Source organism: Hemitrygon akajei, chromosome 2, assembly GCF_048418815.1.
Source record: "Hemitrygon akajei chromosome 2, sHemAka1.3, whole genome shotgun sequence".
NCBI lineage: Eukaryota > Metazoa > Chordata > Chondrichthyes > Myliobatiformes > Dasyatidae > Hemitrygon > Hemitrygon akajei.
Window position 1 is genome coordinate 188,442,708 of NC_133125.1, and position 144,179 is coordinate 188,586,886.

A 144,179-nucleotide genomic window follows, 5' to 3' on the forward strand; every position below is an offset into this window, starting at 1 on the left:
TTCCCTTTTCACCTCCCATAATCCCAATTTTCTAACATCCGTCCCAACGGCCTATCAGGGGGTACCCCGGGGTATTTTTCATCATTGGCGCCTGGATTTCCTTTACCCTTGTCTCTCTTAGACCCCTTATTCCCCATCTCGAGGACTTGCCCGGTTCCAATCCACCCGCAGGCACCCCGTAATTCCACAATTCTCGTGCACTACGTCTCTGCAGGAATTTAATTTGAATGTGACCCACCTAGCTCGGTCACTCCTGTCCAATTCCGGAACCTGTATTACCGCGATCGCCCAGGAATTCACCTGCAGGCACCCCGCAGTTCCACAATTCTCGTGTACTACGTCTCTACAGAAAGAATCACCTGCAGGAACCCCGCAGTTCCACGATTCTCGTGCACTACGTCTCTACAGGAGAAATCACCTGCAGGAACCCCGCAGTTCCACGATTCTCGTGCACTACGTCTCTACAGGAGAAATCACCTGCAGGAACCCCGCAGTTCCACGATTCTCGTGCACTACGTCTCTGCAGGAATTTAATTTCTTACCTGGGTCCTGTGCACAGAAATTACTCGATCGCTCACTGTCTCAACTGCCTCGACAACTCGACAACCCCTCTTTGTTTCCTTGAGTCTGCCGGATATCACTCGCTCAAGCCGCGCGGGGCGACGAGCAAGGAATCAGGGACTGCCGAACTCGGCAGGGTGCACCTTCTCCGATGTCCTTCCTTGCCCCCCTCACGGCCGGAGTGTGGATCCCGGACGAGCGCCCCAAGTTGTCAGAAACGAGCCACACTCCCGAATAATGGCTTCAAGACAAATTCAAGGAAACAAAGTTTATTAACAGTTCTGCAGAGCTGGGCCCCTTCAGAGAAGGGAACCCTGAACCTTACAGGGCAGCAGATTTTATCCTTCTTCCTTACCCCTCCCCTCCCTGACTCGGGAGGTACACAGTGTTTTCCCATTCCATATTTGGAGTTGTTTTTTTTACACATTTCTGTAAAACAATAGTCCATATCTCAGGACTTCAATGATTCCACACACAGTTAATTTTGTCAAGGCTTCTGCATTCATAATTAGATCACACTTGTTTACAGACTTTAACCCAGACATACTTAAATCACAGTTGTCCCTAGACATAATTAAATCACATTTGTCCTTTGACTTTAACCCGGACCTGTCAGAAACGCACATCTTAATTTTGAATCTTACACCACGTGTTTTGCTGCTTTGTGAGTTTACATGTGCACCTATGTAAATGCATTTTGCACAGTTGTTTGTGTATTATTTATTTAGTAACTTTAAGTTGTGAGAGTTTACTGAGCTAGTGCTACATATTATTCACCAGTAACAGTAGAGAAAATGTGAATTATGTCTCAGGGAAATACTGTGTATTGCTGTAATTTACAGAGGGTATGTATTCAGTTGTGACCAATTTGTTGTGAAGGTATGTTTTTTTGTAATTTGTGTATATTTTTGATGACTTGAGTAAATTCTCAATGAGGAAACCACCTCACGTCTTTGTCATGATTATTTCTCCCCGTTTTTGAGAGGTGTAACATAATGGAGGCACCGCCGAGATGGCGCTTCAGATGTCCGGTGACCATAACCTGGTGGCCGAATGCTGCAGCAGCTAAATTCTCCCCACAATACAACTCAGGCATGCTGTAATGAGGAAAGGCGCTGCTGTGTCAAGGAGAGCTGGAAGCTGGTGGTGGAGTACACGTCATCTGAGGTCAGTCAGAGATGATCAGGGACGTTAAAGGCCTTCCAGTTCAGAGCCAACTCCTGCACAGTAAGTTTCTCCTGTCCTGTCAACATGTTGGCCTTAGAAGAGCTCCAGGAAGCGGTAGTAGGAGGGTTACATACCCTGACTAGAGACAATTTGCTCAAAGTTTGAGATTTTGTTGACATATCAGCTGGTGAAGGAAAGTCACGCATATCACTAGTGACTCGTGTAATGAAATTTCTTGAAAGAGAAGAAGTGGCAGAGTTTGACGATGATGGCAGGTCGGAATTGTTGCGGCTGAGAGAGAAAATTGCAGACTTGACCGAGGGTACAGATAATGGAGCAGCACCAGCCGGGGAAAGTGTGGAAAGGGCAGGGCCACGGAGAGAAGTAGAGGGACAAAGAACTGTGAAGCGACATAAAGAAGGGGAAATTGAGCAGCTCACCCCTGTTAATGCTACTGTTCATGAGTCTCAGTACCAGTCTCGAACTACCATGAGCCCACAAGTCAGCAGGCGGCCCTCAGTCAGTGCTCAGCCGCAGCAGCCAAGCCCATGCTGGCACAAAGATTTCAAAATCTCTGGCCAAATAGGCGAACCAGGCCAAAAGGATAAACTGACATTCTCCAGCTTTGCTCAGCAGATTGAGAATGGACTGAACAGAGGTTATCCTGAAATAGAAATAGTAGATGCGGTAGTTAGAGCTCTTTCTCCAGGCTCACAGTTATGCAGCTATTTGGAAGGAAGACCCAACCTGACTCTCCCCACACTCCGACGCATCCTGCGCTCCCACTTCCAAGAAAAGAGCGCCACAGAGCTTTGCAAGCAGCTAGCTTCTGAAGCACAGAACAGCAAAGAAACCCCTCAGAGTTTTCTCATGTGGGTTCTAGATTTGAGGCAGAAAGTGCTGTTTGCTTCCCAAGAGTCAGAATCAGGGCTTAGGTATGATCCAGCTTTAGTCCAGTGCATGTGTTTACATACATCACTTACTGGTCTCCAGAATGACAGTATCAGGATAGACATGCAGCCTCTCCTCCTTGATACTGAGACCTCAGATGAGCTTTTGTTAGAGGGGTTAAACATCGCCTGTGCTAATGAGATGAAAGAAGAAACAAAAAGAAGTCTAACACCTCACAGTCAGCAACAAATGTAAGCGTAGTGCAGTCAGAGGGTAGGCCACCTGCTACGTGCCGGGTGAAGGAAGACAAGACACAGGTTTCCCCTGAACTGTTAACAGAGATACAAGAGCTTAAGACAGCTGTAGCTTCTTTAAAAGGTCTCAGTGCAGAGATAGCTCAGATTAAAGAGACTCTACAACAGACGAGTTTTCAGCAACAGCCCTATGCCCCAGCTGTAGTCAGGCGGGTTGTTATCACTATATACGGTGAAGGTTGGGGCATAGTACAGATAATCGCGGAACTTGTCAGTGATCGCCCATTTTAAAGCCAGGAATTCTAGCTTGCCTGCATGGAGGTGATAGTTCCTTCCAGCTGCGTCAATGTGCCAGAGCCATAAGCAATAACTCTAAGCTTGCCGTCTTGTTTCTGATACAGTACCGCTCCCAAGCCTTGGTGTGATGCATCCGTGTGTACAATGAACGGCTGAGTGAAATCAGGGAAGCCTAACAGTGGTGGATGGAGCAGACAGTCAATCAGCTGTTCAAGTACCTGTTGGTGCTGGTCCGTCCACATGATCAGCTTGTTTGAGGGTACAACATGGCTCACTTTCTTTACCCTTGTTTTTGGTTTTCTGTTGTCAGGAACTTCAGCCGGATCTGTTTTCAGGAGCTCATACAGACAGCTGGCTTTCCGTGGAAAGTCTTTGATGGACTGCCGGTAGTAGGTGAGCAAACCAAGCATTTTTCTGAGTTGGCCCACAGTCTGAGGTCTGATGTCTTTTAGTGCTCCAACAGCTTCGAAGTCGGCTGAATCAACTCTACTGCCCTTTGCAGAAACCCTTCTGCCCAAATAGCGGACCTCACGCTTGAATAGGTCACACTTACTTCGCTTGAGTTTGATGCCGTACTCTCTGAGGCGTTGCAGCACCGTTCGTACGTTATTCACATGGTCGTCGAAGGTCTTACTGAAAACCAGTGTATCGTCCAGATAAGGAATGCAGATGTCATCCCGAAGCCCTTCCCAACATTCCTCCATACAATGTTGGAAGGCCGAATGGGATGTGAATCCACTCATAAAGCCCCCACGGGGTAACAAAAGCTGTCAGCGGTCGGCTCTCTTCTGACATGAATCCCTGGTGGTAACTTTTCTTTGATCAAGGAGGGAAAACCAGGAGTTACCACCTAGTCTGTCCATGATGTCTTGGGCATGAGGGTTAGGCTGACGGTCGGGATGGGTCTTCCTGTTCAGGTCTCTGTAATTTATGCACAACCGGAGGGTGCCATCTTTTTTTCTAACGCACACAGCCGGTGAGGAGTATGAGGAGTTTGACTTCCTGATCCAGCCCTGTGCTATCAGATCGTGGAGGTAACCCTTCATTTCCTGGTACAGGGGGCCTGGCACTGATAAATATGTGCGTTTGACTGGTTCGGTGTCTTTGAGCGAAATAGTCATATGCAAGTCTTCAATGCAGCCAATATCATTGTCCGACCTTGAGAAGGAATGATGCTCTTCTCTAAGCATCTGTCTCACTACCGCTCTCTGATCCTCACTGAGGTGACTCAGATCTACAGGTGGGTCCCACTGTTCACTGGCACGGCCTGTGGGTTTCATGCTGGTGTGGCTGGTGTTGCAACTTCCTCAGAAATCGGGGTGGGCAGAACTGTCATAATTGTTTGTACTGTGCCAATTAAAGTACACCCCGGCAGAACAACGTCATGGCCAGTTGGGTTAGAAACATCAATTGTGATGACTGGGAGTACCCCTTCCTGACTCTGACCGGTGTGTCATAAAACTCAAGTCCATCTGGCCACTGCGGGTTCAGGTCTGACTGAAAGAACGTGGTCACGTCCTCTTTAAAAGCCTGTGCAGCTACACGACAGTTAACTTGAATACTACTGTCTTTTGAAACTGCAACCTCCTTTCTTCATTTTCACTGCGTACTCATTTTCTAGCTCTGCACTAACAGCCTGGATAAAAGCTCTCACCTTGTTTCCTTTGAGACCTGGGAAAGCTTTCCTCATCGTGCTGTACTGTTTAGTCTTTTCGTTCTTAGTCAGGATGTGCTCAATAACATGGAAGCCAACGATGGGATGAGACAGGTGCCAGCCTTTCATTACAAGCACTGGAATGATCAGTTCTCCTGCTTGGTCAGGTTCAGAGGCTAGCCGGAAAGTCGTTTCAATCCTTCCCAAGTACGGCATTTCAGTTCCGTTTGCAGCAGTCAATGTCAAATGATCACATGAGTCAAGGACCTCCGAGACATCTCTCAGCCTTGTGGTTGGCAAGTATTCCTCCTTCCATCTTTCATCGATTATCGACACCTGAGAGCCTGTGTCCCATAAAGCTTGCAGTTGGTGGTCATCCAGGTTACACTCGACAATACACCGTCTGCCAACTAGCGAGGTGACTTTGTAGGGGTGGCCGACCCGAGCTAAGGGGGGGGGGGGTGTTAACATTCCTCTCCTCACAGGATGACTCTTGTTTCCGTTTGCCAGGTGAGTCCATACTGCCACAATTTGCACGCTTCTGGGACTCTTTGCTAGTCACGGTTAACACCTGTCCCGTGGTGGTAACCATACCCTGTTTAACGGAGCCTCGCTCGACGGTCTGATTCCTCTAATTTTGCAGCTGGCTTGAAAATGTTCTCCACTTCCATATCGGTAGCAGTGCAGGCAGCGTCCATTTGCTCCTGTCTGCTGGCAGACAAAACATCTCTGTGGAGCATGGACAGAGCGGTTAGTGTACTGATTCCGTCCATACTGAGGCTGCATTGGAACATGTGCTTGCGGCTGACTGTAGCTGTTGTAATACTGCTGTGGTGAAGCAGGTGGCTGAGGGTCTCTGTCTGGCCTGACTACAGCTGGGGCATAGGGCTGTTGCTGAAAACTCGTCTGTTGTAGCGTCTCTTTAATCTGAGCTATCTTTGCACTGAGACCTTTTAAAGAAGCTACAGCTGTCTTAAGCTCTTGTATCAGTTCAAAGAGGCAGGGTCGCGTGAAACTGAATCTCAAGTGACGAGATCAAAAAGCACAAGAGGGCTAATTCGCCCACTGCCCGAATAATTCCAACCTAACCTTACAGTGACACGCCCTTCATTCTCCCGGCCCACGAAAGGCCAATAAGAAAGCCCAGATATTTAAACCCAAATGGAAACAAAAGGACAATTAGTAGACAATGTACCTTTAAGAGCTGAACAAACAAGGCGGCCAGGTATCCTAGTAACAGATAGGGTCTGCTGCAGGGAAGTGGACAGACGGGTTTTAGAACACAATGCTGAGGAGCAGCCCTGGGGCGGGGACGTTTTAACCGGACAGCACCGCGGTTTTTCCAAACACCGCTCGGGAGGCCAGGGTGACGGGGGTAACTGGATTTGGTCTTCTAGTCGGGAATCACCGCTTTATTAAAGGCAATTCGCTGGAGTCAAAATCAGTGACCCAAGACGCAAAACAAGCGGTAAGAACATTATTGTCTTACCTTAACGATGTGGAGGAGTAATTGGAGAGAGAGAAGCGGGAGGAATTGGAGAGAGAGAAACCTAACACGTGGGCGAGTGACTGGCCGGAACCCCGGTATTCCGAGGGATTCCTTCTCAACCACGGTTAGATTAATTTCCCTGAAACTAACATCTTCACAACCCGTAAACACGAACGCTCTTCCCGCCAGGGGGCTAAACTCACCCCACACCACCAGTTATATACCCTTAGAAATAGCATTACCCTCAGAATTACATGCCTTTCATTGTCTGGTCCATGGGAAATACACAAGCCAAGTCTGATCAGCTTTGGTGGGGCCACTTCGGGGAGGGTGTATTATGATTAAAGGCCCGAAACACCTGATGATCCGAGGGTGCATTACTGACGATGTGTCCCAGTGCACACCCGGTTCGTTGAACCAAGTGGGGTCGGACCGCGATAATGAAAGGTATGGACCAGATTAACCTGACTTCCCTATATAAGCCTAGCCGCCATGGCAGCTCATACTCAAAACTCTGCAGCCTAACCTCTCCCAGCCAAACATACATCCACCAGTCCTACACTCAAACCTAATCCTAAAGTCCAAAAGGGGCACACACCCCCACAAACCCTAGGTACTTCCTGATTAGCCCTGGCTTCAGCCCCACAAACCCGAAGCACACCCCGATTAACCCTTGCTAAACCCCCACAAACCGGATATCCTATGTCAAGAGGGGCAAGATTCAACAAAGGCGAGTGTTGGACCCGGTTAATGAAGGCATGGGCCAGTTCAAAGAGGCAGGGTCGCGTGAAACTGAATCTCAAGTGACGAGATCAAAAAGCACAAGAGGGCTAATTCGCCCACTGCCCGAATAATTCCAACCTGACCCTAACCCTAACGCGGACCCTAACCCTAACCCTCTAACCCTAACCCAAACATATACATTCACCAGTTCAAAATTTAAACTTAATCCGAAAGTCCAGAAGGGGTACACACCCCACAAAGGCTAGGTACTTCCCGATTAACCTTGGCTTCGGCCCTACAAACTCTAAGTATACCCTGATTAATACTTGTTAAATCCCCATAAACTGGATGTCCTATGTTAAGAGGGGTAAGTTTCAATAAAGGCAAGTGTTGGACCTGGTTAATGAAGGCGTGGGCCAGTTCAAAGTGGCAGGGTCGCGTGAAGTTGAAACTCAAGTGGCGAGATCAAAAAGCACGAGGGGGCTTTTTTGCCCACTGCCCGCATAATCTTAACCTAACCCTAACCCTAATGCGGGCCCTAATCCTAACCCTAACCCTGACCCTAATGTGGACCCTAACCCTAATGCGGGGACCCTGAGCCGAACCCTAACCCTAATTCGCCCACTGCCCGAATAATTCCAACCTAACCCTAACACTTATGCGGGCCCTAACCCAAACCCAAACCCTAACCCTAACCCTAACCCTAACCCTAAACCCTGACCCTAACGCAAACCCTAACCCTAATTCGCCCACTGCCCGAATAATTCCAACCTAACCCTAACCCTAATGCGGACCCTAACCCTAACCCAAACCTAATCCTAAAGTCCAAAAGGGGCACACACCCCCACAAACCCTAGGTACTTCCCGATTAGCCCTGGCTTCAGCCCCACAAACCCTAAGCACACCCCGATTAACTCTTGCTAAACCTCCACAAACCGGATATCCTATGTCAAGAGGGGCAAGATTCAACAAAGGCGAGTGTTGGACCTGGTTAATGAAGGCATGGGCCAGTTCAAAGAGGCAGGGTCGCGTGAAACTGAATCTCAAGTGACGAGATCAAAAATCACAAGAGGGCTAATTCGCCCACTGCCCGAATAATTCCAACATGACCCTAACCCTAACGCGGACCCTAACCCTCTAACCCTAACCCTAACCCAAACATATACATTCACCAGTTCAAAATTTAAACTTAATCCGAAAGTCCAGAAGGGGTACACACCCCACAAAGGCTAGGTACTTCCCGATTAACCTTGGCTTCGGCCCTACAAACTCTAAGTATACCCTGATTAATACTTGTTAAATTCCCATAAACTGGATGTCCTATGTTAAGAGGGGTAAGTTTTAATAAAGGCAAGTGTTGGTCCTGGTTAATGAAGGCGTGGGCCAGTTCAAAGTGGCAGGGTCGCGTGAAGTTGAATCTCAAGTGGCGAGATCAAAAAGCACGAGGGGGCTTTTTTGCCCACTGCCCGCATAATCTTAACCTAACCCTAACCCAAACCCAAACCCTACACACAGGGAGCCACCATCCGAAACACACCTTCAGAGGCATTGTCAAGGGACAGCTGACCCGGTTTCACCGCATTTGCACTAGGCCGGAGGACTTCCACCAGGTCACAACCATCCTCTTCTCTGCACTTAGACACAGGGGCTACAGCAAAAGGAGACTTAGGCACATTAAATCTGACTTTCTGAAAAGTATCACAAATCCCCGACCACAGAACATCACAACACGGAAACTACCCTTGATAACGGGATACAGTGGGATAGCAGTGAATATTCACAGGAGGGTCAAAACACGCTTTGAGGAACTGAAAACGGAAGTGGGGACACTGGGACAACACACCATTGTCTCAGCCTTCAAAAGGGGTAGGAATCTGAAAGACATACTAGTCAGTACCAAAGTACGAGCAGCGCCAAACTGTGAGGCGGGAAACTGCAGGGCATGCACATACCTGAGAATTTCAAGAAGCATACACAACAGAGCCACAGGAAAGTGGGCCGAGGTAGAGCAGAGAATAACTTGTGAACAAAAGAATGTAGTATATGCAATCCTGTGCACAGAATGCCATATTATATACATTGGGGAGACGGGCAACAGCTTGAGAACCAGACTCACGGGACACCTCAGTAACATCAGAAGGGGAAACCAAAACAGACCAGTTAGCAGGCACTTCCAGGAGCATGGGACGTACTCCTTAAAAATATTAGGCCTGGAAACTAACATAAACTGGTCAAACGCCCAAAGAAAAAGAGCAGAGAGGAGATGGATTGAAACACTGCAGACTTATTCTCCGTACGGCCTAAATGAGGCCTAAAAAGCTAGGCTGCCCTGAAACTAACATCTTCACAACCCGTAAACACGGATGCTCTTCCCGCCAGGTGGCTAAACTCACCCCACACCACCAGTTATATACCCTTAGAAATAGCATTACCCTCAGAATTACATGCCTTTCATTGTCTGGTCCATGGGAAATACACAAGCCAAGTCTGATCAGCTTTGGTGGGGCCACTTCGGGGAGGGTGTATTATGATTAAAGGCCCGAAACACCTGATGATCCGAGGGTGCATTACTGACGATGTGTCCCAGTGCACACCCGGTTCGTTGAACCAAGTGGGGTCGGACCGCGATAATAAAAGGTAGGGACCAGATTAACCTGACTTCCCTATATAAGCCTGGCCGCCATACCAGCTCATACTCAAAACTCTGCAGCCTAACCTCTCCCAGACAAACATATACATCCACCAGCCCTACACTCAAACCTAATCCTAAAGTCCAAAAGGGGCACACACCCCCACAAACCCTAGGTACTTCCCGATTAGCCCTGGCTTCAGCCCCACAAACCCGAAGCACACCCCGATTAACCCTTGCTAAACCCCCACAAACCGGATATCCTATGTCAAGAGGGGCAAGATTCAACAAAGGCGAGTGTTGGACCTGGTTAATGAAGGTGTGGGCCAGTTCAAAGAGGCAGGGTCGCGTGAAACTGAATCTCAAGTGACGAGATCAAAAAGCACAAGAGGGCTAATTCGCCCACTGCCCGAATAATTCCACCCTAACCCTGACCCTAACCCTAACGCGGACCCTGACCCTGACCCTAACCCGGACCCTAACCCTAACCCTGACCCTAACCCTAATGCAGACCCTAATCCTGACCCGGACCCTGAACCTAACCTGGACCCTGACCCTAACCCGGACCCTGACCCTAACCCTAACCCGGACCCTGACCCTAACCCTGACCCTGACCCTAATGCGGACCCTAACCCAAACCCTAACCCTAATGCTCTAACCCTAACCTTAATGCGGGGAACCCTAACCCCCTAACCCAAACCCTAACCCTAATGCTCTAACCCTAACCCTCTAAACCTAACCCTAAACAACTACTGAGGATGGCCAGCATTAAATTTCCCCATGCCAGTATCTGGGTGCCAGAATTAAACTTTAGCCACAGTTTGACAGAGGCAGAACAAGCAACCCTGGGCCAACTAAACGAGGTTATTAGAACTAAGAATCATATCCCTGCAATCCCGGCGAGACAGCTTAAGGTAGACACAGACCATATCCATTGGACAGAGAGCACAGCCCAGACAATGGTCAAGAGGTGGATGCAGTCTTTAAACTAGAGTGGAGACAAAGCCAAGAGAGGCAGGGTCCACGACTGGGAGAGACCATCGTGAACCTCTGCCGTACATTCACCCCTACAGAAACCCAGCAAAAGGTTCTGAACAGGGGCCTGACTTTTGTACCGACTGCAAAACTCCACAAGGAGCAGATTGAGAGGGACATGAACAAGTTCTATAGGAGACTGGTACTCGTTGACTATTTCAGTGAGTCAGAACGTAGAAAGACCCCTTTCACCCCTCCCTCGGACTGGATGCCCAAGAGGAGGTACAGGTCAGAAGCGATTCTGGAATTTGAGAGCACACTGGGTGAGATAATAGAGAGGGAGAGGGAAGCACAGGATAAGCCCAATCTAACTAGGAAGGAGAGAGCAGCCCTGACAGAACTGAGGGAAAACATGGACATTGTCATCAAACCAGTGGATAAAGGGAGCAGCATAGTTATCATGGACAAACAGCAATACCTATTTGAAGCACACAGACAATTAAACAACACGGAGCACTACACGAAACTAAAGGAACCAATATACTGGGAAACACACACAGAAATTAGGAACATTTTGCAAGAACTGGAAAGGACTGGGTACCTCAAAGGGAGGCAAGTAGAGTACCTGACAGGGATGCAGCCACGAGCAAGAAAGTTTTATATCCTTCCCAAAATACACAAGAACCCAGACTCGTGGACTGTTCCGGGGGAAATTCCACCTGGCAGGCCCATCGTGTCAGACTGCAGCAGTGAGTCATACGGGATAGCGGAGTTCATTGATGCCTGCCTTAATCCACTCTCACAGAAACACTCCAGCTACATCAAGGACACGTATCACTTTGTCCGGATAGTCAATTCCATGTCAGTGCCCCCTGAGGCCATACTCTTCACCATGGACATTGAAAGCCTGTACACCAATATCGAAACGGACAGGGGTATAGAGGCAGTGAGGGACATCCTACGGAAGAACCCTCATCTAGGGAGACCAGACGAGGACTTGCTAGAACTCCTTCACCTCAGCCTGACTAAAAATGACTTTGAATTCGATGGTAAATTCTACCTACAAGTCAAGGGCACAGCAATGGGAAAGAAGTTTTCTCCAGCCTATGCCAATATATACATGGCTGGGTGGGAGGAAACAGTCTATCCAAAGTGCCCTAAAAAACCCATGTGTCTCTATAGATACCTGGATGACATTTGGGGAGTGTGGACACACTCAGAGGGGGAATTAGGGGAATTTATTCAAATCCTAAACACTCATCACCCATCCATTAAGGTTAAAGCTATAACAAATAAGGAGAAGATTGACTTCCTGGACACTACAGTGTTTAAACTAGCACCAGAAAGTGGCAACCGAAAACTAGCTACCAAGGTATTCTTTAAAACCACAGACACACACACCCTCCTACACACAGGGAGCCACCATCCGAAACACACCTTCAGAGGCATTGTCAAGGGACAGCTGACCCGGTTTCACCGCATTTGCACTAGGCCGGAGGACTTCCACCAGGCCACAACCATCCTCTTCTCTGCACTTAGACACAGGGGCTACAGCAAAAGGAGACTTAGGCACATTAAATCTGACTTTCTGAAAAGTATCACAAATCCCCGACCACAGAACATCACAACACGGAAACTACCCTTGATAACGGGATACAGTGGGATAGCAGTGAATATTCACAGGAGGGTCAAAACACGCTTTGAGGAACTGAAAACGGAAGTGGGGACACTGGGACAACACACCATTGTCTCAGCCTTCAAAAGGGGTAGGAATCTGAAAGACATACTAGTCAGTACCAAAGTACGAGCAGCGCCAAACTGTGAGGCGGGAAACTGCAGGGCATGCACATACCTGAGAATTTCAAGAAGCATACACAACAGAGCCACAGGAAAGTGGGCCGAGGTAGAGCAGAGAATAACTTGTGAACAAAAGAATGTAGTATATGCAATCCTGTGCACAGAATGCCATATTATATACATTGGGGAGACGGGCAACAGCTTGAGAACCAGACTCACGGGACACCTCAGTAACATCAGAAGGGGAAACCAAAACAGACCAGTTAGCAGGCACTTCCAGGAGCATGGGACGTACTCCTTAAAAATATTAGGCCTGGAAACTAACATAAACTGGTCAAACGCCCAAAGAAAAAGAGCAGAGAGGAGATGGATTGAAACACTGCAGACTTATTCTCCGTACGGCCTAAATGAGGCCTAAAAAGCTAGGCTGCCCTGAAACTAACATCTTCACAACCCGTAAACACGGATGCTCTTCCCGCCAGGGGGCTAAACTCACCCCACACCACCAGTTATATACCCTTAGAAATAGCATTACCCTCAGAATTACATGCCTTTCATTGTCTGGTCCATGGGAAATACACAAGCCAAGTCTGATCAGCTTTGGTGGGGCCACTTCGGGGAGGGTGTATTATGATTAAAGGCCCGAAACACCTGATGATCCGAGGGTGCATTACTGACGATGTGTCCCAGTGCACACCCGGTTCGTTGAACCAAGTGGGGTCGGACCGCGATAATAAAAGGTAGGGACCAGATTAACCTGACTTCCCTATATAAGCCTGGCCGCCATACCAGCTCATACTCAAAACTCTGCAGCCTAACCTCTCCCAGACAAACATATACATCCACCAGCCCTACACTCAAACCTAATCCTAAAGTCCAAAAGGGGCACACACCCCCACAAACCCTAGGTACTTCCCGATTAGCCCTGGCTTCAGCCCCACAAACCCGAAGCACACCCCGATTAACCCTTGCTAAACCCCCACAAACCGGATATCCTATGTCAAGAGGGGCAAGATTCAACAAAGGCGAGTGTTGGACCTGGTTAATGAAGGTGTGGGCCAGTTCAAAGAGGCAGGGTCGCGTGAAACTGAATCTCAAGTGACGAGATCAAAAAGCACAAGAGGGCTAATTCGCCCACTGCCCGAATAATTCCACCCTAACCCTGACCCTAACCCTAACGCGGACCCTGACCCTGACCCTAACCCGGACCCTAACCCTAACCCTGACCCTAACCCTAATGCAGACCCTAATCCTGACCCGGACCCTGAACCTAACCTGGACCCTGACCCTAACCCGGACCCTGACCCTAACCCGGACCCGGACCCTGACCCTAACCCGGACCCTGACCCTGACCCTGACCCTGACCCTAACCCTGACCCTGACCCTAATGCGGACCCTAACCCTGACCCTAACCCTAAACCCCGACCCCGACCCCAACCCTAACCCTAATGCTCTAACCTTAACCCTAATGCGGGGAACCCTAACCCCCTAACCCAAACCCTAACCCTAATGCTCTAACCCTAACCTTAATGCGGGGAACCCTAACCCCCTAACCCAAACCCTAACCCTAATGCTCTAACCCTAACCCTCTAAACCTAACCCTAAACAACTACTGAGGATGGCCAGCATTAAATTTCCCCATGCCAGTATCTGGGTGCCAGAATTAAACTTTAGCCACAGTTTGACAGAGGCAGAACAAGCAACCCTGGGCCAACTAAACGAGGTTATTAGAACTAAGAATCATATCCCTGCAATCCCGGCGAGACAGCTTAAGGTAGACACAGACCATATCCATTGGACAGAGAGCACAGCCCAGACAATGGTCAAGAGGTGGATGCAGTCTTTAAACTAGAGTGGAGACAAAGCCAAGAGAGGCAGGGTCCACGACTGGGAGAGACCATCGTGAACCTCTGCCATACATTCACCCCTACAGAAACCCAGCAAAAGGTTCTGAACAGGGGCCTGACTTTTGTACCGACTGCAAAACTCCACAAGGAGCAGATTGAGAGGGACATGAACAAGTTCTATAGGAGACTGGTACTCGTTGACTATTTCAGTGAGTCAGAACGTAGAAAGACCCCTTTCACCCCTCCCTCGGACTGGATGCCCAAGAGGAGGTACAGGTCAGAAGCGATTCTGGAATTTGAGAGCACACTGGGTGAGATAATAGAGAGGGAGAGGGAAGCACAGGATAAGCCCAATCTAACTAGGAAGGAGAGAGCAGCCCTGACAGAACTGAGGGAAAACATGGACATTGTCATCAAACCAGTGGATAAAGGGAGCAGCATAGTTATCATGGACAAACAGCAATACCTATTTGAAGCACACAGACAATTAAACAACACGGAGCACTACACGAAACTAAAGGAACCAATATACTGGGAAACACACACAGAAATTAGGAACATTTTGCAAGAACTGGAAAGGACTGGGTACCTCAAAGGGAGGCAAGTAGAGTACCTGACAGGGATGCAGCCACGAGCAAGAAAGTTTTATATCCTTCCCAAAATACACAAGAACCCAGACTCGTGGACTGTTCCGGGGGAAATTCCACCCGGCAGGCCCATCGTGTCAGACTGCAGCAGTGAGTCATACGGGATAGCGGAGTTCATTGATGCCTGCCTTAATCCACTCTCACAGAAACACCCCAGCTACATCAAGGACACGTATCACTTTGTCCGGATAGTCAATTCCATGTCAGTGCCCCCTGGGGCCATACTCTTCACCATGGACATTGAAAGCCTGTACACCAATATTGAAACGGACAGGGGTATAGAGGCAGTGAGGGACATCCTACGGAAGAACCCTCATCTAGGGAGACCAGACGAGGACTTGCTAGAACTCCTTCACCTCAGCCTGACTAAAAATGACTTTGAATTCGATGGTAAATTCTACCTACAAGTCAAGGGCACAGCAATGGGAAAGAAGTTTTCTCCAGCCTATGCCAATATATACATGGCTGGGTGGGAGGAAACAGTCTATCCAAAGTGCCCTAAAAAACCCATGTGTCTCTATAGATACCTGGATGACATTTGGGGAGTGTGGACACACTCAGAGGGGGAATTAGGGGAATTTATTCAAATCCTAAACACTCATCACCCATCCATTAAGGTTAAAGCTATAACAAATAAGGAGATGATTGACTTCCTGGACACTACAGTGTTTAAATTAGCACCAGAAAGTGGCAACCGAAAACTAGCTACCAAGGTATTCTTTAAAACCACAGACACACACACCCTCCTACACACAGGGAGCCACCATCCGAAACACACCTTCAGAGGCATTGTCAAGGGACAGCTGACCCGGTTTCACTGCATTTGCACTAGGCCGGAGGACTTCCACCAGGCCACAACCATCCTCTTCTCTGCACTTAGACACAGGGGCTACAGCAAAAGGAGACTTAGGCACATTAAATCTGACTTTCTGAAAAGTATCACAAATCCCCGACCACAGAACATCACAACACGGAAACTACCCTTGATAACGGGATACAGTGGGATAGCAGTGAATATTCACAGGAGGGTCAAAACACGCTTTGAGGAACTGAAAACGGAAGTGGGGACACTGGGACAACACACCATTGTCTCAGCCTTCAAAAGGGGTAGGAATCTGAAAGACATACTAGTCAGTACCAAAGTACGAGCAGCGCCAAACTGTGAGGCGGGAAACTGCAGGGCATGCACATACCTGAGAATTTCAAGAAGCATACACAACAGAGCCACAGGAAAGTGGGCCGAGGTAGAGCAGAGGATAACTTGTGAACAAAAGAATGTAGTATATGCAATCCTGTGCACAGAATGCCATATTATATACATTGGGGAGACGGGCAACAGCTTGAGAACCAGACTCACGGGACACCTCAGTAACATCAGAAGGGGAAACCAAAACAGACCAGTTAGCAGGCACTTCCAGGAGCATGGGACGTACTCCTTAAAAATATTAGGCCTGGAAACTAACATAAACTGGTCAAACGCCCAAAGAAAAAGAGCAGAGAGGAGATGGATTGAAACACTGCAGACTTATTCTCCGTACGGCCTAAATGAGGCCTAAAAAGCTAGGCTGCCCTGAAACTAACATCTTCACAACCCGTAAACACGGATGCTCTTCCCGCCAGGGGGCTAAACTCACCCCACACCACCAGTTATATACCCTTAGAAATAGCATTACCCTCAGAATTACATGCCTTTCATTGTCTGGTCCATGGGAAATACACAAGCCAAGTCTGATCAGCTTTGGTGGGGCCACTTCGGGGAGGGTGTATTATGATTAAAGGCCCGAAACACCTGATGATCCGAGGGTGCATTACTGACGATGTGTCCCAGTGCACACCCGGTTCGTTGAACCAAGTGGGGTCGGACCGCGATAATAAAAGGTAGGGACCAGATTAACCTGACTTCCCTATATAAGCCTGGCCGCCATACCAGCTCATACTCAAAACTCTGCAGCCTAACCTCTCCCAGACAAACATATACATCCACCAGCCCTACACTCAAACCTAATCCTAAAGTCCAAAAGGGGCACACACCCCCACAAACCCTAGGTACTTCCCGATTAGCCCTGGCTTCAGCCCCACAAACCCGAAGCACACCCCGATTAACCCTTGCTAAACCCCCACAAACCGGATATCCTATGTCAAGAGGGGCAAGATTCAACAAAGGCGAGTGTTGGACCTGGTTAATGAAGGTGTGGGCCAGTTCAAAGAGGCAGGGTCGCGTGAAACTGAATCTCAAGTGACGAGATCAAAAAGCACAAGAGGGCTAATTCGCCCACTGCCCGAATAATTCCACCCTAACCCTGACCCTAACCCTAACGCGGACCCTGACCCTGACCCTAACCCGGACCCTAACCCTAACCCTGACCCTAACCCTAATGCAGACCCTAATCCTGACCCGGACCCTGAACCTAACCTGGACCCTGACCCTAACCCGGACCCTGACCCTAACCCGGACCCGGACCCTGACCCTAACCCGGACCCTGACCCTAACCCGGACCCTGACCCTGACCCTGACCCTAATGCGGACCCTAACCCTGACCCTAACCCTAAACCCCGACCCCGACCCCAACCCTAACCCTAATGCTCTAACCTTAACCCTAATGCGGGGAACCCTAACCCCCTAACCCAAACCCTAACCCTAATGCTCTAACCCTAACCTTAATGCGGGGAACCCTAACCCCCTAACCCAAACCCTAACCCTAATGCTCTAACCCTAACCCTCTAAACCTAACCCTAAACAACTACTGAGGATGGCCAGCATTAAATTTCCCCATGCCAGTATCTGGGTGCCAGAATTAAACTTTAGCCACAGTTTGACAGAGGCAGAACAAGCAACCCTGGGCCAACTAAACGAGGTTATTAGAACTAAGAATCATATCCCTGCAATCCCGGCGAGACAGCTTAAGGTAGACACAGACCATATCCATTGGACAGAGAGCACAGCCCAGACAATGGTCAAGAGGTGGATGCAGTCTTTAAACTAGAGTGGAGACAAAGCCAAGAGAGGCAGGGTCCACGACTGGGAGAGACCATCGTGAACCTCTGCCATACATTCACCCCTACAGAAACCCAGCAAAAGGTTCTGAACAGGGGCCTGACTTTTGTACCGACTGCAAAACTCCACAAGGAGCAGATTGAGAGGGACATGAACAAGTTCTATAGGAGACTGGTACTCGTTGACTATTTCAGTGAGTCAGAACGTAGAAAGACCCCTTTCACCCCTCCCTCGGACTGGATGCCCAAGAGGAGGTACAGGTCAGAAGCGATTCTGGAATTTGAGAGCACACTGGGTGAGATAATAGAGAGGGAGAGGGAAGCACAGGATAAGCCCAATCTAACTAGGAAGGAGAGAGCAGCCCTGACAGAACTGAGGGAAAACATGGACATTGTCATCAAACCAGTGGATAAAGGGAGCAGCATAGTTATCATGGACAAACAGCAATACCTATTTGAAGCACACAGACAATTAAACAACACGGAGCACTACACGAAACTAAAGGAACCAATATACTGGGAAACACACACAGAAATTAGGAACATTTTGCAAGAACTGGAAAGGACTGGGTACCTCAAAGGGAGGCAAGTAGAGTACCTGACAGGGATGCAGCCACGAGCAAGAAAGTTTTATATCCTTCCCAAAATACACAAGAACCCAGACTCGTGGACTGTTCCGGGGGAAATTCCACCCGGCAGGCCCATCGTGTCAGACTGCAGCAGTGAGTCATACGGGATAGCGGAGTTCATTGATGCCTGCCTTAATCCACTCTCACAGAAACACCCCAGCTACATCAAGGACACGTATCACTTTGTCCGGATAGTCAATTCCATGTCAGTGCCCCCTGGGGCCATACTCTTCACCATGGACATTGAAAGCCTGTACACCAATATTGAAACGGACAGGGGTATAGAGGCAGTGAGGGACATCCTACGGAAGAACCCTCATCTAGGGAGACCAGACGAGGACTTGCTAGAACTCCTTCACCTCAGCCTGACTAAAAATGACTTTGAATTCGATGGTAAATTCTACCTACAAGTCAAGGGCACAGCAATGGGAAAGAAGTTTTCTCCAGCCTATGCCAATATATACATGGCTGGGTGGGAGGAAACAGTCTATCCAAAGTGCCCTAAAAAACCCATGTGTCTCTATAGATACCTGGATGACATTTGGGGAGTGTGGACACACTCAGAGGGGGAATTAGGGGAATTTATTCAAATCCTAAACACTCATCACCCATCCATTAAGGTTAAAGCTATAACAAATAAGGAGATGATTGACTTCCTGGACACTACAGTGTTTAAATTAGCACCAGAAAGTGGCAACCGAAAACTAGCTACCAAGGTATTCTTTAAAACCACAGACACACACACCCTCCTACACACAGGGAGCCACCATCCGAAACACACCTTCAGAGGCATTGTCAAGGGACAGCTGACCCGGTTTCACTGCATTTGCACTAGGCCGGAGGACTTCCACCAGGCCACAACCATCCTCTTCTCTGCACTTAGACACAGGGGCTACAGCAAAAGGAGACTTAGGCACATTAAATCTGACTTTCTGAAAAGTATCACAAATCCCCGACCACAGAACATCACAACACGGAAACTACCCTTGATAACGGGATACAGTGGGATAGCAGTGAATATTCACAGGAGGGTCAAAACACGCTTTGAGGAACTGAAAACGGAAGTGGGGACACTGGGACAACACACCATTGTCTCAGCCTTCAAAAGGGGTAGGAATCTGAAAGACATACTAGTCAGTACCAAAGTACGAGCAGCGCCAAACTGTGAGGCGGGAAACTGCAGGGCATGCACATACCTGAGAATTTCAAGAAGCATACACAACAGAGCCACAGGAAAGTGGGCCGAGGTAGAGCAGAGGATAACTTGTGAACAAAAGAATGTAGTATATGCAATCCTGTGCACAGAATGCCATATTATATACATTGGGGAGACGGGCAACAGCTTGAGAACCAGACTCACGGGACACCTCAGTAACATCAGAAGGGGAAACCAAAACAGACCAGTTAGCAGGCACTTCCAGGAGCATGGGACGTACTCCTTAAAAATATTAGGCCTGGAAACTAACATAAACTGGTCAAACGCCCAAAGAAAAAGAGCAGAGAGGAGATGGATTGAAACACTGCAGACTTATTCTCCGTACGGCCTAAATGAGGCCTAAAAAGCTAGGCTGCCCTGAAACTAACATCTTCACAACCCGTAAACACGGATGCTCTTCCCGCCAGGGGGCTAAACTCACCCCACACCACCAGTTATATACCCTTAGAAATAGCATTACCCTCAGAATTACATGCCTTTCATTGTCTGGTCCATGGGAAATACACAAGCCAAGTCTGATCAGCTTTGGTGGGGCCACTTCGGGGAGGGTGTATTATGATTAAAGGCCCGAAACACCTGATGATCCGAGGGTGCATTACTGACGATGTGTCCCAGTGCACACCCGGTTCGTTGAACCAAGTGGGGTCGGACCGCGATAATAAAAGGTAGGGACCAGATTAACCTGACTTCCCTATATAAGCCTGGCCGCCATACCAGCTCATACTCAAAACTCTGCAGCCTAACCTCTCCCAGACAAACATATCCATCCACCAGCCCTACACTCAAACCTAATCCTAAAGTCCAAAAGGGGCACACACCCCCACAAACCCTAGGTACTTCCCGATTAGCTTCAGCCCCACAAACCCTAAACACACCCCGATTAACCCTTGCTAAACCCCCACAAACCAGATATCCTATGTCAAGAAGGGCAAGATTCAACAAAGGCAAGTGTTGGACCTGGTTAATGAAGGCGTGGGCCAGTTCAAAGAGGCAGGGTCGCGTGAAACTGAATCTCAAGTGACGAGATCAAAAAGCACAAGAGGGCTAATTCACCCACTGCCCGAATAATTCCAACCTAACCCTGACCCTGACCCTAACCCTAATGCAACCCTGACCCTGATGCAACCCTGACCCGGACCCGGACCCTGACCCTGACCCCGACCCAACGCGGACCCTGACCCTGACCCCGACCCAACGCGGACCCTGACCCTGACCCTCACCCTCACCCCAAACCCAACCCCAAACCCAACAAAAAAAAAACCAGACACCCAAAGAGTGAGAGAGACTCAGTAGGTTAAACTAAAGATGGGGCCACAGAAAACAGGTCACTACTAAACTCAGGTGTTGTTGTTCGTTCTTCGGAGTCGAAGACGACCACGACTTCTATCAAGTGAAGGGTTTGTGACTGTGGGTCTGGAGGTGACTGGCGAGGCCAATCCGGGCCCTGAAAGCTCGCCCACAGGTGCTGCAGTGGAAGAGGAAGTAGCTCGAGCCTTGCACGTTTCTTCTGAGCCTCTGCGGTGCGTCTGATTTCTGCTGCATACGCTCCTTTAGTGGTCCTGCTCCACCAGGTTGGGCAGTCCAGAGCAAGCGATTCCCAGCTACTGGGATTGATGTTGAGGTCTTTGAGGGACACTTTGAGGCAGTCTTTGAAACGTTTCTTCTGCCCTCCAAATGAGCGCTTGCCCTGGCTCAGCTCTCCATACAGCAGCTGTTTTGGTAGTCGACTGTCAGACATCCTGATGACATGGCCAGCCCATCTGGCTTGGGCTTTCTGTAGGAGGGTGTAGACGCTGTGGGTGCTAGCCTGCTCCAGGACCTCCGTGTCTGGGACTTTGTCCTGCCATCGTACGTGAAGAAGTTTGCGGAGGCAGCTCAAGTGGAAGTGTTGAGCTGTTCAGCGTGTCTGCTGTAGACAGTCCAGGTCTCGCTGGCATAGAGGAGGGTGCAGATGGGACTCGGCTACTGACAGAGAAAAAGCAGATTTTGGAGAGATGGGCTGAACACTTCAACCAGGTCCTCAACCGCCCTGTCGAAATCAATGATGATGCCATTACTCGCCTACCTCAGGTGGAGATCAACCTGGACTTTGACAACCTCCCCACAGAAGAAGTCAGAAAAGCCATCAGGCAACTTTCTTGTAGCAAAGCACCAGGATCAGATGCAATCCCTGCTGAAGTCTACAAAGCAGGAGGCCCATTCATGATACAGAAGCTGACTGAGCTCTTCCAGTCCATGTGGAACGAAGGAAAGGTCCCGCAACAGTTGAAAGATGCAGCATAGTCCACATCTACAAGAGGAAAGGTAACTGTCAGTCTTGAGACAATCACCGAGGCATCTCCCTCCTGTCCATAGCTGGGAAGATCTTGGCTCGCGTCCTGCTTAGTTGCCTTCTCCAAAGGCGATGTTTAAAAATATCAGTACCCTCAGAATTACCGTAGATTCCGGACTACAGAGCGCACCTGATTAAAAGCCGCTGGCTCTCATTTTAGAAATAAAATCAATTTTTTACTTGTAAAGGCCGCACCGGATTTTAGGCCGCACCGGATTTTCGGCAGCACCGGATTTTTGGCCGCAGGTGTCCCACGTTGTAATATGAGATATTTACACAGAAAGATATTACACGTGAGGATTTTTTAACTTTTAATTAAATCCATATGGTAACATAAACAAATACATATTGCAAATGCTTTTTTTCGAACCGTGCCTGTAACGCGGCTACTTTTAAATATACGTTGCGTATACTTCTTTACTGAACAACATTCCAATATCTCCTAACGACTGGTAAAAAATATATATACTGCAGCCTACCAGGAAAAGTTATTGATCGCCTTTAACTTAAAAGCAGCGTTTTCGCTCCGCCGCTCCGCCGCTCCCCCCCGCCGTCCCGTTTATCGCAAACCGGTATCCCACAAGACGCGGCGAAACCGGGTGTGACGTCATAGCATCCCGCGATGTAGTACAGAAAACAAATATAGTTAAAACTCTTCTAACTTTAACTAGAAAATGAATTACTAAGCGAAAATATTATAAACTAAATAACTGCCATAAAGGCAGCACAATGCTTTTCTTCGAGTGTTTTCCATGTTGATGAGGGTGAGTACAAATGACTGATTTACAATAATTTAATTGTGAAAGTGCGCTTGATTTATCGTACAATTTCATTGGACCTCTGTGAACTACTCATCAATTTTATTGGTCTACTGTTACAAGGCAAAATGTTTTTGGCGGCATGAAAAAAAACCATGTATTAGCCGCTCTGTATTAAAGGCCGCAGAGTTCAAAGCTGTTCAAAATGTGGGAAAAAAGTAGCGGCTTAAAATCCGGAATCTACGGTACATGCTTCTCATTATCATGGTCCGTGGGATAAACAGAAGCTGGGACTGATCAGCCCTGGCTGGGCCACCTAGGGGAGGGTGCCTAATGATTAAAGGCCGGAAACACCCAACGATCCGAGGATGCATTACTGATGATGTGACCCAGTGCACACCCCATTCATTGAACCGAGTGGTCTCGGACCACGATAATGAAAGGCATGGGCCAGATTGACCTGGCTTCACCATACGAGCATGTCCACCATAGCACATCACACCTAACCGCTCAAACCTCTGAGGCCTCATCTCTTCCAGCCAAACATATACATCCACCAGCCCAACACTCATCCCTAATCCTAATTCCCAAGGGGGACACCCCCCAGTAACCCTAGGTGCATCCCGATTAACCCTGGATACAGCCCCACAAACCCAAACCACACCCCGATTAACCCTTGCTAAACCCCCACAAACCCAATGTCCTATGTCAAGAGGGGCGAGATCCAACAAAGGCAAGTGTTGGACCTGGTTAATGAAGGCGTGGGCCAGCTCAAAGTGGCAGGTTTGCTTGAAACTGAAACTCAACTGACGAGATCAAAAAGCACAAGAGGGCTGATTCGCCCACTGCACGAATACTGTCAACGTAACCTTACAGTGACACGCCCACGAAATGCCAACAAAAAAGTCCAGACACCCAAAAGGCGAGAGAGACCCAGCAGGTTAAACCAATGATGGGGCCACAATTTTATACCAGGCATACAGATATCAGGTAATGATGTTTAAAAGTATCATTACCCTTAGAATTAAATGTGTCTCATTATCATGGTCCATGGGATAAACACAAGCCAGGACTGATCAGCCCTGGCTGGGCCACTTCAGGAAGGATGTCTAAAGACTAAAGGCCCGAAACACCCAACGATCCGAGGATGCATTACTGATGATGCGACCCAGTGCACACCTGGTTCATTTAACCAAATGGTGTCTGACCACAATAATGAAAGGCATGGGTCAGATTAAACTGGCTTCACCATATAGCACCTCATACCTCACCACTCAAAGCTCCGCATCCTTACCTCTCCTAGCCAAACCTATACATCCACCAGCCCAATACTCAAACCTAACTCTAAGGCCCAAGGGGTGGAGATTGAGGGGCGGAGCTTGCGGTGTGGAGTTAGTGGCATTGAGTTTGAGGTGTGGAGGCTGAGGGGTGGAGTTTGAGGCCATGACTTTAAAGTGTGGAGTTTGATGGGTGGAATTTGAGCCGTGGGGTTCGAGGCGTGGGGTTCGAGGCGTGGGGTTCGAGGCGTGGGGTTCGAGGCGTGGGGTTCGAGGCGTGGGGTTCGAGGCGTGGGGTTTCAGGTGTGGAGATTTTGATGGAGAAATTTGTGTCCTGGAGTTTTAGGGGTGCAGTTTGAGGCCTTGATGCTGATGTGTGGAGTTTGAAGGTTGAAGTTTGAGTTGTGGTGTTTGAGGCGTTGAGTTTGAGTGGTGGAGTCAGAGAGGTGGAGTTTGAGGCCTTGACTTTAAGGCGTGGAATGTGATGGGTGGAATTTGAGCCGTAGAGTTTGAGGCATGGAGTTTAAGGGGTGGTGTTTGAGAGGTGGAGTTTGAGGTGTGGCGTTAAGAGGCCTTGACTTGGAGGGGTGGGGTTGGAGGGGTGGGGTTGGAGGGGTGGGGTTGGAGGGTAGAGTCGGAGAGGTGGAGTTGGAGGCCTGGAATTTGAGTCGTGAGTTTAAGGGGTAGAGTTTGATTTGGTGTAGTTTGAAGCACATGTTTAAGGCTTAGCATTTGAGGTGTGGAGTTTGAAGCATGCAGTTTGAGGATTGGAGTTCGCGTCGTAGAGTTAGAGGCGTCGAGTTTGAGGTGGAGAGATTGAGGGGTGGAGTTTGAAGCGTGAAGTTTTAGGCATTGTGTATGAGGGGTGGAGTTTGAGGGTTGGAGTCTGAGAGATGGAGTTTGAAGCATGGAGATTGAGACTGACTTTAAAGTGTGGAGTTTGATGGGTGGAATTTGAGCCCTAATGCATTTTGAGGGTTGGATTTTGAGCGGTGGAATTTGTGGCGTGCAATTGGAGGGGTGGAGCTTCAGAGGTGGATTTTGAGGGGTGGAGTTTGAGGCATGGAGTTTATGGAGTGGAGTTTGAGGCATAGCATTTGAGGCCTTGGCTTTGAGGGGTGGATTTTGATGGGTGGAGTTTCAGGTGTGGGGAGTTTGATGGAGAAATTTGTGGCCTGGCATTTTAAGGGTGCAGTTTGAGGCCTTGACACTGAGGTTTAGAGTTTGAAGGTTGGAGTTTGAGGGGTGAAGCTTGAGGCCTTGTCTTTAAGGTGTGGATTTTGATGGGTGGAATTTGAGCCGTAGATTTTGATGGGTGGAATTTGAGGGTTGGAAACTGAGGGTTGGAAACTGAGGGTTGGAAACTGAGGGTTGGAAACTGAGGGTTGGAAACTGAGGGGTGGAAACTGAGGGGTGGAAACTGAGGGGTGGAAACTGAGGGGTGGAAACTGAGGGGTGGAAACTGAGGGGTGGAAACTGAGGGGTGGAAACTGAGGGGTGGAGTTTGAGGGGTGGAAACTGAGGGGTGGAGTTTGAGGGGTGGAGTTTGAGGGGTGGAGTTTGAGGGGTGGAGTTTGAGGGGTGGAGTTTGAGGGGTGGAGTTTGAGGGGTGGAGTTTGAGGGGTGGAGTTTGAGGGGTGGAGTTTCAGGTGACGCTGAGGAGTGGAGCTTGAAATGTGCAGTTTGACGGAGTTTTTGGCGTGTGGTGGTTGAGGTTTGGAGTTTGATGCGTGAAGTTTGAGGGGCGGTATTTGATGCATGCATTTTGAAAGGTGGAGATTGAGGTGTGAAGTTTGAGGGAGGAATTTGAGGCCTGGAGTTTTAGGGGTACAGTTTGAGGCCTTGACGTTGAGCTGTGGAGTTTGAGGCAGGCAGTTTGAGGGTTGGATTTTGAAGTGTGGAGTCTAAGGCGTGGAATTTGAGAGGAGGAATTGAAGAGGTGATGTTTGAGGCTTGGTGTTTGAGGTGTGGAACTTCAAGCCTTGACGCTGAGGGGTGGAGTTTGAAGTTTGGGGTTTGGTGGGTGGAGTTTGAGGGGTCGAATTTGAGCAGTAGAGTTTGACACTTAATGTTTGATACTTAGAGTTTGAGGGGTGGTGTTTAAGGAGTGGAGGAGTTTGAGGGGTATATTTTGAGCAGTGAAATTTGTGGCATGGAGATTGAGTGGCGAAATCTTGGTGGAATTTGAAGGGTGAACTTTGAAGCATGGAGCTTGAGGGATGGAGTTTGAGAAGTGGAGTTTGATCGGTGGAGATTGAGCGGAGGAGAATGAAGGTAGGGATTGAGCTGTGGAGCTTGATCAGTGGAGTTTGAGGCATGTTGTTTAAGCAGTGGAGTGAGCAGTAGAGTTTGAGCGGTGCAGTTTGAGCATGGAGTTTGAGGGTTGAGGTTTGATAGGTGGAATTTGAGTGGTAGAGTTTGATGCTTAGTGTTTGATGAGTGGAGTTTGAGGAGTGTTTGAGGGGTGGAGTTTGAGAGACGTATTTTGAGGGGAGGAGTTTTTGGGGTGTATTTTGAGCAGTGAAGTTTGTGGCATGTGGATTGGGCGGTGGAATTTGAGTAGTGGAGTTTGAGGGGTTGAATTTGAGTGTTGGAGATTAAATGGTTAAGTTTGTGGCTTGGAGTTTGAGGGCAGAGTTGGAGAGGTGTATATTGAGGCAGAGAGTTTGAGTGGAGGAGTATGAGGGATGGAGTTTGAGTGGTGAAGTTTGAGGCATTGAGCTTGAGTGGTGGAGTTTGATGGTTGGCATTTGATGGATGGAGTTTGTGGTATGGACTTGAAGCGTGAAGTTCGAGGCATGCAGACCCTCGACTGCTATATTTACTGCATACGGATGCCAGCAGAGAGGGCTTAGGGGGTGTCCTGTATCAGGATCAGGGCACCAGGTTGAGAGATGTTGCATTTGTCAGCCAGAGTCTGTTGCCCTTTGAGAAAAACTATCCCACACACAGTGATGACCCCTATGGTGCCAAGTTTGGGGTTGAGGACGGGTAACATTCCCCAAACTTATATCCTGACCTTGGTGAAATTGGATGCCACAGACCATCGGTGGTTGGCGGCATTGTCTGCCTATGATTTCAGCCTGAAGTACTGCCAGGAAGTAGGAACATTGATGCTGATGCATTGTCCTGATGTGCGCCTGAAGGATGGACAAGGACGAAGAGTGCCCCGGGGGTAAAGGCCAGGTGCCAGTTTTCCATGACAGTGAAAGCAGAGTGGAGGCAAGGGCATGACTGAGCGGTAGATCAATTGGGAGCTTCTGATGACGTCATTCCACAAGCTTACTGTAACTTGACTATTCTGAAGACAAACCAGTTATGGGAATTGAGTCCTGGGTAAGTGGCAGCTGCTCAGCAAGATGACCCAGGCATTGGTACCATTTGGTCAGCAGTTAATAACGGAGACATGGCCCAAGCAGGGAAGATGCAACACGTGGTGGTGCCTCCATTACTGAGAGAATGGCCCAGATTGGAGTTGAGGAACCAGATCCTATACCGGGTTATGTTGCCTCTGGACTGACCTTGGCATTCCCAGCTGGTTCTGCCTGAGAAGTATCGGAGGAGTGCGATGATTCTGGCCATATGGGATTGAAAAGACCTATGGATTGCTCAGAGATCAGTTTTGTTGGCCCCGAATGAAGCTGGAGGTCGAAGAGTACTGCAAGTCATGCATTCAAAGCATCCAGAGGAAGGCACTGCCTATGAGGGTCGATCTGTTGTCCCATTTGAAGAGTGCGGGGCCCCTTGACCTGGTGTATATGGATTTCCTGTCAATAGAGCCAGATGCAAGCAACATGGCAAATGTCTTGGTCGTCATGGATCACTACACTGATATGCGCAAACTTTCCTTACCAAGGTTGGGAGAAGTATTTAATTTATTATTGCCTCCCCAGGTGGATACATAGTGATCAGGGACTGGATTTTGAGAGTAGGCTCATACATGAGCTACTCAGCATGCTTACCATAGAACATTACAGCACAAAAACAGGCCTTTTGGCCCTTCTTGGCTGTGCCGAACCATTTTTCTGCCTAGTCCCACTGACCTGCACCTGGGCTATATCCCTCCAAACCCCTCTCAACCATGTACCTGTCCAAGTTTTTCTTAAATGTCAAAAGTGAGCCCGCATTCACCACTTCATCTGGAAGCTCATTCCACACTCACCACTCTCTGCGTGAAGAAGCTCCCCCCCCACCAATGTTCCCTTTAAACTTTTCCCCCTTCACCCTTAACTCATGAACTCTTTTTTTTTCCTCCCCTGGCCTCAGTGGAAAAAGCCTGCTTGCATTCACTATCTATACCCATCATACTTTTATACACCTCTATCAAATCACCCCTCATTCTCCTATGCTCCAGGGAATAAAGTCCTAACCTATTCAACCTTTCTCTGTAACTCAGTTTCTCAAGTCCCAGCAACATCCTTGTAAACCTTCTCTGCACTCTTTCAACCTTATTAATATCCTCCCTGTAATTCGGTGACCAAAACTGCACACAATACTCCAAATTCGGTCTCACCAATGTCTTATACAACCTCACCATTACATTCCAACTCCTATACTTAATACTTTGATTTATAAAGGCCAATGTACCAAAAGCTCTCTTTACAACCCTATCTACTTGTGACACCACTTTTAGGGAATTATGTATCTGTACTCCCAGATCCCTCTGTTCTACTGCACTCCTCAGTGTCCTACCATTTACCTTGTATGTTCCACCTTAGTTTGACCTTCTGAAGTGCAATACCTCACACTTGTCTGCATTAAACTCCATCTGCCATTTTTCAGCCCATTTTTCCAGCTGGTTCAAATCCCTCTGCAAGCTTTGAAAACCTTCCTCACTGTCCACTACACCTCCAATCTTTGTATCATCAGCAAAGTTGCTGATCCAGTTTGCCACATTATCATCCAGATCATTGATATAGATGACAAATAACAAGGGACCCAGCACTGATCCCTGTGGCACACCACTAGTCACAGGCCTCCACTCAGCGTAGCAATCCTCCACTACCACTCTTCAGCTTTTTCCATTGAGCCAATGTCTAATCCAATTTACTACCTCTCCATGTATACCTAGCGACTGAATCTTCCTAACTAACCTCCCATGCTTGTAGTTGAAAAGTTGAGGACTGCTCCATATCATCCACAGGGTGATCCCCAGCCCAAGAGGTTTAATCGGACCTTGCTAGACATGCTCAGAACCTTGGAAATCAACAAGAAGAACAAGTGCAGTCAACATATTGGATATCTGGTCCACTGCTACAACTGTACACAGAATGAAGCTGCTGGGTACTTGCCATATTATCTGATATAAACATAGAAAAACATACAGCACAATATAGGTCCTTCAGCCTACGAAGCTGTGCCAAACATGCCCCCATCTTAGAACTACCTAGGCATTACCCATAACCCTCTATTTTTCTAAGCTCCATGTAGCCATCCAGGAGTCTCTTAAAAGACCCTATCGTTTCCACCTCCACCACCGCCACTGGCAGCCCATTCCACGCACTCACCACTCTGTGTAAAAAAACTGATGTTTGGGTGCGAGGCGAGGTTGCCCATCGACCTTTGTTTTGGGATTGGCGAGGAAGACCTACCACCGAAGACTTAGCTGAAGTATGTGTCTAATATGAGAAGAGAGCTGAAAAAGGCTTATGAATCAGTTGGTGTCATGACTGCCAAGCAGAATCAAAGAAATAAGAGGAGGTATGATCAAAAGATTAGGTTCTCCAAACTCATGTCGGGAAACTGAGTCTTCATAAGGAATTTGGGGCTACCTGGGAGCTATAAGTCAGGTGCCAAATGTACCAGTTTTCTGGGTGAAACCAAAGGATAGGACCGGGCCTGTCAAGATTCTCCATCAGAACCAACTTCTGCCTTTGGGACAAGAGGTGCGCGTTGTTACATACCCCATAACTGGGTTTACAAACCAGCAGAAATAGAAGAATCCATTGGAGTCTGGTGGTACTGAATATTAAAGGTGTTTATTAGTAAACTACACAATATAGTATCAAAAATGCAAAATATACATATAAAACAGGTTAGCAATAATAAACATAGAAGTGTAGGAATAATAATCAATAATAATAAACAAGCTCTATCAATGTCTAGGGGTAAATGAATTGTCATTGAAGAGTATAAAGTTCAATTCAGTTCATGTGTGCTGAGGTAGTTATGGTTGCTGTATTGTAAGTTGTTGGCGAGAGAGGGGGAGAGAGCGAGCAAGAGATTGAGCAGCTGCAGCCAGCAAACCTTCTGTTGTATTCTGACTCCGTTGTACCATTGTGGTCATTCAGTTAACACCCCTTCGTCCTCGGCTAGACCGTTCTTCTGTGGTGGACTCATCATTCTGGCATGAGTGGACACACACACAAGTCCCCACCGGCCCTGCCCTCACACTGTGAGCTTTGCTGACCGATCTCCTGATTCGGTCCTCGAAGCCCCCACCTTCCTGTGGGTGCACAACACTTGGTCAGTGTCCACTGGTGTGTCTGAGGGGTGTCTCCCCACACCTGTCTTTTATCCCCACTAACGGGGTATCAGCCATCCATCAACTCAGGCCACTCCTGCTGTCTCCTTAGGAACGTTAACGAGCAAAGTAACATCCTTGCAGAATGTGTAACTGTGTAAGCAATCCAGGAAGAAGCCATAATACATAAATCAAATGTCTCTCTCTCTCTCTCTGTGTCTCTTATCTGTAGCAGATGTCCCTGCCTCTGTGCTTCATCTCGCTCTCTCAGTAGCAGCATAGCAATAGCAATAGTTCATAGTTCTCAAGGGGGGGGGGGATGGTTAACTCTTCACCCCATTTCCATCAGGTCTGTTCAGCACTCATAACAGCGTTGACCCAGAGCCCAACCTGGAGCCTAAACTTAGTAAGGGGACTCAGCGGCAACATGGGGTGACTGAAGGAGAAACAGCAGGAGAGATTAGACGAGCTCTCACCTCTGAATGGGATTCAGACACGGAGCATGAGGAAATGGGGGTGTGGTATATGCTGACTTTTGCTAACTCTCCATTGATTGAGGAAGAGATTCCCAACCCTTCTCACACTGAGTCTGGTGAAATCAAGGGGACTTTGTGGACAGGTTGGGTTTCAGTGGGGCCATGAAGGGGATGAAAGGGGGTTCAGCTAATTGGCAGAGGGGTCCAAGTTGCAGAAGGGCACAAGTGATAGACTGGGGGAGGCCTCATCAGATCAACCAGCAGTATCCCACGGAGTGTAGATGATGGGATAAGGAGGTCCCAGATAGGCTGGCCTTTGTAACACCAGGGGAACAGAGTGCTATGTCTAACCCCTCGTGAGACATGTCACTACCCTTTACAAATGGATTGCAAGTTCTGACATCACAAAATTCTTTTGAAAGTGGTGTTATTAATAATGGGATGAAAAATTATTTCAAAGTCATGGGGACATGACTTTTGGTGGCGGGAGGGTGTAATGCCCTGGTCCACATGGCTCATATTTTCTGTTATGCTTTTCTGTTCTGTGAAAGCTGCTTGTCTGGGTTACTGTTGAAGTTAAGAAATTGGAGATTTGTGTACCATCCGATGGGGATGAATGGATTCAGGGGAGGTTTCTTGGGTGAGGGACACTAAGGCTGGGGCTTTTGAGAGGGGAGAAGAGAGAAGATGCCGAGAGAAGAGGTCAGAGGAGTCGACCCGGAGTGGGGCCGGGATTCGATGAGGTCCGAGGAGATTGAAGGAGAATCGGTGAAGGAGAAACTGTGAGCACATTAGACTGTTTCACTTAAAATGGGCATTTTTCTTTCTTTGCTTTTTTTTTAAACTAACCGTTTAGTTAAATTAAGAAATATAAAGTTAGATCTTTTAATTGTGTGCGGTATACTGTCTTTTATTTCATGGTACTGCTTTGTAACAGGGTAACAAATCACGCAGCATTCACACAAACAGGAGGGTTTGAGGGACTTACATTTCAATCTCACACATTTGGTGGGGCTGGAGGGTGTCTTCCCTAGAATTGCACAGCCAACGGAACCAGAGTGTTTCACAGCCTAAAAAGACATGGTCCCAAAACCGACCCCTGTGGAATACCACTAGTCACTGGCAGCCAACCAGACAAGGATCCTTTTATTGCCACTCACTGCCTTCTTCCAATCAGCCAATGCTCTAAACATGTTAGTAAATTTCCTGTATTACCATGGGCTCTTAAATCGGTAAGCAGCCTCATGTGTGACACCTTGTCAAAGGCCTTCTGAAAGTCCAACAGCATAGGTCGAAAAAGGGAAGAAGTCCTGAAAGCAGAGTACAGGGAACGAGGAAGGAAGCCTTCCTGCCTGTCCTTTCGTTACAAGAATATCCTTTGATGTTAAGCTCCCAACTTCTTTCAGCCATGACTTAGTGATGCCCACAGCGTCATACCTACCAATCTCTAAATGTGCCACGCATTCATCCACCTTATCCCGAATGCTACATGCACTTAAGTACAGCATCTTCAGTGCTGCAAACTTTGTCCTTTTGAATTGTACCTCTGTGTCACAATTTAACTCTTTGCTCTGTCTGCATTTGTACCCAATCAATGGCTTGCCATTCCTTACATTCATGTTACACCCATCATCGACTTGTAAACTTGCTGGCTCATCTTCAGCTCTATCATACTGGTTTCCATCCCCCTGCCATATTAGTTTAAACCATTCCTAATGGCTCTAATAAACCTGCCTGCAAAAATATTGGTCCTCTCAGATTCAAGTGCAATACATCCCTTCTGTATATTTCCCACCTGTCCTAGAAGAGGTCTCAATGATCAAGAAATCTGAATCCCTGCCCCGTACTCCAATTCTTCAATGCATTTATCTGCCATCTTATTCCATTCGTATCCTCACTACTGTGGCGTAGGCAGCAATCCCGATATCACTACTGTGGCGTAGGCAGCAATCCCGATATCACTACCCTTGAGATCCTACTTCTCAGCTTCCTTCCTCACTCCCTGTAATCTGCTTTCAGGACTTCTTCCCTTTTAAGACCATAAGACCATGTAGCAGCAGAAGCAGGCCATTTGGCTCATTGAATGATGGAGAAGACTCAATCATGGGATGATCCAATTCTTCCAATCATCCACTACTTCCCTGTTTTCTCCCCATACCCTTTGATACCCTGCCTAATCAAGAACCTATCTCTGCCTTAAATGCAACCTATGACTTGGCCTCCACAGCCGCTCATGGCAACAAATTCCACAGATTTACCACCCTCTGACTAAAGTAATTTCTCTGCATCTCTGTTCCAAATGGACTTCCTTCAATCCTAGACTCCCTTACCATGGGAGATAACTACCATATCTATTCTGTTCAGGCCTTTTAACATTCAGAATGTTTCTAAGAGACACTCCCTCATTTCCCTGAACTCCAGGGAATACAGCCAAAGAGCTCTGGAATCATTCTCGTGAATCTTCTCTGAACCTTCTCCAATGTCAGTATATCCTCTAAAATAAGGAGCCCAAAACTGCACACTATACTCCAAATGTGGTCTCACGAGTGCCTTATAGAGCATCAGCGTCACATCCCTGCTCTTATAATCTAATACCTCTAGAAATGAATGCCAACATTCAAAGAAGAGGACATGAGTTGAGAGTTAGGGGGCAAAAATTTAAGGGTAAAATGAGGGGGAATTTCTTTACTCAGAGAGTGGTAGCTGTGTGGAACGAGCTTCCAGTAGAAGTGGTAGAGACAGTTTGGTATTGTCATTTAACGTAAAATTGTGTAGGTATATGGGCAGGAAAGGAATGGGCTGAGTGCGGGTCAGTGGTACTAGGTGAGAGTAAGCATTCGGCATGGACTGGAAGGGCTGAGATGGCCTGTTTCTGTGCTGTAATTGTTATATGGTTATATGCTCATAACATTGCATTTGCCTTCTTCACCACCGACTCAACCTGGATGTGTCATAAGGGGACAGAAGGCTGGACCCAAGTGCAGGACGCAGGCACTGAAGTACTAGGGGCAGGACGGGAACAACTAAACGAGAGACCAGGCATGGAGACCGTGGTGTGCATGAGGGACATGACTTTCAAGGTGATGCTGGGGTGGCAAGGAGGATGCCGGAGTTCAGGCAGGCAAGGCAGGATGCCGGAGTTCACTGGGCGGGCTGCATAACTCCTAGGCAGGGCCCAGACCTTCCAGGCAGGAACACGGGAGCCTGAGCAGGTCACAGGGCACCTGGGTAGGTTGCGGGGCACAACCCATAGACAGCGAGGGATGGAAAGGGGCAGAGTCCCCCACTGGGCAACAGCAGTCCAGCCAGGCTTGCCCGACAGAGGCAAGGGATAGGAAGGGAACTAGGTCCAGAGCAACTGCCAGACTTACTCAAAGAACTTGTCTATAATGAGGGGAACTCCAAGCCAGGTCAACCAGAGGAACAGGATAAGCAGGACAATCCCCAGCTCCACTCAGTTCCAGAGCCCCCCCATATACACCACCAGCCGATGAGCATCAGGTGCGCCTCCTTAAGCCCCAACAAGCCACGATGATCCACAGGCGTGACTAATTGGGCTCAAGGGCGAAAGGAGGGATGGCTACAAGACCCGGAGTCCAGAGTCCGCAGACCGGATCAAGACCCGGAATGCGGTCTCCGGACTGGACCATAACAGGAGGTTAACCTTTAGGGTATCCTGCACAAGGATTCCCAAGTCCTTTTGCTTCTCTGAATTTTGAATTCTCTCCCCATCTAAATAATAATCTGCCCATTTATTTCTTCCACAAAAGTGCATGGTCATACACTTTCCAATATTGTATTTCATTTGCCACTTCGTTGCCCATTCCCCTAAACTATCTAAGTCTCCCTGTAGGCTCTCTGTTTCCTCAAAACTACCCGCTCCTCCACCTATCTTTGTCTCATCAGCAAAGTTAGCCACAAATCCATTAATCCCATAATCCAAATTATTGACAAACATCAAAAAGAGCAGTGGTCCCAACACTAACCCCTGTGAAACTCCACTGGTAACCGGCAGCCAGCCAGAATAGGATCGCTTTATTCCCACTCTCCGTTGGCTGCCAATCAGCCAATCCTCCACCTATGTTAGCAGCTCCCCTGTAATTTCATGGGCACTTAGTTTGCTAAGCAGCCTCACCATAAGACCATAAGACAAAGGATCAGAAGTCGGCCATTTGGCCTTGCCAAAGGCTTTCTGAAAATCCAAGAATACCACATCTACTACATTTCCTTTGTCTACTCTGCTTGTAATCTAGAAACACAGAAAAACTACAGCACAATACAGGCCCTTCAGCCCACAATGCTGTGCCGAGCACATACTTAATTCAGAAATTACCTAGGGTTAGCCATAGCCCTCTATTTTTCTAAGCTCCATATACCCAACCAGAAGTCTCTTAATAGACCCTATCGTATCCGCCTCCACCACCATCACTGGCAGCCTTTTCCACGCACTCACCACTCTCTGCGTAAAAAAACTTACCCGACATCTCCTCTGTACCTGCTTCCAAGCACCTTATGTTACGTACCTCGTAACGGGTTAAAAAGAACCAGCAGAAATGGACATACCTGGAGTCTGAGTCTTCCGTTATAAACTCTATTTGCAACTACGTGAATAAAGTAATATAAAATGAGATAAGGTAAATAGGTTAGCAAAAATATTCGTGTGTGTGTGTATATACATATATATATATATATATATAAAAAAATAAGGTTCCCAAGCTCCCCAGCTCAGGTGATTAAGTGATACAGTCTTACGGTGGTATGGTAAGTAATCAGTTCAGTTTTGGAATTTGATTTGAGTCGAGTTGGAGAGAGAGAGATAGAGAGTGTGGTTTGTCTTCCACACTGAGTGCAAAAACCCTACCCCTGTTGTAGGCACATAAAGCTCACCAGTGCCCTCCTTGCCTCTGGCATCGTGTGTCTCGTGTGTTGTGTGTGTCTGATTAAAAAGTCAACTGATCTTGCATATATCTCCAAGTGCTGAACACGAGCTGTCCATCATATAGCTCCGCCTTTCAGTTTCCAAGGCAACTCAGACTCTCTCTCTCCCTGCTGCTGAATTAGCACACAAGCTGTTCGCTCTTTCTCTCTCTCTTGTTTAAAGGAATAGTCCACTTTAGAACAATTCTTCAGATCTAGTCACACCTCTCTTAGGAAAAATTTTGATGAAACAGCAAAATTTTTGTCTTAACTAACGATTACACAGCTTAAAACAATACATGTGTAATTATCAGGTAACAAAGTATTACAAACTTAAACTTAGCATCTAGTTAAACAATCTGCTATAACATTGTCAGTACCTTTCACGTGTTTTATTTCCATGTCATACTCTTGCAAGATCAGACTCCAGTCAAGTAACCAATTCTTATCTTTCATTTTACCCAGAAACACTAATAGATTAAGGTCTGTGTAAACCACAAGTGGTTTCTGTGCAGGACATATGTAGACATTGAAATGTTGCAATGCTAAAATGAGTGCTAGCAGCTCTTTTTCAACAGTGGAGTAATTTTTCTGATGCCCATTAAATTTCTTTGAGAAATAAGCTACTGGATGTTCAATTTCATCATCATCCTTTAGCAACAATACTGCCCCGGCAGCTTCATCACTAGCGTCTACCACGATTGAAAATGTTTTATTGAAATCAGGTGCTTTAAGCACAGGGTGATAACACAGAATGGTTTTCAGGCAGTCAAATGCCTCTTGGCAGAGATCATTCCACACAAATCTTTCACTACATAGCCAAGATACGTGACAGTGGCATGGCCAAATTCACTTTTAGCAAGGTTTACAGTGAGATTTGTCTTGGACAGCCTTTCAAACAGTTTCTCTACTGCTGAGATATGCTCTCCCCAGGTGTCATTCCATACAACCAAGTCATCAACATAAGCCCCTATATTTCCTAAACCCTGAATCACTGAATTCATCATCCTTTGGAACGTCCCTGGAGCATTTTTCATCCCAAAGTGTAAAACATTGTACTCATACAATCCAGATGGTGTCACAAATGTAGATATTTCTTTAGCCCTTTCTGTTAAAGGGACACACCTTTCAACAGGTCAATCTTTGCAAGGTATTTAGCCTTCCTCACTCTGTCAATACAGTCATTCACTCTTGGGATGGGATAAGCATCTGTTTTAGTTACTCCATTAACTTTCCTGTAATCAGTATAGAATCTCATATTCCAGTCCGTCTTAGGGACAATCACGCATGGTGACACCAAGTCTGAAATGGATGGCCTAATTATGTCGGCTGTTAGCATGTATTCAATTTCTTGTTCAACCATTTTATTTTTGTCTTGGTTCATTCTGTAAGGGTGCTGCTTAATGGGATCAACTTTATCTACAATTACGTCATGCACCACAGCCGTGTGCGGTCTTGAAATGTCAGGCAATAAATCTTTATACTTGTTAATTAAGCTCAATTGTTTTAGTTGCTTTGACTGCAATTAATGAATCTTTCCATCAAGATTTTTCAAAAGATCATAATTTCTGAGTCTTGTGGAAACTACATGGAGTTCATTAAAATGATCTGGTATTCCAGTACCAGACACCACAATCTCCTCCGTTGTCATAACAGTACTTACAGGTGAAAGTTCGGGGTCATGATAACGTATGATCATATTGACGTGGACGAGCTGGGTAGCCTTTCGCCATCAATTAGGAGTTCTAACAACATAATTCAAAGAATCAATTTTCTTAATCATTTCATATGGTCCACTAAATCTCGCTTGAAGGAGGTTGGTAAGGAGGGGGAACAGTTCAAGACCCTTTCTCCAACACAATATCTGTTCCCTCGCTCTCTTGTCATATCCCCGTTTCATGTTTATCTGAGAGTGCTGAAAAATCTGGTTTGCAAGGTCACAAGCCTTATTAAGTCTGTCTCTGAATTCCAAAGCATAATTAAGCATGCTCATACTTACATTCTGATCTGACCATTGCTCTGAGTAGGGTCAAAGGTGACACAATGTGCTCAGCTCTCAACTCTTTAACTATCCCCTAGAATGTTTTCGAAGTAAAGTTACTACACTGGTCAGATTGGATTTCTTTAGGTAGACCTACAAGTGTGAAAAATTTTATAAGGGCTTTTACCACAGTCTTGAAAAACTTCATAACATCCTTTCTTAAATTAGGCCAGTAGAATTCCTTTATATAACTATATAGCCACATAACAATTACAGCACAGAAACAGGCCACCTCGGCCCTTCTAGTCTGCACCGAATGCTTACTCTCACCTGGTCCCACCTACCTGCACTCAGCACATACCCCTCCATTTCTTTCCTGTCCATATACCTACCCAATTTTTTAAAAAAATGACAATATCAAACCTGCCTCTACCACTTCTACTGGAAACTCATTCCACACATCTACCACTCTCTGCGTAAAGAAATTCCCCCTCGTGTTACCCCCAAACTTTTGCCCCTTAACTCTCAACTCATGTTCTTTTGTTTGAATATCCCCTACACTCAATGGAAAAAGCCTATCCATTTCAACTCTATCTAACCCCCTCATAATTTTAAATACCTCTATCAAGTCCCCCCTCAATCTTCTATGCTCCAAAAAATAAAGACCTAACTTTTTCAACCTTTCTCTGTAAATTAGGTGCTGAAACCCAGGTAACATTCTAGTAAATCTCCTCTGTACTCTTTCTATTTTGTTGACATCTTTCCAATAATAGGTCAGGTGATGGAGGTATATGTTGGGGAGCACCGGGTCCAGTGATCACAATGCCATTAAGTTTCAATATAATTATGCAGAAGGATAGGACTGGACCCACAGTTGAAATTTTTGATTGAAGAAAGGTTAACTTTGAGGCGATGCAAAAGGATTTAGAAGGAGTGGATTGTGACAATTTGTTTTATGGGAAGGATGTAATAGAGAAATGGCGATCATTTAAAGGTGAAATTTTGAGGGTGCAGAATCTTTATGTTCCTGTTAGGTTGAAAGGAAAGGTTAAAAGTTTGAGGGAGCCATGGTTTTCAAGGGATATTGGAAACTTGGTTCGGAAAAAGAGAGATATCTACAATAAATATAGGCAGCATGGCGTAAATGAGGTGCTCGAGGAATATAAAGAATGTAAGAAGAATCTTAAGAAATTAGAAAAGCTGAAAGAAGATACGAGGTTGCTTTGGCAAGTAAGGTGAAAACAAATCTGAAGGGTTTCTACAGTTAGATTAATAGCAAAAGGATAGTGAGGGATAAAATTGCTCCCTTAGAGAATCAGAGTGGACAGCGATGTGTGGAGCCGAAAGAGATGGGGGATATTTTGAACAATTTCTTTTCTTTGGTATTCACTAAGGAGAAGGATATTGAATGGTGTGAGGTAAGGGAAACAAGTAGGGAAGTTATGGAAACTATGATGATTAAAAAGGAGGAAGTACTGGTGCTTTTAAGGAATATAATAGTGGATAAATCTCCGGATCCTGAAAGGATATTCCCTAGGACCTAGAGGGAGGTTAGTGTAGAAATAGCAGGAGCTCTGACAGAAATATTTCAAATGTCATTAGAAACGGGGATGGTGCCGGAGGATTGGCATATTGCTCATGTGGTTCCATTGTTTAAAAAGAGCTCTAAGAGTAAACCTAGCAATTATAGGCCTGTATGTTTGATGTCAGTGGTGGGTAAATTAATGGAAAATATTCTTAGAGATGGTATATATAATTATCTGGATAGACAGGGTCTGATTAGGAACAGTCAACATGGATTTGTGCGTGGAAGGTCATGTTTATCAAATCTTATTGAATTTTTTGAAGAGGTTACGAGGAAAGTTGACAGGGGTAAAACAGTGGATGTTGTCTATATGGACTTCAGTAAGGCCTTTGATAAGGTTCCACATGGAAGGTTCAATTGTTAGGTATTAATATTGAAGTAGTCGAATGGATTCAATAGTGACTGGATGGGAGATGCCAGAGGGTAGTGGTGGATAACTGTTTGTCAGGCTGGAGGCCGGTGACTAGTGGTGTGCCTCAGGGATTTGTACTGGGTCCAGTGTTGTTTGTCATATACATTAATGATCTGGATGATGGGGTGGTAAATTGGATTAGTAACTATGCAGATGATACTAAGATGTGTGGCATTGTGGATAATGAAGTAGGTTTTCAAAGCTTGCAGAGAGATTTAGACCAGTTAGAAGAGTGGGCTGAAAGATGGCAGATGGGGTTTAATGCTGATAAGTGTGAGGTGCTACATTTTGGTAGGACTAATCAAAATAGGACATACATGGTAAATGGTAGGGCAATGAGGAATGTAGTAGAACAGAGGGATCTAGGAATAACAGTGCGTAGTTCCCTGAAGGTGGAATCTCATGTGGATAGGGTAATGAAGAAAGCTTTTTGTATGCTGGTATAGGAGTTGGGATGTAATGTTAAAATTCTACAAGGCATTGGTAAGACCGAATTTGGAGTATTGTGATAGTTCTGGTCACCGAATTATAGGAAAGATGTCAGCAAAATCGAGAGAGTACAGAGAAGATTTACTAGAATGTTACCTGGGTTTCAGCACCTAAGTTACAGGGAGAGGTTCAACAAGTTAGGTCTTTATTCTTTGGAGTGTAGAAGGTTGAGGGGGGACTTGATAGAAGTATTTAAAATTATATAACCATATAACATATAACAATCACAGCACGGAAACAGGCCATTCCGGCCCTCCTAGTCCGTGCCGAACTCTTAATCTCACCTAGTCCCACCTACCCGCACTCAGCCCATAACCCTCCACTCCTTTCCTATCCATATACCTATCCAATTTTACCTTAAATGACACAACTGATCTGGCCTCTACTACTTCTACAGGAAGCTCATTCCACACAGCTATCACTCTCTGAGTAAAGAAATACCCCCTCGTGTTTCCCTTAAACTTTTGCCCCCTAACTCTCAAATCATGTCCTCTCGTTTGAATCTCCCCTACTCTCAATGGAAACAGCCTATTCACGTCAACTCTATCTATCCCTCTCAACATTTTAAATACCTCGATCAAATCCCCCCTCAACCTTCTACGCTCCAATGAATAGAGACCTAACTTGTTCAACCTTTCTCTGTAACTTAAGTGCTGAAACCCTGGTAACATCCTAGTAAATCGTCTCTGCACTCTCTCTAATTTATTGATATCTTTCCTATAATTCGGTGACCAGAACTGTACACAATATTCCAAATTTGGCCTTACCAATGCCTTGTACAATTTTAACATTACATCCCAACTTCTGTACTCAATGCTCTGATTTATAAAGGCCAGCGTTCCAAAAGCCTTCTTCACCACCCTATCTACATGAGACTCCACCTTCAGGGAACTATGCACTGTTATTCCTAGATCTCTCTGTTCCACTGCATTCCTCAATGCCCTACCATTTACCCTGTATGTTCTATTTGGATTATTCCTGCCAAAATGTAGAACCTCACACTTCTCAGCATTAAACTCCATCTGCCAACGTTCAGCCCATTCTTCTAACCGGCATAAATCTCCCTGCAAGCTTTGAAAACCCACCTCATTATCCACAACACCTCCTACCTTAGTATCATCAGCATACTTACTAATCCAATTTACCACCCCATCATCCAGATCATTTATGTATATTACAAACAACATTGGGCCCAAAACAGATCCCTGAGGCACCCCGCTAGTCACCGGCCTCCATCCCGATAAACAATTATCCACCACTACTCTCTGGCATCTCCCATCTAGCCACTGTTGAATCCATTTTATTACTCCAGCACTAATACCTAACGACTGAACCTTCTTAACTAACCTTCCATGTGGAACTTTGTCAAAGGCCTTGCTGAAGTCCATATAGACTACATCCACTGCCTTACCCTCGTCAACATTCCTCGTAACTACTTCAAAAAATTCAATAAGGTTTGTCAAACATGACCTTCCACGCACAAATCCATGCTGGCTACTCCTAATCAGATCCTGTCTATCCAGATAATTATAAATACTATCTCTAAGAATACTTTCCATTAATTTACCCACCACTGATGTCAAACTGACAGGTCTATAATTGCCAGGCTTACTTCTAGAACCCTTTTTAAACAATGGAACCACATGAGCAATACGCCAATCCTCCGGCACAATCCCCGTTTCTAATGACATCTGAAAGATCTCCGTCAGAGCTCCTGCTATCTCTACACAAACTTCCCTCAAGGTCCTGGGGAATATCCGGTCAGGACCCGGAGATTTATCCACTTTTAAATTTCTTATCTATGAGGGGGATAGATCGAGTTGACATGTATAGGCTTTTTCCATTGAGAGTAGGAAGATTCAAATAAGAGGAAATGATTTGAGAGTTAGGGGGCAAAAGTTTAGGGGTGAGATGAGAGGGAACTTCTTTATTCAGAGAGTGGTAGCTGTGTGGAACGAGCTTGCAGTAGAAGTGGTAGAGGCAGGTTCGGTATTGTCATTTAAAAAAAATGGATTGGTATATGGACAGGAAAGGAATGGAGGGTTATGGGCTGAGTGCAGGTCGGTGTTAAGGGTTAAGTTTTTTTTTAAAAAAACAGAGGGTTGTGGGTGCCTGGAATGACTTGCCAGGGATGGTGGTGGAGGCTAAAACATTAGGGGTATTTAAGAGCCTCTTGGACAGGCACATGGATGAAAGAAAAATAGTGGGTTATGGGGTAGTGTGGATTTAGTACTTCCTTTTTAAGGAATATATGGGTTGGCACAACATCAAGGGCCAAAGGGCCTGTACTGTGTTGTCGTCTTCTGATGTCTAGTGTCTTAGTTCTGTGTTCTATGTTTGGAGTACAATAATTGAGTTATAGTTTTTCTTTAACATAAATTGTCCTCATTTGTGAAAACCTACAGGAAGACTTCTGCACAAAGGAATTCACACATTAGTAACACAATCCAATTTATGGTCTGGGTGAAACCAAAGACACTTCCGTTACTTCTCACATCCTCTTGCAATTAAACTGTTTCAAACTGATGCTGCTCCACAGCACAAAACCATGACAGCAGGTGGGCGTAGGGAGTGGGTAGAATAAAGATATAACTTAAAGTGTGAAAGACGGGAGATGAAGCACGTATATAGGGAGGAAGTGAAGGAGCAGAGTGAGGGGAGGGGATGAGGAAAAGGGGAGAGAGAGCCAGTGAGAGAAATGGAGAGAGAGTGTGAGAGAGGGAGAGAGGAAGAGAGTGAATGGGACAGAGGGAAAGAGGGTGAAAGATGGGGAGAGAGGGAGAAAGAGACAGTGAGAGATAGAGAGACAGAACATAAGATACAGGAGCAGGAGTAGGTCATCTGTCCCATCAAGCCTGCTGTTCTATTCAATAAGATTATGGCTGATGAAAGAGAGGAGAGCACGAGTGAGAGAGGGGCAGGAGAGAGAGTGTAATTGGATAAGGGATGATAAATGACTAGATGGAGCGGGACAGTGAGTATAATTGTGGAGTATCAAGGAAGAGTTGGAGAGAGAGTAAGGGAATAAGAGGTATGGGAAATGCTATCAACAGAATAAGAAAGGCAAAAAGAAAGAAAAGAACTGATATGGGTCCCAGACAGTACATACTTTGAGCTTGTCCACGCCCTGTAACAAAGTGCACAGCAACACTCCCGCACGCTGCCCACAGCTGTGGATTTCCTTTGAGCAGCCCAGGTCTGCCTGATAACATTGACCCACTGCTATTTCAAATTGAGATTGTTGGAAGCCACAACATGAGGTTGCTGTTCGTTACAGCAGTGTTGCTCATTTTTCTAACAGGTAAGCAGGCTTTGAAATTTTTTTAGCTTGCAGGAGGGCAAGTTATTTTTAATGTAAAGTGGACAGTGGACTTTGCTGAAGATCTGTACATATCCGAGAAGAATTTTGAATCTGAGTCAATGCACAATGAGAGGGTATTTGTTTGGACAGAGAAAGGCTGTTTCTCAGAATGGAGGCTGCTTACTGGAGATGTGCCACAAGGGTGGATGTTAGATTCTTGTTACTTGCTGTTCATATAAATGAGTTGGATGCAAATGTTGCATTGTAAAAGAGGGACAAAAGCATAAAGAGTGATGAATATAGGACTGAAGGTGTTATATTTGAATGCACACAGTACACATAGTAAAGTAGATAAACTTGTAGCACAGACAAACATGGGTATGTATGACATTGTGCACATTACTGAATCTTGGCTGAAAGAAGATTATAGCTGGGAATTTAATATCCCAGGATACACATTGTTTAAAAAGGACAGGCAGGTAGCCAGAAGGGTTGGTGGAGCTCCGTGGGTAAAAAATGAAATCAAATTATTAAAAAAAGGTGACATTGGGTTGGACGGTGATGAATCATTGTGGATCGAGCTAAGGAACTGCATGGGTAAAAAGACCCTGATGGGAGTTATATACGGATCCCAAAACAGTAGAAAGGATGTGGTCCACAAATTACAATGGGAGATAGAGAAAGCATGCCAAAAGGGCAATGTTACAATAGTCATGGGGATTTTAATATGCACCTAGATTGGGAAAATCAGCTTGGTGCTGGATTCCAGGAGGGGGATTTTTAGAGAAGCTCATGGTTGAGCCCTCTAGGGGGATCAGCTATTCAGTCCTCCAAACAGTAGTAAGGATGTGGTCTACAAATTACAATGGGAGATATAAAATGCATGTCAAAAAGGCTAATGTTACAATAGTTTCATGGGGGACTTCAATACACCGATAGATTAGAAAACTAGCTTGATGCCAGAATCCAAGAGGAGGAATTTGTAGGATGCCTATGAGATGGATTTTTTTAAAGCAGCTTGTCGTTAAACTCACTAGAGGATTAGCTATTCTGGATTGGGTGTTATTCAGGGACAGAGGATGAGACATGACCTGATTGAGGTGTATAAGATGAGGGGCATTGATCATGTGGATAGCCAGAGGCTTTTTCCCAGGGCTGAAATGGCTAACATGAGTGGGCATAGTTTTAAGGTACTTGGAAATAAGTACCGAGAGGATGTCAGAGGTAAGTTTTTCCACACAGAGTGTAGTGGGTGCGTGGAATGCACTGCCGGCAGCAGCGGTGAAAGCAGATAAAATAGGGTATTTTAAGAGTCTCTTAGATCAGTACATGGAGCTTAGACAAATAGATACTTTATTGTCACCATAATAGAGCGTACAATCATCACAGCGATATTTGATTCTGCACTTTGCGCTCCCTGAAGTACAAATTGAAGTAAATATAATGAAAATTTAAATTATAAATTATAATTAGAAAATAGAAAAGAGAAAGTAAGGTAGTGCAAGTCAGGTCCGGAGATTTGGAAGGTACGGCCCAGATCCAGGTCAGAACCCATTCAGCAGTCTTATCACAGTTGGAAAGAAGCTGTTCCCAGATCTGGCGGTACGAATCTTCAAGATAGCTGTGAACTAGGGAAATTCTAGGCAATCTCTTGAGTAGGTTACATGGTCGGCACAACATTGTGGTTAGGAGAGCCTGTATTCAGCAATGATTGAATGACGGAGCAGACTCGATGGGCCAGATGGCCTAAGTCTGCTCCTATGCCTTATTGTTTTATGATCTTACTCCTAATATGATAACTCTTTCAATCCTGGAATTGTTCCTATAAACCTCCCCTGATCCTCACCAATGCCAGCACATATTTTCTTAGATGAGGAGACCAAAACTGTTCACAATACTCAAGGTGAGGACTCACCAGTGCCTTAAAGCCTCAACATCCCATCCCTGATCTTGTATTCTAGACCTCTTGAAATGAATGCATTGCATTTGCCCTGATGCAAGATTCCCTAAAATTAATTTGTAGGTTGTTGGTGGTGAGGAAGGCAAATATAATAGAAACATAGAAAACCTACAGCAAATACAGGCCCTTTGGCCCAAAAAGCTGTGTCGAACATGTCCTTACCTTAGAAATTACCTAGGGTTACCCATAGCCCTCTATTTTTCTAAGCTCCATGTACCTGTCCAGGAGTTTCTTAAAAGACCCTATTGTATCCGCCTCCACCACCGTACCGGTCTCTGCGTAAAATACTTATCCATGACATCTCCTCTGTACCTACTTCCAAGCAACTTAAAACTGTGCCCTCTCGTGCTAGCCATTTCAGCCCTGGGGAAAAAGCCTCTGACTATCCACACAATCAATGCCTCTCATCATCTTACACACCTCTAGAAGGTCACCACTCATCCTCTGTTGCTCCAAGAAGAAAAGACCAAGTTCACGCAACCTATTCTCATAAGGCATGCTCCCCAATCCAGGCAACATCCTTGTAAATCTACAGATTCTGGCATTGTACCAGATGAGTGGAAAATTGCACATGTTACTCTGCTATTTAAGAAGGGTGGGAGGCAGCAGAAAGGAAACTATAGACATGTTAGCCTGACATCAGTGGTCGGGAAGTTGTTGGAATTGATTGTTAAGGATGAGATTACAGAGTACCTGGAAGCACATGACAAGATAGGCCAAAGCCAGCATAGTTTCCGGAAAGGAAAATCCTGTCTGACTAACTTACTGTGATTTTTTGAGGAAATTACAAGCAGGGTAGACAAAAGAGATGCATTAGACGTGGTGTACTTGGATTTTCAGAGGGCCTGGCAAGGGCGAGGACAAGGTGTCGCACATGAGGCAGCTTAGCAAGATAAGAGCCCATGGAATTACAGGGAAGTTACTAGCATGGGTGGAGCATCGGCACAGAGTTTTATAAAAGGATTCTATTCTGGCTAGCTACCAATTACCAGCAGAGTTCCACAGAGGTCGGTGTTGGGACTGCTGCTTTTTACGATATATGTCAATGATTTGGACTATGGTATTAATGGATTTGTGGCTAAATTTTTTGATGATACAAAGGTAGGTGGAGGAGTGGGTAGTGTTGAAGAAATAGAGAGCCTGCAGAGAGGCTTAGATAGTTTAGGGGAATGGGCAAAGAAGTGGCAAATGAAATACAACATTGGAAAGTGTCTGGTCATGCACTTTGGTGAAAGAACTAAATGGGCAGACTATTATTTAGATAGGGAGAGAATTCAAAGTGCAGAGATGCAAAGGGACTTGGGAGTCCTTATATAAGATACTCTAAAGGTTAGCCTCCAGGTTGAGTCGGTTGTGAAGAAGGTGAATGCAATGTTGGCATTCATTTCTAGAGGTACAGAATATAAAAGCAGGGATGTGATGTTGAAGCTCTACAGCCGCACTCATAAGACCACACTTGGAGTATTGTGTGCAGTTTTGGGCTCCTTATTTCAGAAAGGATATACTGACATTGGAGAGGGTTCAGAGAAGATCCATAAGAATGATTTCAAGAATGAAAGGGTTATTGTATGAGGAATGTTTGGCAGCTCTTGGGCTGTATTGTCCTGGGAGGCTGTTGACGCCAAGTCATTGGGTGTATTTAAGGCAGAGATAGATAGGTTCTTGATTAGCCAGGGCATCAAAAGGTATGGGGTGCAGACAGGGGATTGTGGATGACTGGAAGAATTAGATCAGCCCATGATTGAATGGCGGAGCATATTCAATGGGCCAAATGGCCTACCTCTGCTCCTAAAGCTTGCGGTCTTATGGTCTTATTCTACTTCCCCTTGAAATAAATGCCAATATTGTATTTGCCTTCTTTATCACAAGCTCAACCTGTAAATTAACCTTCTGGGGATCTTGCACAAGGACTCCTCAGTCCCTCTGCACCTCTGATGTTTGAACCTTCTCCCCATTTAGATAATAGTCCGCACTATTGTTCCCTTTGCCAAAATGCATTATCATACATTTCCCAACATTGTATTCCATCTGCCAATTTTTTGTCCATTCTTCCAATTTGTCCAAGTCCTGCTAAGTCATTGCTTCCTCAGCACTACCTACCCCTCTACCTATCTTTATATCATGTGCAAACTTTGCCACAAATCTATTAATTCCATTATCTAAATTATTTACAAATAATGTAAAAGGCAGTTGTCCTAATACTGATCCCTGAGGAACACTACTATTCACCAGCAGCCTACCAATCCTTTTATTCCCACTCATTGCCTCCTGCTTGTCAGCCATTTCGCTATCCAAGCCAGTATTTTCCCTGTAACATCATAGGATTTTATCTTGTTAAGCAGCTCATTTGTGGCACCTTATCAATGCTTTCTGAAAATCCAAGTAAATGACATCCTTTCCTTTGTCCACCCTCCAAGAACCTCAAAACCTCATCCTTAATAATAGACTCCAACACTTCTGTAACCACTGAGGTTGGATTAAATGGCCACAATTTCACTTATTTTGCCTTCATGATTTTATACTTATCTCTATAGATTCATCCGTCAGTCTCGTACATTTCAAGGAATAAAGTTCCAGCTTGCCCAACTTCTCCAAACAACAGGCTCTCAAGTCCTGGTAACATTCTGGTCAATGGCCAGAAAGGCCACCATCTGCTCCTATTTTTCATGGTCTTACACATCAAAGTGGGATCCATATAACCATATAACAATTACAGCACAGATACAGGCCATCTTGGCTCTTCTAGTCCGTGCTGATGCTTACACTCACCTAGTCCCAGTGGCCCTCACTCAGCCCATAACCCTCCATTCCTTTCATGTCCATATACCCATCCAATTTTACTTTAAATCACAATACCGAACCTGCCTCTACCACTTCTACTTCTATCCATTGAAAATTTGAAGCAAATAAACAAAAGTGAAACATATGTCTGTCTGCATAAAAACAGGAAGATAGAAATCAGTCATTAATGCACGGGACCAAAAGTTGACAGAGGAAGCCTGAGCAACGTTGGCAGGGGGACTTTTCTACACATTTCACAAAGAGCAGTCTGGTTCTCACAGCTAAACTTTTCATTTGCAGGAAGCAAATAGATTTTGAGAAGTTGTTCAATATGAGGATGTATTTAACCACATTAATAGTAGTAGAGGGGAATTTGTTGGATCTCTGTTCAAATAGAAGTGAAGTGCATTCACATCATATTGAAATGGATTGGAGGTGCAGAAGGATTGGATCAGTGATGTTATAGATGAAAGTGGGAAAAGACAAGAAGAAGGGAGAAAGAATAATGTCAAGGCTGGATTTTGGTTGGAGGAAAACATCAAGTTCTAGTTTATTGTCATCTCGCTGTACATATATACAACCAAATGAAACAATGTTCCTCTGGACCACAGTGCAACCACAAAACAAGAATCACACAGCACATTAAGGAAAATATTACTACAAATAAGTTATTAAAATAGAATTCAAAATGCATGTACTGCATTAAACAGTAAAAACAATTCACTGTCCTAGTGACGAGGCCTCGGTGGTTGCAGGTTTTCATTAGTCTCACAGCCTGAGGGAAACAGCTGTTAACCAGTCTGGCAGTCCTAGTCCTGATGATCCTGTATATTCTCCCTGACAACAGTGGGTCAAAAAATTGCAGGTAGGATGGTTGGATTCTCAACAATACTTCGGTCTTTGTCTAAACACTTCAGGTAAATGTCGCAATTGTGAGGAGGGAAACCCAGATGATCCTCTGGCGGGATTGTGCAATGTAATGCCTTGCAGCTTCTGTACCACACAATGATACAGCCAGAAAGGGGACTCCCAATGATGTTCCTGTAGAAAGTTGTTAGAATGGGAGTAGGGAGCCTTGCATACCTCATTCTTCTCAAGAGTATAGCTGCCTCTGTGCCTTCTTGACTGGTGAGGATGTATTGTGGGCCTAGGTTAGATCATCCATTGTGTGGGCACCAAGGAACACTCTCCCCATGGGAGACCATTGGTGTGCAATGGAGAGTGTTTGACCTGTGACTACTTGTGCCTTCATCTCTTTTGCCTTGTCAATGTTGAGACCCAGGTTTTTGTTCTCGCACCATTTGACAAGCCTCTTTATTTTCTTTTTGTATGCTGATAAGATCATTAGGGGACTTGATGATGCTGTTTGACCTAGATCTGGCAGTGCAGTCATGAGTCAGTAGTGTGAATAGCAGTGGCAGAACACACACTCCTGGGGTCACTGGTGTTCATTGTGATGGAGCTTGAGATGTTGCTGCCAACTCAAACTGATTCGGGTCTTTCCATCAAGAAGTCCAAGATCCAGTTACAGAGAGGGGAGCTGAGTCCTAATGAGGACAATTTACCCACCACCCTCTGAGGGAGGATGAGAGGAGACATGATAGAGGTATACAAGATATTAAGAGCAATAGATAGTGGACATCCAGTTACTCTTCCCCAGGGCACCACTGCTCAATACAAGAGGACATGGCTTTAAGGTAAAGGATGCAAAGTTCAAAGGGGACATTAGAGGAAGGTTTTTCACTCAGAGTGGTTGGTGCATGGAATGCACTGACTGAGTCAGTGCTGGAGGCAGATACACTAGTGAAATTTAAGAGACTACTAGACAGGTATATGGAGGAATTTAAGGTGGGGGTTATATGGAAGGCAGAGTTTAAGGGTTGGCACAACATAGTGGGCCGAAGGACCTGTACTGTGCTGTACTATTCCATGTTCTATGTTCTATTCTCATAAGGCATGTTCCCCAATCCAGGCAACATCCTTGTAAATCTCCTCTGCACCCTCCCTATGGCTTCCACATCCTTTCTGTAGTGAGGTGACCAGAACTGAGCACAGTACTTCAAGTGGGCTCTGACCAGGGTCCTATATAGCTGCAACATTACCTCTTGGCTCCTAAATTCAATTCCACGATTGATGAAGACCAATACACCACATGCCTTCTTTACCACACAGTCAACCTGCACAGCTGTTTTGAGCGTCTTATAAACCCAAGATCCCTCTGATCCTCCACACTGCCAAGAGTCTTACCATTAATACTATATTCTATCATGTTTGACCTACCAAAATGAACCACTTCACACTTATCTGGGTTGAACTCGATCTGTCACTTCTCAGCACAGTTTTGCATCCTATCAATGTCCCACTGTAACCTCTGACATCCCCCCATACTATCTACAACACCTCCAAGTTTTTTGTCATCAGCAAACTTACTAACCCATCCCTCCACTTCCTCATCCAGGTCACTTATAAAAATCATGAAGGGTCCAAGAACAGATCCCTGAGGCACACCACTGGTGACAAACCTCCATGCAGAATACGACCCGTCTACAACCACTCTTTGCCTTCTGTGGGCAAGCCAGTTCTGGATCCACAAAGCAATGTCCCCTTGCATCCCATGCCTCCTTACTTTCTCAGTAAGCCTTGAATGGGGTACCTTATCAAATGCCTTGCTGAAATCCAAATACACTACATCTACTGCTCTTCCTTCATCAATGTGTTTAGTCACATCCTCAAAATCTTCAATCAGGATCGTAAGGTATGACCTGCCCTTGACAAAGCCATGCTGACTACTCCTAATCATATTATATCTCTCCAAATGTTCATAAATCTTGCCTTTCAGGATCTTTTCCATCAACTTACCGACCACTGAGGTAAGACTCACTGGTCTATAATTTCTTGAGCTATCTTTTTTTCCCTTTTTTGAATAAAGGAACATCCGCAACCCTCCAATCCTCCAGAACCTCTCCCGTCCCCATTGATGATGCAAAGATCATCGCCAGAAGCTGAGCAATCTCCTCCCTCGCCTCCTACAGTAGCCTGGGGTACATCTCACCCGGTCACGGCGACTTATCCAACTTGATGCTTTCCAAAAGCTCCAGCACATCCTCTTTCTTAATATCTACATGCTCAAGCTTTTCAGTCTGCTGCAAGTCATCACTACAATCACCAAGATCCTTTTTCATAGTGAATACTGAAGTATTCATTAAATACCTCTGCTATTTCCTGCAGTTCCATACACACTTTCCCACTGTCACACTTGATAGGTCCTATTCTTTCATGTCTTATCCTTTTGCTCTTCACATACTTGTAGAATGCCTTGGGGTTTTCCTTAATTCTGCCTGCCAAGGCCTCTCATGGCCCTTTCTGGCTCTCCTAATTTCCTTAAGCTCCTTCCTATTAGCCTTATAATCTTCTAGATCTCTAACATTGCCTAGCTCTCTAAACCTTTGTAAGGTTCTCTTGTCTAGATTTATTACAGCCTTTGTACACCACATTTCCTGTACCCTACCATAACTTCCCTGTCTCACTGGAACATACCTATACAGAGCTCTACACAAATGTCTTCTGAATATTTGCCACATTTCTTCCGTACTTGTCCCAAAGAACATCTGTTTGCAATTTAATTCTGCAATTTCCTGCCTGATAGCCTCATAATTCCCCTTACTCCAATGAAACATTTCCCTAACTTGTCTGTTCCCATCTCTCTCCAATGCTTTTGTAAAGGAGATAGAATTATGATCACTATCTCCAAAATGCTCTCCCACTGAGAGATCTGATACCTGAACAGGTTCATTTACCAATACCAAATCAAGTACAGCCTCTCCTCTTGTAGGCTATATACTGTATCAAGAAACCTTCCTGAATACACCTAACAAACTCCACCCCATCTAAACCCCTCTCTCTAGGGAGATGCCAGTCGATATTTGTGAAATTAAATCTCCCATCACAACAAATCTGTTATTATTACACCATTCCAGGATCTGTTTCCCTATCTGCTCCTTGAATGCCTTGTTACTATTGGGCGGCCTATAAAAACACCCAGTAAAGTTATTGACCCCTTCCTGTTCCTAACCCCCAGCTACAGAGATTCCGTAGACAACCCCTCCATGGCATCCACATTTTCTGCAGCCGTGACACTATCTCTGATCAACACTGCCACGCCCCCACCTCTTTTGCCTTCTTCCCTGTCCTTTCTGAAACATCTAAAACCTGGGTTTTGAAGTAACCAATCCTGTCCCTGAGTCATCCAAGTCTCTGTAATGGCCACCACATCATATCTCCAAGTACTGATTCATGCTCTAAGCTCATCTGGTTTGTTCACAACACTGCTTGCATCAAAATAGATGCACCCAAGCCTTCGGTGCGAATGCATCCCTTCTCTATCATCTGCCTATCCTCCCTCTCGCACTGTCTACAAGCTTTCTCTATTTGTGAGCCAACCTCCTCTTCCCCAGTCTCTTCAGTTCGGTTCCCACCCCCCAACAATTCTAGTTTAAACTCTCCCCAGTAGCCTCAGCAAACCTCCCTGGCCAGGATATTGGTCCCCCTGGGATCCAAGTGCTACCTGTTCTTTTTGTACAGGACACAACTGCCCCAAAAGAGGACCCAATCATCCAGAAATCTGAAACTCTGCCCCCTGCTCCAATTCCTCAGCCACACATTTATCCTCCACCATATCCTATTCCTATTCTCACTGTCGTGTGGCACAGGCAGTAATCCCAAGATTACAACCTTTGCGGTCCTGTTTCTCAACTTCCTTCCTAACTCCCTGTAACTCCTTCTGTCATAAGGTGGGCGTTGGGAACGGACCCAAATGCAAGACACAGACACTGAAGTACTAGAGAAAGGACCAGGTGTGTCAGAAAGCAAGGGAAGTGGGGGAGAAACAATGCTGAACAAGACACAGGCACTGTACGAGACTAGGATACAGGGCCTAGGCTAGGACTAGACTAGGAAAGTGGGACCTGAACGAGGAACTAGGAACAGGGAACTAGGAGACTGGACAGGACTCTGAACCAGAGACTGGACAGGGACCTGGAACCTGGGTCTTGACTCAGGCTCAGACTGGATGTGGGGGCAGGACACGGGACTCCAGAGCTGGACGAGGACATGAACCTCCTCCGAGACCAGGGCACGGACTGGAAACCTCCTCCGAGACCAGGGCATGGACTGGAAACCTCCGAGCCTTGGACTGGAGCACAGAAACACAGAACACAGAGCCAGGACCCCTCCTTGGGAACCGGATGTCAGGCCGGGGCTTTACACAGAGTCAGGACCCCACCTTGGGGACAGGGCATAGGGCCGGTATTCAAACACAGACACTAAACACAGGGACACAAAGAGACAGTTCCAAGCTAAACAATAGATAGTTCCTTCTGTTATGGCAAGGCTCTGATCTCACTCCAGCAGCTGAACTTGACGGTGATACAGGCAAGGATGCAGAAAGAAGGGGACAGGAAGGGAGCAGTCCAGCCTCAGGGTAACAGCAAAGACAGCCTGTCTTACCCAATGGTGGCAAGGACAGGGAGGGACAGATCCAACCGCAGGGTAACAGCAAAGACAGCCTGACTTACCTCACAAAGGCAAGGACAGGATACTGACAAGACAAACCAGCCCCAACACTTGAACCCAGGGCAACTTATATTCCCAGCTCCAAGATGAGAATCAGGTGCTTATGATTAAGCCCAAATGAAACAAGGGACAGCCAGAAGATCCGGAGTCTGGAGTCCATGGACCGGACCGTGAACTGGAACGCGGATTTCACGGACTGCACCATGACATTTTCAGGATCTCTTCCCTTCTCCAACCTATGTCATTGGTACCAATATGTACCACGACCTCTGGCTGTTCTCCCTCCCACTGTAGGATACCTTAGGTGCAATCCTAAACATCCCGGACCCTGGCACCTTGGATGCAAACTACCATCTGAGTTTCTTTCCTGCATCCACAGAATTGCCTGTCTGACCCCCTAACTATAGACTCCCCTATCACTACTGCCTTCCTCTTCCCTTCTGAGCCACAGGGCCAGACTCCTTGTCTGGGGAGAGCAGTGACCGCTTTCCCCAGGTAGGCTGTCCCCACCAACAGTACTCAAACAGGAGTACTTATTGTCAAGGGGTACAGCCATAGGGGTACTCTCTAGTACCTGACTCTTCCCCTTCCTTCTCCTGACTGTGACCCACTTGTCTGTCCCCCGTGGCCCCTGTGTGACCACCTGCCTGTAACTCCTCTCTATCACCTCCTCAGTCTCCCTGACCAGATGAAGGTCATTGAGCTGCAGCTCCAGTTCCCTAACTCAGTCTTTCAGGAGCTGCAGCTCGACACACCTGGTGCAGATATGATCATCCGGGATGCTGGGAGACTCCAGGACCCCCCACATCTGGCACTGAGCAAGAATGAGCAAGAAAATGGCAAATGAAATACAATGTTGGAAAATGCATGATCATGCACTTTGGTAGTAGAAATAAATGAGCAGACTATTTTCTAAACATGGAGAAATTCCAAAAATCTGGGATGCAAATCGACTTGGGAGTCCTTGGGCAGAACACCCTAAAGGTTAACTTGCAGGTTGAGTTGGTGGTGAGGAAGGCAAATGCAAAGTTGGCATTCATTTTAAGAGGTCTAGAATACAAGAGCAGGGATGTGATATTGAGGCTTAATAAGGCACTGGTGAGGCCTCACCTTGAGTATTGTGAACAGTTTTGAGATCCTCATCTAAGAGAATATGTGCTGGCATTGGAGAGCGTTCAGGGGAAGTTCACGAGGATGACTCCAGGAATAAAAGACATCATATGAGGAACACTTGATGACTCTGGGCCTATACTCACCAGAATTCGGAAGGATGGTGGGGGGTGGGGTGGGAATCTCAATGAAACCTTTCGAATCTTGAAAGGCCTAAACAGAGTAGATGTAGAAAGGATATTTCCCATGTTGGGGGATTCTAGGACAAGAGGGAGTCAATAGACAATAGACAATAGGTGCAGAAGTAGACCATTCGGCCCTTCGAGCCTGCACCGCCATTCTGAGATCATGGCTGATCATCTACTATCAATAACCGGTTCCTGCCTTGTCTCCATATCCCTTGATTCCCCTATCCATAAGATACCTATCTATCTCCTTCTTGAAAGCATCCAGAGAATTGGCCTCCACTGCCTTCTGAGGCAGTGCATTCCACACCCCCACAACTCTCTGGGAGAAGAAGTTTTTCCTTAACTCTGTCCTAAATGACCTACCCCTTATTCTTAAACCATGCCCTCTGGTACTGGACTCTCCCAGCATCTGGAACATATTTCCTGCCTCTATCTTGTCCAATCCCTTAATAATCTTATATGTTGCAATCAGATCCCCTCTCAATCTCCTTAATTCCAGCATGTACAAGCCCAGTCTCTCTAACCTCTCTGCGTAAGACAGTCCGGACATCCCAGGAATTAACCTTGTGAATCTACACTGCACTTCCTCTACAGCCAGGATGTCCTTCCTTAACCCTGGAGACCAAAACTGTACACAATACAGGGTCTCACCAGGGTCCTGTACAAATGCAAAAGGATTTCCTTGCTCTTGTACTCAATTCCCTTTGTAATAAAGGCCAACATTCCATTAGCCTTCTTCACTGCCTGCTGCACTTGCTCATTCACCTTCAATGACTGATGAACAAGGACTCCTAGATCCCTTTGTATTTCTCCCTTACCTAACTACACCGTTCAGATAATAATCTGCCTTCCTGTTCTTGCTCCCAAAGTGGATAACCTCACACTTATTCACATTAAACGTCATCTGCCAAGTATCTGCCCACTCACTCAGCCTATCCAAGTCACCCTGAATTCTCCTAACATCCTCATCACATGTCACACTGCCACCCAGCTTAGTATCATCAGCAAACTTGCTGATGTTATTCTCAATGCCTTCATCTAAATCGTTGATGTAAATCGTAAACAGCTGTGGTCCCAATACCAAGCCCTGTGGCACCCCACTAGTCACCACCTGCCATTCCGAGAAACACCCATTCACCGTTACCCTTTGCTTTCTATCTGCCAACCAGTTTTCTATCCATGTCAATATCTTCCCCCCAATGCCATGAGCTCTGATTTTACCCACCAATCTCCTATGTGGGACCTTATCAAATGCCTTCTGAAAATTGAGGTACACTACATCCAGTGGATCTCCCTTGTCCAACTTCCTGGTTACATCCTCGAAAAGCTCCAATAGATTAGTCAAGCATGATTTGCCCTTGGTAAATCCATGCTGGCTCGGCCCAATCCTATCACTGCTATCTAGATATGCCACTATTTCATCTTTAATAATGGACTCTAGCATCTTCCCCACTACTGATGTTAGGCTGACAGGACGATAGTTCTCTGTTTTCTCTCTCCCTCCTTTCTTAAAAAATGGGATAACATTAGCCATTCTCCAATCATCAGGAACTGATCCTGAATCTAAGGAACATTGGAAAATGATTACCAATGCATCCGCAATTTCCAGAGCCACCTCCTTTAGTACCCTTGAATGCAGACCATCTGGACCTGGGGATTTGTTAGTCTTCAGTCCCATCAGTCTACTCATCACCGTTTCCTTCCGAATGTCAATCTGTTTCATTTCCTCTGTTACCCTATGTCCTTGGCCCATCCATATATCTGGGAGATTGCTTGTGTCTTCCCTAGTGAAGACAGATCTAAAGTACTTATTAAATTCTTCTGCCATTTCTCTGTTTCCCATAACAATTTCACCCAATTCATTCTTCAAGGGCCCAAAATTGTTCTTAACTACCTTCTTTCTCTTCACATACCTAAAAAAGCTTTTGCTAACCTCCTTTATATTCCTGGCTAGCTTGCATTCGTACCTCATTTTTTCTCCCTGTATTGCCTTTTTAGTTGTTCATTTAATACAGATATTCTTTAGCTAGAGGGTGGTAGAAATGCGGTATTTGTTACCACAAGCAGTTGCGTAGGAAGGTCGTTGGGTACAACTAAGGCAGAGGTAGATAGGTTCTTGATTGGCCATGGGATCAAAAGTTAGGGGGAGAAGCCTGGGGAATGGGACTGAGGAGGGACAGAAAAAGGGATTTGCCATGTTTGAATGCCAGAGCAGACTCAATGGGCCAAATGGCCTAAATCTGCCTCTATGTCTTATGGGCTTATATAGACCATTGATGGAGGTTGAAATTGAGAAGGACTTGAAGAAGGACCTCAGGCTGAGAGAGTGTTGTGAGGTAATATTCAGTGCCTTTGTTGGTGTTAAATAAAAATGGAGGTTAAAGAATTTTTTTCGCAATTAGTCTGTTAAAGGAGTCAACAGGACAAGTGATTTGTAGGAGGCTTCACTTAGTTCATTTCCTGTTTTGATATTACTTTGTTTCTCTCTGCTTTTTGGGCGGCCTGAGGTTTTGGCCCTTTGAGGTTTTTTTTCTGTTTGTTAACTTTACACAATGTGAATATGAAACCAGATCTTACTGCACTGTGAGGTGTTAATTGTCAGGAGTGTGTTCGTTGGCAGAGGTTCCATAGAGTCATGGAACAGTTGTATCAGAGGGATAGGAAGGTAGGCTGAGGGGGTGGTGTGGTTCTGCTGGTAAAGAATGGCAGCAAATCAGTAGAAAGATGTTGAATCCTTGTGGGTTGAGTTAAGAAACTGCAAGGGTAAAATGATGGTGTTTATATGCAGGCCTCCCAACAGTGAATGATATGTTAAACCAGCAAATAGAAAAGCCCTATCAAAAGGGCAATGTTATGATAGTCATGGAAGACTTCAACATGTAGGTCGATTGGGCAAATCAGGATGGAAATGGATCTCAAGAGAGTGAGTTTGTTGAATGCCTATGAGATGGCTTTTTAGAGCAGTTTGTTATTAAACCTACTAAGAGATCAGCTATACTGGACTGGGTTTTATGTAATGAACTAGAGGTGAATAGAGAGCTAATGGTAAAGAAACCCTTAGGATCAGTGATCACAATATGATTGAGTTCAACTTGAAACTTGACAGGTAGAATGTAAAGTCTGACATAGCAGTATTTCAGTGGAGTAAAGGAAATTACAGTGGTATGAGGGATGACTACATAAGCACATGGATGTCAGTGAGTTAGACCAGGACAAGAATTTAAAAGGAGACAGATTTATAGAGCAGGTGTCAGAGGAGTGGGTAACAGAGTATGAGGGCTTTGGCTCAATGGGGCTTCAGTGATAATGGGTCAAGGAGAGGCAGGTTATTTGTGAAGAATAGAAACAGGAAGTGTGTCTGTGAGGCCAGTGTTCTGCACTGAGTGTCAGATGTGGGAAGTCCAGGAGACTCCTAGCCTCTCAGACGGACACATCTGTGCCATGTGCGTCGAGCTGCAGCTCCTTAGGGACTGGGTTAGGGGACTGGAGATGCAGCTCAATGACTTTCATCTGGTCAGGGAAAGTGAAGAAGTGATAGAGAGGAGTTACAGGCAAGTAATCACTCTGGGGCCTTAAGAGACAGATAAGTGGGTAACAGTCAAGAGAGGGAAGGGCAAGAGTCAGATACTAGAGAGTACACCTGTGGCTGTTCCCCTTAACAATAAGTACTCCTGTTTGAGTACTGTAGGGAGGAACAACCTACATGGGGGAAGCAACAGTGGCCACTTCTCTGGCACAGAGTCTGGCCCTATGGTTCAGAAGGGTAGGGAAAGGAAGAAGGTAGCAGTAATGGGGGCCCTATAGTTAGGGGGTCAGACAAGTGATTCTGTGGATGCAGGAAAGAAACATGCATGGCAGTTTTCTAGGGTCCGGGACGTCCACAATATCCTGAAGTGGGAAGGTGAACAGCCTGAGGTCATGGTACATATTGGTACCAACAACATAGGGAGGAAAAGGGAGGAGGTCCTGAAAAAGGACTAAAGGCAGTTAGGAAAGAAGTTGAGAAGCAGGACCTCAAAGGTAGTAATCTCGGGATTACTGCTTGTGCCATGCAATAGTGAGTATAGGAATAGAGTGAGGTGGAGGATAAATGTGTGGCTGAGGGATTGGAGCAAGGGTCAGGGATTCAGATTTATGGATTATTGGGACCTCTTTTGGGGCAGGCATAACCTGTACAAAAAGGATGGGTCGCACTTGAGTCTGAGGGGGACCAATATTCTGGTGGGGAGGTTTGCTAACACTATTGGGGAGAGTTTAAACTAGAATTGCTGGGGGTGGGAACTGGACTGAAGAGACGGAGGAAGGCTCACAAATAGAGAAAGCTTAGAGATGCTGCAAGGAGAATAGGCAGGTGATAGACAAGGGATGTGCTCAGATCCCTTGGTTTGAGATGTGTCTATTTTAATGCCAGAAGCATCATGAACAAAGCAGATGAGCTTAGAGTGTGGATCAGTACTTGGAGCTATGATGTGCTGTTACAAAGATTTGGATGGCTCAGGGGCAGGAATGGTTACTTAGAGTGCCAGGCTTTAGATGTTTCAAAGGACAGGGCAGGAGGCAAAAGAGATGGGGGCATGGCACCGCAGATCAGAGATAGTGTCAAAACTGCAGAACAGGAGGAAGTCATGGAGGGATTGTTTACTGAGTCTCTGTGGGTGGAAGACAGGAACAGGAAGGGGTCAATAACTCCACTGGGTGTTTTGTACAACCCACCCAATAGTAACAGGGACATCGAGGAGCAGATAGGGAAACAAATTCTGGAAAGGTGCAATAATAACAAGGTTGTGGTGGTGGGAGATTTTAATTTCCCAATTATCGATTGGCATCTCCCTAGAGCAAGGGGTTTAGATGGGGTGGAGTTTGTTAAATGTGTTCAGGTAGGTTTCCTGACACAATATGTAGATAAACCTTCAAGAGGAGAGGCTGTACTTGATCTGGTATTGGGAAATGAACCTGGTCAGGTGTTAGGTCTCTCAGTGGGAGTGCATTTTGGAGATAGTGATCACAGTTCTATCTCCTTTACCATAGCATTGGAGAGACAAGTTAGGAAAGTGATTGGAGTAAGGGGAAATATGAAGCTATCAGGCAGGAACTTGGAAGCATAAATTGAGAACAGATGTTCTCAGGGTAATGTATGGCAGAAATATGGCAAATGGTCAGGGGATATTTACTTGGCATCTGCAAAGGTACGTTCCAATGAGACACGGAACGGATGGTAGGATACAGGAACCATGGTGTACAAAAGTTGTTGAAAATCTGGTTCAGAAGGAAAGAAAGCATAAGGTACCCCATGCAAGGCTTATTGAGAAAGGAAGGAAGCATGGGATCCAAGGGGACATTTCTTTGTGGATCCAGAACTAGCTTGCCCACAGAAGGCAAAGAGTGGTTGTAGACAGGTCATATTCTGCATGGAGGTTGGTCACCAGTGGTGTGCCTCAGGGATCTGTTCTTGGACCCTTCATGATTTTTATAAATGACCTGGATGAGGAAGTGGAGGGATGGGTTAGTAAGTTTGCTGATGACAAAAAACTTGGAGGTGTTGTAGATAGTATGGAGGGATGTCAGAGGTTACAGTGGGACATTGATAGGATGCAAAACTGTGCTGAGAAGTGACAGATCGAGTTCAACCCAGATAAGTGTGAAGTGGTTCATTTTGGTAGGTCAAATATGATGGCAGAATATAGTATTAATGGTAAGACTCTTGGCAGTGTGGAGGATCAGAGGGATCTTGGGATCATAAGACGCTCAAAGCAGCTGTGCAGGTTGACTGTGTGGTAAAGAAGGCATGTGGTGTATTGGCCTTCATCAATCGTGGAATTGAATTTAGGAGCCAAGAGGTAATGTTGCAGCTATATAGGACCCTGGTCAGAGCCCACTTGGAGTACTGTGCTCAGTTCTGGTCACCTCACTACAGAATGGAAACCATAGGGAGGGTGCAGAGGAGATTTACAAGGATGTTGCCTGGATTGGGGAACATGCCTTATGAGAATAGAACATAGAACATGGAATAGTACAGCACAGTACAGGTCCTTCGGCCCACAATGTTATGCCAACCTTAAACTCTGCTTAAACCCTTAAACCCACTCCTCCACCTATCTTTGTAGCATCAAAAAATTTAGCCACAAATCCATTAATACCATAGTCCAAATCATTGACATATATCGTAAAAAGCAGCAGTCCCAACACCGACCTCTGTGGAACTCTGCTGGTAATTGGTAGCTAGCCAGAATAGAATCCTTTTATAAAACTCTGTGCCGATGCTCCACCCATGCTAGTAACTTCCCTGTAATTCCATGGGCTCTTATCTTGCTAAGCTGCCTCATGTGCGACACCTTGTCCTCGCCCTTGCCAGGCCCTCTGAAAATCCAAGTACACCACGTCTACTGCATCTCTTTTGTCTACCCTGCTTGTAATTTCCTCAAAAAATCACAGTAAGTTAGTCAGACAGGATTTTCCTTTCCGGAAACTATGCTGGCTTTGGCCTATCTTGTCATGTGCTTCCAGGTACTCTGTAATCTCATCCTTAACAATCAATTCTAACAACTTCCCGACCACTGATGTCAGGCTAACATGTCTATAGTTTCCTTTCTGCTGCCTCCCACCCTTCTTAAATAGCAGAGTAACATGTGCAATTTTCCACTCATCTGGTACAATGCCAGAATCTGTAGATTTACAAGGATGTTGCCTGGATTGGGGAGCATGCCTTATGAGAATAGGTTGCGTGAACTTGGTCTTTTCTTCTTGGAGCAACAGAGGATGAGTGGTGACCTTCTAGAGGTGTGTAAGATGATGAGAGGCATTGATTGTGTGGATAGTCAGAGGCTTTTTCCCCAGGGCTGAAATGGCAAGCACGCGAGGGCACAGTTTTAAGTTGCTTGGAAGTAGGTACAGAGGAGATGTCATGGATAAGTATTTTACGCAGAGACTGGTGAGTGTGTGGAATGGGCTGCCAGCAATGGTGGTGGAGGCGGATACGATAGGGTATTTTAAGAGACTCTTGGACAGGTACATGGAGAACTGTAACTGGATCTTGGACTTCTTGATGGAAAGACCCGAATCAGTTTGAGTTGGCAGCAACATCTCAAGCTCCATCACAATGAACACCAGTGACCCCAGGAGTGTGTGTTCTGCCACTGCTATTCACACTACTGACTCATGACTGCACTGCCAGATCTAGGTCAAACAGCATCATCAAGTTCCCTAATGATCTTATCAGCATACAAAAAGAAAATAAAGAGGCTTGTCAAATGGTGCGAGAACAAAAACCTGGGTCTCAACATTGACAAGGCAAAAGAGATGAAGGCACAAGTAGTCACAGGTCAAACACTCTCCATTGCACACCAATGGTCTCCCATGGGGAGAGTGTTCCTTGGTGCCCACACAATGGATGATCTAACCTAGGCCCACAATACATCCTCACCAGTCAAGAAGGCACAGAGGCAGCTATACTCTTGAGAAGAATGAGGTATGCAAGGCTCCCTACTCCCATTCTAACAACTTTCTACAGGAACATCATTGGGAGTCCCCTTTCTGGCTGTATCATTGTGTGGTACAGAAGCTGCAAGGCATTACATTGCACAATCCCGCCAGAGGATCATCTGGGTTTCCCTCCTCACAATTGCGACATTTACCTGAAGTGTTTAGACAAAGACCGAAGTATTGTTGAGAATCCAACCATCCTACCTGCAATTTTTTGACCCACTGTTGTCAGGGAGAATATACAGGATCATCAGGACTAGGACTGCCAGACTGGTTAACAGCTGTTTCCCTCAGGCTGTGAGACTAATGAAAACCTGCAACCACCGAGGCCTCGTCACTAGGACAGTGAATTGTTTTTACTGTTTAATGCAGTACATGCATTTTGAATTCTATTTTAATAACTTATTTGTAGTAATATTTTCCTTAATGTGCTGTGTGATTCTTGTTTTGTGGTTGCACTGTGGTCCAGAGGAACATTGTTTCATTTGGTTGTATATATGTACAGCGAGATGACAATAAACTAGAACTTGATGTTTTCCTCCAACCAAAATCCAGCCTTGACATTATTCTTTCTCCCTTCTTCTTGTCTTTTCCCACTTTCATCTATAACATCACTGATCCAATCCTTCTGCACCTCCAATCCATTTCAATATGATGTGAATGCACTTCACTTCTATTTGAACAGAGATCCAACAAATTCCCCTCTACTACTATTAATGTGGTTAAATACATCCTCATATTGAACAACTTCTCAAAATCTATTTGCTTCCTGCAAATGAAAAGTTTAGCTGTGAGAACCAGACTGCTCTTTGTGAAATGTGTAGAAAAGTCCCTCTGCCAACGTTGCTCAGGCTTCCTCTGTCAACTTTTGGTCCCGTGCATTAATGACTGATTTCTATCTTCCTGTTTTTATGCAGACAGACATATGTTTCACTTTTGTTTATTTGCTTCAAATTTTCAATGGATAGAAGTAGAAGTGGTAGAGGCAGGTTCGGTATTGTGATTTAAAGTAAAATTGGATGGGTATATGGACATGAAAGGAATGGAGGGTTATGGGCTGAGTGAGGGCCACTGGGACTAGGTGAGTGTAAGCATTGGCATGGACTAGAAGGGCCAAGATGGCCTGTATCTGTGCTGTAATTGTTATATGGTTATATGGATCCCACTTTGATGTGTAAGACCATGAAAAATAGCAGATGGTGGCCTTTCTGGCCGTTGATCAGAATGTTACCAGGACTCTGGTAACACCACCTCACACTTATCAGCATTAAACTCCATCTGCCATCTTTCAGCCCACTCTTTAAATTGGCCTGAATCTCTCTGCAAGCTTTGAAAACCTACTTTATTATCCACAATACCACCTACCTTAGTATCATCTGCATACTTACTAATCCTATTTACCACCCCATCATCCAGATCATTAGTGTATATGACAAACAACATTGGACCCAGTGCAGATCCCTGAGGCACACCACTAGTCACCGGCCTCCAACCTGACAAACAGTTATCCACCATTACTCTCTGGCATCTCCCATTCAGCCACTGTTGAATCCATTTTCCTACTTCAATATTAATACCTAATGATTGAACCTTCCTAACTAACCTTCCATGTGGAACTTTGTCAAAGGCCTTACTGAAGTCCATATAGACAACATCCACTTCTTTACCCTCGTCAACTTTCCTAGTAACCTTTTCAAAAAATTCAATAAGATTTGTCAAACATGACCTTCCACGCACAAATCCATGTTGACTGCTCCTAATCAGACCCTGTCTATCCAGATAATTATATATACCATCTCTAAGAATACTTTCCATTAATTTACCCACCACTGATGTCAAACTTACAGGCCTATAATTGCTAGGTTTACTCTTAGAACCCTTTTCAAACAATGGATTACATGAGCAATACACAAATCCTCCAGCACCATCCCTGTTTCTAATGACATTAGAAATATTTCTGTCAGAGCCCCTGCTATTTCTACACTAACTTCCCTCAAGGTCCTAGGGAAATCCTGTCAGGACCCAGAGACTTATCCACTTTTATAGTCTTTAAAAGCTCCTCTTCTTTAATCATCATAGTTTCCATAACTACCCTACTTGTTTCCCTTACCTTACACAATTCAATATCCTTCTCCTTAGTGAATGCCGATGAAAAGAAATTGTTCAAAATCTCCCCCATCTCTTTTGGCTGCACACATAGCAGTCCACTCTGATTCTCTAAGAGACCAGTTTAATCCCTCACTATCTTTTTGCTATTAATATAACTGTAGATACCCTTTGGATTTATTTTCACCTTAGTTGCCAAAGCAACCTCGTATCTTCTTTTAACTTTTCTAATTTCTTTCTTGAAACTAATGGCATTTTGATCACTGGACCCAAAGTGCTCCCCAACACATATCTCCGTCACCTGAACTATTTCATTCTCTAACAGGAGATCCAACACTGCCCCTTCTCTAGTTGGTACCTTTATGTATTGCTGCAGAAAACTATGCTGTACACATTTTACAAACTCCAAACCATCCATCCCTTTTACAGTATGGGCTTCCCAGTCTATGTGTGGAGAATTAAAATGTCCCACAATCACAACCCTGTGCTTACTACAAATATCTGCTATCTCCTTGCAAATTTGCTCCTCCAATTCTCCTTCCCCATTAGGTGGTCTATAATACACCCCTATAAGTGTTACTACACCTTTCCCATTCCTCAATTCCACCCAAATAGTCTCCCTAGACGAGCCCTCTAATCTGTCCTGCCAGAGCACCGCTGTAATATTTTCTCTGACAAGCAACACAACACATCCCCTCTTGTCCCTCCGATTCTATCACACCTGAAGCAACGAAATCCAGGAATATTTAGTTGCCAATCACACCCCTCCTGCAACCATGTTTCACTAATTGCTACAACATCATATTTCCAGATATCGATCCATGCTCTGAGCTCATCCACCTTTTTTACAATGCTCCTAGCATGAAAATAAATGCATTTAAGAAATTCTCCACTTATTCCTCTCTGTTTATATCTAACTTTACTGTCTTCTTTTTCTTCCTTCTCCCATACATCTGTTCCTACACTCTGGTTCCCCTCCCCCCTCGTATCTAGTTTAAATCCCCCTCCAGTTCCCGCCGGATCAGGTCCCACCTTCCCTGGAAAACTGCCCAATTATCTATAAATCTATAAATATTTCAGGGGTAAGTTTTTTACGCAGAGGGTTGTGAGTGCCTGGAATGACTTTCCAGGGATGGTGGTGGAGGCTAAGACATTAGGGGTATTTAAGAGCTTCTTAGACAGGCACATGGATGAAAGAAAAATGGAGGGTTATGGGGTAGTGTGGGCTTAGTACATTTTTTAAAGAATTATATGGGTCAGCACAACATGGAGGGCTGAAGGGCTGTAGTGTTCTATCGTTCTATAGTTCATTGATCTTTTCTGCCTTAATCTTCTGGACTGTCTACCATGTCAAAAGTTTAATTAAAGTTATTGTAGCCAACATCCACTACCCTACCCACATCAAACGATAGATGTACAAGATAACGATAAATTATATTAGAGGAAATGTGTGAGCATAGATTGGAAGTTGCTTATTGCATCAAAATATAAGCAGTGGAAGACCCCAAGGAGCAGAATCAGGTTTATTATCACCGGCATGTGTCATGATAGGACCTAACCTGGTGTCAACATCTTGATGCAGCTACAAAGAAGGCAAGAAAGTGTCTGTACTTTATTAGAAGTTTGAAGAGATTTGGTTTATCAACAAATGCACTCAAAAACTTCTGTAGATATACTGTGGAGAGCATTCCGTCAGGTTGCATCACTGTCTGGTATGGGGGGTGGGTGCTACTGCACAGGACCAAAAGAAGCTGCAGAGGGTCATAAATTTAGTTCACACCATCTTGGGTTCTAGCTTACAATGTACTCAGGACATCTTCAATGAATGGTGTCTCCTACAGGCATCTTATTAAGACCTTAAGATATAGGAGCAGAAGTGGGCCATTTGGCCCATTGAGTTTTCTCTACCTTTCAGTCATGGTCTGATCCAATTCTTCCAGTCATCCCCACTCCCTGCCTTCACCCCATACCCTCTGATGCCCTGGCTAATGAAGAACCTATCTATCTCTGCTTAATACACTCAGTGACTTGGCCTCCATAGCCTTTTGTGGCAACAAATTCCACAGATTTACCACTCTCTGACTAAAATAATTTCTCCATACCTCTGTTCTAAATAGATGTCCTTCAATCCTGAAGTCGTGCCCTTTTGTCCTAGGCTTCCCTACCATGGGAAATAACTTTGCCATATCTAATCTGTTCAGGCCTTTTAACATTTGGAATGTTTCTGTGAGATCCCCCTCATTCTCCTGAACTCCAGGGAATACAGCCCAAGAGCTGCCAAACATTCCTCATGCAGTAACCCTTTCATTCCTGGAATCATTCTTGTGAATCTTCTCTGAACCCTTTTCTATGTCAGTATATCCTTTCAAACATAAGGAGCCCAAAACTGCACACAGTTAAGAACCCCCAGCAGCTAGGGCATGCTCATTTCTTACTATTATGATCAAGTAGGATGTACAGAAGCCTGAAGGCGCACACTCAGTGATTCAGGAACAGCTTCTTCCCCTCTGCCATCTGATTCCTAAATGGACATTGATCCTATGAATACTACCTCTTTTCTAATATATATATATTTTTTGTGTTTTTGCATGATTTTAATCTATTCAATATATGCATACTGTAATTGATATACTTATTTATTTGTTTTTTCTTCTTCTTCTATATTATGTATTGCATTGAACTGCTGCTGCTAAGTTAAGAAATTTCATGGCACATGCCGGTGATAATAAACCTGATTCTGATTCTGAATCCGATTCTGAGTGTATGTCCTCAGGCTTCTGTACCTCCTTCCTGACAGTAACAATGAGAAGAGGGCATGGGCTGGGTGATGGGGTCCTTAATAATAGATGCCACCTTCCTGAGGTACCACTCCCTGAAGATGTCAGGATACTACAGAGGTTATATAGCCACGGTGTTGCCTTCTGTATAGGTGCATCCATTTGTTGGAACCAGATGAGATGCTCAGAGATATTGACACCTAGGAACTTGAAGTTGCTCACTCTCTTCACTTCTGATCCCTCTCTGAGGATTGGTTTCTGTTCACTCATCTTATCCATCCTAGAGTCCACAATTAGCTCTTTCATCTTACTGACATTTAGTGCAAGGTTGTTGCTGTGACACCACTCCACTAACTGGTTTATCTTGTTCTGCTCATCTCCATAGAACCATAGAACATTACTGCACAGTACAGGCCCTTCAGCCCTCCATGTTGTGCCGACCCATATAATCCTTAAAAAAAAGTACTAAACCCACACTACCCCATAACCCTCTATTTTTCTTTCATCCATCCTTCTCCTTCTGAGATTCTACCAACAATGGCTGTATCATTGGCAAATTTATAGAGGGCTATTGAGCTAAGCCTAGCCACAGAGTCATGGGTACAGAGAGAGTAGAGCAGTGGGCTAAGCACACACCCCTGAGGTGCACCAGTGATGATAGTCAGTGAGGAGGAGATATTATCACCAATCCACACATATTGTGCTCTTCCGGTTAGGAAGTCGAGGATCCAATTGCAGAAGGAAGTATAGAGGCCCAGGTTCTGTAACATACTAATCAGGATTGTGGGAATTATGGTGTTAAACACTGAACTAATTAATTATCTAGTTAATTAACTAATGATTATCCAGGTGAACTAATGTCATATGAAGAGCCATTGAGATTGCATCTGCTGTAGACCTTTCATGCAATGGCAAATTTGAGTGGGTCCAGGTCCTTGCTGAGGCAGGAGTTCATTCTAGTCATGACCAACCTCCCGAAGTATTTCATCACTGTAGATGTGAGTGCTACTGGGTGATAGTCATTAAAGCAGCTCACATTACTCTTCTTAGGACTGATATAACTTTTGCCTTTTTGAAGCAGGTGGGAACTTCTGACTGTAGCAGTGAGAGTTTGAATACTCCCACCAGCTGGTTGGCACAAGTTTTCAGTGCCTTACCAGGTACTCTACTGGAGCCTGCTGCCTTGTGAGGGTTCATCTTTCCTCAAGACAGCCTCATATCAGCCTTCGAGACAGATCACAGGGTCACCGGGTGAGCAGAGATCTTCACAGCTGTAGCTATATTCTCCCTTTCAAAGCAGGCATAGAAGGCATTGAGTTCATCTGGTACAGAAGATTTTATTTTTTTTTAATTTTTTTTATTAGTTTTTCAAAACATTTTATAAAATTAAAAACCCCAAATCCCAATGGGGAGCATTAATACAGTGCAAGATTAAGCATACAATAACAATATGCTACAAAGGAAGAGAATTTAACAAAAAAGCACCTAAATTAAAGACAAGTGAGCTTAGTGTCCTCCCCAAGCCCCACAACACAAGAAAAAAACAACAACAACTCCAGACCACCACCACACAATATAAAGAGTATAAGTCCGGACAGTCAAACTCCCAGACTGTGAATACACTTAGTAACAGAGGGTAATAATGCCTACTACCAGAAAAAAAAGGGAGCTGAAAGCAAGGGACTGAAAGGTAGTGAAGATTTGATGTCATTCATGCTATTGGGGTTTGCTTTTTAGGAATTAATGTCTTGCAAACTCTGCCAGAGTTGTCATGTATCCGATATCAGCTATCACCTTTGGAGTTGGGATGTAATGTTAAAATTTTACAAGGCATTGGTGAGGCCAAATTTGGAGTATTGTGTACAGTTTTGGTCACTGAATTATAGAAAGATGTCAACAAAATAGAAAGAGTACATTAGGGTTAGGGTTAGGGTCCTATTTTGGTAGGACTAATCAAAATAGGACATACATGGTAAATGGTAGGGCATTGAAGAATGCAGCAGAACAGAGTGATCTAGGAATGATGGTGCATAGTTCCCTGAAGGTGGAATCTCATGTGGATAGGGTGGTGAAGAAAGCTTTTGGTATGCTAGCCTTTATAAATCAGAGCATTAAGTATAGGAGTTGGGATGTAATGTTAAAATTGTACAAGGCATTGGTAAGGCCGAATTTGGAGTATTGTGTACAGTTCTGGTCACTGAATTATAGGAAAGATTCCAGTAGAAGTGGTAGAGGCAGGTTCAGTATTGTTATTTAAAGTAAAATTGGATAGGTATATGGACAGGAAAGGAATGGAGGGTTATGGGCTGAGTGCGAGTCAGTGGGACTAAGTGAGAGTAAGTGTTAGCGCGGACTGGAAGGGCCGAGATGGACTGCTTCTGTGCTGTAATTGTTATATGGTTATATGATGTTTCCTCTAAACCTCCCTCCCTTAATTTTGTACATATGCCCTCTGGTGTTTGCTATTGGTGTCCTGGGAAACAGGTACTGATTATGCCTCTCATAATCTTGTAGACCTCTATCAAGTCCCCTCTCATTTTTCTACGCTCCAAAGAGAAAAGTCCCAGCTCTGCTAACCTTGCTTCATATGACTTGTTTTTCAAACCAGGCAACATCCTGGTAAGTCTCCTCTGCACCCTCTCCATAGCTTCCACATCCTTCCTATAATGAGGTGACCAGAATTGAACACAAGTGTGGTCCCACCTCCGCTAGATGGAGGAGAGTGGGTAGAGGGGAACTGGTTAGGTCTGGAATCCAAAAAAGAAGTGAAGATGAAGACTCGGTAGATTAGAATGTCAATTGACTTAGCTCTAAATGACAGAAGATAGTGATGGTGGAGCATTATTCTGATTGAATGTCAGAGACCTGTGGTGTTCTTCAAGGATTAGAGCTGTGACCTCTATTGTTTGTTTCAATAGGTTTCAATAGGTACACTTAATGACAAAGAAATGTATACAATATACTTTGTACATTCAGAAATTGTTTTTCTTTGCAAACATCCATGAAAACAGAAGAGTGCCCCAAAGAATGACATTTAAATGTTAGAATCCCCAAAGCGCCCCCCCGCTCCCCCTCCCACATACAAGCAGCAACAAGTCAATGACCACCACCCCCCCACACCACCAGCATAAAAGCATTGGCACCTGCCACCGAGCACTCGAGCGTGCAGCAAAGCATCAATAAAGACATAGACTTCCAGTACCCCAAAGACTACTCGTTCACCCAGTAATTCGACATACCACTCCCTCTCTCCCTAACAAGGGAAAAAGAAATGTCCCATTTCACAGCAAGAGGGGAGACACAACAAACAACTCACTGATTTATGCTGTTAAGTCTGATAAATAAAAGTGTTATATAAACTTCCTTTTGACATGGGAGGTAAATAAAAGGAAAATGTACAGTACTTAGCAGGACCCACAAGAGGATTGGGGCAGATAAGCTGGCAGGACCCACAGGAACATTGGTGTACAGTAGATGCAGGACCTCACTGGAACATCGATGCACCGTAGGCAGGACCCACAGGACCATTGGTGTATAGTAGATAGCAGGAGTCACAGAAGCATTGCCCTCTCTCAACTCATATCCCCTTGTTTGAATCTCCCTTACTCTCAATGGAAAAAGCCTATCCACGTCAACTCTATCTATCCCCCTCATAATTTTAAATACCTCAATCAAGTCCCCCCTTAACCTTCTACACTCCAAAGAATAAAGACTTAACTTGTTCAACCTTTCTCTGTAACTTAGGTGCTGAATCCCAGGTAACATTCTAGTAAATCTTCTCTGTACTCTTTAGCATTGTTGTACAGTAGATGGAAGGACCCACGGGCCATTGGTGTACTCTAGATGGCAGGACCCACAGAGCTGAGAGGCAATGTTGCAGCTATATAGGATCCTGGTCCTAACCCTAACCCTATTTTGGCGGCCTGGTTAAAAATCCCCCAAAATGATGCTAAAGACGTAAGTGTGTGCTGTTTTGTACATGTTGATCCCATTGCTCAGAACACCTAAAGCCTGTTTGTCATTGGCCTGAGGTGGGAGCTGACGGTCTGAAGGGTGGCATCGATGGTGGAAGAATGACGACTGAGTGAGCTCCAACGACATTTTGACTGTGACTTGGGCCCGTTCTGTTTTTTTTCCCCCCTTTGTTTATTTTCATTACTAACCCTATATTCAGATTAAGATTCATAAAGTACAGGCATGTTCCAAGCCTGTACGTGTATCTGTCCCCCACTTTTCCTTTGCTACATTGACGACTGCATTGGTGCTGCTTCCTGAACGCATGCTGAGCTCGTTGATTTTATTAACTTTGCCTCCAACTTTCACTCTGCCCTCAAATTTACCTGGTCCATTTCTGACACCTCCCTCCCCTTTCTTGATCTTTCTGTCTCTATCTCTGGAGACGGCTTATCTACTGATATCTACTATAAGCCTACGGAGTCTCACAGCTACCTGGACTATTCCTTTTCCCACCCTGTCTCTTGCAAAAATGCCACCCCCGTCTCGCAATTCCTCCGTCTCCGCTGCATCTGCTCTCAGGATGAGGCTTTTCATTCCAGGACTAAGGAGATGTCTTCCTTTTTTAAACAAAGGGGCTTCCCTTCCTCCACCATCAACTCTGCCCTCAAAAGCATCTCTCCCATTTCATGCACATCTGCTCTCACCCCATCCTCCCACCACCCCACTAGGGATAGGTTTCCTCTTGTTCTCACCTACCACCCCACCATCCTCTGGGTCCAACATATAATTCTCCGTAACTTCCGCCACCTCCAACGGGATCCCACCACATCTTTCCCTCCCCCCCTTTCTGCTTTCTGCAGGGATCGCTCCCTACACGACTCCCTTGTCCATTTGTCCCCCTCATCCCCTCCCACTGATCTCCCTCCTGGCACTTATCCTTGTAAGCGGAACAAGTGCTACACCTGCTCTTACACTTCCTCTCTCACCACCATTCAGGGCCCCAGACAGTCCTTCTAGGTGAGGCGACACTTCACCTGTGAGTCGGCTGGTGTGATATACTGCGTCCGGTGCTCCTGCTGTGGCCTTCTATATATTGGTGCGACCCGATGCAGACTGGGAGACCGTTTCGCTGAACACCTATGCTCTGTCCACTACAGAAAGCAGGATCTTCCAGTGGCCACACATTTTAATTCCATATCCCATTCCCATTCTGATATGTCTATCCATGGCCTCCTCTACTGTCAAGATGAAGCCACACTCAGGTTGGAGGAACATCTTATATTCTGTCTAGGTAGCCTCCAACCTCATGGCATGAACATTGATTTCTCTAACTTCTGTTAATGCCCCTCCTCCTCATCTTACCCCATCCCTTATCTTACCCCCTTTTTTCTCTTTTCTCACTCTGTCCCTCTCACAATCACACATTGCCTGTTCTCCAGATTCCTCTGGTGCTACCTTACCCCTTTCTTTCTCCTGAGGCTTCCCATCCCATGATCCTCTCCCTCTCTAGCTGCGTATCCCTTTTGCCAATCAACTTTCCAACTCTTAGCTTCATCCCTCCCCCTCCTGTCTTCTCCTATCATTTCGGGTCTTCCCCTCCACCTCCTACTTTCAAATTTCTTACTATCTCTTCTCTCAGTTAGTCCTGATGAAGGGTCTCAGCCCGAAATGTCGACTGTACATAGAACTATAGCATAATACAGCACAGAAACAGGCCTTTTGGCCCTTCTTGGCTGTGCCGAACCATTTTTCTGCCTAGTCCCGCTGACCTGCACCTGGCCCATATCCCTCCATACCCTCTCATCCATGTACCTGTCCAAGTTTTTCTTAAATGTTAAAAGTGACCCACATTTACCACTTCATCTGGCAGCTCATTCCACACTCCCACCACTCTCTGTGTGAAGAAGCCCCTTGCCTAATGTTCCCTTTAAACTTTTCCTCCTTCACCCTTAACTCATGTCCTCTGGTTTTTTTCTCCCCTAGCCTCAGTGGAAAAAGCCTGCTTACATTCACTCTATCTATATCCATCATAATTTTGTACACCTCTATCAAATCTCCCCTCAGTCTTCTACACCCCAGGGAATAAAGTCCTAACCTATTCAACCTTTCTCTGTATCTCAGTTTCTCAAGTCCCAGCAACATCCTTGTAAACCTTCTCTGCACTCTTTCAACCTTATTAATATCCTTCCTGTAATTTGGTGACCAAAACTGCACACAATACTCCAAATTTGGCCTCACCAATGTCTTATACAACCTTACCATAACATTCCAACTCTTATACTCAATACTTTGATTTATAAAGGCCAATGTAGCAAAAGCTCTCTTTACAACCCTATCTACCTGTGACGCCACTTTTAGGGAATTTTGTATCTGTTTTCCCAGATCCCTCTGTTCTACTGCACTCCTCAGTGCCCTGCCTTGTATGTTCTACCTTGGTTTGTCCTTCCAAAGTGCAATACCTCATACCTTTAAACTCAGTTTAATTGCATTAAACTCCATCTGCCATTTTTCAGCCCATTTTTCCAGCTGGTCAAAATCCCTCTGCAAGCTTTGAAAACCTTCCTCACTGTCCACTACACCTCCAATCTTTGTATCATCAGCAAATTTGCTGATCCAATTGACCACATTATCATCCAGATCATTGATATAGATGACAAATAACAAGGGACCCAACACTGATCCCTGTGGTACATCACTAGTCACAGGCCTCCACTCAGAGAAGCAATCCTCCACTATCACTCTCCAGCTTCTCCCATTCAGCCAATGTTTAATCCAATTTACTACCTCACCATGTATACCTAGCAACTGAATCTTCCTAACTAACCTCCCATGTGGGACCTTGTCAAAGGCCTTACTGAAGTCCATGTAGACAACATCCACTGCCTTCTGTTCATCCACTTTCCTGGTAACCTCCTAGAAAAACTCTAATAGATTAAACATGACCTACCATGCACAACGCCATGTTGACTCTCCCTAATAAATCAAATTTACCAGCCTATAATTTCCCAGATTATTTTAGAGCCTTTTTAAAAACTTCTTCCTATAGATGTTGCCCAGCCTGCTGCCTTCCACCAGCATTTTGTGTGTGTTGCTGACGAGGATGTTGCCTGGATTGGGGAAAATGCCTTATGAGAATGGGTTGAGTGAACTGATGAGAGGTGACCTGATAGAGGTGTATGAGATAATGAGAGACATTGATCATGTGGATAGTCAGACGCTTTTTCCCAGGGCTGAAATGGCTAGCACCAGAGGGCATAGTTCTAAGGTGCATGGAAGCAGGTACAGAGGAGATGTCAGGGGTAAGTTTTTTATGCAGAGAGTGGTGAGTGCATGGAATGGACTGCCAATGCGGTGGTGGAGGCAGAAACGATGGGGTCTTTTAAGAGACTCCTGGATGCATACATGGAGCTTAGAAAAATAGAGGGCTATGTAGTTTTAAGGTAAGGACATGTTTGACACAGCTTTGTGAGCTGAAGGGCCTGTATTGTGCTGTAGGTTTTCTATGTTTCTAACCATTGGGATATAGTAGATTGCAGGAGTCACAGGGTCATTGGTGTACAATAGATGGTAGGACCCACATGACCATTGGTGTATGGTAGATAGCAGGATCTAGGGGATCATTGGTGTACACTAGATGGCAGGACCCACATGACCACAGGTGTGTACTAGATGGCAGCAGTCACAGGACCTTTGGTGTATGTTAGATGGTCAGAGTCATAGGAGCATCAGTGTACACTAGATGGCAGGACCCACAGGACCATTGGTGTATGGTAGATAGCAGGTCCTAGGGGATCATTGGTGTACAGTAGAGAGCAGGACCCACAGGTGTATGATAGATGGCAGGACTTGCAGGATCACTGGAGTACAGAGGGACCTTGGACTGGATCCATTGCATCCTGGAAGTGGAAACACAAGTAGTTATTGTGCATAATATTACATAACAGCATATTTGCTTTCAATGGTTGGGGTTATGAGTATAAAAGTCAGGAAAATATAACCTTCCTTGATTAAGCCTCACTTGGACTGCATACAGTTCTGGTTGCTCCATTATAGGAAGGCCATGGAGGTTTTGGAGGCAAGCAGATGTTGGCTGGAATAGAGGATATTGGTTTTGGTTTATTATTGTCACATGTTCCAAGATACAGTGAAAAGCTTGATTTGCATACTGTTCAGATAGATCACATCATTACAGAGTACATGATATGATCTATCTATAACAATGCAGAAAAAAGTATAAAAGCAACTGAAAATGTGTAGTGCAGGTAATCCAAGTACGAGATCTTAACAAGTAAGATAGTGAGGTCAAGAGTTCCATTCCAGAGTCTGATAACAGTGGGGTAGAAGCTGTCCTTGAGCACTGTGCTTTGTGCTTTCAAGCTTTTGTATATTCTGCCTGATAGGAGAGGGGAGAAGAGAAAACGTCTGGGGTGTTTGTGGCCTTTGATTATGTTGGCTGCTTTACTAAGGCAGTGAGAAGTGTAGCCATAGAGGGGAGGTTGGTTCCTGTGATGTGCTGAGCTGTAACCACAACTCTGCAATCTCCTGTGGTCACGTGCAGAGCAGCTGCCATACCATGCCTCAGTACAAACTTGGTTTATTTTCTCTGAAGCTTCGGAGCTGGGGCATAATCTGACAGAAGCGTATAAAATTTGAAAGGGTCAATCATCAGTCTTTTTGTCAGAGTGGGAACACCAAACACTAGACAGTATAGCTGTAAGGTGAGAGGGGGATTTTCAAAGTGGATGTATGAGACAGGTGCTTTATTTGAAATGCAGAGATTGATAGGTACCCGGAATGTACTGCCTGGGGAAGTGGTGGAGGCCAATATGATAATAATGTTTAAGAGGCATTCAGATACACACATGACCTGACAGGGAATTATGGGATGCAGGTAAATAGTATCATACCTGGAACAGACATTATGAGCTGAAGGGCCATTTCCTGTGCTGGAATGTTCCATGATCTACACTGTTATTAAAATCTCAAATCAAGCTTGAGGAACAACATCATCTCACCTTCAACAGGAGGCCTGCGTAGTTTAAAAGGAGAATAAATAGAAAGGGAAAGAGTTTAAATACTCCTTTTATGGTGGAAGAATGTGCAAGGATAAACCTAAGGCCCCAGTAAAATTAGGAAGCCTTAATTTGATTTAGAGTAATTGAAGGATAAATTGTGGCAGGAGATTGCAGATTGTGGATATATGGCATGCTTGGTGAGAAACCAAGGACCTATGTAGGTCATTATGACCAACCTCATAATACAACCGAACCTGTGTGTGGATGGCAGCTCTTGAGCTGTGGTTATATTGCAGGTGAATCATCCATGAAATTGGAAGGAAATGAATAACTTTAAGTCAGTAGCAGATGGCAGGTGGTGCATAAAATCCCTCACCCCAGCCTCCCTAATAGATATACCACATCAGGTACATTCAGAATGATACTCATTTTGTAGCTTCATGTTGTCACTGTTTCATAGGCTGAGAGGAAACAAAGTGGGAAGGTACAGCCTGTTATTACAAAACTTACAATGGGTCCCAAGTCAATCCTGCAGAATAATTTGAAAGGCAATTCAGTCTCTTGACCCTCTTACGCCATTCACTGACTGACCCCATTCTCAATATATTTGTTCTCTCTGTCTCTGGGTCTCTCTGTCTCTATCTCTTTGTCTCTCTATCTGCCTCTGAAAGAAGAGAAAACATGAAATATGAATGCAGAGTAGCTAATAATATAAAGCAGGATATCAAAAGTTTTTTTCAGTTATATAAAGAGTAAGAGGGGTGAGTGTTGATATTGAACCACTGGAAAATGATGCTGGTGAGGTAGTAATGGGGGACGAAGAAATGGTAGATGAACTTCATGGGTACTTTGCATCTGTCTTCACTGTGGAAAATGTTGGCAGAGTTCCAGAGGTACGTGAGTATCAGGGAGCAGGAGTGAGTGCTATTGCTATTACAAAGCAAAAAAGTGCTAGGCAAACTCAAAGGTTTTAAGGTGGATAAGACATCTGGGCCAGGTTGATTACATCCCAGAGTCCCGAGAGAATTTGCTGAGAGATAACAGATGCATTGTTCATGATTTTTCAAAAATCACTTGATTCTGGTATGGTCCCAGAGGACTGGAAGATTGCAAATGTCGCTCCACACTTTAAGAAGGGAGGAAGGCAAAAAGAAGGATATTTTATGCTAGTTAGTCTAACCTCAGTGGTTGCGAACATGTTGGTGTCTATTATTAAGGATTAGGTTTTGAGGTACTTGGACACAATAATAAAATAAGTCAAAGTCAGTAAAGGGAAATCTTGCCTGACAGATCTGTTACAGTTCTTCGAGGAAGTAAGAAACAGGGTGGACAAAGGAGAGGCCATGGATGTCATTTACTTGGATTTTCAGAAGACATTTGATAAAGTGGCATACATGAGGCTATTTAACAAGATAAAATCCTATGGCGTTACAGGAAAGATACTGGCATGAATAATGGAATGGCTGATAGGCAAGCCATAGCAAATGGGAATAAAAGGGACCTTTTCTGCTTGGCTGCTGGTGACTAGTGCTGTTCCTCAGTCGTCAGTATTGGACCACTACTTTTCACATTGTCAGTGATTTAGATAGTGGAACTGAAGGCCCTGTGACAAAGTTTGCAGAAGATATGAAGAAAGGTGGAGGCATAGGTAGTGCTGAGGAAACAATGCGATTGCAGCAGGACTTTGACAAAGTGGAAGAATGGGCGGATGGAAAATGTGTTGGGGAATGTATTTTGGTAAAAGGAATAATAGTGTGGATTATTATCAAAATGAGGAGAAGGTTCAAACAACAGAAGTGCAGAGGGACTTAGAAGTCCTTGTGCAAGACTCCCAGAGAGTTAATTTAGACTACCAGACTACCAGAAGGTTAATTTATCCACAACTAGGTTAACTTAGATTACCAGACTACCAGAAGGTTAGGGATGAGGCTGTGGTAAAGAAGATAACTGCAACGTTGGCATTTATTTCAAGGGGAATAGAATATAAAAGCAAGAAGTTAATGCAGAGCCTTTATAAGACACTAATCAGGCCGCAGTTAAGATTATTGTCAATAGTTTTGGGCCCCATATTTCTGAAAGGATGTGTTATCATTGGAGAGAGTCCAGGGGAGGTTTACGAGGATTATGCCAGGAATTAAGTGGTTAACATATTAGAAGAATTTGGCATGTCTGGGCCTGTACTCATTAGAATTGAGAAGAATGTGGGTGGAATCTCATTGAAACCTACTGAATGTTGAAAGGATCAGATAGGGTGGATGTGGAGAGAATGTTTCCTGTGGTGGTGGTATCCAGAACCGAAGGGCACAGCCTCAAAATTGGAGGGCGATTCTTTAGACCAGAGGTAAGGAGGAACTTTTTTAAGACAGAGAGCAGTAAATCTGTGGAATGCTCTGACACAGACTGCATGGAGGCCAAATGCGTGAGTATATTTAAGGTGGAAGTTGATTATTTCCTGTTTGGTTGGGGCATCAAATGATATGACCAGGTGTATGGGGTTGAGTGGGATCCCGGATCAAACAAGATAGAAGTGTGGAGCAGACTAAAAAGGCTAAATGGCCTAATTCTGCTCCTATGTCTTTTGGCCTGTCTGTGTCTGTTGGTCTGTCTTCTGTCCATGTCTGTTTGTCTGTCTCTGTCTGTGTGGGTCTGCCTGTCTCTGCTTGTGTCTGTCTGTCTCTCTTGGTCTTTATCTCTGGTTGCCTGCCACTCTCTTTGTCCACTACTCTCTCAATCCTCCTTCCCTCCCATTCCCCCCTCCCCACCCCATGCCTCTCCTTCCTCTTCCACCCTCCCCTTCCCTCCTTCCTTTTTTCTTTGTACCTCTCTCCCACGTTAGACAATAGACAATAGGTGCAGTAGTAGACCATTCAGCCCTTCGAGCCTGCACCGCCACTTTCTATCATTCTCTACCTTCACTTCCTTTCTACCTTCTCTCCTTCACTCTATCTTCTCACCCACATCAGCATTTCTCCTTCTCCCTACTTGCCTCCAAGAAAAACCATCATCTTACAAAGAGCTATTGACAGAAAATGTGGAAAAGGGATAGAAAATGGAATTTGATGTTCTGTGGTTTGTATCATATTGTGTGAACACTTCCTCTAGGTTGGAGCATGGCCTTAGCAAATCCACAGAAGTTCATGGATGGAAGAATTAATCAGACTGTACAGTTTCCTCTGTGCCACAACATCAGTAAGCCAGATCAAGTCTTTAATTTGGAGTGGCGATTCATTCAGGAAGAGATATCAAGTTCAATCCTCACATTTTCACCCAACTCCCTACACCCATTCATCTCAGAGACTTTCAAAAACCGTGTGAATTTCTCCAGGACCAATGCAGTATTACTTCTTAAAGACATACAAACTACGGATGAAGGAACTTATGAACTGGAAGTTACAAATGCAGCCGGGAAATCGTCTAAACGCTCAGTTTTTCTAACTGTAAATGGTAAACTCATTTCACTTCTTTGAATGGTCTCAGCCTGCTCCACAATATGTGGAGACTATCAGTGTAGGACCAGGTCTGTGTTGATTCCACCCTGAGTGATCATATCAGTCCAGGGATCACATTACACTGTCTATGGCTAATTTCACTGTTAATAACCAAAGATGTCTGAAGTACAGATTCACAAGGTTAATTCCATCAAGATTCCCTACCATACTTCGGGGTATGGAGGAATTGTCTTATGGACTAAATATGAGGTATTGCATTTTGGGAGATCAAGCTAGGGATGGACAGATAGTGAATGACAGGGTCTGGTGAGTATTATAGTTTAAAGAAGCAGGTGTATAGTTTGCTGAAAGTGGCAGCACTAGTAAATAGGGTTGTGAAGCAGGCATATGACACACAAACTACATAAGACCAAAAGGTATAGGTGCAGAATTAGGCCATTTAGCCCTTCCAGCCTACTCCACTATTCCATCATGTCTGATCCCGGATCCCACTCAACCCCATACACCTGCCTCCTCCTCAGTCCATCGAGTCTGCTCCACCATTTTTTCACGGTTGATCCATTTTCCTCTCAGACCCAGTCTCCTTCCTTCTCCCTGAATCCCTTCGTGCCTTGACCAATCAAGAATATATCAATCTCTGCTTTAAATATACGTAAAGACTTGGCCTCCACAGCTATCTGTGGCAAGAAAATTCCACAGATTTACCACTCTCAGGCTAAAGAAGATCTTCCTCATCTCCATTCTAAAAGGACGTCCGTCTATTCTAAGGTTGTGTCCTCTGGTCTTAGACTCCACCACCATAGGAAACATCCTCTCCACATCCACTCTATCAACACCTTTCATGATCTGATAGGTTTCAATTAGGTTGCAGTGAATACAGGCCCAGAGCCATCAAGCACTTTTCATATGACAAGCTGTTCAATGCTGGAATCATTTTTGCAAACATCCTTTCAAGCTTCTCCAGTGTCTGCACATCCTTTCTCAGATAAGAAGAAAAGATAAGAAAAGCAAAAGAGAGGGCATACAAGGAAGTCAGAGCTAGTGGGAAGATAGAGGATTGGGGAGCTTTTAAAAGCTTGCAGAAGGAAACTAAGAAGTTCATTCGGAAGGAAAAGATGAATTATGAGAGGAAGCTGGTGACTAATATCAAGGAAGATACTAAAAGCTTTTTTAAGTATATAAAAGCGAGTTGAGGGAGTTATAAGACCAATAGAAAATGATACTGGAAATATTATAATGAGAAACGCAGAGATGGCAGAGGAACTGAATGCGTATTTTGGAAGACATCTGCTGTATACTGGACATTCAAGAGTGTCAGGGAAGTGAAGTATGTGCAGTGAAGGATATGACTGAGAAGGTGCTCAGGCAGCTTAATGTATTGATGATGGAGACATCTCCTGGACCTGATGAAATGCACCCTCAGGTTCTGAAGGAAGTAGCTGGAGAGTTTGTGGAGACATTAACATTGGTCTTTCAAGAATCAATAGATTCTAGCATTGTACTGATTGACTGGAAAATTGCAAATGTAACTCCGCTATTTAACAAGGATAGAAACATAGTAACATAGAAACATAGAAAACGTACAGCACAATACAGGCCCTTCAGCCCACAAATTTGTGCCGTACATGTCCCTACCTTAGAAATTACTAAGCTTACTCATAGCCTTCTATGTTTCTAAGCTCCATGTACCTATCCAAAAGTCTCTTAAAAGACCCTATTGTATCCACCTCCACCACCGTTACCAGCAGCCCATTCCACGCACTCACCATTCACTGCATAAAAAACTTACCCCGATATCTCCCCTGTACCTACTTCCCAGCACCTTAAACCTGTGTTCTCTTGTGGCAACCATTTCAGCCCTGGGAAAAAGCCTCTGACTTTCCACATGATCAATGCCTCTCATCATCTTATATACCTCTTTCAGGTAACCTCTCATCCTCCGTTGCTCCAAGGAGAAAAGGCTGAGTTCACTCAACCTATTATCATAAGGCATGCTCCCTAATCTAGGTAACATCCTTGTAAATCTCTGCACCTTTTCTATTGGCTTCCACATCATTCCTGTAGTGAGGCGACCAGAACTGAGCACAGTACTCCAAGGGGGGGTCTGACCAGGGTCATATATCGCTGCAACATTACCTCTTGGCTCCTAAATTCAATCCCACAGTTGATGAAGGCCAATACACCGTACGCCTTCCTAACCACAGAGCCAATCTGTGCAGCAGCTTTGACTGTCCTATGGATTCGGACTCCAAGATCCTTCTGATCCTCCACACTGCCAAGAGTCTTACCATAAATACTATATTCTGACATCATATTTGATCTACCAAGATGAACCACCTCACACTTATCTGGGATGAACTCCATCTGCCACTTCTCAGGCCAGTTTTGCATCCTATCAATGTCCCGCTGTAACCTCTGACAGCCCTCCACACTATCCGCAACACCTCCAACCTTTGTGTCATCAGCAAACTTACTAACCCTTCTCTCCACTTCCTCATCCAGGTCATTTATAAAAATCATGAAGAGTAAGGATCCCAGAACAGATCCTTGAGGCCACCACTGGTCACTGACCTCCATGTAGAATATGACCCGTCTACAACCACTCTTTGCCTTCTGTGGGCAAGCCAGTTCTGGATCCACAAAGCAATGTCCCCTTGGATCCCATGCCTCTTTACTTTCTCAATAAGCCTTGCATGGGGTATCTCATCAAATGTCTTGCTGAAATGCATATACACTACATCTACTACTCTTCCTTCATCAATGTGTCACATCCTCAGAAAATTCAATCAGGCTCGTAAGGCATGACCTGCCCTTGACAAAGCCATGCTGACTATTCCTAATCATATTATACCTCTCCAAATGTTCATAAATCCTGCCTCTCAGGATCTTATCCATCAACTTACTAACCACTAAAGTAAGACTCGCTGGTCTATAATTTCCTGGGCTATCTCTACCTCCTTTCTTGAATAAAGAAACAACATTTGCAACCCTCCAATTCTCCAGAACCTCTCCCGTCCCCATTGCTGATGCAAAGATCATTGCCAGAGGCTCAGCAGTCTCCTCCCTCGCCTCCAACAGTAGCCTGGGGAACATCAGCCTAATAAAGGGTGTAAAGGTAGTAAGGTAGTAAGGTAGAAGGGCTAAAGTGTGTGTACTTCAATGCAAGAAACATCAGGAACAAAGGTGATGAACTGAGAGCTTGGATACATACATGGAATTATGATGTAGTGGCCATTATGGAGACTTGGCTGGCACCAGGGCAGGAATGGATTCTCAATATTCCTGGATTTCAGTGCTTTAAAAGGGATAGAGAGGGGGGAAAAAGGGGAGGAGGAGTAGCATTACTAGTCAGGGATACTATTACAGCTGCAGAAAGGGTGGATAATGTAGCAGGATTCTCTTTTGAGTCAGTATGGGTAGAAGTCAGGAACAGGAAGGGAGCAGTTACACTACTGGGGTATTCTATTGGCCCCCGGGTAGCAGCAGAGATACTGAGGAGCAGATTGGGAGGCAGATTTTGGAAAGGTGCAAAAATAACAAGGTTGTTATCATGGGTGACTTTAACTTCCCTAATATTATAGACAATACACAATAGGTGCAGAAGTAGACCATTCAGCCCTTCGAGCCTGCACCGCCATTCTGAGATCATGGCTGATCATCTACTATCAATACCTGGTTCCTGCCTTGTCCCCATATCCCTTGATTCCCCTATCCATAAGATACCTATCTATCTCCTTCTTGAAAGCATCCAGAGAATTGGCCTCCACTGCCTTCTGAGGCAGTGCATTCCACACCCCCACAACTCTCTGGGAGAAGAAGTTTTTCCTTAACTCTGTCCTAAATGACCTACCCCTTATTCTCAAACCATGCCCTCTGGTACTGGACTCTCCCAGCATCTGGAACATATTTGCTGCCTCTATCTTGTCCAATCCCTTAATAATCTTATATGTTGCAATCAGATCCCCTCTCAATCTCCTTAATTCCAGTGTGTACAAGTCCAGTCTCTCTAACCTCTCTGCGTAAGACAGTCCGGACATCCCAGGAATTAACCTCGTGAATCTACGCTGCACTTCCTCTATAGCCAGGATGTCCTTCCTTAACCCTGGAGACCAAAACTGTACACAATACTCCAGGTGCGGTCTCACCAGGGCCCTGTACAAATGCAAAAGGATTTCCTTGTTCTTGTACTCAATTCCCTTTGTAATAAAGGCCAACATTCCATTAGCCTTCTTCACTGCCTGCTGCACTTGCTCATTCACCTTCAGTGACTGATGAACAAGGACTCCTAGATCCCTTTGTATTTCTCCCTTACCTAACTACACCGTTCAGATAATAATCTGCCTTCCTGTTCTTACTCCCAAAGTGGATAACCTCACACTTATTCACATTAAACGTCATCTGCCAAGTATCTGCCCACTCACTCAGCCTATCCAAGTCACCCTGAATTCTCCTAACATCCTCATCACATGTCACACTGCCACCCAGCTTAGTATCATCAGCAAACTTGCTGATGTTATTCTCAATGCCTTCATCTAAATTGTTTATGTAAATCATAAACAGCCGTGGTCCCAATACCGAGCCCTGTGGCACCCCACTAGTCACCACCTGCCATTCCGAGAAACACCCATTCACCGTTACCCTTTGCCAACCAGTTTTCTATCCATATCAATATCTTCCCCCCAATGCCATGAGCTCTGATTTTACCCACCAATCTCCTATGTGGGACCTTATCAAATGCCTTCTGAAAAGCGAGGTACACTACATCCACTGGATCTCCCTTGTCTAACTTCCTGGTTACATCCTCGAAAAACTCCAATAGATTAGTCAAGCATGATTTGCCCTTGGTAAATCCATGCTGGCTTGGCCCAATCCTATCACTGCTATCTAGATATGCCACAATTTCATCTTCAATAATGGACTCTAGCATCTTCCCCACTACTGATGTTAGGCTGACAGGACGATAGTTCTCTGTTTTCTCCCTCCCTCCTTTCTTAAAAAGTGGGATAACATTAGCCATTCTCCAATCCTCAGGAACTGATCCTGAATCTAAGGAACATTGGAAAATGATTACCAATGCATCCGCAATTTCCAGGGCCACCTCCTTTAGTACCCTAGGATGCAGACCATCTGGACCTGGGGATTTGTCAGCCTTCAGTCCCATCAGTCTACTCATCACCGTTTCCTTCCTAATGTCAATCTGTTTCATTTCCTCTGTTACCCTATGTCCTTGGCCCATCCATACATCTGGGAGATTGCTTGTGTTTTCCCTAGTGAAGACAGATCTAAAGTATTTATTAAATTCTTCTGCCATTTCTCTGTTTCCCATAACAATTTCACCCAATTCATTCTTTAAGGACCCATCATTGCCCCATCGAAACCCTTGGAACTAAACAATCAATATTAGCTAGCCAGGAATATAAAGGAGGATAGCAAAAGCTTTTTTAGGTATGTGAAGAGAAAGAAGATAGTTAAGAACAATGTTGGGCCCTTGAAGAATGAATTGGGTGAAATTGTTATGGGAAACAGAGAAATGGCAGAAGAATTTAATAAGTACTGTGACAGGAATCGATCCCGGACACACTTAACAAACTCTGCCCCATCTAAACCCTTGGAACTAAACAATCAATATTAGCTAGCCAGGAATATAAAGGAGGATAGCAAAAGCTTTTTTAGGTATGTGAAGAGAAAGAAGATAGTTAAGAACAGAGTTTGTTAAGTGTGTCCGGGATGGATTCCTGTCACAGTATGTTGACAGGCCGACTAGGGGGAATGCCATACTAGATCTAGTATTAGGTAACAAACCGGGTCAGGTCACAGATCTGTCAGTGGGTGAGCATCTGGGGGACAATGATCACCGCTCCCTGGCCTTTAGCATTATCATGGAAAAGGATAGAATCAGAGAGGACAGGAAAATTTTTAATTGGGGAAGGGCAAATTATGAGGCTATAAGGCTAGAACTTGCAGGTGTGAATTGATAGATAGATAGATAGATACTTTATTCATCCCCATGGGGAAATTCAACTTTTTTTCCAATGTCCCATACACTTGTTGTAGCAAAACTAATAACATACAATACTTAACTCAGTAAAAAATATGATATGCATCTAAATCACTATCTCAAAAAGCATTAATAATAGCTTTTAAAAAGTTCTTAAGTCCTGGCGGTTGAATTGTAAAGCCTAATGGCATTGGGGAGTATTGACCTCTTCATCCTGTCTGAGGAGCATTGCATCGATAGTAACCTGTCGCTGAAACTGCTTCTCTGTCTCTGGATGGTGCTATGTAGAGGATGTTCAGAGTTTTCCATAATTGACCGTAGCCTACTCACCATGTGGTCGATGTTTAAGGATCTTTTGCAGGATGTTAGGGATAAATTTGTGCAGGTGAAGAAGATAAAGAATGGTAGGATGAAGAAACCATGGGTGACAAGTGAAGTGGAAAATCTAGTCAGGTGGAAGAAGGCAGCATACATGAGGTTTAGGAAGCAAGGATCAGATGGGTCTATTGAGGAACATAAGGTAGCAAGAAAGGAGCTTAAGAAGGGGCTGAGAAAAGCAAGAAGGGGGCATGAGAAGGCCTTGACGAGTAGGGTAAAGGAAAACCCCAAGGCATTCTTCAATTATGTGAAGAACAAAAGGATGACAGGAGTAAAGGTAGGACCGATTAGAGATAAAAGTGGGAAGATGTGCCTGGAGGCTGAGGAAGTGAGTGAGGTCCTCAATTAATACTTTTCTTCGGTATTCACCAATGAGAGGGAACTTGATGACGGTGAGGACAATATGAGTGAGGTTGATGTTCTGGCGCATGTTGATATTAAGAGAGAGGAGGTGTTGGAGTTGTTAAAATACATTAGGACGGATAAGTCCCCGGGGCCTGACGGAATATTCCACAGGCTGCTCCACAAGGCGAGGGAAGGGATTGCTGAACCTCTGGCTAGGATCTTTATGTCCTCGTTGTCCACAGGAATGGTACCGGAGGATTGGAGGGAGGAGGATGTTGTCCCCTTATTCAAAAAAGGTATTAGGGATAGTCCAGGTAATTATAGACCATGAGCCTTACGTCTGTGGTGGGAAAGCTGTTGGAAAAGATTCTTAGAGATAGGATCTATGGGCATTTAGCGAATCATGGTCTGATCAGGGTCAGTCAGCATGGCTTTGTGAAGGGCAGATTGTGCCTAACAAGCCTGATAGAGTTCTTTGAGGAGCTGACCAGGCATATAGATGAGGGTAGTGCAGTGGATGTGATCTACATGGATTTTAGTAAGGCATTTGTCAAGGTTCCACATGGTAGGCTTATTCAGAAAGCATGGGATCCAGGGAAGTTTGGCCAGGTGGATTCAGAATTGGCTTGCCTGCAGAAGGCAGAGGGTTGTGGTGGAGGTAGAACATTCAGATTGGAGGGTTGTGACTAGCTGTGTCCCACAAGGATCTGTTCTGGGACCTCTACGTTTTGTGATTTTTATTAACAACCTGGATGTGGGGGTAGAAGGGTGGGTTGGCAAGTTTGCAGATGAAACAAAGGTTGGTGGTGTTGTAGATAGTGTAGAGGATTGTTGAAGATTGCAGAGAGTCATTGATAGGATGCAGAAGTGGGCTGAACAGTGGCAGATGGAGTTCAACCAGGAGAAGTGTGAGGTGGTACACTTTGGAAGGACAACCTCCAAGGCAGAGTACAAAGTAAATGGCAGGATACTTGGTAGTGTGGAGGAGCAGAGGGATCTGGGGGTACATGTCCACAGATCCCTGAAAGTTGCCTCACAGGTAGATAGGGTAGTTAAGAAAGCTTATGGGGTGTTAGCTTTCATAAGTCGAGGGACAGAGTTTAAGAGACGCGATGTAATGATGCAGCTCTATAAAACTCTAGTTAGGCCACACTTGAAGCATTGGAAAGGGTACAGAGGAGATTTACCAGGATGCTGCCTGGTTTAGAGAGTATGGATTATGATCAGAGATTAAGGGAGCTAGGGGTTTACTCTTTGGAGAGAAGGAGGATGAGAGGAGACATGATCGATGTGTACAAGATATTAAGAGGAATAGACAGAGTGGACAGCCAGCGCCTCTTCCCCAGGGCACCACTGCTCAGTACAAGAGGACATGGCTTTAAGGTAAGGGAAGGGAAGTTCAAGGGGGATATTAGAGGAAGGTTTTTCACTCAGAGAGTGGTTGGTGCGTGGAATGCACTGCCTGAGTTAGTGGTGGAGGCAGACACACTAATGAAGTTTAAGAGACTACTATACAGGTATATGGAGGAATATGGGGGGGGGGGGTTATATGTGAGGCAGAGTTTGAGGGTCAGCACAACATTGTGGGCCGAAGGGCCTGTAACGTGCTGTACTATTCTATTCTATGTTCTCTCAGTTCCTCTGACTCCACCGTATCTGCTCCCAGGATTAAGCTTTTCATTCCAGAACTAATGAAATGGTCTTCTTATTCAAAGGAAAGGGCTTCACCATCAACATTGTCCTTGCCTGCATCTCTTCCATTTCACACATCTCTGCCCTCACCCCATCCTCCCACTGCCACACCAGAAATAGTGTTCCTCATGTCCTTACCTAGCAACATCTTTCCAGCATATGCATTTCCAGCATTTTCTCGTGTTTGCTATCTCCCTTTGTTGCCAATGAATTAAGACCATAGGGCTATAAGATATAGGAGCAGAATGAGGCCATTTGGCCTATTGAGTCTGCATCACTGTTTCATTGTGACTGATCCAACTTTCCTCCTAGCCCTATTCTCATGCATTCTTCAAATAGCCCTTCATTCCCTGACCAATCAAGAGTCTATCAACCTCTACCTTAAATATACATATAGATGGCCTCCATAGTTGCTTGTGGCAAAGAATTCCACTTATTCACCACTCTCTGGCTGAAGAAATTTCTCTTCATCTCCATTCTAAAAGGATCTTCTCCACATCCATCTATCAAGGGCTTTCACCATTCGATAGATTTCAATTAGGTCACTCCACATTCTTCTGAATATTATTGAATGCAGGCCCAGAGACATCAAAAGCTCTTCATTTAACAATGTTCAATCCTGGAATCATTTTCATGAACCCTCTCCAGTTGCAGCATATCCTTACTTAGATAAGCAGCCCAAAACTTCTTACAATACTCCAAGTGATTTATAAAGGCTCAACATTACTTCCTTGCTTTTATATTCTAATCCTCTGGAAATGAATGCTAACATCACATTTGACTTCCTCACTATTGACTCAACCTGCAAATTAACCTTTATGGAATCCTGCACAAGGACCTGCCACCTTGTATTTCACCTTGTACTTCATTGGACACTTTACTCTTCATTTTTTTTTGTATTTTCTCTCCATTTGGAAAATAATCAGCCTTTTCATTTCTTCTACCAAAGTACATAACCACACATTTCCCAACAAAGTATTCCAGGACCTGTATTCCCAGATCCCTTTGTTCTACCACATTCATCAATGCCCTAATGCTATCCTGGTTGGTCCTCATAAAGTGTCTGCGTTAAATTCTATCTGCCTGGTCCACATCCTGCTGCAAGTCTTGTGCCAATTATCCGATCGTGTCATCACTTTATCATCCAGTTCATTGATATAGATGATAAAGAATAATGGACTCAGCATCAATCCTTGCTGCACTCCACTAGTTATAGGCTTCCAGTCAGAGATGCAACCATCTAGTACCATACTCTGGCTTCTCCCACAAGGCCAGTGTCTAATGAGGAAGGCTTTAAAGCTCTCCATTTCTTTTTATACAACAGATCCAACATGCTCCCGTCCTCCACTACTCTCTTCCATCAGGTGAAATGGATCTCTACTCTCAACAATTTCTCCCGTGGCTCCTCCCACTTAATTCAAACTAAAGGTGTAGTCATGGACACTTGCATGGGTCCCAGCTATGTGGAAGTCTATGTTCCAAGCTTACACTATTATTATTCCCCAACTTTCAATATGCTACATCAACAACTGCATTAGTGCTGTTCTTGCACCCATGCTGAGCTCGTTGACTTCATCAACTTTGCCTCCAACTTCCACCCAGCCCTCAAATTTATTTGGTCAATTTCTGACACCTCCCTCCCCTTTCTTGATCTCTCTGTATCTATCTCTGGAGGCAGCTTATGTCTTGATATCTTGTATAAACCCACTGATTCTCACAACTACCTGGACTATACAACACCCCACCCTGGTACTTGTAAAAATGCCATCCCTTTCTCCGTTCCTCTGTTTCCACTGCATCAGCTCTCAGGATGAGGCTTTTCCTCCCAGAACGAGTGAGATGTCCTCCTTTTTCAAAGGAAGGGTCTTTCCTTCCTTCTTCATCAATGCTGCCCTCACCCACATCTCTTCCATTTCGTGCACATCTGTCCTCACCCCATCCATGTGCCGCCCCACCAGGGATAGGGTTCCTCTTCTCCTCACCTACCAACCCATTGGCCCCCACATTCAGCACATGCTGTAATTCTCTGTAAACTTTGCCATCTCCAATGGGATCCCACCACCAAACACACCTTTTCCACCCCCCTCCACTTTCTACAGGGATTGCTCCTGACTCAACTCCCTTGTCCATTCATCCCTCCCAACTGATCTCCCTCCTAGTACTTATTCTTGCAAGCAAAATGAGTGCCATAATTGCCTCTATACCTTATCTCTCACTACCATTCAAGGTAACAAACACTCCTTCTAGGTGAGGCTACACTTCATCAATCTGTTGGGGTCATCTACTATATCTGGTGCTCCTGGTGTGGCCTCCTGTATCTTATAACCATATAACAATTACAGCATGGAAACAGGCCATCTCGGCCCTTCTAGTCCGTGCCGAACGCTTACTCTCACCTAGTCCCACTCAGCCCATAACCCTCCATTCCTTTCCTGTCCATATACCTATCCAATTTTACTTTAAATGACAATACTGAACCTGCCTCTACCACTTCTACTGGAAGTTCGTTCCACACAGCTACCACTCTGAGTAAAGAAAGTCCCCCTCGTGTTACCCTTTTGCCCCCTAACTCTCAAATCATGTCCTCTTGTTTGAATCTCCCCTACTCTCAATGGAAAAAGCCTATCCATGATAACTCTATCTATCTCCCTCATTATTTTAAATACCTCAATCAAGTCCTGCCTTAACCTTCTACACTCCAAAGAATAAAGACCTAACTTGTTCAACCGTTCTTGATCCGTCGATGTGTTGTGGCCATTCAGGTATGACCCCTCTGTCCTTTAGCTAGACCGTTCTTCTGTGGTGGACTCATCACCCAGGCAAGGGTGGACACACACACAAGCCCCCACCAGCCCTGCTAATAACACTGTGAGTTAAACTGACCGATCCTTTGTTCGGTCTCCGATGCCCCACACCTTCACGTGGGTTCCAACACTCAAGCAGTGCTCAATAGTGTGTCTCCTGGTGTGTCTGAGGGGTGTCTCCCCAGACCTCACTTTTATCCCCACTCACGGGGTCCCAGGTGTCAATCAGTTTTGAATGGCTTAGCCCATCAAACCAGCCCACTCCGGATGTCCACTGAGGAATTTTAATGAACAGAATGGTACCAAGTAAACAGCTCTCTCTGGAGCCATAATATGGTGGGTCAACAAGTCTCTCTCTCCCGGTGTTATCTCTCCCTTATCTGAAGCAGATGTTCCAGTCCTAGTATGTTTTCCCTTTGCCTCTCTTTCTCTCTCATTAGCAGCGTGATAACAGTAACAGTTTGTGATTCTCCCGGGGGGGGGGGGGATATGGGCAACTCTGTACCCTTCTGCCCATCAGAGTTGTTCATCCTTCATAACAATAGACAACATCCACTGCTTTACCCTTGTCAACTTTCCTCGTAACCTCTTCAAAAAATTCAATGAGATTTGTCAAACATGACCTTCCACGCACAAATCCATGCTGACTATTCCTAATCAGACCCTGTCTATCCAGATAATTATATATACCATCCCTAAGAATACTTTCCATTAATTTACCCACCACTGACGTCAAACTGACAGGTCTGTAATTGCTAGGTTTACTCTTAGAACCCTTTTAAAACAATGGAACCACATGAGCAATACGCCAATCCTCCGGCACCATCCCCGTTTCTAATGATATTTGAAATATTTCTGTCTGAGCCCTTGCTATTTCTACACCAACTTCCCTCAAGTTCCTAGGGAATATCCTGTCAGGACCCAGAGATTTATCCACTTTTATATTCCTTAGAAGTGTCAGTACTTCCTCCTCTTTAATTGTCATAGTTTCCATAACTTCCCTGCTTGTTTCCCTTACCTTACACAATTCAATATCCTTCTCCTTAGTGAATACTGAAGAAAAGAATTTGTTCAAAATCTCCCTCATCTCTTTCGGCTCCACACATAAGCTGTCCACTCTGATTCTCTAAGGGACCAATTTTATCCCTCACTATCCTTTTGTTATTAATATAACTGTAGAAACCTTTCGGATTTATTTTCACCTTACTTGCCAAAGCAACCTTGTATCTTCTTTCAGCTTTTCTAATTTCTTTCTTAAGATTCTTCTTACATTCTTTATATTCCTTGAGCACCTCACTTACTCCATCCTGCCTATATTTATTGTAGATCTCTCTCTTTTTCCGAACCAAGTTTCCAATATCCCTTGAAAACCATGGCACTCTCAAACTTTTAACCTTTCCTTTCAACCTAACAGGAACATAAAGATTCTGTACCCTCAAAATTTCACCTTTAAATGACCTCCATTTCTCTATTACATCCTTCCCATAAAACAAATTGTCCCAATCTACTCCTTCTAAGTCCTTTCGCATCTCCTCAAGGTTAGCCTTTCTCCAATCAAAAATCTCAACCCTGGGTCCAGTCCTATCTTTCTCCATAATTATATTGAAACTAATGGTATTGTGATCACTGGACCCAAAGTGCTTCCCAACACATACATCCGTCACCTTACCTATCTCATTCCCTAACAGGAGATCCAACACTTCCCCTTCTCTAGTCGGTACCTCTATGTATTGCTGCAAAAAAATTATCCTGCATACATTTTACAAATTCCAAACCATCCAGCCCTTTTACAGAATGGGCTTCCCAGTCTATGTGTGGAAAATTAAAATCTCCCACAATCACAACCTTGTGCTTACTACAAATACCTGCTATCTCCTTACAAATTTGCTCCTCCAATTCCCGCTCTCCATAAGGTGGTCTATAATACACCCCTATAAGTGTTACTACACCTTTCCCATTCCTCAATTCCAACCAAATAATCTCCCTAGATGAGCCCTCTAATCTATCCTGCCAAAGCACCGCTGTCATATTTTCTCAGACAAGCAATGCAACACCTTCTCCTCTTGCCCCTCCGATTCTATCACACCTGAAGCAACGAAATCCAGGAATATTTAGTTGCCAATGACACCCCTCCTGCAACCATGTTTCACTAATAGCTACATATTTCCAGGTATCAATTCATGCTCTAAGCTCATCCACCTTTCTTACAATGCTCCTAGCATTAAAATAGATGCATTTAAGAAACTCTCCACCTCTTCCTCTCTGTTTATCCCTCACGATGCGATCAACTTTATTATCTTTTTCTTCCTTATCCCCTGTATCTTTGGTCTGAGCACTCCCCTTCTCTATCACCTGCCTATCCTCCCTCACACACTGTCTACTAGCTTTCTCTATTGGTAAACTAATCTCCTCTCCCCTAGTCTCTTCAAATTGATTCCCACCCCCCAACCATTCTAGTTTAAAGTCTCCCCAGTAGCCTTAGCAAATCTCTCCGCCAGGATATTGGTCCCCCTAGGATTCAATTTTTGTACAGGTCACATCTGCCCCAAAAGTGGTCCCAATGATCCAGAAACTTGAATCCCTGACCACTGCTTTAATCCCTCAGCCACACATTTATCCTCCACCTCATTCCATTCCTACTCTCACTGTCACGTGCCACAGGCAGTAATCCTGAGATTACTACCTTTGTGGTCCTTCTTCTCAACTGCCATCCTAACTCCCTATATTGTCCTTTCAGGACCTGTTCCCTTTTTCTACCTATGTCATTGGTACCTATATGTACCATGACCTCTGGCTCCTCACCCTCCCACTTCAGGATATCTTGGACAATATCAGAAACATAGAACATAGAATAGTACAGCACATTACAGGCCCTTCGGCCCACAATGTTGTGCCAACCCTCAAACCCTGCCTCCCATATAACCCCCTACCTTAAATTCTTCCATATACCTGTCTAGTAGTCTCTTAAATTTCACTAGCCAATTCTGAATCCACCTGGCCAAACTTCCCTGGATCCCACGCCTTCTGACTTTCTGAATAAGCCTACCGTGTGGAACCTTGTCAAATGCCTTACTAAAATCTATGTAGATCACATCCACTGCACTACCCTCATCTATATGCCTGGTCACCTCCTCAAAGAACTCTATCAGGCTTGTTAGGCATGATCTGCCCTTCACAAAGCCATGCTGACTGTCCCTGATCAGACCATGATTCTCTAAATGCCCATAGATCCTATCTCTAAGAATCTTTTCCAACAGCTTTCCCACACAGACGTGAGGCTCACTGGTTTATAATTACCTGGACTATCCCTACTACCTTTTTTGAACAAGGGGACAACATTTGTCTCCCTCCAGTCCTCTGGTACCATTCCTGTGGACAACAAGGACATAAGCATCCCGAACTCTGGCACCAGGCGGCAAACTGCCATCCGGGTCTCCTGATCGCGTCCACAGAATCGCCTATCTGTCCCCCTAACTATCAAGTCCCCTATTACTACTGCCTTCCTCTTCCTTTCCCTACCCTGCTGAGCTACAGGGCCGGACTCTGCGCCGGAGGTACGGCCACTGTTGCTTCCCCCAGGTAGGCTGTCTCCCCCCAACAGTACTCAAACAGGAGTACTTATTGTCAAGGGGTACAGCCACTGGGGTACTCTCTAGTACCTGACTCTTCCCCTTCCCCCTCCTAACCATGACCCACCTGTCTGCCTCCCGTGGTGCCGGTGTGACCACCTGCCTGTAACTCCTCTCTATCAGCTCCTCACTCTCCCTGATAGAATTGGTCCTCTTGAAGATCAGAGTGGTCGGGTATGTATAGAACCAAAAGAAATGGGAGAGATATTAAATGGATTTTTGCATCTGTATTTACTAAGGAAACTGGAATGGAGTCTATGGAAACAAGGCAAACAAGTAGGGAGGTCATGGAACTTATACAGATTATAGAGGAGGAGGTGCTTGCTGTCTTGAGGCAAATCAGAGTAGATAAATCCCCAGGACCTGACAGGGTATTCCCTCGGACCTTGAGGGAGACTAGTGTTGAAATTGCAGGGGCCCTGGCAGAAATATTTAAAATGTCGATATCCACGGATCAGGTGCCGGAGGATTGGAGAATGTAGTTCCGTTGTTTAAAAAATGCTCAAAAAGTAAGCCAGGAAATTATAGGCCGGTAAGTTTGACATCGGTAGTAGGTAAATTATTGGAAGGAACACTAAGAGATAGGATCTACAAGTATTTGGATAGACGGGGACTTATTAGAAAAAGTCAGCATGGCTTTGTGCGTGGTAGGTCATGTTTAACCAATCTATTAGAGTTTTTCGAGGAAGTTACCAGGAAAGTGGATGAAGGGAAGGCAGTGGATGTTGTATACATGGACTTCAGTAAGGCCTTTGACAAGGTCTCACATGGGAGGTTAGTTAGGAAGATTCAGTCGCTAGGTATACATGGAGAGGTAGTAAATTGGATTAGACATTGGCTCAATGGAAGAAGCTGAAGAGTGGTAGTGGAGGATTGCTACTCTGAGTGGAGGCCTGTGGATAGTGGTGTACCACAGGGATCAGTGCTGGGTCCATTGTTATTTGTCATCTATATCAATGATAATGTGGCAAATTGGATTAGCAAATTTGCTGATGATACAAAGATTGGAGGTGTAGTGGACAGTGAGGGATTTGGATCAGTTGGCAGAATGGGATGAAAAATGGCAGATGGAGTTTAATGCAGACAAGTGTGAGGTATTGCACTTCGGAAGGTCAAACCAAGGTAGAACATACAAGGTAAATGGTAGGACACTGAAGAGTGCAGTAGAACAGAGGGATCTGGGAGTACAGATACATAATTCCCTAAAAGTGGCGTCACAAGTAGATAGAGTTGTAAAGAGAGCTTTTGGTACATTGGCCTTTATAAATCAAAGTATTGAGTATAAGAGTTGGAATGTAATGGTGAGGTTGTATAAGACATTGGTGAGACTGAATGTGGAGTATTGTGTGCAGTTTTGGTCACCTATAGAACCATAGAACACTACAGCACAGTACAGGCCCTTCAGCCCTCCATGTTGTGCCGACCCATATAATCCTTAAAAAAAGTACTAAACCCACACTACCCCATAATCTTCCATTTTTCTTTCATCCATGTGCCTGTCCAAGAGGCTCTTAAATACCCCTAATGTTTTAGCCACCACCACAATCCCTGGCAAGTCAATCCAGGCACTCACAGCCCTCTGTGTAAAAAAACTTAACCCTGATGTCTCCCCTAAACTTCCCTCCCTTAATTTTGTACATATGCCCTCTGGTGTTTGCTATTGGTGCCCTGGGAAACAGGTACTGACTATCCACCCTATCTATGCCTCTCATAATCTTGCAGACCTCTATCAAGTCCCTCTCATTCTTCTACACTCCAAAGGGAAAAGTCCCAGCTCTGCTAACCTTTCTTCATACGACTTGTTCTCCAATCCAGGCAACATCCTTGTAAATCTTCTCTGCACCCTCTCCATACCTTCCACATCCTTCCCATAATGAGGTGACCAGAATTGAACACAATACTCTAAGTGCAGTCTCACCAGAGATTTGTAGAGTTGCAACATGCCCTCTCTACTCTTGAACTCAACCCCCCGTTAATGAAGCCTAGCATCCCATAGGCCTTCTTAACTACCCTATCAACCTGTGCAGCGACCTTGAGGGATGTATGGATTTGAACCCCAAGGTCCCTTTGCTCATCCACACTCTTAAGTAACTGATCATTAATCCTGTACTCAGTCTTCTGATTTGTCCTTCCAAAATGCATCACCTCACCCTTGTCCGAATTGAACTCCATCTGCCATTTTTCTGCCCAACTCTGCAGCCTGTCTATATCCTCTTGTAACCTTTGACCACCTACAGCTCCATCCACAACTCCTCAAACCTTCGTGTCATCCACGAACTTACTCACCCATCCTTCTGCCTCTACATCCAGGTCATTTATAAAAATCACAAATAGCAGGGGTCCCAGGACAGATCCCTATGGCACTCCACTAGTCATCGACCTCTAGGCAGAATACTTTCCTTCCACAACTACATTCTGCTTTCTTCCTTTAAGCCATTTTTTTATCCAAACAGCCAAGGTTCCACTTATCCCATGCCTCATGACTTTCTGGATGAGTCTCTCATGAGGGACCTTGTCAAATGCTTTGCTAAAGTTGATGTAGACCACATCCACTGCCCTGCCCTCATCAATTTCTTTTGTTACCTCTTCAAAAAACTAAATCAGACTCGTGAGGCACGATCTTCCCTTCGCAAAGCCATGTTGACTACCCATGAGTAGACTGTACTTCTCCAAATGCTCAGAGATCCTATCCCCAAGAATCCTTTCCAGTAGTTTGCATACCACTGATGTAAGACTCACCGGTCTATAGTTCCCAGGTTTCTCCCTGTTACCTTTTTTAAAGAAGGGAACTATATTTGCCATTCTCCAGTCTACTGGCACTTACCCTGCAGCCAAAGAGGATTCAAACATCATGGCTAATGCTCCTGCAATCTCTTCTCTCAATTCCCACAAAACCTGGGATGTATCATATCTGGCCCTGGGGATTTATCAATCTTAATATTTTTAAGAAGATCCAGCACTTCTTCTTCCTTAAACTCCACACTGTCCAGCACACAGGCCTGCTCTACTTCAACCTCATCCTGATCAAGATCCTTTTCACTTGTGAATACTGAAGCAAAGTATTCATTTAGGACCTCCCCATGTCAGGATGTGGGGACAGGGGTGCTGTGAGAGAACCCACATGCAGTACACAAACACTTCTTTCTCAGGTACAATAAAATAGCGTTTATTGCTAGTTACACAGAAGATCAGAAAATCGAGGACTAAGGAACATGAACCTCAGACTAGGATTGCCACGGACCTGGGATTTAGAAACAGAATGGGGATCGCCGCGGTCATGGCTTGGACAGCGGGAACACGGTCAATCGCGGACCTTGGATTCGGACAGGGGGAACATGGACAGCCAAGGACCTTGGACTCGGACAGGGGGAACATGGACAGCCATGGACCTTGGACTCGGACAGGGGGAACATGGACAGCCGCGGACCTTGGACTCGGACAGGGGGAACATGGACAACGGACAGGAACATCAAGTCAGGACTCCGCCTTCCACTCAGGCACCGAGCCGGGACTCCTTCAGAGGGTAGACACAGATAACAGACAGGAACATCAAGTCAGGACTCCCTCTTCCACTCAGGCACCGAGCTGAGACTCTTCAAGGGGTAGACACAGACAAGGGGCATAAACATTGAGTAAGGACTCCGCCTTCAACTCACCCCTGGGAAATTGACCTCGCCCCGAACTACTCTGGTGACGGAAGGCGAATTGCTGGTTCTCCGATGCGGGCTGGATCACTCTGGCTTGTCGTAGCAGCAGCAACTTGTAAAGGCTTCTTTAATGCTCTCGCACCGAACTGCTACAGTGAGGGGCTTATAAGCTGCTGGTTCGGGTTGAGGGTAGACTATCTTGATTGCCGAGTTCGAGGGACGCGTGAAACACAATTAGATGGGAACAAGGAGTTAATGGTCCGGATCGCAACCTAACTACATTTAAAGGGGAACCGATCCGGACCATGACACCCCAACCTCCTCTGCTTCCAGGCACACGTTGCCCTCTTTATCCTTTAGCGGTCCCACCTTCGTTCTCGTCATCCTTCTATTCTTCACATACGCATAGAACGCCTTGGGGTTTTCCTTAATCCTACATGCCAAGGCCTTCTCATGCCCCCTTCGAGCTCTCCTTAGTTCTTTCTTTAGCCCCTTCCTGGCTACCCTATATTTCTCATAAGCCCCTCCTACTTCCTGCTTCATATATCTAACATATGCTTCCTTTTTCCTCTTGACGAGTTGCCTCACGTGTTTCGTCAGCCACGGTTCCCTTTTCCTACCATTTTTTCCTTGCCTCAGTGGGACAAACCTATCCTGAACCCAGCTCAAGTGGTCCCTAAACTTCTCCCACATTACTTCTGTGCTTTCCCCTTTGAACATCTGTTTCCAATTTACTCTCGCTAGTTCCTGCCTCATCCCTTCAAAGTTAGCCCTTCCCCAGTTAAGCACTTTACCATTTCGTCTGATTTTATTCCTTTCCATAGCTATGCTGAAGCTAAGGGAGTTGTGGTCACTCTCACCAAAATGCTCCCCCACCAAGAGGTCTGTCACCTGACCAGGTTCATTACCCAGCACTAGATCCAGTATAGCCTCTCCTCTCATCAGCTGGTCCATATACTGTGTCAGGAATCCTTCTTGAACACACCTGACAAATTCAGCCCCATCTATCCCCCTTGCACTCAGGAGGTGCCGTCAATATGAGGGAAGTTGAAATCACCCATAACTACTACCCTGTATTTCTTGCTCCATTCTAAAATCTGCTTGCTTATCTGCTCCTCAGTGTCCCGAGGGGTATTTGGGGGCCTATAGACTACTCCCAGCACAGTGATTGATCCCTTCCTATTTCTGACTTCCACCCAGACTGACTCTATGGACACTCCTTCTGCAGCATTCTCCCTTTCTATAGCTGTGATACTGTCCCTGACCAGCAATGCCACTCCCCCCTTTTCTACCTCCCATCTTATTCCTTTTAAAACACCTGAACCCCGGGACCTGCATCATCCAATCCTGCCCTTCCTCAAACCAAGTTTCAGTAATGGCGACAACATCGTAGTTCCACGTACTAATCCATGCTCTAAGTTCATCCTCCTTGTTCCTAATACTCTTAGCATTGAAATAGACACATTTCAACCCCTTTAACTGGCTTGAATTATATTCTGTCTCCTGCCTGCCCTTCCTCATCAACTCAGAACTCTTAGCATCATGCCCTTGTCCTTCTACCTTAATCCCTGCGCTCACATTCTGATTCCCAGCCTCCTGCCAAACTAGTTTAAACCCTCCCAAACAGCTCCATCAAACCAGGATATTGGTCCCCCTGGGATTCAAGTGCAACCCGTCCTTTTTGTACAGGTCACACCAGACCCAAAAGAGATCCCAATGATCCAGAAATCTGAATCCCTGCCCCCTGCTCCAATCCCTCAGCCAGACATTTATCCTCCATCTCATTCTATTCCTATTCTCACTGTCACGTGGCACAGGCAGTAATCCCGAGATTACTACCTTTGAGGTCCTGCTTTTCAACTTCCTTCCTAACTCCCTGTAGTCTTCTTTCAGGACCTCTTCCCTTTTTCTACCTACGTCATTATACGTACCACAAACCTCTGGCTGTTCTCCCTCCCACCACAGGATATCTTGGACGCGATCAGAAACATCCCGGACCCTGGCACCTGGGAGGCAAACTACCATCCGAGTTTCTTTCCTGCATCCACAGAATCAACGGTCTGAACCCATGACTATAGAGTCCCCTATCACTACTGCCTTCCTGTTCCTTTCCCTACCCTTCTGAGCCACAGGGCCAGACTTGTGACAGAGGCACGGCCACTGTCACTTGTCCCTGGTAGGCTGTCCCCCCCCAACAGTACTCAAACAGGAGTACTTATTGTCAAGGGGTACAGCCAGAGGGGGGTACTCTCTAGTACCTGACTCTTCCCCTTCCCTCTCCTGACTGTGACCCATTTCTCTGTCCCCCGTGGCCCCGGAGTGACCACCTGTCTGTAACTCCTCTCTATCACCTCCTCACTCTCCCTGACCAGATGGAGGTCATTGAGCTGCAGCTCCAGTTCCCTAACACGGTCCCTTAGGAGTCGCATCTCGACACACTGGTGCAGATGTGGCCGTCCGGAATGCCGGGAGACTCCAGGACCTCCCACATCTGACACCGACCACAGAAAACTGGTCTCACACATGTACTAACTCCTTTTGCAATCAACAACTGCCTCACCATTTCCCGTTACCGCCGAGCAAAAGCCCTTTCACTCTGCTGCCTCTTACTCCGCTACCCGCTGGATATGGCTGCCTTCTTTTTAAACTGTTCGCGCTCAACTGGCTGACGTCACGTGCTTGCGCAGTCTGGCCTCTCTCTTCTCCCGAGAACTCAAAACGTCTTCCAGCTGGAAATCCTTAGGTGCTCTCCCGCTGCCTTCTTGTTCCGAATCCAGGAATTACAGGAAGGATATTAATAAGGTTGAAAGAGTGCAGAGAAGGTTTACAAGGATGTTGCTGGGACTTGAGAGACTGAGTTACAGAGAAAGGTTGAATAGGTTAGGACTTTATTCCCTGGAGCGTAGGAGAATGAGCGGTGATTTGATAGAGGTGTATAAAATTATGATGGGTATAGATAGAGTGAATGCAAGCAGGCTTTTTCCACTGAGGCTAGGGGAGAAAAAAAACAGAGGTCATGGGTTAAGGGTGAAGGGGGAAAAGTTTAAAGGGAACATGGGAGGGGGCTTCTTCACACAGAGTGGTGAGAGTGTGGAATAAGCTGCCAGATGAAGTGGTGAATGCCGGCTCACTTTTGACATTTAAGAAGGACAGGTGCATGGATGAGAGGGGTTTGGAGGGATATGGCCCAGGTGCAGGTCAGTGGGACTAGGCAGAAAAATGGTTCAGCACAGCCAAGAAGGGCCAAAAGGCCTGTTTCTGTGCTGTAATGTTCTATGGTAAGAGCTGTGATGGGATTGGAGAGGGTCCAGAGGAGGTTCACAAGGATGATTCCGGGAATGATAGTGTTATCACACAAGGATCGTTTGATGGCTCTGAGTCTGTACTCGCTGGAACTCAGAAGGATGGGGGCGGGGGTGTGGGATCTCTTTGAAGTGCTGAAAAGCCTCAACAGAGTAGATGTAGAAAGGATGTTTCCTGTGGTGGGAGAGTCTTGGACAAGCGGGCACAGCCTCAGGATGGAAGGGTGCCCTTTCAATATAGAGAAATTTCTTTAGCCAAAGGGTGGTGAACGTGTGGAATTTGTTGCTACATGAAGCTGTGGAGGCCAGGTTGTTGGGTGTACTTAAGGCAGAAATTGATAGGTTCTTGATTAGACATGGCATCAAAAGTTACTGAGAGAAGGCCAGGGCTGGGGTTGAGGAGGAGAATAAAAAGGATCAGCCATGATGAAATTGCAGAGCAGACGATAGGCCAGAAGGCCTAATTCTGCTCCTATGTCTTATGATCTTATTTACTTGTATTTTCAGAAGGCATTTACACATGAGCTGCTTAACAAGATACAATCCTATGGCGTTGCAGAAGTGATACTGGCATGGATTGCAGCCTGGCTAACAGGCAGAAGGTAGCAAGTGGCAATAAAGAGGGCATTCTTTGGTTGGCTGTCAGTGAGTTGTGGTGTCCCTCAGGGTGAATATTGGTACTGCTACTTTTCACATTGATCGTCAGTAATTTGGATAACAGAATTAATGGCTTTGTTTCTGGATGATATGATGATAGGTGGAATGGCACAACATGCTGAGGAAGCAATGCAATTGCAGCAGCACTTGGACAAATTGTAAGAATGGGCAAAAAAGTGTCAGATGGAATATAATGTTGGGAAATGTTTGATAATGCATTTTGGTAAAAGGAACAATAATGGGGAGTATTATCTAAATGGTGTGAACATCAGATGTGCAAGAGGGACTTAGGAGTCATCATGTAAGGCTCCCAGAAGGTTAATTTTACAGGTTGAGTCTGTGGTGAAGAAGGCATATGCAATGTTGGCATTTATTTCAAGGGGAATAGAATATAAAAGCAAGGAGATAATGCTCAGCATTTATTAGCCACTCTTAAAGTATTGTCAACAATTTTGGGCCCCATATCTCAGAAAGGATGTATTGTTATTGGAGAGCATCCAGAGGAAATTCACTGGGATTATTCCAGGAATGAAGGGGCTAACATATGAAGAGTGTTTGGCAGCTTTGGCCATGTATTCACTGAAATTTAGAAGAATGAGTGGGGATCTCATTGAAACCTTCCAAATGTTGAAAGGTATAGATAGGGTGGTTATGGAGAGGATGTTTCCTATGGTGGGGGTATCCAGAACTAGAGGGTACAGCCTCAAAACTGAGGGGTGACCTTTTCAAACAGAGGTAAGGAGGATTTTTTTTTGACTTGAGAGTAGTGAATTGGTGGAATGCACTGCCACAGACTGCGGTGGAAGCCAAGTCAGTACATATTTTTAAGGCTGAAATTGATACTTTCCTGATCGATCAGAGCATCAAATGATATGATGAGGTGGCAGGTGTATGGGGTTGAGTGGGATCTGGGATCAGCCATGGTGGAATGGTAGAGCAGATTCAATGGGCTGAATGGCCTAACTCAGCTCTTATGTCTTATGGCCTTGTGTGTGTCTGGTGGGGAAAGACCTGAAATTATGGGAATCCAAGTCATCGAATTATTTAATTATAAACTGCTAAGTTAAGATTCATGGATCATTTTAAGTATAGCATTAACTCATTAGAAGGGGTGATACTCCAAACTTACAGCTAATGATATCTGGACTACTGACCAAAAAAGTGTAAAATCAACATCACACCTTTTATCACCTGATGAATGCTGTAGAAATCGTCATCATCTACAAATGTATATCTTGCATATTTAATCACATCCTACCTCTTGATCATATCTAGTTCATCCATTTTCTGTTTGAATGTACAGTTGCTGTGTCCACTCCACAAGTTGAAATGATCCCTGAGGTTCCACAGATTGGCGAGAATGTGACTTTGCAATGCTCTGCTCAAAAGGGAAATCGCATTCAGTACAGTTGGTACCGATGTGATCTGCCTCTGTCAAGTGAAATGAACTATCATCTGACAAAGAACAACAGGTCCCTGACAATCCAAAATGTGCAGAAATCTGATGTTGGTATCTACAGGTGCAAAGTGGAAAACCGTATCAGCTCTAATCATGTAGATTTTGTGATGCAGCTCTGTCGTAAGTATATCATCATAACTTAATGATATCTTTTGATCACATGAGTAAGGGTTATCATTGCAGATGTTACCATATCAGTGCCAATATTATCCATCCACTTCAGCTAAAGTTATACTTCTTAGATCTGCATTTCTTCTCTGTATACCTCCCTTGCTTCTACTATATAGCCATATAACAACTACAGCATGGAAACAGACCATCTCGGCCCCTCTAGTCCATTCCGAACGCTTACTCTCACCTAGTCCCACCTACCTGCACTCAGTCCATAACCCTCCATTCCCTTCCTGTCCATATACCTACCCAATTTTGTTTAAATGAAAAAATAGAACCTGCTTCTACCACTTCAACTGGAAGCTCGATCCACACAGCTACCACTCTTTGAGTAAAGAAGTTCCTCCTCGTGTTACCCCTAAACTTTTGCCCCCTAACTCTCAACTCATGTCCTCTTGTTTGAATCTCCCCTACTCTCAATAGAAAAAGCCTCTCCACATCAACTCTATCTATCCCCCTCATAATTTTAAATACCTCTATCAAGTACCCCCTCAACCTTCTACACTCCAAAGAATAAAGACCTAACTTGTTCAACCTTTCCCTGTAACTTAGGTGCTGAAACCCAGGAAACATTCTAGTAAATCTCCTTTGTACTCTCTCTATTTTGTTGATATCTTTCCTATAATTTGGTGACCAGAACTGTACAGAATACCCCAAATTTGGCCTCACCAATGCCTTGTACAATTTTAACATTACATCCCAATTCCTATACTCAATACTCTGATTTATAAAGGCCAGCATACCAAAAGCTTTCTTCACCACCCTATCCACATGAGATTCCACCTTCAGGGAACTATGCACCATTAATCCTAGATCACTCTGTTCTACTGCATTCCTCAATGCTCTACCATTTACCATGTATGTCCTGTTTTGATTAGTCCCAACAAAATGTAGCACCTCACACTTATCAGCATTAAACTCCATCTGCCAGCTTTCAGCCCACTCTTCTAACTGGCCTAAATTGCTATGCAAGCTTTGAAAACCTACTTCATTATCCACAACACCACCTACCTTAGTATCATCTGCATACTTGCTAATCCAATTTACCACCCCATCATCCAGATCATTAATGTATATGACAAACAACATTGGACCCAGTGCAGATCCCTGAGGCACACCACTAGTCACCGGCCTCCAACCTGACAAACAGTTAACCACCACTCCTCTCTGGCATCTCCCATCCAGCCACTGTTGGATCCATTTTACTACTTCAATATTAATATCTAACAATTGAACCTTCCTAACTAACCTTCCATGTGGAACATTGTAAAAGGCCTTACTGAAGTCCATATAGACAACATCCACTGCTTTACCCTCGTCAACTTTCCTAGTAACCTCTTTAAAAAATTCAATAAGATTTGTCAAACATGACCTTCCATGCACAAATCTACGTTGACTATTCCTAATCAGACCCTGTCTATCCAGATAATTAAATATACCATCTCTAAGAATACTTTCCATTAATTTACCCACCACTGACGCCAAACTGACAGGCCTATAATTGCTAGGTTTACTCTTAGAACCCTTTTTAATCAATGGAACCACATGAGCAATACACCAATCCTCCAGCACCATCCCCGTTTCCAATGACATTTGAAATATTTCTGTCAGAACCCCTGCTATTTCTACACTAACTTCCCTCAAAGTCCATGGGAATATCCTGTCAGGATCTGGAGATTTATCCATTTTTAAATTTCTTAAAAGCACCAGTACTTCCTCCTCTTTAATAATAGTTTCCATAACTTCCCTACTTGTTTCCTTTACCTTACACAGTTCAATATCCTTCTCCTTAGTGAATACCGAAGAAAAGAAATTGTTCAAAATCTCCCCCATCTCTTTCGGCTCCACACATAGCTTTCTACTCTGATTCTCTAAGGGACCAATTTTATCCCTCACTATCCTTTTGCTATTAATATAACTGTAGAAACCCTTCAATTTTATTTTCACCTTAATTGCCAAAGCAACCTCACATCTTCCTTTAGCTTTTCTAATTTCTTTCTTAAGATTCTTCTTACAGTCTTTATATTCCTCGAGCACCTCATTTACTCCATGTTGCCTATATTTATTGTAGATATCTCTCTTTTTCCTAACCAAGTTTCCAATATCCCTTGAAAACCATGGCTCTCTCAAACTTTTAACCTTTCCTTTCAACCTAACAGGAACATGAAGATTCTGTGCCCTCAAAAGTTCACCTTTTTATGATCTCCATGTCTCTATTACATCCTTCCCATAAAACAAATTGCCCCAATCCACTCCTTCTAAATCCTTTCACATCTCCTCAAAGTTAGCCTCTCTCCAATCAAAAATCTCAACCCTGAGTCCAGTCTTATCCTTCTCCATATTTTTATTGAAACTAATGGCTTTGTGATCACTAGGCCCGAAGTGCTCCCCAACCCATACCTCTGTCACTTGAACTATTTCATTCCCTAACAGAAGATCCAACACTGCCCCTTCTCTAGTCGGTACCTCTATGTATCGCTGCTAAAAACTATCCTGCACACATTTTATAAACTCCAAACCATCCATCCCTTTTACAGTATGGGCTTCCCAGTCTATGTGTGGAAAATTAAAATCTTCCACAATCACAACCCTGTGCTTACTACAAATATCTGCTATCTCCTTGCAGATTTGCTCCTCCAATTCTCGCTCCCCATTAGGTGGTCTATAATACACCCCTATAAGTGTTACTACACCATTCCCATTCCTCAATTCCATCCAAATAGCCTCCCTAGACGAGTCCTCTAATGTATCCTGCAAGAGCACCGCTGTAAAATTTTCTCTGACAAGCAACGCAACACCTCCCCTTCTTGTCACTCCAATTCTATCACACCTGAAGCAACGAAATCCAGGAATATTTAGTTGCCAATCACACCCCTTCTGCAACCATGTTTCACTAATAGCTACAACATAATATTTCCAGGTATCAATCCATGCTCTAAGCTCATCCACCTTTCTTACAATGCTCCTATCATTAAAATAAATTCTCCACCTCCTCCTCTCTGTTTATCTCTAACAGTACAAAGAACTTTACTGTCTTCTTTTTCTTCCTTCTCCCATACATCTGTTCCTACACTCTGGTTCCCCTCCCCCCTCGTATCTAGTTTAAATCCACTGGAGCCTCTCTAGCAAACCTACCTGCAAGATTATTTGTCCTCCTCCAGTTCAGATGTAAACCGTCCCACCGGAACAGGTCCCTGGAAAACTGCCCAATTATCTATAAATCTGAAGCCCTCCCTCCTGCACCATGTCTTCAGCCATGTGTTGATCTGTACTATCTTACTATTTCTAAACCCACCTGCATGTGGCACTGGTAGCAATCCTGAGATTGCTATCCTGGAGGTCCTGTCCTTTAACTTGGCACCTAGCTCCCTAAACTCACCTTTCAGGATCTCCTCACTCTTCCTACCCACGTCATTGGTCCCTTCATGGACCACAACATCTGGCTGCTCACCTTCCCTCTTGAGAATACTGAGAACTCAATCCAAGATATCGCAGACCCTAGCACCAGGGAGGCAACAGACCATCTGGGATTCTCAATCTCTTCCACAGAACCTGCTATCTGTCCCCCTAACTATCGAATCCCCTATCACTACTGCTCTCCTCTTTTCCTTCCTTCCCTTTTGAGCTGAGGGTCCAGTCTCGGTGCCAGAGACGCAACCACTGCAACTTGTCCCTGGTATGTCGTCCCCTCCAACAGTATCCAAAACGGTATACTTATTGTTGATGGGAACAGCCACAGGGGTGCTCTGCTCGTCCTGTCTATTCCCCTTCCCTCTTCTGACAGTCACCCAACTATCTGTCTCCTGACTCCTAGGGGTGACTATCTCCCTGAAACTCCTATTTCTGCCTCTGCCTCCCGAATGATCCGAAGTTCATCCAGCTCCAGTTCCCTAACACGGTTTGTCAGGAGCTGCAGCTGGATGCACCTTTTACAGGTGTAGTCATCAGAGACAGCTGTGCTCGCCCTGACATACTGCAAACGGAGCACTCAACTGCCCTAACTGCTGACTCCATAACCTACACCTAAGCTAATTAGATTAATTAAAGGAGCTTACCCAGCCTTACCTCAGCTGGAGTGAAGCTCGTACTCAGCCTCTGCTCGCTTTCTGAATTCCCCCGCTGATCTCAGAGGCCGACTTTCACGCGCTTGCACAGTTGTGCCCTGTTCAAACCTTGCCTCTGCCTGTTCTCACCGAAGCCTGATTGAGCCAAGGCCGTCCCACTCTGCCTCAGTCCACTCCGACAATGGCCGCTGTATATGGCAGTCTTTCCTTGTAAACCTTTGGCGTGCTACATCATGCACCTGCGGAGTCTAGCCTCTTTGCCCCAATCCATTAAAAAAAACCAGCTTCTCTCCGAGCTTCTTTTACCTCTTCCCTCTCTGCCTCTTGCTTTGATTTAAATCATATTCAAATTTATACTCAATACTTTGATTTATAAAGGTCAATTTACCAAAAGCTCTCTTTACGACTCTATCTACTTGTGACGCCACTTTTAGGGAATTATGTATCTGTTCTCCCAGATCCCTCTGTTCTTGCACTCCTCGGTGTCCTACCATTTACCTTGTATGTTCTACCTTGGTTTGACCTTCCGAAGTGCAATACCTCACACTTGTCCTTAATAAACTCCATCTGCCATTTTTTCAGCCCATTCCTCCAACTGATCCAAATCCCTCTGCAAGCTTTGAAAACCTTCCTCATTTTCCACTACACCTCCAATCTTTGTACCATCAGCAAATTTGCTGATCCAATTTGCCACATTATCATCCAGATCAATGATATAGATGACAAATAACAATGGACCCAGCACTGATCCCTGTGGCACACCACTAGTCACAGGCCTCCACTCAGAGTAGCAATCCTCCACTACCACTCTTCAGCTTCTTCCATTGAGTCAATGTCTAATCCAATTTACTACCTCTCCATGTATACCTAGTGACTGTATCTTCCTAACTAACCTCCCATGTGAGACCTTGTCAAAGGCCTTACTGAAGTCCATGTATACAACATCCACTGCCTTCCCTTCATCCACTTTCCTGGTAACTTCCTTGAAAAACTCTAATAGATTGGTTAAACATGACCTACCATGCACAAAGCCATGCTGACTTTTTCTAATAAGTCCCTGTCTATCCAAATACTTGTAGATCCTATCTCTTAGTATTCCTTCCAATAATTCACCTACTACCGATGTCAAACTTACCGGCCTATAATTTCCCGGCTTACTTTTTGAGCATTTTTTAAACAACAGAACTGCATTCTCCAATCCTCCGGCACCTGACATGTGGATATCGACATTTTAAATATTTCTGCTAGGGCCCCTGCAATTTCAACACTAGTCTCCTTCAAGGTCCGAGGGAATACCCTGTCAGGTCCTGGGGATTTATCTACTCTGATTTGCCTCAAGACAGCAAGCACCTCCTCCTCTATAATCTGTATAAGTTCCATGACCTCCCTACTTGTTTGCCTTGTTTCCATAGACTCCATTCCAGTTTCCTTAGTAAATACAGATGCAAAAATCCATTTAATATCTCTCCCATTTCTTTTGGCTCCATATGTAGCCAGCCACTCTGATCTTCAAGAGGAGCAATTCTATCTCTTACTATCCTTTTGCTCTTAACATACCTGTAGAAGCTCTTAGGATTATCCTTCACCCTGACTGCCAAAGCAACCTCATGTCTTCTTTTAGCCCTCCTGATTTCTTTCTTAAGTATTTTCTTACTCTTTTTATACTTATTTCTTCCTTGTTGCCTATACATGTTATACAGCTGTCTCTTCTCTATCAGAGTTCCAATATCCCTCGAGAACCAAGGTTCCTTATTCTTATTCATTTTGCCTTTAAATAGGAACATACAAACTCTGCACTCTCAAAATTTCTCCTTCGAAGGCCTCCCATTTACCAATCACATCCTTGCCAGAGAACAACCTGTCCCAATCTACGCGTTTTAGATCCTTTCTCATTTCTTCAAATTTGGCCTTTTTCCAGTTTAGAACTTCAACCCGAGGACCAGATCTATCTTTATCCATGATCAAGTTGAAACTAATGGTGTTATGGTCACTGGAACCAAAGTGTTCCCCTACACACACTTCCATCACCTGCCCTAACTCATTTCTAATATTGCATCCTCCCTAGTATTGATCTATATATACATCTATTTATTGATTTAGAAAACTTTCCTGAACACATTTCACAAACTCTAGCCCATCTAGACCTTTAACAGTATGGGAGTCCCAATCAATGTGTAGAAAATTAAAATCCCCTACAATCACAACTTTCTGTCTCCTGCAGTTGTCTGTTATCTCTCTGCAGATTTGCTCCTCCAATTCTCGCTGACTATTGGGTGGTCTATAATACAACCCTATTAATGTGGTCAAACCTTTCCTGTTACTCAGCTCCACCCATATGGCCTCAGTAGACAAGCCCTCTAATCTGTCCTGCCGAAGCACTGCTGTAATATTTCCCCGGACTAACAAAGCCACCCCCCCCCCCCCCCCACCTTCATCCCTCGCCCTCTATCACGTCTGAAACATCGGAACCCTGGAACATTGAGCTGCCAGTCCTGCCCATCCTGTAGCCAAGTTTCAGTAATGGCTATGATGTCATAATGCCATGTGTCAATCCAGGCCCTCAGCTCGTCTGCCTTTCCCACAATACTCCTCGCATTGAAATATACACACTTCAGAAGATTATTACCACCACACACAACCTTTGTGACTTTGCATGAACTACTAACATCATTTATTTTTACCCCTGTTCCACTATCTACTCTGACACTCTGGTTCCCATTCCCCTGCAAATCTATTTTAAACCCTCCCCAATAACACCAGCAAACCTCCCTGAAAGTATATTGGTCCCCTTGTAGTTCAGGTGTAACCCATCTCTCTTGTACAGTTCCCACCTGACTTAGAAGAGGTCCCAATGATCTAGAAATCTGAAACCCTGCCCCCTACACCAGTTTCTCAGCCATGTGTTCATCTGCCAGAGCATCCTACTCTTAACCTCACTGGCACGTGGCACAGGCAGCAATCCGAAGATTACTACCCTCGAGGTCCTGTTTTTCAACTTCCTACCAAGCTTCTGTACTCACTCTTCAGGACCTCCTGACTCTTTCTACCTATGTCATTGGTACCGATGTGTACCACGACATCTGGCTGATCACCCTCCCACTTTAGAATGCTGTGCACACAATCAGAGATATCCTTGACCTTGGCACCCGGGAGGCAACAAACCATCCGGGAGTCTCTGTCACGACCATAGAATCTCCTGTCTGTACCTCTGACTATGGAGTGCCCTATCACTACCGCTCTCCTCTTCTTCCTCCCTCCCTTCTGCACTGCAGAACCAGACTCAGTGCCAGAGATCCCACTGCCGCAGCTTGTCCATGGGTAAGCCATTCCCCCCCAACATTATCCAGATCGGTATACCTGTTTTGGAGGGGAATGGCCACAGGTGAACCCTGCACTAACTGCCCTTTCCCCTTCCCTTGCCTGACGGTAACCCAATTACCTGTGCCCTGTTCCTTAGGTGTAACTACCTCCTGGAAGCTACTATCTATAAACTGCTCAGTCTCCCAAATGATCCGGAGGTCATCCAGCTTCTGCTCCAGTTCCCTAATGCGGTCTGTTAGGAGCTGCAGCTGGATGCACTTCTTGCAGGTATCGTTGTCAGGGACACCAGAGGTCTCCCTGACTTCCCACATCCTGCAAGAGGAGCATTCCAACATCCTGCCTGGCATATTCTCTAGTCTGAACAAAAAAAAACTTACCAGAACTTACCCTCGCCTCTGCCTGATTGAGCCAAAGCCGTCCCACTCCAACTCAGTCCACTCCAACGATGGCCGCTATGACGATGGCCGCTGTATATGGCGGTCTTTCTTTTAAACCTTGGTGTGCTACGTCACATGCCTGCGCAGTCTAGCCTCTTTTTCCTGAGCCGTTAAAGAAAAAACGACTTTCCCTCCGTGATGCTCCAGTCTTCCACTCTCAACCTCTTGCTTCGATTGAAAAGACCGTTGAAAGTTTTTCTCTTCCTTTTAAACCTTGGCACGCTACGTCACGTGTCTGCGCAGTCTAGCCTCTTTCCCCGATCAGTTAAAGAAAAGAAAAAAACGACCTTCCCTCCGCGTTGCTTCAGTCTTCCACTCTCAACCTCTTGCTTCGATTGAAAAGTTTCCCAGGAACCTTCCCCTGGTATAGACAACTTCACACACTTCTGACCCCTGGCACTCACAAACTTCTAGCATTTTGCTCAAGCCTTCTGCAGTGAAGACTGATGAAAAATACTTATTCAGTTTATTTGCCATTTATAAATAAATATAAAATAAACATTTGATGATTCTGAGTCTGTACGTGCTGGAATTCAGAAAGATGAGGGGGGATCTCATTGAAAACTTTTGAATGTTGAAAGGCCTAGACCGAGTAGATGTAGAAAGGATATTTCCCATGGTGGGAGGGTCTAGGACAAGAGGGCACAGTCTCAGAATAAAGGGGCACCCTTTCAAAACAGAGATGCGAAGAAATTTCTTTAGCAAAAGGGTGGTGAATTTGTGGAAGTTGTTGCCACATGCAGCTGAGGAGGCCAGGTGATTGGGTGTAGCTAAGGCAGAGATTGACAGGTTCTTGATTGGACATGACATCAAAGGTTATGGGGAGAAGGCTGGGATCTGGGGTTAAGGAGGAGAAAAGAAAACGATCAGTCATGATTGAACGGTGGAGCAGACTTGATGGGCCAGATGACCTAATTCTGCTCCTATGTCTTATGGTCTTATGGTCTAAATATTTACTGAACTCTTACATTTAATTTCAGTACCATTGAGTGAAAACCCAGTCATCTATGGGCACCTTGGATATGGTGGTTATCTGGGATATATTGGGTACATAATCCTCATTGTATTGTGCTGCCAGAGGAAGATACAAGCAAAGAAGTTGTCAACAGAGAGTGGTAAGAACACAGCAGAAGATGCAGACTAAATGCTCATAGAGTCAGTTGCATTTATACTACATGGAGGAAAACCCTGTGGTCCAGCTCATCCATGCTGAACAGGTTGACCACCTGAGCTTGCCCCATTTACCTGAATTTGGCTCATATCCCTCTAAATTTTTCCTCTTTGTATACATGTCTAAATGTCCTTTAATCTTTGCAGTTGTGCCTCTCTTGACCACTTCCTCTAGCAGCTGGTGCACTTCAGTAGTGTATGCTTAGCAACTGCTCTACTCTCTATAAACACATGACTGTGGCTATGTGGCTAGGCATAGTTCAAATACCATCTATAAATTTTCTGACAATACAACCATTGTTGGTAGAATCTCAGATGGAGACGAGAGGGCGTACAGGAGTGAGATATACCAACTCATGTAGTGGTGTCGTAGCAACAACCTGGCATTCAACGTCAGTAATATGAAAGAACTGATTGTGGACTTCAGGTAGGGTAAGACGAGGAACATATCCCAATCCTCATAGAGGGATCAGAAGTGGAGAGAGTGTGCAGATTCAAGTTCCTAGGTGTCAAGAACTCTGAGGACCTAACCTGGTTCCAAAATATGGATGCAGTTATAAAGAAGGCAACACAGTGACTATACTTCATTTGGAGTTTGAAGAGATTTGGTATATCAACAAATACACTCAAAAGCTTCTATAGATGTACCGTGGAGCGCATACTGACAGGCTGCATCACTGTTTGGTGTGGAGGGAGGGTCTACTGCATAGGACCGAAAGAAGCTGCAGAGGGTTGTAAATTTAGTCGGCTCCATCTTGGGTATTAGCCTACAAAGTATCCAGGATATTGTCAAGGAGTGATGTCTCAGAAAGGCAGCGTCCATTATTAAGGACCTCCAGCACCCAGGGCATGCCCCTTTCTCACTGTTACCGTCAGGGAGGAGGTACAGAAGCTTGATGGCACACTCAGCGATTCATGAACAGCTTCTTCCCCTCTGCCATCTGATTCCTAAATGGATATTGAACCCATGAATCCATTGAAACCATCTCTTTTTTAATATGTATTATTTCTGCTTTTTGCATGATATTTAATCTACTCAATATATGCATACTGTAATTTATCTATTTATTATTATTATCATTTCTTCTATATTGTGTATTGTATTGAACTGCTGCTGCTAAGTTAACAAATTTCATGTCACATGCCGATGATAATAAACCTGATTCTGATACCCACCACCCTCTGTATGAAAAACTTGCTACTTAGATCCCCATCAATCTTTCCACTCTTATCTTAAATCTAAATCCCTACAGTTTTAGACTCTCCCTGTCCTGGGAATAAGTCTGTGACCATTCAGCTAATCTTTGCCATTCATAATTTTATAAATATCTGTAAGGTCACCCTTCAGAATCCTATGCTCCAGGCAAATAGACCCTCGCCTATCTGGTCTCTCCTTATAATTCAAGATCTCCGTTTTGGTAATGTCTTTATGAATTTTCTTCATCCTTTCCAGTTTAGTAGCATACTTCCAATAGCTAGTCACAGAGCTGGGTCCCGTGAGGATCTAGGTACCATGTGATGACCAGTGGTACCAGTCACACAGTCTGATTGTGATTCACATTCTCTAGTTCTCTTCATCATCTTACATTTATATTTTGATTTTGTTTCAGAAACAATTTATGAAAACAGCCATATAAGCAAACAGATGGCTCTTTCCAGCATGCATGACACCAAGATTTTGAGCAACATACCAAACAGAAAGCAAAGCATGAGATAATGTAACCACATTTTCTCAGATCTTGCTACTAAGGTACGGTTTGGAGATCTACTACTACTTGGCTTAATTTGCCATACAGAGAAGAACATATGCCAATCATTACTGAAAACTCAAGGTTTGATTCTTTCAGCTCACATTCCTTGATGCATAATTCCTGTCAACATATGGCTTTACTCCAATCAAAGGAATTTTAGATACTGTTAATTTGACAGAAAAGCAGAAAGTTCTACAGAACTGGAGACACCATTGTTCATGCTATTGCAAATAAAATTCCCTTAATTAGAATTTATTCAACTAATAAAACTGCAAAAATAAGTTAGTGACCAACAAGATTCTATGATTGTGCTGTTTGTTAAGACTTTAAAGACATTGGAGTGGAATTCGGTCATTCGGCCCAATCTCCTGCCTTCTCCCTGTGACACTTGACAGCCTTACTAGTCAAGAACCCATAAACCTCCGCTTTAATGACTTGGCCTCACTCTGATTGACCACACTCTGGCTAAAGAAATTAGAACATAGAAATCTACAGAACATTACAGGTCCTTCGGCCCACAATGTTGTGACAACCATGTAACCTACTCTAGAAATGGCCTAGAATTTCCCTAGCGCATAGCCTTCTATTTTTCTAAGCTCCATGTACCTATCTAAGAGTCTCTTAAAAGACCATATTGGATTCACCTCTACCATGCACCCACCACTTTCTGTGTGAAAAACTTACCTCTGACATCTCCATCGTACCTACTTCCAAGCACCTTAAAACTATGCCCCTTCATTGTTATCCATTTCAACTCTGGGAAAAAGCCTCTGATTATCCACATGATTAATGCCTCATCATCTTATACACCTCAACCAGGTCACCACTCATTCTCCATCGCTCTGAGGAGAAAGGCCAAGTTTACTCAATGTATTCTCATAAGCCATGCTCTCCAATCCAGGCAAAATCCTTGTAAATTTCCTCTGAACTCTCTTTTCCACATCCTTCCTGTAGTGAGAGGACCAGAACTGAACACAGTACTCTGTGGGGCGAACTGAGATCTCAAATAGCTGTAACATTACCTCATGGCTCTTAAACTCAATCTTATTGTTGATGAATGCCAACGTGGGCAAAGTACTGGAGAGTTTAACATCGGTAGCTGAGCGAAGGGCGCTGAGTAGGCTACGGTCAATTATGGAAAACCCTGAACATCCTCTACATAGCACCATCCAGAGACAGAGAAGCAGTTTCAGCGACAGGTTACTGTCGATGCAATGCTCCTCAGACAGGATGAAGAGGTCAATACTCCCCAATGCCATTAGGCTTTACAATTCAACTGCCAGGACTTAAGAACTTTTTTTTTTTTTAAAGCTATTATTAATGCTTTTTGAGTTAGTGATTTAGATGCATATCATATTATTACTGAGTTAAGTATTGTATGTAAGGAGTTTTTGCTACAACAAGTGTATGGGACATTGGAAAAAATGTTGAATTTCCCCATGGGGATGAATAAAGTATCTATCTATCTATCTATCTATCTATCTATCACCATATGCATTCTTAACAACACTGTCAATCTGTGCAGCAGCTTTGAGTGTCTTATGGGCACGATCCCCAAGATCTCGCTGATCTTCCACACTGCCAAGAGTCTTACCATTAATAACACAAAAATACAACTGCAGATGCTGTGGATCAAAGAATACATACACAACGCTGGAAGAACTCAGCAGGTCAGGCAGCATCCGTGAGAAAAGAGTAGCTAATGTTTCGGGCTGAGACCCTTCATCAGGAAAGATGATGAAGGGTCTCGGCCCGAAACGTTGGCTACTCTTTTCTCACGGATGCTGCCCGACCTGTTGAGTTCTTCCAGTGTTGTGTACGTATTCTTTCTTACCATTAATAATATATTCCATCTTCAAATCTGACCTACCAAAATGAACCACTTCACACTTGTTTGGGTTGAATTCCATCTGCTTCTTCTCAGCCCAGTTCTGCATCCTATCAATGTCCTGTTTTAACTTTGACAACCCTCCAGACTATCCACAACACCCCAAACTTTTGTGTCATTAGCGAATTTACTAACCCACCCCTATCCTTTTACATTCTCATGCAGGTCATTTATAGAAATCACAACAGGAGGTCACCCAGAACAGATCCCTGTGGGACACTACTGGTCACAGTCCTCCATGCAGAATACAAACCATTTACAGCCACTCTTTGCCTTCTGTGGGCAAGCCAGTTCTGGATCCACAAAGCATGGTCTCCTTGGATCCTATGCCTCAGTACTTTCTGAATGAGCCTTTCATGGGGAACCTTATCAAATGCCTTACCACTCTTACTTCATCAATGTTTTTTGTTACATCCTCAAAGAATTCAGTCAGGCTTGTAAGGCACGACCTGCTCTTGACAAATCTATGCTGACTATCCCTAATTGGATAATGTCTCTCCAAATGCTCATAAATCCTGCCTCTCAGGATCTTCTCCAACAACTTGCCTACCACTGAAGTAAGACTCACTGGCCTATAATTTTCTGGGTTATCTCTACTCCCTTTCTTGAACAAAGGAATAACATTTGCAAGCCTCCAACCCTCTGGTAGTTCTCCCGTCCCTATTTGGCATTACTCGTGGGATGGAGATACATAAGTTATCATTATATGCAGATGACTTGTTATTATATATTTCTGATCCCGAGAAATCCATTCCTGCAGTTATATCATTGTTAGCTCAGTTTAGTAATTTTTCCAGGTATAAATTAAATCTTAATAAGAGTGAATTGTTTCCCTTAAATAGACAGGTTCCAATTTATGGAAATGTACCTTTTAAATTAGTTAATGACTCTTTTATATACTTAGGGATTAAAATTACAAAAAACTATAAGGAGTTATTTAAGGTTAATTTTTTACCCTTAATTGATCAGATTAAATGTTTGTTCACTAAATGGTCACCATTATCTTTTTCTCTGATAGGTCGGATTAATGCTATTAAGATGATTATTTTACCCAAGTTTTTATATATATTTCAAGCGGTACCAATTTTTATTCCGAAATCTTTTTTTGACAATGTTGATTCAAAAATTTCCTCATATATATGGCAGAATAAAAATCCTAGATTAGGTAAAAAAATATTTACAGAAGGCAAGGAAGGAAGGTGGATTGGCATTGCCTAATTTTAGATTTTATTATTGGGCAATGAATATCCGATATTTGATATGTTGGTTAAAGGATTGGGATTTATCTTTTAGCCCTCATTGGGTAAATCTGGAAACAAAATCTGTACAAGGATTTTCATTGGGTTCTATTTTAGGGTCTTCTCTTCCCTTTGCTCTTTCTAATTTGCAGAAACGAATTGACAATCCGATAGTCAAACATACTTTACGTATATGGTTTCAATTTCAGAAATTTTTTGGGTTGAATCAATTTGTTTTAACTATTCCTATTGTATCCAATTTCTTTTTTCATCCTTCTATTATAGACCAAGCTTATTCAGCTTGGAAGGCTAAAGGATTACTACGATTTTCTGACTTATTTTTGGATAATTGTTTTATGTCTTTTGAACAATTATCTAATAAATATAATTTGCCTAGATTTCATTTTTTTAGATATTTACAGATTAGGAATTTCTTAAACACTGTACTTCCTACCTTTCCAAATTTTGAGCCTTCAGGTATTTTGGAGAATTTGTTAGAACTAAATCCTTCTCAGAAAGGTGTAATATCAAAACTTTACAACATAATTATGAAAATACATTCAGAGGCCTTCTATAAAATTAAAAATGATTGGGAAAGAGAACTTAACTTTATTATCCCTATTGAGAATTGGGATAAAATTCTTCAATTAGTTAATTTATCATCTATATGTGCTAAACATTCATTAATACAGTTTAAAGTTGTGCACAGGGCTCATATGTCCAAGGATAAATTGGCTCGTTTTTATTCCCATATAAATCCTATTTGTGACAGATATCATTCTGATATAGCGTCTTTAACTCATATGTTTTGGTCATGTACACTTTTGAAAAAATATTGGAAAGACATTTTCGATATTATTTCCACGGTATTGAACATTGATTTACAACCTCATCCCATTACTGCAATTTTTGGTTTACCAATGACGGACTCAATCCATTTATCTTCTTCTGCTTGTCGAATGATTGCATTTCTTACATTAATGGCTAGAAGATCTATTTTGTTGAATTGGAAAGAAATTAATCCCCCTACCATATTTCATTGGCTTTCTCAAACTTTGTTATGTCCAAATTTGGAGAAAATTTGAAGTGTTGTATTTGACCCTTCTATTAATTTTGAAAAGACATGGAGACCATTTATTCAATATTTTCATATGATGTAATTTGACCCTGTTCCAATCCTATTCGTTTTATCGGTTTTGATTATACATATGTTGAGAGGATCGGAGTTGGCGATACCGATGATTTTGTACTTTTTTAATAGATACTATAAACAGCCCATTATTTTATATTTTTTTTCCTTTTCTTTTTTTTCTCCTTTTTTTCCTCTTTATTAGTGTTAGGTTGTTAGATTAGTTTTTTCTTAGGGTTAATTTTTTTTTTCTTTTTCTCTTCTGTTTTTTTATATATGATATATCAAGTTTTGTTCTGTTTATATGATATTTGTATTATTCATGACTTGGGAAGACTTAACTTCATTGTAATTATTGCTTGTGTATCCTTTCATGTTCAGTGTAACTTTGTAAGTTTGTAATCCCACTATCTATGTATTAATCTTATCATGTTGATATTAATAATAATAATAAAGAGATTGAAAAAGACCTTTAGTTGTAGTCTCAATGAATCTCAGTGCAAAAAGGCTGCTTGCATTTACCCTATCTATACCCCTCATAATTTTGTCTACCTCAATCAAATCTCCGCTCAGTCTTCTACATTCCAAGCAATGAAGTCCTAACCTATTCAACCTTTCCACCGGGCTTTATCCACTGAAGTTTCAGAGTAACAGTTCAGCATGGACTAGAAGAGATGAAAGGTCTTTATCTGAGCTGAGGTGCTCTTTGTATTTATGACTCTACATTCTCTACCTAGTTAACTAATGCAGGTATCTTATTTGACTCCCCCTGCCAGCATACTTATGTTGCTGCCTTCAGTATTCAATTCTACAATGGCATTATTATTTATTTACGAGATGCTACAGCTTGGATTTATCTTTGCAGTTTTTCATCATTCTGTGTACAGATGTAAATTTGACAAAGGTACCTCTTCAATTCCTTGACTGCTCTATTATATAAAAATTTCCAGGTGATCAAATAAACCAAAGAAAGATGAGAGAAGAAATATTAAAGAAAGATGAGAAGCTGCATGATAGTAGAACAATGTAAAACTTGTTTATTTTATGAAGTCGTTACAAGTAACACTTTACTAAATTCACCAAAGAATATAGCACAATCAGGCTGCTAAATTAAGATGCATAATCACATGTCTCCTTCAGCAATGAAATGACAAGTGTTCAGTGTAGTGCACACAATGAATTCAACCGTACATTTACCAGACAGAATTCACAACTCCACAGGTGAAAGATGGTTGGGACTAAATCATCTCGACAGGTCCAGCAGGATGCAGAAAAGAACACTGGATTTAATATGAAACAATGATCACAAACACATATCTCCATCATATGTTATAGAACTTAGAACACAGAACAGTACAGCATAGTACAGGCCCTTCAAACCCACAATGTTGTGATGACCCTTAAACCCTGCCTCCCATATAACCCCTCACCTTAAATTCCTCCATATACCTGTCTAGTAGTCGCTTAAATTTCACTAGTGTATCTGCCTCTACCACTGACTCAGGCAGTGCATTCCACGCACCAACCACTCTCTGAGTGAAAAATCTTCTTCTAATATGCCCCTTGAACTTCCCACCCCTTACCTTAAAGCCATGTCCTCTTGTATTGAGCAGAGGTGCCCTGGGAAAGAAGCGCTGGCTGTCCACTCTATCTATTCATCTTAATATCTTGTATACCTCTATCATGTCTCCTCTCATCCTCCTTCTCTCCAAAGAGTAAAGCCGTAGCTTCCTTAATCTCTGATCATAATCCATACTCTCTAAACCAGGCAGCATCCTGGTAAATCTCCTCTGTACCCTTTCCAATATCTCCAGATCCTTCCTATAGTGAGGTGACCAGAACTGGACACAGTGGTTAGTGTGGCCTAACCAGAGTTTTATAGAGCTGCATCATTACATCGCGACACTTAAACTCTATCCCTTCGATTTATGAAAGCAAACACTCCATAAGCTTTCTTAACTACCCTATCTATCTGTGAGGCAACTTTCAGGGATTTTTGGACATGTATCCCCAGATCTCTCTCCTCCTCCACACTACCAAGTATTCTGCCATTTACTTTGTACCCTGCCTTGGAGTTTGTCCTTCCAAAATGTACCACCTCACACTTCTCTGTGTTGAACTCCATCTGCGACTTCTCAGCCTACTTATAACCATATAATAATTACAGCACGGAAACAGGCCATCTCGGCCCTTCTAGTCCGTGCCGAAAGCTTACTCAGCTAGTCCCACTGACCCGCACTCAGACCATAACCCTCCATTCCTTTCCTGTTCATATACACTGTTGAATCCATTTTACTACTTCAATATTAATACCTAACGATTGAACCTTCCTAACTAACCTTCCGTGCGGAACCTTGTCAAAGGCCTTATGAAGTCCATATAGACAACATCCACTACTTTACCCTTGACAACTTTCCTAGAAAACTCTAGGAAGACACCCTAGAAGACACTCTAGGTAGACACCACTGACGTCAAACTGACAGGCCTATCATTGCTAGGTGTACCCTTAGAACCCTTTTTAAGCAATGGAACCACATGAGCAATACGCCAATCCTCCGGCACCATCCCCGTTTCTAATGACATTTGAAATATTTCTGTCAGAGCCCCTGCTATTTCTACACTAACCTCCCTCAAGGTCCTAGGGAATATCCTGTCAGGATCCGGAGATTTATCCACTTTTATATTCCTTGAAAGCACCAGTACTTTCTCTTCTTTAATTGTCATAGTTTCTATAACTTCCCTACTTGTTTCCCTTACTTTACACAATTCAATATCCTTCTCCTTAGTGAATACCGAAGAAATTGTTCAAAATCTCCCCCATCTCTTTCGGCTCCACACATAGCTGTCCACTCTGATTCTCTAAGGGACAATTTTATCCCTCACTATCCTTTTGCTATTAATATAACTGTAGAAACCCTTTGGATTTATTTTCACCTTACTTGCCAAAGCAACCTTGTATCTTCTTTTAGCTTTTCTAATTTCTTTCTTAAGATTCTTCTTACATTCTTTATATTCCTCTAGCACCTCATTTACTCCATGCAGCCTGTATTTATTGTAGATATCTCTCTTTCTCCTGACCAAGTTTCCAATATCCCTTGAAAACCTTGGCTCTCTCAAACTTTTAACCTTTCCTTTCAACGTACCAGGAACATAAAGATTCTGCACCCTCAAAATTTCACCTTTAAATTACCTCAATTTCTCTATTACATCCTTCCCATAAACAAATTGTCCCAATCTACTCCTTCTAAATCCTTTCGCATCTCCTCAAAGTTAGCCTTTCTCCAATCAAAAATCTCAACCCTGGGTCCAGTCCTATCCTTCTCCATAATTATATTGAAACTAATGGCATTGTGATCACTAGGCCCGAAGTGCTCCCCAACACATACCTCTATCACCTGACCTAACTCATTCCCTAACAGAAGATCCAACACTGCCCCTTCTCTAGTCGGTACTTCTATGTATTGCTGCAAAAAACTACCCTGCACACATTTTACAAACTCCAAACCATCCATCCCTTTTACAGAATGGGCTTCCCAGTCTATGTGTGGAAAATTAAAATCTTCCACAATCACGACCCTGTGCTTACTACAAGTATCTGCTATCTCCTTGCAAATTTGCTCCTCCTACACCCCTATAAGTGCTACTACACCTTCCCCATTCCTCAATTCCACCCAGAAGCCCTCTAATCTATCCTGCCAGAGCACTGCTGTAATATTTTCTCTGACAAGCAACACAACACCTCCCCTTCTTGTCCCTCCAATTCTATCACACCTGAAGCAATGGAATCCAGGAATATTTAGTTGCCAATCACACTCCTCCTGCAACCACGTTTCACTAATAGCTACAACATCATATTTCCATGTATCAATCCATGCTCTAATCTCACAAACCTTTCTTACAATGCTCCTATCATTAAAATAAATGCATTTAAGAAATTCTCCACCTCTTCCTTTCTGTTTATCTCTAACAGTACAAAGAATTTTACTGTCTTCTTTTTTTTTCCTTCTCCCATACATCTGTTCCTACACTCTGGTTCCCTTCCCCCATTGTATCTAGTTTGAATCCACTGGAGCCTCTCTAGCAAAACTACCTGCAAGAATATTTGTCCCCCTCCAGTTCAGATGTAAACCGTCCCATCAGAACAGGTCCCACCTCCCCTGGAAAACTGCCCAATTATCTATAAATCTGAAGCCCTCCCTCCTGCACCATGTCTTCAGCCACGTGTTAATCTCCACTATCTTACTATTTCTAAACCCACCTGCATGTGGCATTGGTAGCAATCCTGAGACTGCTATCCTGGAGGTCCTGTCCTTTAACTTGGCACCTAGCTCTATAAACTCACCTTTCAGGACCTCCTCACTCTTCCTACCCATGTCATTGGTCCCTACATGGACCACGACATCCGGCTGCTTATTCTCCCTCTTGAGAATACTGAGAACTCGATCCGAGATATCACAGACCCTGGCACCAGGGAGACAACAGACCATCCGGGATTCTCAATCTCTTCCACAGAACCTCCTATCTGTCCCCCTAACTATCGAATCCCCTATCACTACTGCTCTCCTGTTTTCCCTCCTTCCCTTCTGAGCTGAGGGTCCAGTCTCGGTGCCACAGATGCAACCACCTCAACTTGTGCCTGGTAGGTCGTCCCCACCAAGAGTATCCAAAACGGTATACTTATTGTTGATTGGAACGGCCACAGGGGTGCTCTGCTCTTCCTGTCTATTCCCCTTCCCTCTCCTGACAGTCACCCAACTACCTGTCTCCTGACACCTTTCATGCACCTTTCTTACAATGCTCCTAGCATTAAAATAGATGCATTTAAGTAACTCTCCCCCTCTTACTCTCTGTTTATCCCTAATGGTGCAAACAACTTTATTATCTTTTTCTTCCTTCTCTCCTACATCTTCGGTCTGAGTGGTCCCCTTCTCAGTCACCTGCCTATCCTCCCTCACACTCTGTCTACGAGCTTTCTCTACTTGTGAACTAACCTCCTCTCTCCTAGTCTCATCAATCTGATACCCACCCCTCGACCAAATTAGTTTAAAATCTCCTCAGTAGCATTCACAAATCTCCCCGCCAGGATATTGGTCCCCCTAGGATTCACGTGCAACCCGTCCTTTTTGTATAGGTCACCTCCTCAAAGAACAATATCAGGCTTGTTAGACACGATCTGCCCTTCACAAAGCCATTCTGACTGTCCTTGATCAGACCATGATTCTCTAAATGTCCATAGATCCTATCTCTAAGAATCTTTTCCAACAGCTTTCCCACCACAGACGTAAGGCTCACTAGTCTATAATTACCCGGACTATCCCTACTACCTTTTTTTGAACAAGGGGACAACATTCGCCTCCCTCCAATCCTCCGGTACCATTCCCGTGGACAACGAGGACATAAAGATCCTCGGGGAACAGAGGAGCAGCTCGGGGAATATTCCATCAGGCCCCGGGGACTTATCCATCCTAATTTATTTTAACAACTCCAACACCTACTCTCCCTTAATATCAACATGCTCCAGAACATCAACCTCATTCATATTGTCCTCACTGTCATCAAGTTCCCTCTCATTGGTGAATACTGAAGAGAAGTATTCATTGAGGACCTTGCTCACTTCCTCAGCCTCTAGGCACATCTTCCCACCTTTATCTCTAACTGGTCCTACCTTCACTCCTGTCATCCTTTTGTTCTTCACATAATTGAAGAATAATTGGGGTTTTCCTTTACCCTTCTCATGCCCCCTTCTTGCTCTTCTCAGCCCCTTCTTAAGCTCCTTTCCTGCTACCCTATATTCTTCAATAGACCCATCTGATCCTTGCTTCCTAAACCTCATGTTTGCTGCCTTCTTCCACCTGACTCGATTTTTCACCTCACTTGTCACCCATGGTTCCTTCACCCTACCATTCTTTATCTTCCTCACTGGGACAAATTTATCCCTAACGTCCTGCAAGAGATCCCTAAACATCGACCACATGTCCATAGTACATTTCCCTGCAAAAACATCATTCCAAGTTCTAGCCTCATAGCCTCATAATTTGACCTTCCGAATTAAAAATTTTCCTGTAATCTCTGATGCTATCCTTTTGCATGATAATGCTAAAGGCCAGGGAGCGGTGGTCACTGTCCCCCAGATACTCACCCACTGACAGATCTGTGACCTGACCCGGTTTGTTACCTAATACTAGATCGAGTCGGCCTATTCGGCCTGTCAGCATACTGTGACAGGAATCCTTCCTGGACATGCTTAACAAACTCTGCCCCATCTAAACCCTTGGAACTAATCAGGTGCCAATCAATATCAGGGAAGTTAAAGTCACTCATGATAATAACCCTGTTATTTTTGCACTTTTCCAAAATCTGCCTCCCAATCTGCTCCTCGGTATCTCTGCTACTACCAGGGGGCCTATAGAATACCCCCAGTAGAGTAACTGCTCCCTTCCTGTTCCTGACTTCCACCAATTCTGACTCAAAAGAGGATCCTGCTACATTACCCACCCTTTCTGCAGCTGTAATAGTATCCCTGACCAGTAATGCCACCCCTCCTCCCCTTTTTCCTCCCTCTCTATCCTTTTAAAGCACTGAAATCCAGGAATATTGAGAATCCATTCTTGCCCTGGTGCCAGCCAAGTTTCTGAAATGGCCACTACATCATAATTCCATATATGTATCCAAGCTCTCAGTTCATCACCTTTGTTCCTGATGCTTCTTGCATTGAAGTACACACACTTTAGCCCTTCTACCTTACTAACTTTACACCCTTTATTCTGCTTCTCTTCCCTCAAAGCCTCTTTATATGTTAGATCTGGCTTTACTCCACGCACTATACTTGCAGTTCTCGCATCTCTTCCACCTTTATCCTCTCCACCTCACTATCTGCTCTAACACTCTGGTTCTGCTCCCTCTGCAAATCTAGTTTAAAACCCCTGGATCAGCACTAGCAAACCATCCTGCAAGGATGTTAGTCCCCCTCCAGTTCAGGTGCAACCCGTCCCGTTGGAACAGGACCCACCTTCCCTGGAGCAAGGCCCAATTGTCCAGAAACATGAAGCCCTCCCTCTTGTACCAACTCCTTAGCCACGTATTTAGCTGCATTATCTTCGTATTTCTAGCCTCACTAGCACGTGGCATGGGTAGCAATCCCAAGATTGCAACCTTGGAGGTCCTGTCCTTCATCTTTGCACCTAACTCCCTAAACTCTCTTTGCAGGACCTCCTCTTTCTTCTTATCCATGTCATTGGTCCCAACATGGACCACAACATCTGGTTGCTCATCCTCCCACTTGAGAACTCTGAGAACTCGATCCGAGATATCGCGGACCGTGGCACCAGGGAGGCAACAGATCATCTGGGATTCTCAATCTCACCCACAGATACTCTTATCTGTCCCCCTAACTATCGAATCCCCTATCACTACTGCTCTCCTCTTTTCCCTCCTTCCCTTCTGAGCTGAGGGACCAGTGTTGGTGCCAGAGATGCGACCACTGCAACTTGTCCCTGTCCACTAACAGTATCCAAAACGGTATACTTATTATTGATGGGAATGGCCACAGGGGTGCTCTGCTCTTTCTGTCTATTCCCCTTCCCTCTTCTGACAGTCACCCAGTTACCTGCCTCCTTACTTTTAGGGGTGCCTGTCTCCCTGAAACTCCTGTCTATTTCTGCCTCTGCCTCATGAATGATCCGAAGTTCATCCAGCTCCAGCTCCAGTTCCTTAAGTTGGTTTGTCAGGAGTTGCAGCTGGATGCACCTTTTACAGGTGTAGTCATCAGAGACAGCTGTGCTGTCCCTGACTTCCCACATACTGCAAACGGAGAACTCGACTGCCCTAACTGCTGCCTCCATTACCTACTTCTAAGCTAATTAGATTAATTAAAGGAGCTTACCCGGCCTTACCTCACTGGGAGCAAGCTCATCCTCAGCCTCTGTTCGCCGATGCTTCTCGAGCCAAAGCCTTCCTACTCTGTCTCCCACTACTCTGTTGCCCGCTCCGTTAAGATGCTCACTTTTTAAACTCTCCCACTGTTCTCACAGGCCGACCATCACGTGCTTGCGCAGTTGTGCCCTGTTCAAACTGCTGAAGAAATGACCTTCCCCTCTCAATCTGCTCGCTTTTTAAATTCTCCTGCTGTTCTCACAGGCCAGCCTTCACACGCTTGCGCAGTCATGCCCCTTTCAAACTGCTGATAAAATGACCCTCGTAGTTTATACAGGTGCTTTTTTCCTGTGATCTTACAACAGACATTTTAGAACATAGAAACCTACAGCACATTACGGGCTCTTGGGCCCACAATGATGTGTCGACCATGTAACCTGTTCTAGAAACTGCCTAGAATTTTCCTACTGCATAGCCTTCTATTTTTCTAAGCTCCATGTACTTATCTAAGTCTCTTACAAGACCCTATTGTATCCACTTCCACCACCATTCCATGATCCACCACTCTCTGTGTGATAAACTCACCTTGTACTTACTTCCAAGCACCTTAAAACTATGGCCCCTCGTGTTAGCCATTTCAGCCCTGGGAAAAAGCATGGCTATCCACACGATTAATGCCTCTCATCATCTTATAAACCTCTATCAGGTCATCTCTCATCCTCTGTTGCCCAAGGAGAAAAGGCCAAGTTCACTCAACCTACTCTGAAAATGCATGCTCCCCAATCCAGGCAACATCCTTGTAAATCTCCTCTGCACTCTATCTATAATTTCTCCTATAATTTATTTGTTACTTTATACATTTACATTGTGCCTTGATTTTACAAATTGAAAGTTTATGCTTCAGTAATTTACCTTATAATTGTGAGCTAAGATTCTTCATTTCTGCTTTGTCTGTACCGTTTTACCTCTTTCAACTTGACATAGTTTCTTCGTAGTTTAAAAGCTGTGAACATAACAATTACAATTATTCAGTAGGTGAAGCTGGAATGTTTCTACCACATGATATAGGCATTTTCCCTTTCCAATGCATTGACTGCTTTGAAAAATCCTTGCAATTTCATTAAAAAGACAATATGTCAGTTATAACACCAGAAGACTCACTAAGAAGGCCATGACCTCCTTGGAGCGGCAGAAGATGAGAGGTAACCTGATAGAAGTGTATAAGATGATGAGAGGCATTGATCGTGTGGATTTTCAGAGGCTTTTTCCCAGGGCTGAAATGGCTAACACGAGAGGGCACAGTTTTAAGGTATTTGGAAGTAGGTACAGAGGAGATGTCAGGAGTGGGGTGGGGAGTGTGTGGAATAGGCTGCTGGTGACAGTGGTGGAGGTGGATACTAAGGGGTCTTTTAAGAGATTCCTGGATAGGTACAAGGAGCTTAGGAAAATAGAGGGCTATGGGTAACCCTAGGTCATCTCTGAAGTACATGTTTGTCACAGCATTGTAAACTGAAGGGCCTGTATTGTGCTGTAGGTTTTCTCTGCTTCTATGACAGTGTGGAACTTGAGGAGCCAGCGCAAGTGGTACATGAAGCTCGATATCAAAGCTTAAGAGTAGTTTGGACAGTGGGGGGCTGACAGGGCTATGGGGAGTAGGCAGTTTAAATAGTTTGGCACAGACTGGATGGGCCAAAGGGCCTGTTTTTGTGCTGTACTTTTCTATGATTCTAAGAGCATAAGGTTTACCAGAAAGAGGAGGAGCTTAGAAGGAGACAATGGCGCCTAACGGCGACTCCTTCGCTTGTGTCTTTGGAAACAGCTCAATTTCTAACTTTAATATCTCTATTTTTCCCTATCAGGGTTCTTTTGAAGAACCTGACCTGGAGTTACACACTGACTTCAGTTCTTTGCGGGAATGGGACCAGCTCTTGGGGTTTCAAGAATGGCCGGTATTCGAAATGCCAAGAATACAGCCTAAGAGATTAGGTCGCCTTTGGAGTTCTGGGATCCCGTGGCTCTGGAGACGGGCAGACCGAATGTCACTATCCCAGCAGGAAATTGGTGTGTTGTGGGAGATGGAAGATCTCCGGCTGTGTACCCAGAGACCTGAGGTCTTCGGAAAAAGCGATGCAATGGACTTTTAACATTGTAAATCAGCAAGTTATTTGTTATGTCTCCCCTCTTGCTGTGAAATGGGGACAGCTCCTTTTCTCTTATTAGGGAGAGAGAGAGAGCCTGCGGTATGTCAACTACTGGGTGAACGCGTAGTCTTTGGGGTACTGCAATTCTGTTTCTTTGCTGTTGCGTTGCTGCATGCTTGAGCGCTCAGTGAGGGGTACCAATGCTTTTTTTTGTTGGTGCGGAAGGGGGGATCGTTTCTTTGCTGAGTAGGAGGGATGGGAGCTGTGGGGTTCTAACATTTAACTATCATTCATTCTTTGGGGCATTCCTCTGTTTTCGTGGACTATTGTGAAGAGAAAGCATTTCAGTATATATATATTGTATACATTTCTCTGACATTAAATGTACCTTTGAAACCTTTGATATAGAATCAGAATTAGGTTATTTGGCCTATCAAGTCTGCTCCACCGTTTCATCATGCCTGATCCATTTCCTTCCCGGTCCCAATCTCGTGCCTTCTCTCCATATCCCTTCATGCTCTGATTAATCAAGAATCTATCAGTCTCTTCCTTAAAAAGAGACTTGGCCTCTACAGCTGCCTGTTGCAACAAATTCCATAGATTCACCACCCTGGCTAAAGAAATTCTCCTCACCTCCATTTTAAATGGCTATCTCTCTATTCTGAGGTTGTATCCTCTGGTCTCAGACACCTACACCACAGGAAACATCCTCTCCACATCCACTTTATTGAACATTCGATAGGCTTCAATGAGATCCATCCCTTTTTCTTCTGAATTCCAGAGACGACAGACACAGAGCTATCAAACACTCCTCATATGATAATCTTTTTAATCCTGGAATCATTTTCATAACTTCCTTTAAACACTCTCCAATATCACCACATCCCTTCTAAGAGGCCCAAAACTGCTCAGAATACTCCAAGTGAGGCCTCACCAGTGCTTTATATAACCTCAACATTACATCCTTGCTTTTATATTCTAATCCTCTTGAAATGAATGCTCACATCGAATTTGCCTTCCTCACCACAGATTCAACCTGCAAATTAACCTTTAAGGGATCCTGCATAGGAACTCCCAATTCCCCTTGCACCTCAGAATTTTGAATTTACTTTTCACTTTGAAGAGTCTCTACCGAAGTGCATGACCATACAATTCCTGACACTGTTTTCCATCTGCCACTTCTTTGCCCATTTTCCTAATCTGTCTAAGTCCTTCCTCAAAATTACCCATCTTCCACATATCTTCGTATTGTCTGCACACCTGGACACAAAGGCATCAATTCTGTCATCCAACTCATGGACATACTGCTTAATGTAAAAAGAACTGGTCTCAACACAGACCCATGTGCAACACCACTAGTCACTGGCAGCCAACTAGATAAGGCATCCTCAGCAACATGCACAACATGCTGGAGGAACTCAGTAGGTTAGGCAGCATCCATGGAAATGAGCAGTCAACGTTTCGAGCCGAGACCCTTCATCAGGACTGAATAGGGAGGGGGCAGGGAGAAGTACCAGAGGATTGGAGGATTGCAAATGTTGTTCCCTTGTCCAAAAAAGGGAGTAGAGATAACCCAGGAAATTATAGACCAGTGAGTCTATAATTTCCAGTGGTGGGCATGTTGCTGGAGAAGATCTTGAGATTTATGAGCATTTGGATAGACATAATCTGATTAGAGATAGTCAGCATGGCTTTGTCAAGGGCAGGTTGTGCCTTATGAGCCTGATTGAATTCTTTGAAGATGTAACAAAACACACAGATGAAGGTAAAGCAGTGGATGTAGTGTATATGGATTTCAGTAAGGCATTTGATAAGGTTCTCCATGCAAGGCTCATTCAGAAAGTAATGAGCATGGGATCCAAGGGGACCTTGCTTTGTGTATCCAAAATTGGCTTGCCCACAGAAGGCAAAGGGTGGTTGTGGATAGTTCATATTCTGCATGGAGGTCAGTGACCAATAGTGTTCCTCAGGGATCTGTTCTGGGACCCCTCCTCTTTGTGATTTTTATAAATGACCTGGATGAGGAAGTGGAGGGATAAGTTAATAAGTTTGCTGATGACAAAAACGTTAGGAGTATTATGGATAGTGTGGAGGGGTGTCAGAAGTTATAGCGGGATATCAACAGAATGTAAAACTGGGCTGAGAAGTGGCAGATGGAGTTCAACCCAGGGAAGTGTGAAATGGTTCACTTTGGTAGGTCAAATGTGAAGACAGAATATAGTATTAAAGGTAAGACTCAGGGCAGTGTGGAGGATCAGAGATCTTGGGGTCCATGTCCATAGGACACTCAAAGCTGCTGCACAGGTTGACAGTGTTGCTAAGAAAGTGTATAGTGTGTTGGCATTCATCAACCATGGGACTGAGTTCAAGAGCCATGAGGTAATGTTACAGCTATATAAGACCTTGGTCAGACCCCACTTGGAGTACTGTGTTCAGCTGTGGTCACCTCACTACAGGAGGGGTGGGTACTATAGAGGGAGTGCAGAGGATATTTACGAGGATGTTGCCTGAATTGGAGACTGTGCCTTATGAGAATAGGTTGAGTGAATTTAGCCTTTCTCCTTGGTTCAAAGGAGGATGAGAGGTAACCTGATAGAAGTATATAAGATGATGAGAGGCATTGATTGTGTGGATAGTCAGAGGCATTTTCCCAAGGCTGAAATGGCTAAAAATAGGGGGCATAGTTTTAAGGTACTTGGAAGTAGGTACAGAGGGGATGTCAGGGGTAAATTCTTGACACAGAGAGTGGTGGGTGCGTGGAATATTTCCAGAAGACATTTTATCAGGTGCTGCATAAAAGACTTATCCAGAAGATAAAGATGCACAGAGATGGGGAGTGATGCATTAACATGGACAGAGGATTGGTTAACTAATAGAAAGCATACAGTTGGGATACATGGGTGTTACTCTGGTTGGCAATCAGTGGTAAGCGGTGTGCTGCAGGGGTCAGTGCTGGGCCCCCAACTGTTCATGATATACATTAATGATCTGGAAGAGGGGCTGAGTGTAAAGTATCTAAGTTTGCTGATGATACTAAATTGAGTGGAAAAACAAATTGTGCAGAAGATACGGGGAGTCTGCAGCGAGATATAGATAGGTTAAGTGAGTGGGCAATGATCTGGCAGATGGAATATAATGTTGGTAAATGTGAGGTCATCCACGTTCGAAGGAAAGATGAAAGAGCAGATTATTACAACGGTTTGTATTTAAATGGTAAAAAAAGGCATCATGATGCTCTGCAGAAGGACTTGGGAGTGCTTGTGCATGAATTAAAAAAGGTTGGCTTGCATGTGTAGCAGGTTATCAAGAAGGCAAAGGGAATATTGGTCTTTATTGCCAGAGGGATTGAATTTAAGAGCAGAGAGGTTATGCTGCAACTGTACAGAATACTGCTAAGGCCGCACCTGGAGTACTGCATGCAGTTCTGGTGTCCTTGTTTGAGGATTTACCAGCTTTGGAGGTGGTTCGGAGGAGGTTTACAGACAGACAGACAGATATACTTTATTGATCCCGAGGGAAATTGGGTTTCGTTACAGCCGCACCAACCAAGAATAGTGAAGAAATATAGCAACATAAAACCATAAATAATTAAGTAATAATAAGTTAATCATGACAAGTGGAAATAAGTCCAGGACCAGCCTATTGGCTCAGGGTGTTTGACACTCCAAGGGAGGAGTTGTAAAGTTTGATGGCCACAGGTAGGAATGACATCCTATGACGCTCAGCGTTACATGTCGGTGGAATGAGTCTCTGGCTGAATGTACTCCTGTGCCTAACCAGTACATTATGGAGTGGATGGGAGTCATTGTCCAAGATGGCATGCAACTTGGACAGCATCCTCTTTTCAGACACCACCGTCAGAGAGTCCAGTTCCACCCCCACAACATCACTGGCCTTACGAATGAGTTTGTTGATTCTGTTGGTGTCTGCTACCCTCAGCCTGCTGCCCCAGCACACAACAGCAAACATGATAGCACTGGTCACAACAGCCTCGTAGAACATCCTCAGAATCGTCCGGCAGATGTTAAAGAACCTCAGTCTCCTCAGGAAATAGAGATGGCTCTGGCCCTTCTTGTAGACAGCCTCAGTGTTCTTTGACCAGTCCAGTTTATTGTCCATTCATATCCCTAGGTATTTGTAATCCTCCACTATGTCCATACTGACCCCTTGGATGGAAACAGGGTTCTACTTGCACCATGTGACAAAGTTTCCCACCATAGCCCTGTACTCAGCCTCATCTCCCTTGCTGATGCATCCAACTATGGCAGAGTCATCAGAAAACTTCTGAAGATGGCAAGACTCTGTGTTGTAGTTGAAGTCCAAGGTGTAGATCGTGAAGAGAAAGGGAGACAGTACAGTCCCCTGTGGAGCCCCAGTGCTGCTGACCACTCTGTCAGACACACAGTGTTGCAAGCGCACGTACTGTGGTCTGCCAGAGAGGTAATCAATAATCCACGACACCAGGGAAGCATCCACCTACATCACTGTCAGCTTCTCACCCAGCAGAGCAGGGCGGATGGTGTTGAATGCACTGGAGAAGTCAAAAAAATGACCCTCACAGTGCTTGCCGGCTTGTCCAGGTGGATGTAGACACGGTTCAGCAGGTAGACGATGGCATCCTCAACTCCTAGTTGGGGTTGATAGGCGAAATGGAGAGGGTCTAAGTGTGGCCTAACCATAGCCCGGAGCTGCTCTAGAACAAGTCTCTCCAGGGTCTTCATGATGTGGGAGGTCAATGCCACCAGTCTGTAGTCATTAGAGCCACTGGGGCGCGGCATCTTTGGTACAGGAACGAGGCAGGACGTTTTCCACATCAAAGGAAGCCTCTGGAGACTCAGGCTCAGGTTGAAGACATGGTGAAGTACTCCCCATAGCTGGAGGGCACAGGCTTACCAGGTTGATTCCAGAGATGAGGGGATTATACTATGAGGAGAGATTGAGTCGCCTGGGACTATACTTGCTGGAATTCAGAAGAATGAGAGATCTTATAGAAACATATAAAATCATGAAAGAGATAGATAAGATAGAAGCAGAAAATTGTTTCCACTGCTAGATGAGACTAGAACTAGGGGACATAGACACAAGATTCAGGAGAGTAGATTTAGGACAGAGATGAAGAGGAACTGCTTTTCCCAGAGAGTGGTGAACCTATACAATTCTCTATTGATTGCAGTAGTGGAGGTTACCTCAGTAAATTTGTTTAAGACAAGGTTGAATGGTGGAGCAGGTTCCACAAGTCAAATGGCCTAATTGTGCTCCTGTTTCTTATGTTCTTATAGAATGCACTGCTGGTGACAGTGGTGGAGGCGATTACAATAGGGTCTTTTAAGAGACTCTTATGTGGGCTGAAGGGCTCGTAATATGCTGTAGATCTCTATTTTCTATGTTCTTAACTGAATGGGTACTTTGCATCTGTCTTCACTGTGGAAGAGTGTGAAGTGGTATGTGAGGGTCAGGGAGCAGTAGTGAGTGCCATTGCTATTACAAAGGAAAAAGTGCTTGGCAAACTCAAAGGTCTTATGGTGGATAAGCTTGGACCAGAAGGACTACATCCCAGAGACCTGAGAGAGGTTCCTGAAGAGATAACAAATGCATTGTTCATGATCCTTCAAGAATCACTTGATTCAGGCATGGTCCTGGAGGATTGCAAATGTCTTTCCACTCTTTAAGAAGGAAGGAAGGCAAAAGAAAGCAAATTATAGGCCAGTTTGCCTAACCTCAGTGGTTGGGGAAGTTCTGGTGTCTATTATTAAAGATGAGGTTTCAGGGTACTTAGAGACTAATGATAAAATAAGTCAAAGTCAGCATGGTTTCTGTAAAGGGAAATCTTGTCTGACATGTCTGTTAGAGTTCTTCGAGGAAATAACAAGCAGGGTGGACAAAGGAAAGGCACTGGATTTTCAGAAGGCATTTGATAAGGTGCCTCACCTGAGGTTGCTTAACAAAATACATCCTATGGTGTTACAGGGAAAATAATGGCATGGCTGACAGGCAGGAGGCAGTGAGTGGGAATTAAAGGAGCCAGTCTGTGGGTACATTTAAGGCTATAGTTGATCATTTCCTCATCAGTCAGGGCATCAAAGGATATGGTGAGAAGGCAGGTATGTGGGATTAAGTGGGATCTGGGATCAGCCATGCTGGAATGGCAGAGAAGATTTCATGGTCTTATCATCACGGTCTGGTCCGTGGACTCCTCATTCCAATTATTTCCTTTTCATCGTGTTCCGTTGGGCACCTTGATTAAGGCACCTGATCTTCATTTTGAACCGGTAACATAAAAGGCTCTGGGTTACAGCTATTCAGTGTTGGACCATCATCAGAAGTTCATCGCCGGTAACCAGTCACTGGAAGCCAGTCATCTCAGCACATTCATATATAAATTTCAGGATTTCACAAATTGGCACAAGCTTATATAACTGAAACTCTGCAAAATATACTGTATAATCAATACAATTCTAGTACAGTTCCACAGATACTCACAGAACTTGGCGTGAAAGAGGGTGAACAATCCAAGACCACATACATAGAGCATCACCATCAGAATAATTTTCACAGACAGTGCATGGTATGTTAACCGACATTTTTTGACTGTGAACACAAGTACAATAGCCAGTTACAGATAAGTAATTGTGGAATTATCACACAGAATATGGCTGACTTGTCATATCCATGCTTTCTAAAGGGTGTTATTTCACTTTTCCCACATCCCTAATTTTATTTTATTTAGAGATACAGGTCTATCCGGCCCATTGAGCTGTGCCACCCATCAACTCATTGATTTAACCTTAGCCTAATCACAGGACAATTTACAATGGCCAATTAACCTACCAACTGGTATGTCTTTGGTCTGAGAGAGGAAACTGGAGCATTCAAAGGAAACCCATACGCATATTGGAAGAATGTATATTTTTTTTAAACAGAGGACACCAAAATTGAACTAAATAATGTAGGACAATCCTCTCAATCACACCGATACATTTTAAACATTCTAAAGATGTTTAAGATGCTGAGGTCATGTCCAACCAAACTTGTAGAGCTTTTGACACATTGGCCTTCATGGAGGTTACCAGGGAAATTGATTAAGGAAAGGCAATAGATGTTTCTTACAAAGGCTGTACATGGCCTTTAACAAGGTCCTGCTTAGGAAGTTGGTCAAGAAGGCTTGGTTGCTTGGAACCCAAGATGATTAAATTGGATTCAACAATGGCTTCATTGGAGAAGCCAAAGAGTGGTAGTAAATGGCTACCTCTCTGACTGGAGGACTATGACCAGTGTTGTGCCGTAGGGATCAGTTCTGTTTATCATGTATGGCAATGATCTGGATGATAATGTGGTTAACTGGATCAGCAAATTTGCAGATGACACCAAGATTGAAGGCATAGTGAACAGCGAAGAAGGCCATCATGCCTTGCAGCAGGATCTGGACCAGCTAGTAAAATGGCCTGAAAAATGGCAGCTGGAATTTAATGCAGACAAGTTTGAGGTGGTGCACTTTGTAGGATCAACCAGGGTAGTTCTTACACAGTGAATGGTAGGGCATTGAGGTGTGTGGTAGAACAAATGGATTTGGGAATACAAGTCCATAACTTGGTGAAAGCGGATTGACAGGAAAATAGGGTCATAGAGAAAGCTTTTAGCACATTGACCTTCATAAATCAGAGTACATTCGGCCCTCCATATCCGCAGATTCAACCAACCGTGGATTTTCCAATGTTCCAATGAATGAGCAAGTGCAGCAGGCAGTGAAGAAGGCTAATGAAATGTTGGCCTTTATTACAAAGGGAATTGAGTACAAGAGCATGGAAATCCTTTTGCATTTGTACAGGGCCCTGGTGAGACCACACCTGGAGTATTATGTACAGTTTTGGTCTCCAGGGTTAGGGAAGGACATCCTGGCTGTAGAGGAAGTGCAGCATAGATTCACAAGGTTAATTCCTGGGATGTCCGGACTGTCTTACGCAGAGAGGTTAGAGAGATTGGACTTGTACACGCTGGAATTAAGGAGATTGAGAGGGGATCTGATTGCAACAGAAAAATATTATTAAGGGATTGGACAAGATAGAGGCAGCAAATATGTTCCAGATGCTGGGAGAGTCCAGTACCAGAGGGCATGGTTTGAGAATAAGGGGTAGGTCATTTAGGACAGAGTTAAGGAAAAACTTCTTCTCCCAGAGAGTTGTGGGGGTCTGGAATGCACTGCCTCAGAAGGCAGTGGAGGCCAATTCTCTGGATGCTTTCAAGAAGGAGCTAGATAGGTATCTTATGGATAGGGGAATCAAGGGATATGGGGACAAGGCAGGAACCGGGTATTGATAATAGATGATCAGCCATGATCTCAGAATGGCGGTGCAGGCTCGAAGGGCCAAATGGTCTACTTCTGCACCTATTGTCTATTGTCTATCGAAAATATTCAATAAAAAAGTTATAGAAGCTTCCAAAAAGCAAAACTTGAATTTGCCGCGCGCCGAGCACTATGCTGAATCCACGCGAATGAAGTGATGTGTAGGCATACCCTGCTGTAGCCTACCGCCATTTCATAGATCCTCAGTCTCTCTCCAGCACTCGTTGTTTGAGCGTTGTTCAAGTCAAGTCAAGTCAAGTAACTTTTTATTGTCATTTTTACAATAACTGCTGGTATAGTACACAGTAAAAATGAGACAACTTTTTTCAAGACCATGGTGCTACATGAAATAGTAGAAAAACTACACTGAACTACGTAAAAACAACACAGAAAAAAAACTAGACTACAGACCTACCTAGGACAGCATAAAGTCCACAAAACAGTGCAAGCATTATAATAAATAATAAACAAGACAATAGGTACAGTACAGGGCAGTAAGTTGGTGTCAGTCCAGGCTCTGGGTATTGAGGAGTCTGATGGCTTGGGGGAAGAAACTGTTACATAGTCTGGTCGTGAGAGCCTGAATGTTTTGGTGCCTTTTGCCAGATGGCAGGAGGAAGAAGAGTTTATATGAGAGTTGCGTAGGGTCCTTCATAATGCTGTTTGCTTTGAGGATGCAGCGTGTAGTGTAAATGTCTGTAATGGCAGGAAGAGAGACACCGATGATCTTCTCAGCTGACCTCACTATCCATTGCAGGGTCTTGCAATCCGAGATGGTGCAATTTCTGAACCAGGCAGTGATGCTCTCAATATAATCCCTGTAGAATGTGATGAGGATGGGGGTGGGAGGTGGACTTTCCTCAGCCTTTGCAGAAAGTAGAGACGTTGCTGGGCTTTCTTTGCTATGGAGCTGGTGTTGAGGGACCAGGTGAGATTCTCTGCCAGGTGAACACCAAGAAATCTGCTGCTCTTAACGATCTCTACCAAGCAGCTGTCGATGTTCAGCGGGGAGTGGTCGCTCCGTGCCCTCCTGAAGTCAACAACCATCTCTTTTGTTTTGTTCACATTCAGAGACAGGTTGTTGGCTCTGTACCAGTCCATAAGCTGTTGCACCTCCTCTCTGTATGCTGACTTGTTGTTCTTGCTGATGAGACCCACCATGGTTGTGTCATCAGCAAACTTGATGATGTGGTTTGAGCTGTGTGTTGCAGCACAGTCGTGGGTCAGCAGAGTAAACATCAGAGGACTGAGCACACACTCCTGGGGCAGCCCCCGTGCTCAGTGTGATGGTTTTGGAGATGTTGCCTCCGATCCGGACTGACTGAGGTCTCCCAGTCAGGAAGTCTAGTATCCAGTTGCAGAAGGAGGTGTTCGGGCCCAGTAGGCTCAGCTTTCCAGTCTGCTTCTGAGGAATGATTGTGTTGAATGCTGAACTGAAGTCTATGAACAGCATTCAAACATATGTGTCTTTTTTGTCGAGGTGGGTTAGGACCAGGTGGAAGGTGATGGCAATGGCGTCATCTGTTGAGTGGTTGGGACAGTATGCCAACTGCAGGGGGTCTTGATAGGTCTCATGACGAGCCTCTCGAAACACTTCATGATGATGGATGTGAATGTAACGGGATGGTAGTCATTGAGGCAGGACACTGAAGACTTCTTCAACATGGCAAAGATGGTGGCGGCCTTGAAGCACGTCGGAATGATGGCGCTGCTCAGGGAGATGTTGAAGATGTCAGCGAGAACATTTGCTAGCTGGTCTGCACATCCTCTAAGCACTCTACCAGGAATATTGTCTGGTCCAGCAGCCTTCCGTGGGTTGACCCTGCACAGGGTTCTTCTCACATTGGCCATGGTGAGACACAGCACCCGATCATTTGGAGGAGGGGTGGACTTCCTCACCACCATGTCATTTTCTGCCTCAAAATGAGCGTAGTTGTTGTTCAGTGCATCTGGGAGGGAGGCATCACTCACACAGCCAGGTGATGTTGTCCTGTAGTTGGTGATGTCCTGAATGCCCATCCATATGTGCCGCGTGTCGCCGCTGTCCTGGAAGTGGCTGTGCATTCGCTGGGCATGTGCACACTTTGCCTCTCTGATGGCCCGTGACGGTTTGGCCCTCACTGTTGTTAGGACTGCCTTGTTGGCTGCTCTGAAGGCAGAGTCATGGGTCCTCAGCAGCGCACGCACCTCCGCTGTCATCCATGGCTTCTGGTTAGCGCGTGTAGTGATGGTCTTGGACACAGTTACGTTGTCGATGCACTTGCTGATGTAGCTAGTCACTGATGCCGTGTGGTCCTTTAAGTTACGCCTTGTGTCTTGTTTGTTTGCTACTTATGTTGTGAGTGACAGAAAGGACTTTAAGGGATGGCTGGCTAGCTATGTAAAGCACTTTACAGCCTCAAGAACTTAAAGATCACGGGAGAATTGGCTTCGGCTGATGCCGAGGCAGCATCAGCATTCCTAGAAGAGCGAAGATGGTTGCGTCTGTACTGAACATGTACAGACATTTTTTCTTGTCATTATTCCCTAAACAATACAGTATAACAACTATTTACATAGCATTTACATTGTATTAGGTATTGTAAGTAATCTAGAGAGGATTTAAAGTATATGGGAGGATGTGCGTAGGTTATATGCAAATACTATGACTTTATATAAGGGAATTGAGCATCCACGGGGGGATTCCTGGAACCAAACCCCCGCGGATACCGAGGGACGACTGTATTGTATTCAGGAGATGGGATGTGATGTTGAAGTTGTACAAGACATTAGTGAGGCCGAATTTGGCATAATAGTTGCTGCTCTGGTCACCTACCTACAAGCTTAGGTAGGAATTATATGGTAAACAGTAGGGCACTGAGGAATGTAGTAGAACAGAGGGATCTGGGAATACGATAAGACCATAAACCATAAGATATAGGACCAGAATGAGGTCATTTGGACCTTCAAATATGCTCCACCATTTCATCAAATTCTCCTCTCAGCCCCAATCTCCTGCCTTCTCCTTGTATTCCTTCATGTCCTATTCAATCAAGAATCTATCAACCTCTACATTAAATGTACACAAGGACTTGGCCTCCACAACTGCCTGTGGCAAAGAATTCCACAGATTCGCCACTTTCTGGCTAAAGAAATTCTTTCTCATCTCCATTCTAAAAGGATGTCTTCTGACATTGTTCCCTTTGGTCTTAGACTGTCCCACCATAGGAACATCCTCTCCACATCCACTCTATCAAGGCCTTACACCATTCAATAGGTTTCAATGAAGTTACCCCTCATTCTTCTGAATTCCAGTGCATACCAGCCCAGAATCATCAGACGCTCTTCATAAGACAAGCCATTCAATTCTGGAATCACTTCTATGATCCCGCAAGAAGAGCATTTCTCTATCCAGCCTGTCTTAAATGACTAAGGAGTTGGTGTAGGAGGGAGGTCATAATTTTTTCAATCATTTGGCTCTCTTTAAGGGAAGGGACCGGTGTTGGGAACACTGCTCTTTACGATGTACGTCAATGATTTGGACTAAGGTATTAATGGATTTGTGGCTAAATTTGCCGATGATACAAAGATAGGTGGAGGAGCGGGTACTGTTGAAGGAACAGAGAGCCTGCAGAGAGACTTAGAGAGTTTAGTGGAATGGACAAAGAAGTGGCAAATTAAATACAATGTTGTAAAGTGTATGGTCATGCATCTTGGTGGAAGAAATAAATAGGCAGACTTATTATTTAGATGGGGAGAGAATTGAAACTGCAGAGCTGCAAAGAGACTAAGGAGTCCTTCTGCGAGATACCCTAAAGGTTGACATCCAGGTTGAGTCAGTTGTGAAGAAGGCGAATGTAATGTTGGCATTTATTTCTAGAGGTATAGAATATAAGAACACAGATATGGTGTTGAGGCGCTATAAGACACTTGTGAGACCACACTTGGAGTATTGTGTGCATTTTTGGGCTCCGTATTTTAGAAAGGATATACTGACATTGGAGAAGGTCCACGGAAGATTCACAAGAATGATTCCAAGAATGAAAGGGTTACCACATGAGGAACGTTTGGCAGCTCTTGGGCTGTATTCCCTGGAGTTCAGGAGAATGAGGGGGATCTCATAGAAACATTCTAAATGTTAAAAGGCCTGAACAGATAAGATATGGCAAAGTTATTTTTCATGGTAAGGGATTATAGGACAAAAGGGCAAGACTTCAGGATAGTAGGACGTCCATTTAGACCATAAGATTTAGGAGCAGAAGTAGGTCACTCAGCCCATCGAGTCTGCTCCGCCATTCAATCATGGGCTGACCCACTCTATCCAGTCATCTCCACTCCCCTGTTTTCACCCCATGCCTTTGATGTCCTGGCCAATTAAAAACCTATCTATCTCTGCCTTAAATACACCCAATGATGTGTATTAGGATGTGGAAGCCATAGAAAGGGTGCAGAAGAGAGTTGCAAGGATGTTGCTTGGATTGGGGAGCATACCTTATGAGAATAGGTGGAGTGAACTCGGCCTTTTCTCCTTGGAGCGAAGGAGGATGAGGTGATAAAGGTGTATAAGATGATGAGAGGCATTGATTGTGTGGATAGTCAGAGGCTTTTTCCCAGGGCTGAAATGGTTGCCACAGGAGGACACAGGTTTAAGATGCTGGGGAGTAGGTACAAATGAGATATCAGGGGTAAGTGTTTTACTCAGAGAGTGGTGAGTGTGTGGAATAGGCTGCCAGCAACGGTGGTGACGGCGGATACGATAGGATCTTTTAATAGACTTTTAGATAGGTACATGGAGCTTAGTAAAATAGAGTGCTATAGGGAAGCCTAGTAATTTCTAAGGTAGGGACATGTTCAGCACAACTTTGTTGGCTGAAGAGCCTGTATTGTGCTGTAGGTTTTCTATGTTCTATGTTCAATGACTTGGCCTCCACAGCCGCTTGTAAATTCCATAGATTTACCACCTTCTGACTAAAGTAATTTCTCTGCATCTCAGTTCTAAACGGAAGTCCTTCAATCCTGAAGTCGTGCCCTCATGTCCCAGAATGTCCTACCATGGGAAATAACTTTGCCAAATCAAATCTTTTCAGGTCTTTTAACATTTGGAATGTTTCTATGAGATCCCCCTCATTCTCCTGAACTCCAGGGAACACAGCCCAAAAGCTGCTAGACATTCCTCATACAGTAACCCTCTCTTTCCTGGAATCATTCTCGTGAATCTTCTCTGAACCCTCTCCAATGTCAGTATATCCTTTATGAAATAAAGAGCCCAAAACTGTACACAATACTCCAAGTGTGGTCTCATGAGTGCCTTATATAGCCTCAACATCACATCCGGGCTCTTATATTCTATACATCTAGAAATGAATGTCAACATTGCATTTGCCTTTTTCACAACCAACTCAACCTGCAGGTTAACCTTTAGGACCACATGGACTCCCAAGTCTCTTTGCATCTCTGTGTTTAGAATTCTCTCCCCATCTAAATAATAATCTACCCGTTTATTTCTTCCACCAAAATGGATGACTATACACTTTGCAACATTGCATTTCATTTACATAAGAACATAAGAAATAGGAACAGGAGTAGGCCATCCGGCCCATCAAGATTGCTCTGCCATTCAATAAGATCATGGCTGATCTGTCTGTAAACACAGTTCTATTTACCTGCCTTTTCCCCATAACCCTTAATTCCCTTACTATGTAAAAACCTATCTAATTGTTTCTAAATATATTTAGTGAGGAAGCTTCAACTGCTTCTCTGAGCAGAGAATTCCACAGATTCACCAGCTTCTGGGAAAAACGGTTTCTCCTCATCTCCATCCTAAATCTTCTCCCCTGAATCTTGAGGCAATGTCCCCTAGTTCTAGTCTCACCTACCAATGGAAACAACTTTCCTACTTCTATCTGTCCCTTTCAATATTTTGTGTTCCTATTAGATCCCCTCTCATTCTTCTGAACTCCAGAGAGTATAGTCCCAGGCGACTCAACCTCTTCTCATAGGTTAACCCCTTCATCCCTGGAGTCAACCTGGTGACCTTTCTGCACTGCCTCCAAAGCATATCCAAAGTATATTCTTCCTCAAGTATGGAGACCATAACTGCACACAGTACTCCAGGTGCGGCCTCACCAGTACCCGTATGGTTGCAGCATGACCTCCCTGCTCTTGAATTCAATCCCTTTAGGAATGAAGGCTAACATTATATTTGCCTTCTTAATAACTTGTTGTATCTCCAAGCCAACTTTTTGAGATTCATGCACAAGCACTCCCAAGTCCCTCTGCACAACAGCATCACCATTTAAATAATAATCTGCTCTTCTATTATTCCTTCCAAAATGGATGATCTTGCATTTACCAAAGTTGTATTCCATCTGCCAGATCTTGCCCATTCACTTAACCTATCTATATCCCTCTGCAGACGTCTCCACATGCTCTGTACAATTTGCTTTTCCACTCAGTTTAGTGTCATCAGCAAATTTTGCTATGCTACACTCAGTCCCCTCTTCCAAATCATCAATGTAAATGGTAAACAGCTGCGGGCCCAGCATAGACCCCTGTAGCACCCCACTCAACACTGACTGCCAACTGGAGAAACATCCATTTATACCAACTCTC

At 44.5% G+C, this 144,179-nt stretch overlaps 1 protein-coding gene across 1 annotated transcript; it reads left to right on the plus strand.

The window, feature by feature from the left end:
• Positions 1 to 43,591: 43,591 nt before the first annotated feature.
• On the plus strand, positions 43,592 to 116,011 carry LOC140738117 (hepatic and glial cell adhesion molecule-like). The gene is made up of 5 exons (XM_073065247.1): positions 43,592 to 43,761; positions 79,808 to 80,149; positions 103,910 to 104,185; positions 113,039 to 113,173; positions 114,839 to 116,011. The coding sequence occupies exons 1-5, from the start codon at positions 43,716 to 43,718 to the stop codon at positions 114,943 to 114,945; spliced, it is 906 nt and encodes a 301-aa protein (XP_072921348.1). The 5' UTR covers positions 43,592 to 43,715; the 3' UTR covers positions 114,946 to 116,011.
• The last annotated feature ends 28,168 nt before the right edge of the window (positions 116,012 to 144,179 follow it).

Excerpts from the sequence above, each read along its gene's own strand:
- LOC140738117 (XM_073065247.1), top strand. The coding sequence starts at position 43,716 with ATGAGGTTGCTGTTCGTTACAGCAGTGTTGCTCATTTTTCTAACAG. Across the intron at positions 104,186-113,038 it reads TTTTGTGATGCAGCTCTGTC|TACCATTGAGTGAAAACCCA; the intron begins GTAAGTATATCA and ends ATTTAATTTCAG. Across the intron at positions 113,174-114,838 it reads GAAGTTGTCAACAGAGAGTG|AAACAATTTATGAAAACAGC; the intron begins GTAAGAACACAG and ends ATTTTGTTTCAG.